The following is a 129,366-nucleotide window of genomic DNA, read 5'->3' as shown; positions in this document are numbered from 1 at the left end:
CGTCTTGTACCTGGTGTCAGCACACGTGTATTTCTCTGTCCCGGGTTTCTCCTCTGCCTCCCTCCCCCACTGGACCACCAGCTCCAGGAGGGGGGAACGTATCTGTTTTACCCACTAACGTACACTCAGCATCCAGGACCACACCTGGCCCGCAGCAGGGATGCAGGTGAATGCACGAATGTCTCTGTCACAACCCCTAATTCCACACTGCGGCTGACCAGGGGAGGGCTGAAGGGGCTCCTTCCATCTGCGGGGTGGGTGTTAGGCTGTGCTCGGGGCCGCAGGCGTGGGGGCATGGGGGCTGGGGGAGGCGGAGGGTCGGTGGAGCCTGCCCAGTGGCGTCGGGTGAGGCTGCTGGCCCAGCAGTTTTACGGAAAAGATGGAGTCCTTGGTGTCCAGCAGGACCACAGTCAGAGCTCTACAAACATTGAAGATGTAAGTTGGGAATTCCCTGGCGCTCCAGTGGTTAAGACTCCATGCTTCCACTGCAGGGGGCACAGGTTCAATCCCTGGTCGGGGAACTAAGATCCCGCATGCCGTGCAGTATGGCCAAAAAAAAAAATTTTTTTAATACTTTTTAAGTAAAGATGTAAATTGCTCTACAGTGCCGGCGGGGCTGCTCTGCTTCCTGCAGGTGAGCCCAGCTGTCAGGAGGGCAGCTTCCTCCCGACATCTCCCCACCCCGGGGGCCTTGGACTCCTGGGGCCACTTCCACTGAGTCAGGGCGCACACCCGCAGGGCCTGGTTCTCGGAGATAAGGGCGGCACACCTGGCGGCTGGGTGCCCCTTGACCCACTTCCTGCGAGGCCCTGCCGCAGAGACGGGGAAATGCAGAACCCGGGCTGCTCACCTCCCTAGAGACGCCATCTGGCTTTCTTCTTCCTCTGCTCCCGTGGGCGGCCACCAGAGACACATCGTCCCCTTGGAACCCGGGCAACGCTTCCAGGCCTTGGTGTGCAGTACAGAATTGCAAGATAGAGTCCGGCCCTACCCCAGGCTCCTGATAAGAGTTCAGGACTGGCAGGAACGATCTCGGGGGGACAAAGACCACCTCGCGGAGGGATCATTTTCAAGTGAAACTGCCTGGCGTGGGGCCGGCCTGCAGCCAGCAAGCCAAAGAGGAGAGCGTGCGAGCGTGGGGAGACGCAGCCCTGGCCCCGAGCGGACAAAGGAGCGGAGAGTTGACGCCGTTGCTGGGAGGTCCATGCAGGTCAGACCTTGACAGCAGGGACATCTGTGAGCTGCTCTGGGCTCAGGGCTCTGGGCCAGGTGCACTAAATCATCTGCGCCTCCAAGAGCCCTGCAACGTGGGTACTGTCATTTCTCACCATTTTACACACAAAGAAACTAAACCATAGAGCGGTGATGGTGTTTTTTTTTTGGTTCCCCAGATAGTTCTAATATGGGCGGCCGGGGTTGAGGAAGCTCAGCAGCCGAGTCTCCCCTCTTTTTTTTTTTTTAAACTTTGGTTTTATTTTATTTATTTATTTACTTACTTACTTACTTACTTACTTACTTACTTATTTATTTATTTATGGCTGTGTTGGGTCTTCGTTTCTGTGCGAGGGCTTTCTCTAGTTGCGGCAAGCGGGGACCACTCTTCATTGCGGCGCGCGGGCCTCTCACCGTCGCGGCCTCTCTTGTTGCGGAGCACAGGCTCCAGACGCGCAGGCTCAGTAGTTGTGGCTCACGGGCCCGGTTGCTCCGCGGCATGTGGGATCTTCCCAGACCAGGGCTCGAACCCGTGTCCCCTGCATTAGCAGGCAGACTCTCAACCACTGCGCCACCAGGGAAGCCCCGAGGCTCCCCTCTTAACCGAGGCCAAGGGAGATCTTCTTGGGGCTGAAGGTTTGGACAAATAACGAACTGACGGGTGTTTTTTTGGGTGGGGGGGGGTTGTTTGTTTTTTTGTTTTTTAATATAAATTTATTTATTTATTTTTGGCTGTGTTGGGTCTTCGTTGCTGTGCACAAGCTTTCTCTAGTTGCGGCGAGCAGGGGCTACTCTTCGTTGTGGTGCACGGGCTTCTCATTGCGGTGGCTCCTCTTATTGCGAAGCATGGGCTCTAGGTGCGGGGGCTTCAGTAGTTGTGGCACACGGGCTTAGTTGCTCTGCAGCATGTGGGATCTTCCCGGACCAGGGCTCAAACCCGTGTCCCCTGCATTGGCAGGCGGATTCTTAACCCCTGCACCACCAGGGAAGCCCCTGAGGGGTTTTTTTGAATTGTTCAAAGTGGTGTCTTGAAACCCCCCAAGTCTTAAACCTGGGGCCCAGATGTAAACCTGGGTGGAAGCCATAACCTGGGCCTCAGACGCCAGCCAAACCCCCCGACGCTGTACTCTGGAGCAGAGAAGGCAAGTACCCAGTGCCCCGCGTGACTCAGACCTGACGCCCGGCCCTCAGGCCACTGCACCTGACCAGGAAGCCCCTGACAGGAGGCCGCCCCTCAGGCATCTCCGGGACCTGAGGAGAGAAGTCCCCGCTAGGACGCCTGGCTCTCAGGTGACTCCATGACAGGACAGCTGCCTGAGCCGTGTGGCTGACAGGGTCTTGGTGCTACGGCCTGCTGTCAGGCCTGAGCCTCTGAGGTGGGAGAGCTGAGTTCAGGACATTGGTCCACCGGAGACTTCCCAGCCCCACGTAATATCAAACGGCGAAAGCTCTCCCAGAGATCTCCGTCTCGATGCTAAGACCCAGCTCCACCCAACAGCCAGCAAGCTCCAATGCTGGACAACCTTTGCCAAACAACTAGCCAGACAGGAATGCAACCCCACCCATTAGCAGAGAGCCTGCCTAAAATCATACAAAGTTCACAGACACCCCAAAACACACCACCGGACGCAGCCCTACCCACCAGAAGGACAAGATCCAGTCCCCTCCACCAGGAAGCCTACAAAAGCCACTGAACCAACCTTACTCACTGGGGGCAGACACCAAAAACAACAGGAACTAGGAACATGCAGCCTGCAAAAAGGAGACCCAAAGCACAGTAAGTTAAGCAAAATGAGAAGACAGAGAAATATGCAGGAGAAGAAGGAGCAAGGTAAAACCCACCAGACCAAACAAATGAAGAAGAAATAGGCTGTCTACCTGAAAAAGAATTCAGAGTAATGATAGTAAAGGTGATCCAAAATCTTGGAAATAGAATGGAGAAAATACAAGAAACGTTTAACAAGGACCTAGAAGAACTAAAGAGCAAACAATGATGAACAACACTATAAATGAAATTAAAAATTCTCTAGAAGGAACCAATAGCAGAATAACTGAGGCAGAAGAACAGATAAGTGACCTGGAAGATAAAATAGTGGAAATAACTATCACAGAGCAGAATAAAGAAAAAAGAAAGAAAAGAATTGAGGACAGTCTCAGAGACCTCTGGAACAACATTAAACGCACCAACATTCGAATTATAGGGGTCCCAGAAGAAGAAGAGAAAAAGAAAGGGTCTGAGAAAATATTTGAAGAGATTATACTTGAAAACTTCCCTAACATGGAAAAGGAAATAGTCAAGTCCAGGAAATGCAGAGTCCCATACAGGATAAATCCAAGGAGAAACATGCCAAGACACATATTAATCAAACTATCAAAAATTGAATACGAAGAAAAAATATTAAAAGCAGCAAGGGAAAAGCAACAAATAACATACAAGGGAATCCCCACAAGGTAAACAGCTGATCTTTCAGCAGAAACTCTGCAAGCCAGAAGGGAGTGGCAAGACACATTTAAAGTTGTGAAAAGGACAAACCTAAAACAAAGATTACTCTACCCAGCAAGGATCTCATTCAGATTCAACGGAGAAATTAAAACCAGACAGGCAAAAGTTAAGAGAATTCAGCACCACCAAACCAGCTTTACAACAAATGCTAAAGGAACTTCTCTAGGCAGGAAACACAAGAGAAGGAAAAGACCTACAAAAACAAACCCAAAACAATTGAGAAAATGGTAATAGGAACATACATATCGATAATTACCTTAAATGTAAATGGATTAAATGCTCCAATCAAAAGACATAGACTGGCTGAATGGATACAAAAACAAGACCCGTATACATGCTGTCTACAAGAGACCCACTTCAGACCTAGGGACGCATACAGACTGAAAGTGAGGGGATGGAAAAAGATATTCCATGCAAATGGAAATTAAAAGAAAGCTGGAGTAGCAATTCTCATATCAGACAAAATAGACTTTAAAATAAAGACTATTACGAGAGACAAAGAAGGACACTACGTAATGATCAAGGGATCAATCCAAGAAGAAGATATAACAATTGTAAATATTTATGCACCCAACATAGGAGCACCTCAGTACATAAGGCAAATGCTAACAGCCATAAAAGGGGAAATTGACAGTAACACAATAATAGTAGGGGACTTTAACACCCCACTTTCACCAATGGACAGATCATCCAAAATGAAAGTAAATAAGGAAACACAAGCTTTAAATGACACATTAAACAAGATGGACTTAATTGATGTTTATAGGACATTCCATCCCAAAACAACAGAATACACTTTCTTCTCAAGTGCTCATGGAACATTCTCCAGGATAGATCATATCTTGGGTCATAAATCAAGCCTTGCTAAGTTTAAGAAAATTGACATCAAATCAAGTATCTTTTCTGACCACAACGCTATGAGACTAGATATCAATTACAGGAAAAAAACTGTAAGAAATATAAACAGGGACTTCCCTGGTGGTCCAGTGGCTAGAATTCACGCTCCCAATGCAGGGGGCCTGGGTTCGATCCCTGGTCAGGGAACTAGATCCCACATGTCACAACTAAGAGTTCGCATGCTGCAACTAAAAGGTCCCGCATGCCGCAACTAAGACTGGGAGCAGCCAAATAAATGAATAAAAAAAAATATATATATATATATATATAAACACATGGAGGCTAAACAATGTGCTACTAAATAACCAAGAGATCACTGAAGAAATCAAAGAGGAAATCAAAAAATACCTAGAAACAAATGACAATGAAAACACGATGACCCAAAACCTATGGGATGCAGCAAAAGCAGTTCTAAGAAGGCAGTTTATAGCAATACAATTCTACCTCAAGAAACAAGAAAAATCTCAAATAAGCAACCTAACCTTACACCTAAAGCAATTAGAGAAAGAAGAACAAAAAAAAAACCCAAAGTTAGCAGAAGGAAAGAAATCATAAAGATCAGATCAGAAATAAATGAAAAGGAAATGAAGGAAACAATAGAAAAGATCAATAAAACTAAAAGCTGGTTCTTTGAGAAGTTAAACAAAATTGATAAACCACTAGCCAGACTCATCAAGAAAAAAAGGAAGAAGACTCAAATCAACAGAATTAGAAATGAAAAAGAAGAAGTAACAACTGACCCTGCAGAAATACAAAGAAGCATAAGGGATTACTACAAGCAACTATATGCCAATAAAATGGACAACCTGGAAGAAATGGACAAATTCTTAGAAGAGCACAACCTTCCAAGACTGAACCAGAAAGAAATAGAAAATATAAACAGACCAATCACAAGCACTGAAATTGAAACTGTGATTAAAAATCTTCCAACAGGGGCTTCCCTGGTGGCGCAGTGGTTGAGAATCTGCCTGCCAATGCAGGGGACACGGGTTTGAGCCCTGGTCTGGGAAGATCCCACATGCCACGGAGCGACTAGGCCTGTGAGCCACAATTGCTGAGCCTGCGCGTCTGGAGCCTGTGCTCCACAACAAGAGGGGCCGCGATGGTGAGAGGCCCGCGCACTGCGATGAAGAGTGGCCCCCACTTGCCGCAGCTAGAGAAAGCCCTCGCAAAGAAACAAAGACCCAACACAGCCATAAATTAATAAATAAATAAAATTTTTTTAAAAAAGACTTACTAATGACATTTAAAAATCTTCCAACAAACAAAAGCCCAGGACCAGATGGCTTCACAGGAGAATTCTGTCAAACATTTAGAGAAGAGCTAACACCTATCCTTCTCAAGCACTTCCAAAATATAGCAGAGGGAGGAACACTCCCAAATTCATTCTACAAGGCCACCATCACCCTGATACCAAAACCAGACAAAGATGTCACAAAAAAAGAAAACTACAGACCAATATCACTGATGAATATAGATGCAAAAATCTTCAACAAAATACTAGCAAACAGAATCCAACAGCACATAAAAAGAATCATACACCATCATCAAGTGGGGTTTATCCCAGGAATGCAAGGATTCTTCAATATATGCAAATCAATCAATGTGATACACCATATTAACAAACTGAACGATTAAAAGCCATATGATCATCTCAATAGATGCAGAAAAAGCTTTTGACAAAATTCAAAACCCATTTATGATAAAAACTCTCCAGAAAGTTGGCATAGAGAGAACTTACCTCAACATAATAAAGGCCATATTTGACAAACCCACAGCCAACATCATTCTCAATGGTGAAAAACTGAAAACATTTCCTCTAAAATCAGGAACAAGACAAGGATGCCCACTCTCACCACTGTTATTCAACATAGTTTTGGAAGTTTTAGCCACAGCAATCAGAGAAGAAAAAGAAATAAAAGGAATCCAAATTGGAAAAGAAGAAGTAAAGCTGTCACTGTCTGCAGATGACATGATACTATACATAGAGAATCCTAAAGATGCTACCAGAAAACTGCTAGAGCTAATCAATGAATTTGGTAAAGTAGCAGGATACACAATTAATGCACAGAAATCTCTTGCATTCCTATACACTAATGATGAAAAATCTGAAAGAGAAATTAAGGAACACTCCCATTTACCATTGCAACAAAAAGAATAAAATACCTAGGAATAAATCTACCTAAGGAGACAAAAGACCTGTATGCAGAAAACTATAAGACACTGATGAAAGAAATTAAAGATGATACAAACAGATGGAGAGATATACCATGTTCTTGGATTGGAAGAATCAACATTGTGAAAAGGACTATACTACCCAAAGCAATCTACAGATTCAATGCAATCCCTATCAAACTACCAATGGCATTTTTCACAGAACTAGAACAAAAAATTTCACAATTTGTATGGAAACACAAAAGACCCCGAATAGCAAAAGCCATCTTGAGAAAGAAACATGGAGCTGGAGGAATCAGGCTGACTTCAGACTATACTACAAAGCTACAGTAATCAAGACAGTATGGTACTGGCACAAAAACAGAAATATAGATCAATGGAACACGATAGAAAGCTCAGAGATAAACCCACGCACATATGGTCACCTTATCTTTGATAAAGGAGGCAAGAATATACAATGGAGAAAAGACAGCATCTTCACTAAGTGGTGCTGGGAAAACTGGACAGCTACATGTAAAAGAATGAAATTAGAACACTTCTTAACGCCATACACAAAAATAAACTCAAAATGGATTAAAGGGGCTTCCCTGGTGGCGCAGTGGTTAAGAATCTGCCTGTCGATGCAGGGGACACGGGTTCGAGCCCTGGTCTGGGAAGATCCCACATGCCACGGAGCAACTGGGCCCGTGAGCCACAGCTGCTGAGCCTGCACGCCTGGAGCCTGTGCTCCGCAACGGGAGAGACCGCAACAGTGAGAGGCCCGCGCACCGCGATGAAGAGTGGCCCCCGCTTGCCACAACTAGGGAAAGCCCTCGCACAGAAATGAAGACCCAACACAGCCAAAAATAAATAAATAAATAAATTTATTTATTTAAAAAAAAAAAAAAAAGGATTAAAGACCTAAATGTAAGGCCAGACCCTATAAAACTCTTAGAGGAAAACATAGGAAGAACACTCTTTGACTTAAATCACAGCAAGATCCTTTTTGACCCACCTCTTAGAGAAATGGAAATAAAAACAAAAATAAACAAATGTGTCCTAATGAAACTTAAAAGCTTTTGCACAGCAAAGGGAACCATAAACAAGATGAAAAGACAACCCTCAGAATGGGAGAAAATATTTGCAAAGGAAGCAACTGACAAAGGATTAATCTCCAAAATATACAAGCAGCTCATGCAGCTCAATATCAAAAAAACAAACAACCCAATCCAAAAATGGGCAGAAGACCTAAATAGACATTTCTCCAAAGAAGATATACAGATTGCCAACAAACACATGAAAAGATGCTCAACATCACTAATCATCAGAGAAATGCAAATCAAAAGTACAATGAGGTATCACCTCACACCAGTCAGAATGGCCATCATCAGAAAATCTACAAACAATAAATGCTGGAGAGGGTGTGGAGAAAAGGGAACCCTCTTGCATTATTGGTGGGAATGTAAAGTGATACAGCCACTATGGAGAACAGTATGGAGGTTTTTACAAAACTAAAAATAGAACTACCATACAACCCAGCAATCCCACTACTGGGCATATACCCTGAGAAAACCATAATTCAAAAAGAGTCATGTACCACAATGTTCACTGCAGCACTATTTATAATAACCAGGACATGGAAGCAACCCAAGTGTCCATTGACGGATGAATGGATAAAGAAGATGTGGCACATATATACAATGGAATGTTACTCAGCCATAAAAAGAAACAAAACTGAGTTATTTGTAGTGAGGTGGATGGACCTAGAGTCTGTCATACGGAGTGAAGTAAGTCAGAAAGAGAAAAACAAATACCATATGCTAACACATATATATGGAATCTAAAAAAAAAAAAAACATGGTTCTGATGAACCTAAGGGCAGGACAGGAATAAAGACACAGATGTACAGAATGGACTTGAGGACACAGGGAGGAGGATGGGTAAGCTGGGATGAAGTGGAAGAGTAGCATTGACATATATACACTACCAAATGTAAAATAGCTAGCTAGTGGGAAGCAGCTGCATAGCATAGGAAGATCAGCTCGGTGCTTTGTGACCGCCTAGAGGGGTGGGATAGGGAGGGTGGGAGGGAGACACAAGAGGGAAGGGATATGGGGATATGTGTTACATATAGCTGATTTTATTTGTTATACAGCAAAAACTAACACAACATTGTGAAGCAATCATACTCCAATAAAGATGTTAAAGAAAAAAAAAGTGGAGTCTTGCCAGCCCAGCAAGGCTGAACCCCACTTCTGCCACTTATTCCATCTGTGCCCTGAGCAAGTTCTTACTGCGTGCCTTGGTTTCCTTGTCTGCAAAGTGGGGACATTAGCGGGACATCCCTGGTGGTGCAGTGGTTAAGAATCCTCCTGGCAATGCAGGGGACATGGGTTCAAGCCCTGGTCCGGGAAGATCCCACATGCCACGGAGCAACTAAGCCCATGCACCATAACTACTGAGCCTGCACACTAGAGCCCGCGAGCCACAACTACTGAGCCCATGCGCCACAACTACTGAAGCCCACGTGCCTAGAGCCCGTGCTCCACAACAAGAGAAGCCACCACGATGAGAAGCCCGCACACCACAACAAAGAGTAGCCCTGCTCACCGCAACTACAGAAAGCCCGCGTGCAGCAACGAAGACCCAATGCAGCCAAAAATTAATTAATTAATTAATTAAATTAAAAATTAAATAAAATGACATTTAAAAAAAAAAAGTGCGGACATTAGCGGCACCCGCCTTGCCTTGCACCGGTGGGTGTGCTGGGGTGAACGTGGGCATCATGGCTAATTGTTAAGGCACGCTGCTCAGCAGCTCACTGACACTTTCTTATCTTCCAGATAATTCTCTTCACAGGACGTTGCAATGCATACAAAAGGAAACATGTGATTTGCCTGCTCGTTTAAGGGAAGACTCTACTTTACTGTCAAACCCATACCTTGAAATTGAAACTGGTATTTCACCTGATAAGAAAAGTTCCTTAAGAAAACCTTCCAGGAATTCCCTGGCAGCCCAGTGGTTAAGACTCTGCACTTCCACTGCAGGGGGCACGGGTTTGATCCCTGTTTGGGGAAGTTCCACATGCCACACGGCCGAAAAAAAATTTTTTTTAATTCAAAAAAATGAAGGGACTTCCCTGGTGGCGCAGTGGTTAAGAATCCACCTGCCAGGGGCTTCCCTAGTGGCGCAGTGGTTAAGAATCTGCCTGCCAATATAGGGGCCACGGGTTCAAGCCCTGGTCTGCGAAGATCCCACATGCCGCGGAGCAACTAAGCCCATGCGCCACAACTACTGAGCCTGCACTCTAGAGCCCACGAGCCACAACTACTGAAGCCTGTGCGCCTAGAGCCCGTGCTCCACAACAAGAGAAGCCACTGCAATGAGAAGCTCACGCACCGCAACGAAGAGTAGCCCCCGCTCGCAGCAACTAGAGAAAGCCCACGCACAGCAATGAAGACCCAACGCAGCCAAAAATAAATAAATACATGAAAACATTTTTTTTTTAAAGTGAAACTTGGGGGGACTTCCCTGGTGGTCCAGTGGGTAAGACTCCGTGCTCCCAACGCAGGGGGCCTGGGTTCGATCCCTGGCTGGGGAACTAGATCCCACATGCCGCAACTAAGACCCAGCAAAAATAAATATTTAAAAAAAAAAAAAAAAGAGTATTAGAACTTTAATTAAAACTTTAGAACTTTAATTTAAAAAAAGTGAAACGGAAATTCCCTAGCGGTCCAGGCAGCCCAGTGGTTAGGACTCCATGCTTCCACTGCAGGGGCCGTGGGTTCGAGCCCTGGTTGGGGAACTAAGATCCTGGAAGCCATGCGGCGTGACCAAAAAAAACAAAAGGGAAACAATGCCTCTGAGAACACAACAACGAAGTAGAAAGTAAATGACCAAATGCACAAAGAAAAAATGTAAGAGACCTGTGAATAGATTAAACACCTGTATGTTTCTTCTCTGCCCTGCTCTTACGACCACCCTCACACTTCTCAGCACTCAGGACTTCACGTCTGGCCCCCCAGTGTGGAGCTTTCCCCACACCAAGCAATCCTCAGAATCTCGGGACACCAGCTGAGGGTCCTACAGCTGAATTCTGACACCACCCACCTGGGGAGAGCTCAGACCCAGTCCCACAAGACAGCCCCACTTCAGACACCCATGGCAGGTCCAGCTTGTCACCTGTGCTTCTGACCGACAGCGACAAACTGGAGGTTTCCATGACTCCCTCCTCAGGGCTGACTGTTTGCTAGCAAGCCTCATAGAATGCAGGGAAACAAGTTTCCTTACTAAATTACTCACTTATTACAAAGGATACTAAGGGATGCGAATGAACAGCCAGGTGAAGAGGCACACAGCACAGGCCTGGACGGACCCCGAGCACAGAAGCATCTGCCCCCGTGGAGTTTGGAGTCACGACACTCCTGGCACATGAATGTTCTTGTTCACCAAACCTGAAGTTCTCCAAACCCCGCGCTTTAAGGATTTTTAACGAGGCTTCATTATAGAGGCATGACTTCTATTTTGAGGGGAAAGTTTTTTTCCCAGCTTTATTGAGGTATAATCGACATGGATCACTGTGTAAGTTTAAGGTGTATGACATGATGATCTATAATTACTAAGTTGGCATGATTGATTAAATCATTGACCGCCAGTGATTAACTCGACTTCCAGCCCTTCTCTGCTCCTCAGAGGTTGGGAGTGAGGCTTAAAGTTCGAACTAGGAGCTTTCCGAAAGTCACCCCATTAATATAAATCAGGTGTGGCTGAAAGGGACCAGTTATAACAAAAGACACACATTCCACTCTGGTGACTTTTATCCTTTAGGAAATTCCAGGAGTATGTTTTAGGAACTCTGCCCCAGGAACAGGGATGAAGACCAGATATACTTTCCTTATTATAAATCGCAACACAGCTTGGAGATGGTGTACAGCGGGGGTCCCCAACCCCTGGGCCGTGGACCGGTATCGGTCCGTGGCCTGTTAGGAACCCGGCTGCACGGCAGGAGGTGAGCAGAGGACAAGCGAGCGAAGCTGCATCTGCTGCTCACCGCCACTCGTATTACCATCCCTCCCACCCCCGATCTGTGGAAAAATCATCTTCCACGAAACCGGTCCCTGGTGCCAAAAAGGTTGGGGACCACTGGTGTACAGGGTGTATAATGCAGGGAAATGGTTAAAGGAAATTCGAGAGGATCGGTAACGTTTCTAGGATGATTTGCAGGAAAAGCCAGCAGGAAGGAAGGACTAGAGAAGGGTCAGATCCACAGGAGCCCTCAGTCAGCTGCAGATCTGATGGGTGTTGGTAGCGGCAGGCAGGCAGCCAGGAGGTCTTAAGGAAGGCCCAGAGCTCCCTCTGGGACTGTGGAGGGCTACTGGTGTCACAGCAGGTTGGGGACTCATTGCGGAGGTCCCACCAAAGCAAAATTGGCCAAGGTGGTCCCAACTGGACACCTGGGACCCTCCAAACATCTCCCCTCCCCTAGAGACTCTTGCCTTCTCTTTCTTGTCACGTCCCCATCCTTCCACTGGGGATGGGTATCTGGACCCCTGGGACCAGTGGCCTTTGTCCTTCCCTGAAGAGTGGGGAGGGGTCCAGGGGTGGGTGCAGGGCTAGGATGATGGGACCTGTCTTGCTGCCCCAGCAAGAGTGGGGCACCTGGAAACTTAAGACCACCATCCCGCACCTGTCCTTCTTACCTGATGTCTGTTCCAGAAGGAAGGGATTTCCCTGGGGCGAGGTTCAGCAGCAAGACCCTTGCCTATCACCACCGTTCCCAGGTTCCCTTCAACTTTGACCTTCCTGATTCCTGCTGTAGCCTACCAACATGCGTGTTAATACCTAACACTCTTCTCTAATTTCCCTCACTTTTGTTTTTTTACTTAAACCCTTCCTTTAGCTTTGTCATGAGCCATTAGAGCTATGAAGTCCTAGCCTTGATGTAGCAGCTGTTTATTGACACATATTAAACAAATGCCTAACTGTGAAAATCGAAACTGTGTTCCTGTGTCACCCGAATCTCATCCTGTGCCCGGACGCACCCAGACCACTTTCGGTTCCAGCCTCTACTGATCACTGGCTACGGGTCTTGAGCCAGTGCTCGACCCTCTCTAAGCCTCAATTTCCACCTCTGAAAAGTGGAGGGGACCTGGCAGGTGAGGTCACTGGAGGTCAGTTTACAGGTGGACTGCCTAGTGACCCACAGCAGGTGTGGGAGGAGTACTGCTTCCCTCTCCCCTTCTCTCCGCCTCCAGGCTCCGCCCACTCCATCACTACCTTTCATCCAGTGCTTGCTGTAGGCCAGGTGCTGCGCCAGGCACTTTGCGTGAGTTATCATAACTGTGAAAATAAGTAAAGGGAAACCTCATTAAAATGGATTCAGGAGGCCACAAGGGGGAGCTGTCACCACTTGACCTTAATTCAGATTCTCTGCAGGAAGTGACACTGCTTACTACATCCAGCAGGAGAAACAAAGATTTTCTCCTTGCCTGGCAACAGCTCAGCCCATGAGAGACTGTCATAACTCAGCCAATGAAAGGCCACTACACTTCCAGCCCCCAGTTTCCTCCAGTGGACTTTTTGTTTATAACGGTCCCTCCCAACTCCCCCTTCTCCTCTATAAAAGGGTTTCCTCTCCTCTGCTTTACTGGACTCGCATGTGGTTTGCCATGTTTGCATGCCTATATTGCAATTCTTTGCTACTCCTGAATAAACCCATTTGCTGGTAAAATAACTGGCTATTTTATTGTTTTAGGTTAACATTTAATCCCAAAAAAATCCCATTGTGTTAGTCAGGGCTGTCCAGAGAAACAACCAATAGGATATATATAGATATAGAGAAAGAGATGTATTATGAGAGATTGGATCATGCTGTTACGGAGGCTAAGTCTCACAATCTGTCATCTGCAAGCTGGAGACCCAGAAAAGTATAATTCTACTACAAACCTGAAGGCAAGAGAACAAGGGGAGCCAATGATATAAGTCCCACTCCAAGTCCAAAGGTTAAAAACCAGGAGCACTGATGTCCAAGGGCAGAGGATGGATGTCCCACCTCAAGCAGAGAGCAAATTCACCCTTCCTGGGGATTTCCCTGGTGGTCCAGTGGTTAAGAATCTGCCTTCCAATGCAGGGGACACAGGTTCGACCCCTGGTCAGGGAACTAAGATCCCACATGCCACGGAGCAACTACGCCCGTGCGCCACAACTACTGAAGTGGTGCACTCTTCAGGGATCGAACCCGTGTCCCCTGCATTGGCAGGCAGATTCTTAACCACTGTGCCACCAGGGAAGTCCCAATAAATAAATATATTTTTTAATTATGAAAAAACAATTTGCCCTTCCTCTCCCTTTTTGTTCGATTCAGGCCCTCTGTAGGTTGGATGGTGCTGCCTCACTGATGAGGGCAAGGCCACCTTCTTTACCCACTCTGTGATTCAAATGCTAATCTCTTCTGGAAACACCCTCACAGACACACCCAGAAATAATGTTTTATTAGCATCCCTCAGCCCCGTCAAGTTGACACATAAAATTAACCATCACACCCACGTAATTCTCACAATAATCTTATAATAATCTTTTATTATCCTTTAATTATCAATACAAATAAGGAAATTGAAGCTGGGAGAAGTTAAAAAAACACATCCAAGTCCACACTGCTAGTAAGTGGAGGCACCTGGCTTGAGGCCAGGTGGCCTATGTCCCGAGCCTTGCTGGGGAGGTTTGTGCCGGCAGGGGAGGAAAAAATTATTTTCCTCTACCCATCATAGGTTCTCCAGCCAGGGCTCTATAAATGAGACGGACCAAAGACAGGTTAATAAGAAAAAAGCAGGGACTTCCCTGGCGGTCCAGTGGTTAAGACTCTGTGCTTCCACTGCAGGGGGCACGGGTTCGATCCCTGGTGGGGGAACTAAGATCCCACATGCTGCGTGGTGCAGCCAAGAAGAATAAAAAGAAAAAGGCAAAAAGAAGTTTATTAACATGGTCATCTCATGTGGACACAAGGGAGCACGAGTGATGAGTAACCCACTGGGATAGTTAGAACTTGACCTTAAATACTATCTTAGCTTAAAACCAAGGAAAAGGGTATTTGGGCTTTGGGGTGGGAGGATACAAGTTATAGGAAGGTGACTGGGAAAAGAATGATAATCAAGGGTTGTTTAGTAAGGTTTGCTATGCAGGTTTGTCTGTTTTTTTAAATTTATTTTTATTTATTTATTTGGCTGCATTGGGTCTTTGTTACTGCGCGCGAGCTTTTCTCTAGTTGTGGCGAGCCGGGCTACTCTTTGTTGCGGTGTGTCGGCTTCTTATTGCGGTAGCTTCTCTTGTTGCAGAGCACAGGCTCTAGGCTCGCAGGCTTCAGTAGTGGCAGCTTGTGGGCTCAGTAGTTGTGGCACACGGGCCCTAGAGCACCTGGGCTTCAGTAGTTATGGCATGGGCTCAGTAGTTGTGGCTCACGGGCTGTAGAGCACAGGCTCAGTAGCTGTGGTGCACGGGCTTAGTTGCTCCGCGGTATTTGGGATCTTCCTGGACCAGGGCTCAAACCCGTGTCCCCTGCATTGGCAGGTGGATTCTTAACCACTGTGCCACCAGGGAAGTCCCGCTATGCAGATTTAAGTCTTATCTTCTCTATTGATGAGAGTTTCAAGTCCTGTACCTCCTTGATTGGAGAAGGAGACTCTTTACAAAAGGAAATTACCTTTATGAATAAAAATTTCCGGGAATGCCCTGATGGTCCAGTGGTTAGGACTCGGCGCTTTCACTGCCGTGGCCCCGGGTTCAATCCCTGGTTGGGGAACTAAGATCCCACAAGCCGTGTGGCACAGCCAAAATTAAAATAAATAAATTTTTAAAAATTTCCTTTACAAAGGAAAACCTGTGCCCCATTTTTAGAGCTTTTCCTGTGTCTACTGGTTCTCAACGGCCTTTAAGTCAAAATAATTCAAAGGCCAAAGAGGCCTAGTTTGCGGTGGCATGTCTGGTGCCCCCAAACCTGCTTCTCCCCTCCACCTGCCTCAGAACTGCTCTCAGCCACTCTGAGGACCCTGTGCCTGGAGGCCCAGACTCCATCAGAGAAGCCTGTTGAGCTCAAAGAAGTTGATCCAAGGTTTTTATCTCACCATCCTTGATGCAGAAGTCTTCAGACTTCTGTAGGGTGGGTCATGGCTGAAGGAGGGCTGCTGGTGCCATCACAGCCTGCTCTGGGCAGGACCCCACCAAGGTACAGAGTGCTGTTGGGTCCCAGGGAAGAGGCAATCCAATCAGATGTTAATGTTTTTTGCTTTCACAGCCACAAAAGTACCTCCCCAAAACAGCCAGCCCTTATTCCAAGCAGAAACATCTGAGCTGCACTTGGAGAGTTAGCTGCTGCTTCTCCTTCTCCCTCTCCTTCCTCCCCCTCCCCCTCCCCCTCCTCCTCCTCCTCCTTCTTCTGTATTAAAAAGGTTCAACCAAAAAAAAAAGAAAGAAAAAAACAACAAAGAACAACAACAAAAAAAAAGAAAAAAGAAAATAAAAATAAATAAAAACAAAAAGATTCAACTTTCCAGAAAGAAAACCAAATGTAAAGTGAATGTCATACCTAGCAAGCCTTACAAAGAGGATTTCACAAATTGTCCCAAAAGTCTTAACATTCATAACCTTTGGTCTGGTAATATTAGTTCTAGGAATTTGTCCCAAAAAAATATTCAGATATGTGGAGAGTTATGTTTGTACAAGGATGTGCATCCTGGCTGGATTAATAAATAGCAAAAATGGGATAAATGCAGATGTCCAACAATATAGAATTGCTCAAATAATTATGTAACAGTCATATAGTAAAAACTATGGAATCATTATCAAAAAGCAGATTGTTGGTTGCCTGCAAAGGGGAAGGAGTGGGGAGGGACCATCAAGGGCAGGAGGGACTTTTAGATGTGCTAGATGTCTTCACTATGTTAATCGTGGTGATGGTTTCATGAGTGTATACAGATGTCAAAACGTACCAAAGTGTACACTATAAATATGTGTCGTTTATTGTGTCAACCTTAAAATAAAATAGCTAGTTATTTTACCAGCAAAATGATTCAGGAATTCCAATTTGGGACATGCAAGCTATGGCAAACCACAGGCAAGTTTGAAAAACTAAGAGAGGAGCATTCTTTTATAAAGGAAAGGAGGGAGTTGGGAGGGGATTCCTTGTTCAACTTTATTTGTAAATTGTTTCAGGGTACACAGTGTTCTATCAATATGGTTTATTTTACCACAGTCTATTTGTGCCCTGTAACAAACACACACAGTGTGACACAGGGTGTTTCCTGTCTCTTGCCCTATAACATTGTTGCAGTGAATAACTATACAAAGGTCAATTTGTCCACCTGGAAGTCAATCAATAGAGTGGATTTTCAGAACTGTGATTGCTGAGTCAAGGCCTTGTGTGTGCACAGTGTTGATGTGTGTTACTGTTTGCCCTCTGTATTAGGGTTCTCCAGAGAAGCAGACCAATCGGATATAGGAGATATACATACCTATACATAACATTTTATATATAATATAATATCAAGTAATAATTATAAGGAATTGGCTCACTGCTATGGAAAACAGTATAGAGGTTCATCAAAAAACTAAAAATACAGCAATTCCACTCCTAGGCATATACCCAGGCAAAAAGCCTATTGGAGGAAAGCCAGAGTTCAGGGTGGTGATAGTTTCTCATTGGCTGAGTGGTGGTGGTTTCTCATTGGCTGGGGTGGTTGCTGGGCAAGGAGAAAACTTTCTTCTTCTTGCCGTAGTAAATTAGTAATCTTCTTCCTTCTTCTTTTAAACGTAAAACTTCAAAGCATAGAAGTACTAAAAGAGAATATAGGAAAATTTCTTTATGACCCTAGAGTGGGGACAATTTTCTCTATAAGTCAAAATTTGGAAGCCATAAGAGAATAATAAATTTATAGAAAAAAACTTCATAAAAAAAAATCAAAGTCAAAGACAAATTGGTTAGCCCTCAAGGAAATGCAAATCAAAACCATAATGAGATACTCCTTCATATCCACCAGGATGGCTATAATCAAAACTACAGTGGGAATTCCCTGGCAGTCAAGTGCTTATGACTCCGCACTCTCAACGCAGGAGACACGGGTTCGATCCCTGGTCGGGGAACTAATATCCCACATGCTGCACAATGTGGCCTAATAAATAAATAATTTAAAAATTTTTTAAAAATCAAACCTGCAGGTAATAACAAGTGTTGATGAGGATGTGGAGAAAGTGAAACCCTCATACACTGCTGATGGGAATGTAAAATGGTGCATAGCCAAAAAGTGGAAAGAAGCCAAATAGCCATCAACAGATGAATGGATTTTTAAAAGGTGGTATATCCATACAATGAGATAATGTTCAGTCATAGCAAAGAATTAAATACTGACGTATACTACCACACAGATGAACCTCAAAAACACTAGGCTCAGTGAAAGAAGCTGGACTCAAAGGCCACATATTGTATGATTCCATTTATATGAAATGTCCAGAACAGGCAAATCCATACAGACCTAAAGTAGATTAGTGCTTAAGCCTGAGAGAGTTGGGGGCAAATGGGAAGTGACTGCTAATGGTAGGAGGTTTCTTTTGCGGATAATGCAAATTTTCCAAAATTGATTGTGGTGATCATTGCACAACTCTGTAAATATACTAAAAACCATTGAAAATACACTTCAGATGGATGAATTATACCTTATATCATATGTGAATTATATATATATATATATACACACACACACACGCACACGCATTTCTTATTTTTGGCCACACTGCACAGATTGTGAGATCTCAGTTCCCTGACCAGGGATTGAACCTGGGCCACGGCAGTGAAAGCCTGGAATCCTAACCACTAAACCACCAGAGAACTCCCGTGAATTATATTTTGATAATGCTACTTTAAAAAAGACACACTGGTGAGGGTATGAGGAATAATTTTATATGTCAACTTGACTGAGCCACTGGAGGCCCTGAACTTTGGTCAAACATTATTCTAGGTGTGTCTGTGAGGGGGTTTCTAGATGACATTGACATCTGAATCAGTGGACTAAATAAAGCAGATTGCCCTCCCTAATTTGGGTGGGCCTCATCTAATCAGTTGAAGGCCTGTATAGAAAAGGCTGACCTCCCCCTGAGTAAGAGGGAACTCCTCCTGCCTAACTGCTTTGGAAGAAGGACATCAATTTTTATCCTGCCCTCAGACTCAAACTGAAACATTGGCTCTTCCTGGGTCCTGAGGCTGCTGGTCTTCGGATTGGAACTACACCACGGGCTGTTCTGGGTTTCCAGTTTGCCAACTGCAAATCATAATTATGTGAGCCAATTCCTTTTTCAAAAAATTTTATTGAAGGGCTTCCCTGGTGGTGCTGTGGTTAAGAATCCGCCTGCCAATGCAGGGGACACGGGTTCAAGCCCTGGTCTGGGAAGATCCCACATGCCGCGGTGTAACTAAGCCCGTGTGCCACAGCTACTGAGCCTGCGCTCTGGAGCCCGCGAGCCACAACTACTGAAGCTCGCATTCCTAGAGCCCGTGCTCTGCAACAAGAGAAGCCACCACAATGAGAAATCTGCACACCACAAGGAAGAGTAGCCCCCGCTTGCCGCAACTAGAGAAAGCCCACACGCAGCAACGAAGACCCAACGCGACCAAAAATAAATAATATTAAAAAAAAATAAATTTATAAAAAAAGATTAAAAATTTGTATTGAAGTATAGTTAATTTACAATATTGTGTTAATTTCTTCTGTATAGAAAAGTGACTCGGTTATACATATATATTCTTATATATATATTCTTATATATATATACTTTTTCATATTCTTTTCCATTATCATTTGTCACAGAATATTGAATATAGTCCCCTATGCTATACAGTAGGACCTTGTTGTTTATCTATCCTGTATATAATAGTTTGCCTCTGCTAATCCCAAACTCCCATTCCTTCCTTCCCCTACCCCCTCTCCCCTTTGGCAACCACAAGTCTGTTCTCTGTACCTGTGAATCTGTTTTTGTTTTGCAGATATGTTGACTTGTATTTTAGATTCCACATATAAGTGATATCATATGGTATTTGTCTTTCTCTTTCTGACTTTCTTCACTTAGTATGACAGTCTCTAGGTCCGTCCATGTTGCTGCAAATGGCATTATTTCATTCTTTTTATGGCTGAGTAATATTCCATTATATACATATATATATATATACATATGCCACATCTTCTTTATCCATTCATCTGTCGATGGACATTTAGATTGTTTCCATGTCTTGGCTATTGTAAATAGTGCTGCTATGAACATAAAGGTGCATGTATTTTTTCAAATTATAGTTTTGTCTGGGTATATGCCTAGGAGTGGAATTGCTGTATTTTTAGTTTTTTGAGGAACCTCTATACTGTTATCCACAGCGGTGAGCCAATTCCTTATAATTATTACTTTATATTATATTATATATAAAATTTTATGTATACATATGTAAATCTCCTATATCCGATTGGTCTGTTTCTCTGGAGAACCCTAATACAGAGGGCAAACAGTAACACACATCAACACTGTGCACACACAAGGCCTTGGCTCAGCAATCACAGTTCTGAAAATCCACTCTATTGATTGACTTCCAGGTGGACAAATTGACCTTTGTATAGTTATTCACTGCAACAATGTTATAGGGCAAGAGACAGGAAACACCCTGTGTCACACTGTGTGTGTTTGTTACAGGGCACAAATAGACTGTGGTAAAATAAACCATATTGATAGAACACTGTGTACCCTGAAACAATTTACAAATAAAGTTGAACAAGGAAGCTCTCTATGTGATGACAGGAAAATAGCGCCAAGACATATAAGTAAGCAAGCTTCCTTTTACACGGGAAAGAAGGGAAGTATACATAACAACTCTTTTCTACTTGCATTTTCATAAGGAAATTCTGGAAGGATAACACAAGGAACCAATGAGTGGCTACCCGTGTGTCCAATGGGCAAATGTGGGAGTAAGACGTTTCCCTCGATACTTTTTTTAATATAAATTTATTTATTTATTCATACTTTATTTTTGGCTGCGTTGGGTCTTCGTTGCTGCTCACAGGCTTTCTCTAGTTGCAGCGAGCGGGGGCTACTCTTCATTGCGGTGCACGGTCTTCTCATTGTTGTGGCTTCTCTGAGTTGTGGAATATGGGCTCTAGACACGCGGACTTCAGTAGTTGTGGCTCACGGGCTCAGTAGTTGTGGCTCGCGGGCTCAGTATCTGTGGCACACGGGCTTAGTTGCTCCACGTCATATGGGATCTTCCCGGACCAGGGCTCAAACCCGTGTCCCCTGCATTGGCAGGTGGATTCTTAACCACTGCACCACCAGGGAAGTCCTCCCTCGGTACTTTTTTATACTGATTTGATATTTGAGCCATATTAGTGATTGGAACCGTCCCTATTTTAAAAAATAAAATACCCGTCCTGACCTACCTACAGTATACTTGTCAGTTGCCCTTGTAGAAGGTCAGGCCCAGGAGGGTGGTGTCTATTTTGTTCATTGTTATACTTTCTGAACCTAGGAGATGTCTGGGTCTGGCACACAGCAGGTGCCCCAGAAACGCATTTGGGATGAACGGTTGAATCGAAACTGGAAACAAACGAAAAACAACAAACAACAGAGAATGCTCGACAGGAATGAAGGTGCAAACTATGGAATATCATAACGGAGTTAAGAGCGAGCTGTATCTAGACCAAGTGAGTTCCAAAACATACCCTTAAGTTGCGGGGTGGGGGGATTCCAAACAACCCAATCTGACTTATGTAAAAGAGATCCCTAAGTAAAACTATATGTGTGTGTGTGTGTGTGTGTGTGTGTGTGTGGTGTGATGTAAAATGTGGAAAAGTCTGGAAGAACATCCAGCAGAGCAGAGAGGGGAGTTGGATGGGGTGGGGAGGGAGGTGACCAGGGGGCTTCTGTGTAGTTTCCATGTATTCCAAGAGAATGCATCTAGTACTCGGGGAAAATGAATAACGTCAAATCAAAAAAACAATAGAGACGCTTGTGTACCATACGACTTCCATTTCGTAAACACGCACGATATGAGAGTGAAAAGATACACAGAAAGTAGCGCCAACGAAAGACGGGAAGGAAATGCAGCCGCGTCTTATCAGGGAGTGCGATTCCAGGCAATTTTAAAACTTTTTGATTACGGTTCAGTGTTCCCTGTTTTCCCACAATGAATACACCTTAATTGCGTAATTTAAAAGGTTAATAGAGGGGTGGCCTGAGCAGCCAGCCTTGTAAGTCAACTCCCGCTCCAGCCCCTGCGGCGACTGGCCGTGGCGTAGGCGGATCCGCCGGGGTTGCACGGACCGAGGGCACCCCAGGAGGAAGCGCGCGGCCACGAGGAAGCCCCGCGCGTGGAAGGGCGCAGGGCGGGCGCGCTCGGAGTACCCCCGGGGCTCCGCGCTCCGGCCCGGCTCGGGGCTCCGGGCTGGAGGGCACGCACGCCGCCCCCAGCCTCCTCCTTGCGGCCTGAAATCGGCCAGGGGGCGATTGCACACTCCCGCCCGGCTCGGCGCAGAACCGGTCCCTCCCGAAGTCTGCCTCTGACCCCGCGGGCGCGGCCCCGGGCGACCTTGACCCTCCGCGAGCGCCCGGGGCACCCTCTCCCGCCCGCCGGCCGACCTCTGCTGACCCCGGGAGGGTGTGCGGGGAACCAGCGCGCCGCCGAGGCCGCCTCTCCCTCTAACCTGAAGCTCCTCCTCCTGCGTAAAAGAGCGGCCCTAGGGGACGCGGGGACGCAAAGGGGCCGTCGGCGGGCGCCGAGAGGAGGCGGGGGAGGGAGAGCGGAGGAAGCCGGGGGGCGTCCCGGGGCCCCCTCCCCACCCGCGACCAACGCCTCCCCAGCGAGCAGGACCGGCGGCTGCGCGGGATGCCCGGGACCTTGGCCTTCCCCGGGCCTGCGGCGGGCACCCAGGCGGGCAGGGAAGGGGCCTGCAGCTTCGGGATCGTCCTCCGAGCTTCCTACGAGAAAAACACAGATTCGAGGGAGCAGGACAATTGAGCATTTTTTTCAACTGAAACTGCGTCCGGCAGCCGCCAGCAACCGCTGGTCTGCCGCTCCCGCCCCACCTGCCCCCCCAATCCTCCCCCAACCCCGCCGCTGGGGCTGTCACTTCCTCCTCCGCACCCCACCCATCCCCGAAATTCCCCGGCTTTTCCTCCTCCCGTCAAAGGCAAGAGATCTCAAGGAAACAATTAGTTTATCTGGCGGCCAGTTAGCGCCTAGCCAATCCCCCTCTTTCCTTTCCACGATAGGTTTGGCGGGTTGGCGGAGTCCAAGCCCAGGGGCTTCAGAAATGGGACTCCACCGCGGTTCCGGATCTGGAGTGGGGCGGGGAGACGCCTCAGGTCTTAGAAAAGGCAGGTGTCCTGGAACCGGGCCCGGTGGGACGGCCCGAGAAAGGGGTTATCAGTCTATTTTGGGGTCATCTGGGGAGGCTTCTTGGAGCTGATGGTGTCTGAGTTGGACTTTGAAGGTTAAGTGGGAATGTTTCCGGTGGGAAGGGAGACGGCCAGCGGCTTGTATTGCAGGGTCAAGGTCAGAGTGGGGGGCTGCACCCCTCCCCACCCCTCCCCCACAGGCGGATTGGCAGCTGGTGTGTGAAAGAGCTGTGGGCATCCATCAGGGGATGAATGGATAAACGAAATGTGGCATACCCTTACCATGGGATATATGCGGCCCTAAAATGGGATGAAACACTGACACAGGCTACAACCTGGATGGACCTTGAAGATATTATGCTCAGTGAAGGAAGCAGACATAGAAGACCACATATTGTAGGATTTTATTTATATGAAACTTTCAGAATAGGCAAGGCTATAGAGACAGAAAGTAGATTCGTGGTTGCCAGGGCCTGGGGGCCTGGGAAGAGTGCTGCTGATGGGTGGGGCATGGGGTTTCTTTTAGGAAAGAAAGTTTTGGGGAACGTTCTGGAACTAGATTGTGGTGATGGTTGCATAACCGTGTATATGTAAAAACCACTGAATTGTCCACTTTTTTTTTTTTTTTTTCTTTTTGGCTGCCCCCTGCACGGCTTGCGGGATCTCAATTCCCCGACCATGGATTGAACCCAGGCCATGGCAGCGTGAATTGTACACTTTTAAAAGGATAATTTTATGGTACACATGAGTCATATCTTAGTAGATTTTTTAACAGGGAGGAGGGCTATGAGCAGAGCCCCACGTGGATCCAGCATCGTCCTCGTTGCTGCCTGTTCTGCAGCAGAGGAAAGTTCGCCCGCTTTGGGCCTCACAGCTGGACAGAGCCACAGCTGCGCCAGAACCCAGGTGCCCTCTGAGCATCTTCTCTGGGGAGTTGGGACTGGGTGTGGTTTTCCCCATCTCCCTTCCTGGCACCTAGCCCACGGCGTGGGAAGGCACCCTGGGCGGTGGGAATAGATGCCCAGAGGCCGGAAGTGAGGTGAGGTCTTGAGTGGAAGGAGCATGGAACTCATCGAGGCTTGTAAACACAGGCTGACGTGGTCTCTTGGGTGCAGATCTGGGGAGGTCTTGTGGCCCTGTCCTGGGGACAGGGCCGGCTGCCTGAGTGTCCCTCCCATGCGGTCGCAGAGCCAGCACTCAGAAGAGCCCTGTGGTTGGTGTAATGCCTAGTTGTCACCGTCTTGAAATTCTTTTTTTTTTTTTTAACATCTTTATTGGAGTATAATTGCTTTACAATGGTGTGTTAGTTTCTGCTTTATAACAAAGTGAATCAGTTATATATATACATATGTTCCCATATCTCTTCCCTCTTGCGTCTCCCTCCCTCCCACCCTCCCTATCCCACCCCTCTAGGTGGTCACAAAGCACAGAGCTGATCTCCCTTTGCTATGCGGCTGCTTCCCACTAGCTATCTATTTTACATTTGATAGTGTATATATGTCCATGCCACTCTCTCACTTCGTCCCAGCTTACCCTTCCCCCTCCCCGTATCCTCAAGTCCATTCTCTAGTAGGTCTGTGTCTTTATTCCCGTCTTGCCACTAGGTTCTTCATGACCTTTTTTTTTGTTTTCCCTTAGATTCCATATATATGTGTTAGCATACTGTATTTGTTTTTCTCTTTCTGACTTACTTCACTCTGTATGACAGACTCTAACTCCATCCACCTCACTACAAATAACTCAATTTCGTTTCTTTTTATGGCTGAGTAATATTTGAAATTCTTAATGATTTTTGAACAAGGCTCTGCATTTTTGCTCTGTGCTGTGCTGGGCAAATTATGTAGCTGGGTCTGCCTGAGGTCACAGGATGCATCAAAGGTTTTGAGATGCAGAAGGTGACTTTAGGAGCACCAAGAAGAAGGACAGGCAGGAGTGAAGTTTAGAGGGGTTCCTGCAGGGGACTTTGAGATGGGATGAGGGCCTGGAAAGGAAGGGCCAGATGGGAGGGGCCCCAGGGAGCTAAGCCGGCAGGGCCCTCCATCCATCTGCCCACCCATCCACCCACCCATCCATCCACTCAACCATCAGTTAATCATGCAGCTAACATTTCTGAGACCATATGATGTATCAGGTGCTGGTTACAGCGTCCCCACCCTTTGGAGCGTGTGGTCCATTGAATACCAGCTCCCATCCACTGCATCCTAGGCCGCGCACACTCTGTCCCACTTTCTGTTTTGTTTTGTTTTCTCATTTTCCCTTTCTTTTCACATGAGAGAGTATTTGTTTCTTGCCTGCCTCTCCCACCAGAGTGTGGACTCCTGAGGGCAGGGCTTGGTCTAAAGGCTCTGTCACTACTGAGTTGCTCAGTACGTATTTGCCAAATGAATGAATGAATGGACAAATGAATGAATGGACAAATGAATGAATATGGGTAAGACAAGGGCTGGATTCAGATCATTCGAAAGCCCTACTTGCTAGAAGGATTATGGTAACCTCTTCATGGGTAATTTAAAGGATTATGGTAACCTCTTCATGGGTAATTTAAAAGACATATACTAAAATAAGTGTAAGAAAATCCATCAAAGTTCTCATTCTTCCCTTGAGGGCTATTTGCTGCTTTCTTTAACATAGAAAATATAACACCCCTCTCCCATTTTTCTTTTCTTTGTGGCCCTGCTTTGCTTGCACCTGAAGCTTGACTTCTCCTCCTGGTGAGTGACAGCCCTAGGAAGCAAATGAGTCAAGTCATTTCTCTTGGAGAGGGCCCCTCTGTTGGGGATTTGGGAGGATCAGAACGGGGGTGCCAATGTGGCAGGGTTGAAGCTCGCAGGAGAGCAAGGCTAGTGGCAGAGGCAGGGCCAAGGCAAGAGGCTGGGAGCCTCACCTAGCCTGGGGTGAGGGGCAGACAGAAGGGAGCCAAGGAAGGCATCTGAGAACAGGTCCCAGGGGAGGGGAGAAGTGGGGCAGGGGTGACTAACGGGTTACAGAAGGAGAGGATTCTGGCAGGGGGAGGGGGGAGATGTGGCAACAGTGAAATGCAGCAGAGGGTCCCAACAGGATGGAACCTGGGGAAGAGGCAGGTGCGGCTGGTCACTGGTGAGCCCTGTGTCACTCTTCATCTGGCTGTTCATCTGCATCCTTTATCATATCCTTTACTAAGTTGGTAAATGTGTTTTCCTGAGTTCTGTGACCCACTCTAGCAAATCAAGCAAACCCAAGGGTCGGGGGGGCTCTTTGGAACCTCTGATCTGTAGCAGGGGTCAGAAGCACAGGTGATAACCTGGACTTGCAACTGACATCTGAAGTCGGGGGACAGTCTTGTGGGACTGAGCCCTTAACCTGTGAAATCCAATGCTATCAATGGGTAGATAGTGTCAGATTTGAGCTGATTCTTGGATGCCCTAGTGGTGTTGGAGAATTGCTTGTTGGTGTGGGGAAAACGTCCACACACTGGGTGACCAGAGCTGTCAGAAGTGAAGTGTCAGGGACTTCCCTGGCGGTCCAGTGGTTAAGACTCTGCGCTTCCAATGCAGAGGGCATGGGTTCGATCCCTGGTCGGGAAACTAAGATCCCACATGGCACGCAGCGTGGCCAAAAACTTCTTTTTTTAATTTTGAAAAAAGAAAATTCTTTAAAAAAAATTAAAAAAGGAAGTGAAGTGTTTCCTGTGAGCAGTGAAGAAAACAAACAGGGCAGAAACACACAGTGGGGAAGAGATGGGGGTTTCCCTGCACGGGAAGGGTAGACAAAATCTGCTTTTCCTAAATAGGTACAAAACTGGTTAATATTCTACACGGCAATAAAACCACAACTTTGGCGAATACTTTTTTTCAACTGAAAGAAATCCTTGCATTGCTTTTTCTTTATTTAAAAAAAATTTTTATTGGCATATAGCTGATTTACAATGTGTTAGTTTCAGCAAAGTGAATCAGTTATACAAATATAACATATATCCACTCGTTTTTAGATTCTTTTCCCGTGTAGGCCATTACAGAGTATTGAGTAGAGTTCCCTGTGCTCTACAGTAGGTCCTTATTAGTTATCTATTTTAATCTTTGCATTTTTGTGGGACAAAAGTCTACCAGTTACATGTAACTTCATAAGAGTCTGGGGCTTAGTCAAAACACAATTCCCTAGAGAATGAGCTAATCCTTGGATGGGCGGTTAGACAGTGAGCCAGTGAAAGGACATTCCAGACATCCTTTTGCTTTGTTTCCAAATTTTGGATACATTTTTCTTAATCTGTGTGGGTCAAGAGTTGATAAATGGGCTTCGGAAGGTCCAAGACTGAAATTATTTACCACTGTTGACGTGTGTGTGCGTTTTTCTGGAGAAAGGGTTTGTAGCTGTCATCAGGTTTCCAAAGGGTCAGTGACTGCCTTCAACTCCCAAGTTTAAAAACAATTGACTCAGGGTATTACCTCCTCATCTCCTTCTGCAAAGGGGAAGAATTAGCATCTTGACACAGAAGTCTTCTGCCGATGCTTATTTGGATATTCAGGCATCTGTTAAAATGTGCTGCAGGATGGTCACCTCTTCCCCATCTCTGAGGTCCCAGTGTCCAGGCAGGCCAGTCAAGATGCCAACTTCAAGGAGCATCTGCTGAGGTGTCGCCTGCTCTTTGCCCAGCACACTGCTCTGGTCACACCAAGAAGCTCAGGTCCTGGCCCGAGCTCACATTCTCCAGGTGGGCTGGCTGGTGGGACCCTCAGAGATGACTGGGATCTGAGGAGGTCATAATGCTGACCTCTGAGCTATTCGGACCTTTCCAAATAGCCTTAGAAAGGTCCCACATTTATCTGAAATGAACCCACATGGATCAAAGTGTGCATGTTGTCTGCCCCTGGCTGGCAGCCCAGCAGGTCTTGGCAATCCCTGTGCTTAGAGGCAAGCATCTCTTGAAGGAATGAATACATCTCATGCTGATTGTAAGATGGCAATTGTGCCCATGTTTCTGATTAATAAATGAGGAAATAAGTTATTAAATGTGCTGTTTATAGACAAAAGCTTTTAAAACATGCGCTGCATAGAGGGAGAAGGATAGGCACAGCCAACATTTATATGGCACCTGCTGTGTACTGAGGAACGTCCTAAGGGCTTCCCATCAGCTACTCAGGTAATCTTCATTAGGATTCTCCAAGGCAGCTTCCATTCCTCTCCCCATTTTCCAGGTGAGGAAACCACAGGACATAGAGGTCAGGATCACTCAGCTGGGAAGCAGCAGAGTCAGGGTTTGAAGGCCGTCTAGCTTCGGAGTTCACACCCCTAAGTGACTAGAATTACTGCTTCTTCAAATAAATAATGGTGGTGACAGACTTAGAGAACTGACTTGTGGTTGCCAAGGGGCGGGGGGAGGGATGGATTGGGAGTTTGGGATTCCCAGATGCAAACTATTATATATAGAATGGATAAACAACAAGGTCCTACTGTATAGCACAGGGAACTATATTCAATATCCTGTGATAAACCATAATGGAAAAGAATATGAAAAAGAATGTATATATATGTATAAATGAATCACTCTGCTGTATAGCAGTAATTAACACATTATAAATCAACTATACTTCAATTAAAAAAAAAAAAAAAGAATGGTGGTGAAAAGTTTGCTCATTATTGTCCCAGCCCAACGTCCTAGTTTTTTTTTTTTTTAATTAATTAATTTTTTTAAATTTTATTTATTTTTGGCTGCGTTGGGTCTTCATTGCTGCACGCAGGCTTTCTCTAGTAGCGGCGAGAGGGGGCTACTCTTCATTGCGGTGCGCGGGCTTCTCATTGCGGTGGCTTCTCTTGCTGTGGAGCACGGGCTCTAGGCACGGGCTCAGTAGTTGTGGCTCATGGGCTCTAGAGTGCAGGCTCAGTAGTTGTGGTGCACAGGCTTAGTTGCTCCGCGGCATGTGGGATCTTCCCGGACCAGGGCTCAAACCCGTGTCCCCTGCATTGGCAGGCGGACTCTTAACCACTGCACCACCAGGGAAGTCCCTTTTTTTTTTTTAAGTGAAGAAACTGAGGCCCAGATGGGGGAGCGAGGCACCCACAAAGCCAGCCAGGGGCAGACCTGGCCCAGGGTCCAGGCGTGTCCACGCCTGGCCACAGTGATGCCTCCCTGGGAAGGCAACCCTCACCTCTGCCCACCTTCCTTGTGCCTAAAAGGGCCCCATCAGGGCCCTGGGTGTTGTGAGGTGCAGGGGAAAGAGAGTGGAGTCCATGCCCTGGAGAGGAGGAGGAGGCAACAGGACAGGAAGGAGGAGAAGAGGGGCAGGAGTGCAGGTTTCCTTTGCCACTCCCGCCCACAGCCCTGCCACCCCCTCGGCTGCGGACACTCTCCCCGCTGCTCTCCCTGCAGCTCCCCTGCACCAGCGAGGAGCTGGCAGCTGTCCCCGCTCTCTCCCTCCTCCCCAGCTCCGCAGTCTCCCCAGGTGACCCAGTGTCTCAGCTTCACCACCTCTTCATTTCATGGCCCCCCAGATGGCCTCACCCCCACCACCAACAGTCAATGCCCTACTCACCTCTAAATCTTTTTTTAAGTTTTGATTATTAAAATTGAGGCCATGGGAATTCGCTGGCGGTCCAGTGGTTAGGACTCAGTGCTTTCACTTCTGGAGCCCAGGTTCAATCCCTGGCCGGGGAACTAAGGCCCGCAAGCAGCGAGGCGCGGTCAAAAAATAAATTAAATAAATAAATAAAATAAAATTGAGGCCTAACATCAGGGAGAAGACACCATCAAGTGTATAATCTTATGCATATGGAGCAAGGCATTTTCATACACCCCACCTCCCCCTACCCCACCCCCACCACGGGCTCCTTTGTATATTTCTAGGTCAATAGCCATCACGGATGTTATGTCTCACTTGGGACTTCCCTGGTGGCGCAGTGGTTAAGAATCCGCTTGCCAGTGCAGGGGACACTGGTTCGAGTCCTGGTCGGGAAAGATCCCACATGCTGCGGAGCAACTAAGCCCTTGCGCCACAAATACTGAGCCTGTGCTCTAGAGCCTGTGAGTCACAACTACTGAGCCCACGTGCCACAACTACCGAAGCCCGCGCTCCTAGAGCCCGTGCTCTGCAACAAGAGAAGCCACCGCAATGAGAAGCCCGCATATTGCAACAGAGTAGCCCCCATAGCCCCCTCTGGCTGCAACTAGAGAAAGCCCGCGCACAGCAACGAAGACCCAGTGCCGCCATACATACATACATACATACATACATAAATACATACATACATACATACTATCAGAACAGAAAGAAAAAAAACCTTAAAAAAATATATCTCACTTATGTTATTGAAATAATACCGTATATTTATTTTTGTGTGTGTTTGGCTTTCTTTTGCTTAACGTAAGCTCTGTAAGATTCATCCACATTGTGTGTGTCAGTAGTTTACTCTTTTTTCTGGCTGTGTATTATTACAGTGTATGGAGAAACCACGATTTATTTAACCATTCTACTGCTGATGGGCATCTGGGTTGTTTCTGGATTTTTGTCACCCTGAGCAAATCTTTGTAAACCTTCCTGCCTGAGTCTTGGTGTGGACATGGGTTCTCATTTCTCTTTGGTGCATACCCAGGAGTAGGATTACTGGGTCATAGGCCAAGCCCATTCAGTTAAGAATCCGTTGTCACTCTGAGGTCCTTTCACTGGCACGTGGTCTAGCCGCCTTCGTTCTTTGCTTGCATCTGCATTATCTCATTTTGTCCTCACCAAATCCCAGTGATGTTGGCCGAGCAAACATTGTCACCACCCTGACGGGGAACCGCTACTATTTACTCACTGCCTATGGGGCTCAAGGTTCAAGTTCAGAAGTGCAGAACTCTGAGATTATAAAATTGTTTCCTATGGGAAATAGAAACTGAGTTCCAAAAAATCTCAACACACTTTTGGATCAGAACCTGCTGGGAGCTGCCAGCAAGAAATGAGGCTGGCAAGAGTGAGTGGGACTCAGCTGTGCTCTTCGAAGGCCCAGAAGGCTTTACAAGTTTTGTATTGCAATTGTTTCTCTATTTTAGGTTGGACAATGGCATTGCCATTCTGTTTTTTTTTTTTAAAAGGACCTTTATCTTTTTTTAGCGATTCGTACTCAAGAACTTGTGGACAAAACGACAATATTTCTGGGTTTGCTTTAAAGAAATCAGTAAAAAAAGAGGGACAATATCCGAGTAATAATAAAAACATTACACGCGTTTTTTAAAAAAAGTGTTCCTTATGGCCACAATAGGCGGCTGCTACAGTGTGTTCCAATCAAACCCGGGAAGAATTTGAAAAAAACAGAGCTTAAGAAAGATTACTTTCTGAGGCAGACTCTGGGATATTTGTGGCCCCGAGGGAACTCAGGATCCGACCGGGCCGGAGCTCCCCAGGGACCTATTTCCTCAGTTCTTTATTAATAGCCACCCCGGGGAGCTGCAGTTCCCGGGAACAGAGCTCAAGAAGGGAACGAGGCCTCCACCGCTCGGCTGGAGTTGCCAGCAGGCGTGGGCTCATTATCGTCCCCGGAGAGAGTCCAGCCTCTGGAGCACAGGTGAGCGCGGAGGCGACCGCGGTCCCTGCCCCTGCCCCTCCCGGCCTGCAGGTGACACTGAGGCGGCGCACAGGGAGGGGTGCACCGTCAAGGCCACAGAGCCCTGGGAACCGACGGACGCTGGGCCAATCCCTGCGGGGCGCACGAAGGGGCAAGGAGGGAAGGAGAAAGTGACCTTGGGGCAGGGACCTGCAGACAGCTGGGGTTCCAGGAAGAGGAGGGAAGGGCATGTGGGGTAGAGCGACAGTCCAACTTGGGAGGCACAACCCAGGAAGGCCCACAGGCTGGTAGAGGCGCGCAGGTGATGCTGGAGGAGCCAGGGTAGGTGCGGTGCAGCCGAGCCTCGGGCAAGTGTGCCTTGGCCCAGACCACCTGCCCTCTTGGGCCACGAGATCTTCGGGGTTCGGGGCCTGGGATCGCTCGCGGGCCAGACAGGAGCCAGCAGGGGAACGAAATCTCCAACTTCTAACTTCAAAGAAATGTGAATTAAAATAAGGAGAGATACCCCCCTCCCCCCCCCCCCCCCCCCCCCCCCCCCGCCTTTAGGATTGACAGCCAGCGGTGGTGACCTCCTGGAGACCAGGCCGCACTCCCACACCCGGGGGCGGGGGCGGGGGGGGGGGAGTGGACGCTTTTCCAGAGGGCAGCTCGGCAAGTGGCACCAAAATGTCACCAAGGCGTCTCACGTGCCTTTGACCTGGCTGCTTCACTTCTAGCGGTCTACCGAGAGATACAGGCGCTCAAAGACGCACATTGACGGCCCACACAGCTTCATTTATGCCTGCTGCGGTGAAAAGGGGGTGCCTAAGTGTCCATCAGGCGCGTTACATACTGTGAAAGCCTCGGTCATCTCTGTGCCTCGAGAGGGGATCCCGTCCACGACATAAGCCAAGTGAAATCAAAGGAGTGTTACAAACAGCACTTATCCTGTGACTTCATTCAAAACAGCCTGGAGAGTGTGCGCCAACAGCGCACTGTAGTACGGCAGTGGGGTGGGGTGGGGGGGGGGCGGGAACTAGACAGGACTTTCATTTTCTCTTCTAAACCCATCTGGAAAGACAGAGGCCAGCAGGGAGTTTTCACCGCCCAGAGGAGCGGCTGACCCTTAGGAAAGCCCGGTCTTTGTTCATAGAACTGGTTATTTTATGGAGCACCTGCTGGATGCGGGACCACCCGCTGGGGCCTGGGAAGCATTTTCGGCAGAGATAGGGAAGGGGCTGCTCACGCCGCGGGAAGCGCGGACCCCCACCCCGCGAAGTAGCTGCAGGTGGCAGCTGCCCTCGGCCTAGACCTAGACCCTGAGATCGGCCAGTGCGAGCTCAGTGACCGGTACAAGGCACATCAGTCACTCTGTCCCCACCTCCAGCCATTTCTTTCCTGGCACCTACTATGCTTTAGGCGCCTGAATAGTTTACTAAATCTTACCAAAGCCCCGCAAGGGAGCAATTTTTATCCCAGTTATATGAAGAGGGGGCTCAGAAAGGTCACTGGAATAGGCATTACCGTGTCGGTTTCGTGAGCCACGCTGCCTCAAGATCCTATCAGCTGTCACTCCTGGGATAAGGTCCAATTTGGAGTGTGGGCTCTGAAATCAGACCCGGGCCCAATGTCGAATCCATCTTCTTAGTGTGATTGTGGGCAGGTTAGTGATCCCTTCTCTGACCCGGGCTAGGATCAGCTATTTATAGGGGTGCCGTGAGGATTATATGGGGCAATGCCTATAAAGGACGAGCATGAGCTAGGCACTGTGCTAAGCGCTTTTACGGGCATGGCCCTAATGAGTTGGCCCATTTCTCAGATGAGGAAACTGAGGCTCGCAGGGCGAGAAATCTCGTCCTAGGCCTCAAGCTGGCAGAGGCGGAGGTGGCCTGCACCCCTGCGAGCCTCAGTTTCCTCGCCCGACCCGCTCCCCAAGGCGCCCCGCCCCTGCTGATGCTCCGCCCCGTCCCGTCCAGGTCCCGCCCTTGGACCGCCGAGTGCCGGGAGTCGCCGCACAGTCCCGCGCGCCTCAGCCAATCGGCCGCGGGCGGTGTCGGGTGCCTTCAACCTCGCCCGCTGTCCTCCCGCCCGGCGTTCGCTCGCTGCCTCGCTCACTCCGCCGCCGCTGCTGCTGCTGTGGCTGTCGCCGCGCCTCTGTCCGCCGACTCGGTAAGGCCGGGCTGAGGCCGCGCGCCGCGGGGTCGGGGAGCTGGCGGGAGCCGGGGGCTGGCTGCGGCGGGGCCCAGGGCCGGGGGCGGACGGGGACTGCAAGGGCCCGGACCGAGGCGGGGGCGGGGGGCCGCCGCCTGTGTCGGGGCGCCGAGGGACAGCGGTTCTTAGAGAGCTCGAAACCGGAGCGGGGCGGGACTCCCCATACCCCGCAGTGGATTGGGTCTAGGGGGTCCGCGTCAGTGTCGGTCCGCATGCGGGCGGGTCCGGTGCGGCTGCGGGAGGGATGCTCAACCCTTCGGACTTAGCAGGACGCCGCCGGGCTGGGGCCAGTAGGGCCACCGGCTCTCTTTCCCTTACCATCTCACCGTCACTTCCCAGGAGTGGGTTGATTGGGTCTCGGGGTCTGCCCGAGGATCGGTCGGCCTTGCGAGCAGGTACTGTATGGGAGCTGGAGGGGCGCTTGACTCTCCGGACTTGGTAGGATGCCCCCGGCCAGGGGCCACCAGGACTGCCGGTTCCCTTTCCCCGGCATCCCACTCCCCTCGCCGAAGTGGATTGGGTCTGGGGATCCGCGGTAGGGCAGTGGAAAGGACGCGACGCCGGGAGGGATGCTCAGTCCTCGGGACTTGGCAGGGCGCCGCGGATCCTTTCTCCGTCTCGCCCCATCCCCTCCCCCTCCGAGAGTGGATTGGGTCTGGGGGGCCCTCCCTTGGTCGCGGGCCGGACCAAGCGGGAGCCAGAGGGATGCTAGGGACTCAGCAGGGCGCCGCCGACCCCCTCCAGGCTCCCGCCCCCGCAGCGCAGCCGTGGGGACACGCCCTTGGCGCTGGGACTCCAGGCGGGGTCCGAGCGCCCTAGGTGGATGCGAATGGAGGCGCCGGGCCTGGGTCCCCTCTTGCGAGCGTCCTCCATCCCTCCATGCGGCGCGCGGTCTAGGGCAGGTGGGCGAGGAGAGCCTGCCCAAGGTCGCGCCGGGCCGGGGAGCTTGCCTTGCAGGGGGTGGGAGGGTGTGGGCGCTTCACGTGACCAGGCCTGGGCGAACTTGGCCTGCGAGCCCGGACGGCACGGTCAGGGCGGTAGAGCAGCCCGGGCTCCGGGGCCCCTATTCTGGCAGCCCCTAACCCCAACTCCCTGGGCGAGCAGACAGTTCCTTTCGTTTTGGAAAGGCTGTGGATCAGTGTGTTTATAGTGTAAATCGGTGGTTGACTCACGTTAAAGCCGAACGGAACAAAGATGATCTTACTTTTTTAACTCCAAGAGTTAAAAATCTCGAGAAATCAGGTTGAATACAGAACAACTTAATATTCCCAACTCGGAACTGCTTTCGGTTTCCTCTGTGCTCCATGTGATATTAAAATATTGAAGGGCAGATTTTAGTAGGAAACTGGTGACTTTGTAAGTCACCAAATAAAATCAGTTTAACCTTTTGAAAAGTGTATTTTGTTACACCATTTTCTCACACAGGCTTCCGGTTTCTGGTCATTCCAGATATTCCAGCATGCTTATTTCCTTCTAAACCACAAACCAAATGAATAAAAAATGGCCGAACACACTGGTCTTTTTATTTTTTTATGCCAGTAAGCATCACCCCCCTTTCCAAATTATTTAAGGTGACTCAGTGAGTGTGGCATAAATGAGAACATTAATGCTGATGATAATGCTTATCGTTGAGGCGAGGGAGTGTTTACTTGTAAGTGATAGGAGCTGAATGCGAAATTCTTGGCGGAGTTTGGGGTGGTTCTGCCCCTGCGTGTCCGGGGGCTCCTTTTCGTATGTAAATGAACGGTTTCCTTCCAAAGATGTGTGGCTAGACCTGATCTTGCACACTGAACTCCATGTGAACAGCTGTTGGAATCAGAAAAAGAGCCATCTTAAGGAGTGCACATACTTTGTATCAAGAGTGGCCGAAATTGGCGTCATGCACAGGCCGAAATAACCTTTCGAGTTTGTACTGAAAACAAGCGGCCTAACCCAGAGGTGAAGGGAAGAAACCTGGCGTCGCTGCCGCCCGCCCTTGGCCCCGGCCCCAGCCCCCGTGGTCACCGAGCGGTCAAGCCTGGGTCTCCGGGGAGTCCTGGGGCGAGGGCCCGGGCTTACGCAACCCTGGCCCCGCGTGTCCATTCATGGAAGCACAGTTAATTGTTCCTTGGGCTGCGCGGTGAGCCCCTTCCGGAGGCGCTCTGGGCTCGCTGGGCGCGGGGCAGCGTTTCTGGTGTGGGTTGTCTTCGGGCACACCAAGCTCTTAACTGTCCCCAAAGTTGACCATGCGGGGCTCGGCCTTCCCACCCAGCAGCGCTGCATTTCGCCCGCTGTCGCCGGGGTGGCAGCGCCGCCGACGCGCGCCAGCTCGCTCCGGAAGGTGTCTCCGGGCCAGGCCGGTGGAACAGGATCTGAGCGCCCGGGGCGCGCCAGGCCGGGGGCGGGGCTCGCGGTAACCTTTCCCCTACTTTTCTCAGCCGTCACGTGACGCCCGGGGGGGGGGGGAGGGGCGGGCCGCGCCGACCGCAGCTGCTGGCGTTGCCTGTGAGGACGCGTTCCAAGCGAGCAATTAAAGTTGCAGCCTGGAGTCTAAAGGCGGTGGGAAGGTGGGAGGCGGAAACGCGTACCCGCTCCGGCCCGGGGCTGGTTTTGCGCTTTGATCGGATGCATTTTTTCCTTTGTTGGAAAAAATGTTTAGTCACTCTGCATGGTTATTATTGGCAGACCTGACAGTTCAGTTACCGGTGGAAGCCTGCACTTTGAATTCCGGAAAAATTGCTGCTTTTAAGAATAAAATTGTTGTTCAAGCTGGTGTGTTTCAAGTGTGTTTCGGAGACTCTCCCTCTTATTTAACGAGACCTGTACTTTCTTCGGATGGCTTGAGCCCCTCTTGAGCTTTTCTTGCGAGGACTTTTCTGTTTTAAAAATAAGTACTACAGGCACACGGTGCAAAATGAAGGGGGTGCAGGTGGGAATTCAGCACAAAGCTGGCCTCCTCACCCGGTACCCCTCCCCACTATTAAGTTTCCTTGACAACTGTAGAAATAGTCTAGGCTGTACAGGGCATTAAAAAAAAAATCTGTTACAGACATCTCACAGCTCCATCAACATCAAATCCTACTGCCAAGAAAACAAACCAATGCTTTATAAAATACAGAATTGGGAAGAATTAAGGAAGCAGAGGCCAAACTTTCATGGGTATGTAAGTAAAATAGCTATGAAAATAGCCTTTTTGAGGGGGTTTCCTTTGCATTATATTTGTACACAATTATATTTATAATCTATATAATTATATTTTGAAAGATGTCGCATAAAAATAGGCAATATATGAATAAGTCTACCAACCTTCAACAGTTCATTCTAATGACATGGTAAAAATATGGATAATATAGAGGAAACTCTTAAAAAAATCTGCTACTTAACACAAGGAATATTTTGTGCTTGTTGATTTCTGATATTTTGCTGCCTTTTGTGAACTTCACCTTTTACCCCAAGCAAATATTAGGTGACTGAGAGCCTCAGTTCAGTGGAATGTCCTTTAGTTTTTTGCACGTTGGCTGTTTTTATGTCCAGGAATGTTTAGGGAAGTTAATAATTGAAAGCAATTGTACTGCCGAGTGAGGTGTGCCTCTCCAGGCGTACAGTAGGGTAATGGCCTCTATGGAGGGTTGGAAAATAGGGTAGCTACGCTCAGCTTACGAAGGCTTATCGGCTAATTGTTGGACACTGAGCTCTCTAGGTAAAAAGGAAAGGAATCGTCCATACACTCCATGTGGTGGTTTGCCCACCCAGCCCAGGAACCTGAGGGTCATCCTAGATTCTGCTTCCTAAATGGCTCTTTTTTTTTTTTTTCTTTTCTTTTTTAAATATTTATTTATTTATTTGGCTGTGCTGGGTCTTAGTTGCGGCATGCGGGATCTAGTTCCCTGACAAGTTTGTATTAAAAGCTAGAGTCTGTCATAGAGTGAAGTAAGTCAGAAAGAGAAAAACAAGTACCGAGAGTGAAGTTAGTCAGAAAGAGAAAAACAAGTTAACAAGTATATGCTAACACATATATATGGAATCTAAAAAAAAAAAAAAAAAAAAAAAATGGTTCTGATGAACCTAGGGTCAGGCAGGAATAAAGACGCAGACGTAGAGAACAGACTTGAGGACACGGGGGTGGGAGGGTAAGCTGGGATGAAGTGAGAGAGTGGCATGGACATATATACATTACCAAATGTAAAATAGATAGCTAGTGGGAAGCAGCTGCATCGCACGGGGAGAGATCAGCTCATCAGCTCGGTGCTTTGTGACCACCTAGAGGGGTGGGATAGGGAGGGTGGGAGGGAGATGCAAGAGGGAGGGGATATGGGGATATGTGTATGCATATAGCTGATTCACTTTGTTATACAGCAGAAACTAACACAACATTGTAAAGCAATTATACTCCAATAAAGATGTTAAAAAAAAAAAGCTAACACAAAATAACCTCGCCTTTTAAGAAGTCGTCATATGCTGTAACTCGGACTTTGCTTTTTATGAAATAATACTTCATTTATAAGATTATACATGTATCACTGATTTTCCCAAGTGTCGGCCTCTCCGTGCCCTTAAAAAGATTTAATGCACGGAGTTTTGGTTTCTTTCTCCTTTTGCAAGCACACACTGTTGCGCAGAGTGAAGTACAGTAATGCTGCTGAAAGTTAAATGTCAAAGACGTTGGGCTGGGGTATCAAACACAGTGGGAAGAGGAAGGATGGAAATCCACATTCTTGGAGGACTGCTGCTGGCCTGTGGCTGCAGTTGGGAAGGTACAGAGTATGTTCCTGCATTGGAGACCTAACGTGAGTTACGGGTAATGTGCGTACTTTATTTGACAGGAAGCAGATCTTATGAATGGCGATGACATGTGCTCTCGCCCCCCCCCCCCCCCACTCACACACACACACACACGTCTAAGTGGCAGACCTGGAATTTGAACCCAGATCTGTGTTCTCCAAAACGTGTGCCGCCTCCCTCTGACAGGCTGCTTCCCAGACCACTGTGCAGGCAGAGGGCCTGGGTGTCGGCACCTCCCCCAGCCCAGGGCCCACTGGATGTGACATTGAATCAGCTGTGTGTGTTTCTGGGTTTCTACTTCCTCATCTCTAAGGCGGTGCCTCTGACACCTGTCATCCTGTCTCACAGGGGTTTTATGAGGATCCAAAAGAGGCCAGATGTGGCAGTAATTTTTGAGGGTGTGAAATGAATACAGCTTCCAGCAAACAATACCATGCCCGCAGGCAGGGTTTTTTGTTTTGGCTGCATTGGGTCTTCATTGCTGCACGCGGGCTTTTCTCTAGTTGTAGTGAGCGGGGGCTGCTCTTCGTTGCTGTGCGCAGGCTTCTCATTGCGGTGGCTTCTCTTGTTGCGGAGCACGGGCTCTAGGCGTGCAGGCTCAGTAGTTGTGGCTCGCAGGCTTCAGTAGTTGTAGCACGCGGGCTCAGTAGTTGTGGTGCACAGGCTTAGTTGCTCCGCAGCATGTGGGAATCTTCCCGGACCAGGGCTCGAACCCGTGTCCCCTGCATTGGCAGGCAGATTCTTAACCACTGCGCCAGCAGGGAAGCCCCTCAGGCAGGTTTTATGGATACAGCTGCCTTCTGCAGTCCCCAGATTGGAACGTGTGGTTTGACCAGTTCAACTGTACTTCTGGGTGCAAAGGAGAAGCACGTGCGTGGGAAATACGGTGCACCCCCCACAAGGTTTTAGGGACATTTGAGGGAACCACACCCTGGTGGTGAGGAGAGGTTCGGGGACTTCTCTTGGGTGGATGCATGCCTCTCCCAGCCGTCCTCGCTCAGGCCATTGTCCTGATGTTGGCCAGGCTGGAGGGGGTCCTTCTGGATGGGCATACAGAGAAAAACACCTGAAGAGGTAGTGCAGATAATTGGGTTAGACAATTATCTTGGCAGGTTAGGCCTGCCAAGACATTCTGTATTTTCTTTCTTTTTTTTTTTTTTGGCCGCCTAGCACAGCCTGCGGCATCTTAATTCCGGATCACGGATTGAACCTGCGCCCCCTGCAGTGAAAGTGTGGAGTCTTAACCGCTGGACCACCAGGGAAGTCCCCAAGACATTCTGTATTTTCTTTATAAAAATGTGACCCTTGGGGCTTCCCTGGTGGCGCAGTGGTTGGGGATCTGCCTGCCAGTGCAGGGGACACGGGTTCGAGCCCTGGTCTGGGAAGATCCCACATGCCGCGGAGCAGCTGGGACCGTGAGCCACAACTACTGAGCCTACGCGTCTGGAGCCTGTGCTCCGCAACAGGAGAGGCCGCGATAGTGAGAGGCCCCGCGCACCGCGATGAAGAGTGGCACCCGCTTGCCGCAAATGGAGAAAGCCCTAGAACAGAAACGAAGACCCAACACAGCCATAAATAAATAAATAAATAAATTTTTTAAAAAAATTAAAAAAAAATGTGACCCTCGATGACCTTTCCCCAATTCTTTTTCTTGGTGAAATCACGTTTCTCTGCATTTTACTGATTAACCATCACTTGTTGATAAGGCACAGTATAAGTCTTACATTTGAATTTGTTTTATTTTTACAGTACCTCGGTAGGCAGAAGCTGTTGTTTTTCGAGAGCCATAGAAAAAGGGAAAATGATTCAGATTTCCCCTATAACCTGCCTTGACTGAGCATCTTTACCCTGTAAATGTGAACGGTTTATTATGATATACTTCACTGCGAGAAATGAACCGTGTGGCCAGTTTAATTAACGCGGCTCTTCAGTGCTCTGTCATCAATTCAAGATGTAGCCATTCATAAATGAAAGTTCCTGCACCTTTCCTGTGCACGAAGCCCTCCCCAAAATTTAAAGTGAGTTCTGAGTCTCATGTTCTTGCTTCTAAGGTGCCTCCGTCAGATTAGGGAAAGAATAATTTGTATTTGTTTGTGTACACACTTGCTGAACAAACACAAGAGCACAATTACAGAGGATCATGTCTCCAAGGAAATAAGGACTGGCCCGTGGTGTGCAGAGAGGTGGGGTGCCCACACTCTAGTGGAGAGGAGCCCTTTTATTTTTTCTTCCCGTTACTGCTAATTTTTGCCTGCATCCAACCTCTCACCCTCATCAGCAGCAAAATGGCAGGAATACTAAATACTAAAGAGCAAAAAGGAACCTGAGAAGACACATGAACCCCTGGGCTGGTGAAACCTTTCCAGAACCTTCCTGGCACTTTCCTTGATGTGCTTCGGGTAGCAGTGCTGAGGTAAACCTGGGTACCACCTTGGTTGTCAAGAATGGCAGGAACATGGTTTCCCCAAGTTGGAGCCAGTCCTGGAGGGCAGAATCAGCTTTGTTTAGCTGAACCCTCCCAGGCGTTGGTCACGAGACCATAGAAGAATATGTGGTAGATGATAAGATAATTGCTCTGCCCCCCGCTAAAGATGATGGTACAGATTCTTTGCCTGCAGTGGCTTCTCTCAGGAGGTTTTCCAGGGGTGCTGGCCCAAGTGTCATCCAGCCTCACTCTGATGAGGGATACAGGCTGTGCTCCCGGAGACCCTGCCTGGTACTCTTGCTGCGCTAAGCTATCGCTTCCTGTGGGTGACCTTTTCTCAGAGGATTTCCAGCTCAGCTGTTTGCCTCTAGATGAGGTGGATTTTAATAGAGGGCAGGGTCCGCTTCTGTGGGCCTGTGAACTGTGCAATTCTAGTGGGAGTACTGGAAATACTGGAACATGGGAATAATTTTAGAGTTGGCACCCGCTGTATTTGTACTTACTGTAGTTTTACTGCTGGTTGCAATCACATCATTTTGGTTACGACAGAGTGACTTAATTTTATATCTGTGTTGTAACGTTAGGAATCTTAAGTAGAACTTTGTGTGGAGTACTTACCAGCTAACTTGGTAGGTAAGAACATGAGTTTTGGAGTTGGACCTGGGTCTGATTCCCAGCTCTGCTGTTTGCTAGCTGTAACCTTGGGCAAGTTTCTTGACATCCAAGCCTCGGTCTTCTCATTTGTAAATGGGAATAGCAATAGTACCCATTTCCTAGGGTTCCAGTCAGAATTAAATGGGTTAACGCAGGTAAAATACGGATCACATTGTCTGGCATATGCCAAAGACTTTGGTAGAAAGAATATTTTGTATCTTCATTGTTAAAAGCACAAAAATTAATCTGTATGCCTTATCTATTTATCTACTACCTACCTCTCTCCTTATCTGTTAATTTCAAGACTGTTTTGAAAGGCTTCTGACAACACATAATTTATTATATATTATATTATTATATGCTCTAAAGACCGTTTTCTTGGAAACCTGCTGTCACATGGCAAGTTTTTATTGTTTTATATTATAGAGGTGATTTTCACACCTCAATTTTCCCCAGGCCTGTTTTGAAGTCTGGCCCTGCACTTGCCATTGGGTGACCTTTCACCTCCTTTCCTGCTGCCTGTTGCAGAACCTGGGGGTGGGGGTGGAGGACGACGGCTCTGAAGGAGGCCAGATGCCCTTGAGGGAAACAGGATGTCTTAGGATGACTTTCTAAAAATTAATTAATTAATTTATTTATTTATTTATTTATTTTTGGCAGCATTGGGTCTTAGTTGTTGCCTGCGGGCTTTCTCCAGTTGCGGCGAGCGGGGGCTACTACTCTTCGTTGAAGTGCGCGGGCTTCTCATTGCGGTGGCTTCTCGTTGCGCAGAGCACGGGCTCTTGGCACGTGGGCTCAGGAGTTGTGGCGCAGGGGCTTAGTTGCTCCGCGGCATGTGGGATCTTCCCCGACCAGGGCTCGAACCCATGTCCCCTGCATTGGCAGGTGGATTCTTAACCACTGTGCCACCAGGGAAGCCCCGGCAGGCGGATTCTTAACCACTGCGCCACCAGGGAAGTCCTTATGGATGACTTCTTGATTACATGACCAGTGTTACGATTTGCAGGCCACTGACCTCTGAGGTTAAAGGCTTTTGTTAAAAGGAATTGGTTGTGGAGAAAGATGGCAAAGTGAACACATTTGACAAACAAAGTACAGACCAATTTATTGGCCAGGGAGTTAGGGGGTGGCATTGGGCTGTTAAAATGAAGGTAGTCTCACCAAAATTGAATGAGACGTTGCAGCATTTCCCCCCCCAGATTGTTCACTTGACACATTCACTGTTGGAGAACTGTCTGTGGGCTCATGGTTTGTTCAGAGAATTCAACAAGGATTCGTGTCCTGGGGAGCTTTACAGCTTATGTTGGGAGATTAAACGAATAACTGACAGGTGAAAGTCATTGGCCAGCAAGTGCAGCTGAAATTGCTAAATGTAACTGATAGAATTCCTGTGTTTCCGGAATGTGCATTCCAAGGCAGGCACCTGGGAGAGGGGAGCTGTAAGCTAGGTGTGAAGCAGAAAAAGGGAAATCGAAAAAGGTCAGAAGGCATCCCAGCTATGAGTCGGAGTTCACAGGCCACAGGGCATGACCAGTGTGCCTGGCCAAAGAGGAGGTGACCAGGAGACTGAGCTTGGGAGGGCCTCGGGAATAGCGGCGTAATTCGAGACCAGAAGTGTGAATTTTTAAAATTGCAATAAATAGGTCATCATTCTCAACCGGAGTGTCTTATTCTGGATCTCGGTGTTTTTCCTGGAGCAGATTAGCATAAGGTGCTTAAGTGCTCTGGCACAGACCTTGGTGACTGTCTCCCTCCTTTAGTGGCCCTCCTGGTTTCTAAGGCGGCACCATCACATGGTTCCCATGTTCAGCTGGGCGGGGGGGTGGTGGGGAGGGCGGGCAGCAGCGCCCAGCTGTGTCCCGGGCCGGGAGGTTTGTGCACGATCACCGTCAGTTGGGGCTCCAGGTGGGCGCTCTCCACCTGATGCGGCCAGAAGTGATTTCTGTCCTCCCCGGGGGAAATAAACGGGTCCCTAGCCCCACGGCCGACACGCACACAGAGAGGGCTTTGTTTTCAGCATGTTGGATCAATTTCTGGATGTCTCCCCGCAGCTGGGGGGTTGCTGCCACCAGCGGCCACCTCCAGTTTACCCCCGAGCTGGTCTGGCGGAGCATGGCAGGAGGTGGCCTCACATCAATAACAGTCCCCAAGGGGCCTTCTCCCATCACCTGGCCAGACCTTCAGCGGGGAGGAGCAGCCAGCCTGCGCTCCCAGAAGGTTCTTCCACTGTCCCCCTGTTCTCTCCAGTTCAGAATTCTTGTCCAAGGGCCTCCGGTAGTTGCCCAATGATGATTTGCAAGAACAACCGAGTGCAGAAGTGGAGACAGTTCATGTGTTTTCTTCTCCAGCCTCCCGAGAATCCGGGGCACAGGTGCACGTTCTGTGGGTGGGTCCCTGGGGAAGCCGCGTCTCTCCACCCAGGTGGAGTGGTACTGGGGGAGAGGGGCAGCATGCCTTCCCAGAACAGCAGGTTCTGGTGGTGGTCCAGCATGGGGTGAGAGATGGAGGGAGGACCACCCTAGCCCGTTCGTGCCCCGGCATGGCAGGCGGTTGGAGATGTTTCAAGGAGAGAGTTGGCGGGGAGGATGTGGGAGAGATGCAAGATGGGTTTTCAGTTGACTGGTTTTTGGCATCAGTGTAGATGAGCTTGGAGAGAGACTCATGTGCGCAGATACAAGGCAAAGACCTGGGCAGGGCCCTGTGGGTGGCTGAATCCCGGGTGCAGAGGGGCTGGAAGAGGACCCTCAGCAGATGAACTGGTAAAACAGTCTGCGCACCTGGTGACCTTACCTGGGAGGGAGAGGAAGCTGGAGAGGGGGCCGGCACGTGGACACTCAGGGTTTAGCTGCACACCGTGTGTGGGACATGGCAGAGCCCGCGCCAGCCCAGGGAAGCCGGGGAGGGGGTGCCACCTGCTCGCCTGGCCCTTGGGGCCCTGCTGTACCCTTTTTTTTTTCTTAATTTTTTGGCCGTGCCGCGCAGCATGCGGGATCTCAGTTCCCCGACTAGGGATGGAACCCACGCCCCCGGCAGTGGAAGCACGGAGTCTTAACCACTGGACCGCCAGGGAAGTCCCCTAGCGTGCCCTTTGCCTTTATTCTGTAAGGTTGAAGGAATGCAGAGAAGAGGTTGTCCAGGGTAAGTGGCCCGGATCCAGACACAGGCCCCAGCCTGCCAGCTGGCCCCAGGGCCCTTCCTCTCCTGGTGTGTTGAGGTTTGCAGCGGCGCTGACAGTGACAGGACAGCCGTGCCAGTCTGGGCTGGTGCTCCTCGGGGCTCTAGGGATGTGGACCGGGAAGGGAGAGTGGGGGACAGGGCAGTCTCCGGTCCACATGGCAAAGTATTAGTATCTGTTCCTTCCGGGAGGGGATATGTAGGTGTGATTCCTTGCTCTCATGCGTTGGCAATATCTCCTGCTGTAAGACAGAAAACATCCTGCTGTATTAATACAGTAAAGTTCACTGGGGCTCTTTTGCGGTCCTCATCATTCCTGACTTTCCACGAGTTTATTACTGGCATGCCTCCTTGCACCTGGAGCAGGTCTGGCCTCTCCGCCAGCTTCACCTGGAGGTGGTTTGCTCACAGGCAGGTAGGTTTGCCAGCAGTGGGGAGGCCATTCGTCAGCAGTGGCCCTTCAGCTCCGGCACTTTTGCCAACTCTGCGGGGCTGCTGACCTGATTGACTTCAGGGAAATATCCAGAGGAACGGCTTGGCTCTCTGTTGGCAAGGTTCCACCATTCTCATGGTGGTTTTCAAACTCTGGTCTGGAGCCCTCCACCCCTCAGGGCCAAGGGGAGGAAGAAGAGGGTTGAAAGGCTTTATCCACGAACCTTTCCTGTGTGTTTACATTTGAAGAAAAAGGTCCCTATTTTTAGGGATGTTAGGAACCCTCTGGTCGAGCGACCCAGGGGAGATGCTTCATTTCCAGGGGCCGTGGTCAGCCTTTGGGAAATGATGGTAGCTGTGTTCATCAGTTATTCCAGCTGCTGCTTCGGGGCGACTCCAAGGTGGGAGAGGCAGGGCGGTGCGTTCAGGCTGCACCCACACCCACCTGGGTTGGGTGGAAGGTAGGAGCTGGGGGTATGCCCTGCGAGGGTGCCCCAGGGCAGGGGGCGCGGTGACCCCACAGGCAGCCCCGCCCTTCCTTTCTTGTTGTTTCTGTAGGTGTGGTTGGGTGGGTGAGCAGCTATTTCCCTGTTGCGTCTGGGGAGCTTTGAAAGTTGGTCTCTGGGTGTGAGATTTAGCACCGGCTGCAGAGGATACGTGTTTTATTTCCTTACACATATTTTAAGCAATTATTAGAGCAGATGACAAACATACAGAAGAGACACAGGTGGGAATTCCCTGGCGGGCCAGTGGTTAGGACTCTGTGCTTCCACTACAGGGGGCACGGGTTCGATCCCTGATCAGGGAACTAAGATATCCCGCAAGCCATGTGGCACGGCCCCCCCGCCAAAAAGAAAAAAAAAAGGCAGCACAGGCATAAGGATTCTCACTTGGTCACAGCCCAACTTCACCAGTTCTCACATATGGCAATTCCTTCCCCTGTCCATCCTTCCCCCACCTCCAGTGGATTTGAAGCAAATCCCAACATGATAAAAGTGCATTGGTAGTGGCTTCCCTGGTGGTGCAGTGGTTGAGAATCTGCCTGCCAATACAGGGGACACGGGTTCGAGCCCTGGTCTGGGAGGATCCCACATGCCGCGGAGCAACTGGGCCCGTGAGCCACAGCTACTGAGCCTGCACGTCTGGAGCCTGTGCTCCGCAACAAGAGAGGCCACCATAGTGAGAGGCCCGCGCACCGCGATGAAGAGTGGCCCCCGCTCGCCACAACTAGAGAAAGCCCTCGCGCAGAAACGAAGACCCAACACAGCCAAAGCTAAATAAATAAATAAAAATAAAATTTATTTAAAAAAAAAAAAGTGCATTGGTAAATATTTCAGTATGTATCGCCAAAAGATAGCAGCTCTTACCATTCAATTAAAAAATAGTTTTCTAACTTTGATTGTAAAATGTGTGCATGTTACATTTGAAACAGTTGTCTTCAGGCACCTGCAAAAAGTCTCATCCTGATGAGTGATAACGTACAATACACCATATAGTTATATTTCCATGTGTATTGGTGAAGCAATGCATAGAATTTAATCTGAATCACAAATAAATTTGGTGATTTGACATTAAAAAAAGACAGCAGCTCTTTTAGAAAATAACCACCATATCATGTGACACCTAAAAGCATTTAATAGTAATTCTTAAGGTTATGAAGTAACAGTTGTTTAAAGGGGTCCTCAGTGTGAATGGAGAACTAGGGCCACCCTGGGGGAAAGGAGTAATGCATCCACCCGCCCGCCCACCTGAATTACATATCTGAGGAGAGGAGGTTTAGATGCATGAGTGTTAAATAGATAACACTTCTGTTTCATGAGACAGCGGTGTTTTTGTGACAGCTTTATTGTGAGATCATTCACATCCCATACCATCCACCCACCTCAAGCGTACACGTCAGTGATTTTAGTATATTCACACGTGTGTGCAGCTGTGACCCCCATCAATTTTGGGACATTTCATCACCCCCAAAAGAAACCCTCCTCTCCTGAACCCCCACCTCCCCCCGGCCCTAGGCAACCACGACTTTCTGTCTCTGTGGATGTGACTGTTCTGGACATTTCCCGTAGATGGAATCGTACAATACTTGGCCATCTGTGTCTGGCTGCCTTCACTCAGCATCATGTTTTCAAGGTTCACCCGTGCGGTGGTGTGTGTCAACGCTTCATCCCTTTGTATTGCCTGTAAATCGCATCCTGTTGTATGGATAGGGCATATTTTGTGTACCCCGTTCATCAGTGGGAGGATGTTGGGTTGCTTCCACTTTTTGGTTATTATGAATAATGCCACCGTGAACATCATGTACAGGTTTGTGTGCAGACACATGTTTTCATGAGCATGAGCCTAGGAGCAGAATTGCTGGGTCGTGTGGTAACTCCACATTTGACCGTTTGAGGAGCTGCCAGACTTTTCCAAAGGGGCTGTGCCATCTGACATCCCGGCCAGACATGCACAAGGGTTCCGATTTCTCCACATCCTCGCCAGCGCCTGTTATCGCCCGTCCTTTTGATTATGGCCGTCCTGGTGAGTGTGAAGTGGTAGTTTGCTGCAGCTAAGCTCTGCATTGTCCTGGTGGCTGCAGGGGGCAGTATTACAAGGCTAAATGTTTCCAAGTGCGAGGCTGTGGATGCCAAAATCGAGGGTGGAATTTTCACTCGATAGATTTGCAGAGGGAGCTTCTCAAGCCCTTGTCATCCGGTTCACTAACTCCTGCTTCTGGCTCAAATCAGGGGAGGCCGGCTCACGACGGTCATCCTGGCTCCTGCAAAACTAGAAAAACAAATTGTCCACCTGGAGGGCACCTAAGACTCTGCTATTTGGTTTTTAGTCTGAACCAATCAAAACAAGCAAATCACTAGTTAAATTCAGAGTTTTTTCAATAATTTTTAGGGACTTCCCTGGCAGTCCAGTGCTTAAGACTCCGCGCTTGCACTGCAGGGGGCATGGGTTGGATCCTTGGTGGGGGAACTAAGATCCCACATGCCACATGGTGTGACCAAAAAAAAAAATAATAATAATAAAAATAAAATAATTTTTTTTGGAGTACAGTTGATTTACAATGTTGTGTTAGTTTCTGCTGTACAGCAAAGTGAATCAGTTATACATATACATATATCCACTCTTCTAGATTCTTTTCCCATGTAGGTCATTACAGAGTATTGAGTAGAGTTCCCTGTGCTATACAGTATAGGCCCTTATTAATTATCTGTTTTTCAGAGAGTTCTGATAAAGGCCTCCAAAAAAGGAGGCTGTGAATATCCTTGTCTGTCTGCCCCTGCCCGGCAGAGGTTAGCTCCCCGAGCAAACACCGTACACATACCTTTGGAGAGAATTGGCTACAAACACTATATTTAATCTACTGCCATTAATAATCCCTTCCTGTTCTGCACAAAGCCCTTGAAAGATTTTTAAAATCATTGAGGGACTTCCCTGGTAGCACAGTGGTTAAGAATCCGCCTGCCAGTTCAGGGGACACAGGTTCGAGCCCTGGTCCGGGAAGATCCCACATGCCACGGAGCAACTAAGCCCGTGCACCACAACTACTGAGCCTGCGCTTTAGAGCCCGCGAGCCACAACTACTGAGCCCGCGCGCCACAGCTACTGAAGCCCACGCGCCTAGAGCCCGTGCTCCGCAACGAGAAGCCACCGCAATGAGAAGTCCGTGCACCGCAACGAAGAGTAGCCCCCGCTCTCTGCAACTAGAGAAAGTCCACGTGCAGCAACGAAGATCAAACGCAGCCAAAAATAAAAATTAATTAATTTTTAAAAAATCATTGAAAGGGTAGCCAATCACATAATTTTATTTGCTGTGATGCATGCTGTGCAGAATTCTTATCTTTGTAAGACCTGCTTCGTGTTCACCCCAAGGCTTTGATGGGGGGAGGGGTTGAGTTAACCTGCAGGTTCTGGAAGAATCTTAGAGCCACCTTGGGTAGCTTTTCGAGAAATGGATTCCAGCTGTTGGTTTAAAATGTCTTCAACATTTTAAATTTACCTGTAGCGAGCTTTTGCTTAGAGATCGTACTGCTTTCACATGGGGTCTGTCTTCATAATTAGCCAGGCTGTGGACGTTTGCTCAGTGCCAGGTAAGTAATGTGTAATTTTTTTTTTTTTTTTTTTTTTTGCCTACGCCGCACGGCTTGCAGGATCTTAGTTCCCTGACCAGGGATCGAACCCAGGCACTCAGCAGTGAAAGCACAGAGTCCTAACCACTGGACCGCCAGGGAAGTCCCAAATAATGTGTAACTATTCTTGAATGCCGGGCAGATGGCACCAAGCCAAGGTTCCGTGAGTGGGATGCAGTTTCGCCGACTTGCTTATTTCTTTCAAGGTCATCTGAGCAGAGCTCTCGGGTGCCCGTCCCAGCCGCTCCCTCTGCCCCAGCATCCCCACCTGGGTGCCCCGGTCCACCCCGGGGTGAATGCTCCACTCCCAGCCCTCCCTGCGCTGTGGCTCTTCTGCGTGTGGAGGCTCCGTGGCGCCCACACGGTTCAGACCCCAGCCCCAGGGCGCCTCCGAAACCTGTCTGGAGTGGGTCACCCTCCCCGTCCCCCCTGTTCCCACTCTGGGCCACACTCTCCTGGAAGACCACCCCAGCTTCGTACTGGTCTCACTTCCTCACCCCACCTGCCCCTGGCTCCATACAGCAGCCCGAGCGGTCTTCTTTAGAACAGACACAGACGCAGGAACTGACGCCCCTGACTCACAGCCCTTGGATACTTTTCCATTGCCCTCAGCATGAAACCCGACTGCCTCTGGGACTTCCATTTCTGAATTTAGCGCCCACCTTGACCCCAGCCACCCTGCACCTCCAGCCCTTTCACAGGTCTGCCTTCAGGCCTGAAAGTCTTGCCCTCTGGCCGATCCTTCTCCTGGGCTTCCGTGTCACCTGGGAGGTCCCCTCTGTCACTCCCTCTTCTTTCCGCCCCCTGTCTGAGCTGCAGGAGGGCAGGGGGACCTCCATTCTCCCCACGGCTGGCACATAGGAGGCAGTCAGCACACGCTTGTTGAACAAACCAGTGAGTGAAAGTTGAGATCATTTGTCCTGATTTGCTGAAGACTAAGCTAGTTTGACTTTTGTAACTCGGTATCTCTGAAACCACCTTACCCTTGATTTTGACGGGTCCGACGTCTGCCCCCAGTAGGCTTATTACACGGGTAAAAAAAGGAAAAACAGCATGCGATGGGGATACACACACACGCTCACAATTTTGGATTTTTATTCTGGTTTATTCGGGATTTTTAGCTCCTCTTTATCCACATGTGGTTGGTGGCACACGGTTTAGGAGGTGGTGGTGCCATCACCCGCCTTCAGAAGGTGGCAGAGGGGCTGGTGGTGGGGAGGCCAAGAGGGAAGAGGTGAGTCGGGAGCCCGCCAAGGAAGAAGGTGAAGGGAGACCAGATATACCCAGCAGGGGAAATGAAATGCACTTGCCTTTGCCAGGCAGGGAAGCCCGCAGGGAGGGCCAAGCCTGCAGCGGGGGAATGTGATACTGGCTGTTGACCGCAGTTTGATTTCTACAGCCTCTGAGGAGGAAGGCCCAGCCTGTCTTGTCAACAGCCCACCTCCCCCTGAGGGTTCTGTGCGTCTGGTTTTCATGGAGTCCTTTGTGGAGCCTGAAGGGGTTTCTCGGGCAGCAACCCCATGCGCACCAGAGGCCAAGGTGTTTGGTGTTGGTCCCGTTTTCCCACCGTTCATCCCCGAAGATACGGGATCAGGGGCCATTGTGGACGGATTTGTGGACTTTCTGTGCCAGCCTCTAGGCTGGCTGGTGGGCGGGAATGGGATTGGCCTCCCATTTGCAGGGCACGTTGCTAAACCGCCCCGGGCTTCCTGGGTCAGCCGGGTGTAGACTGGGCAGCAGAGTTCTGTGGGATGGCGGGGAGTGGAGGGAGGAGCGAGGGGTTCCGGCTTCTAGACTCTGCTGATCACCCAGCGCCTCCAGGCAGAGGCCGCAGTTGTCTGTATCTCGCTGGACCAGCGGGGGAGGGGTGATGGCTAATCACAGAATCGGGTGTGTTAATGAAAAACTTGAAATCTATCAAATGGGAGGAAAACAGTCAAATTCAGAATGGATTACGCTTCTCTACAAGTTCGGGGTTTTCTAACATCCGGTCAGTGCTCCACCGTGTTACGTTCTCCCCTTGTCTTTCCAGGAGCTTGATAACCATGGCGGAGGCTCACCAAGCCGTGGCCTTTCAGTTCACGGTCACTCCCGACGGAATCGACCTCCGGCTGAGCCACGAGGCCCTCAGGCAGATCTATCTGTCTGGACTTCATTCCTGGAAGAAGAAGTTCATCAGATTCAAGGTTTTCAGACACTTGCTTCAATCTGTACAGTATTCCCTTTATTGAAGTTTCAGTGTGTCAGAGTGGTAGTTGACACATCATGTGTGTTTCCATGGTCCTTAAGGCTTGTGAAACACTTTCCCATGTATTGGCTCGCTGAATTCTTGGAGAAATTCTGTAAGGCAGGTAGGGTGAATCGGGACCCCGTAGGGCAGGCGAGGAAATCAGGACTCGGAGAGGGTAAGTGACCTGCTCGGTAGAAGCAGAATAAAGGCTAGAATCCATGTCTCGGCTCTGAGTCCGGAACCCTCTACACCTTGTAGGAAAAGGATTGTTTTTCAGCTGTGTGAAACTGCAGCGAGTTTAACAGCAGTCTCGCAAATAAAATTGTCCAGCGTTGAAAAAGATGCACGTAAATGCAAATACGGTGAACTACACATGTTCTCAATTCTGTTTACCTGCAAGAGTGGACATTTATTCACTGTTTTTAAGCACGTGTCTTGTTTTTAATTCACTTTATTTTAAAAATCACAAAAGTCATGAACATGCATGTACCCTTCGCTTAAAACTTCCCCAATTTTGCTGTTTAGGGAGACCCTGCTGGGGAAGATCCCCGGGGGGCTCCTTACCTGCTGCCTGTAAGAATAAATCCTTCCTTCTCCCAAAAAAAAGAAAATAAGAATCACAGAAGGACAAATGCATGTTTAAAAAAATTCAAACAAGATGAAAGTGCACCAAAAGTGTCTGCCTCCCTGTTCCCCAGTTTGTGTGTTTGTTTTCCAGTTTTCCCTTCAGAGGGCAGCTCGGAGGTGGGCTGTTGAAAAGGGACTTCCCTGGTGGTGCAGTGGGTAAGACTCCATGCTCCCAATGCAGGGGTCCCAGGTTCGATCCCTGGTCTGGGAACTAGCTCCCACATGCATACCGCAACTAAGAGTTCACATGCCGCAACTAAGGAGCCTGCCTGCCGCAACTAAGGAGCCTGCGAGCCGCAACTAAGACCCGGTGCAACCAAATAAATAAATAAATATTAAAAGAAAAAGAAGAAGGCCCAGGAGCTAGGGTGGATGGGAACAGTGACCAGGGAGACAGTGGGCCGGCCCCTGGGACCTGGCCTGGCTGGACAGGTGTTCCCGGGCTCTGCCGGAGGGGTCTGGGGCCCAGGTACATATGGCCCCGTCACGCTGGTGTCTTGTGGGCGCCAGCAGCATGACTCACCCGAAGTGGAGGAGGGCGCCACCTACAGGGGAAAGTGCCCTTTGCGCTCCTGACCTTGCTGGGATGCCTCCTTTTACCTACAAATGGAGGAAAGTAGAAGCTTGGGTGCCCCGGTGTGGCCGTCGTCTTAACCCAGTGGAGACGTTGTTCCCGGACTTTAAAAACCTTGTGGTACTGCCAAGGAGGCAAAACTAACGTACAAAAACAGACAGTGCACAGCGAGGGTGCATCCTAACCACGTGGTTCCTTAGGGGACCATCTGATGCTCAGAGAAGGGGGGCAAGGCTGGCAGAGCTGCTGCCGGGTCGGGGGGTGTGGTGAGCAGAGACCTTTTATCTAGAAAAGTCCTCCCTCCATTTTTTTTTTTAAGCAAGCTTTTTTATTTATTTATTTATTTATGGCTGTGTTGGGTCTTCGTTTCTGTGCGAGGGCTTTCTCTAGTTGTAGCAAGTGGGGGCCACTCTTCATCGCGGTGCACGGGCCTCTCACTATCGCGGCCTCTCTTGTTGCGGAGCACAAGCTCCAGACGCGCAGGCTCAGTAATTGTGGCTCACGGGGCCAGTTGCTCCGCGGCATGTGGGATCTTCCCAGACCAGGGCTCGAACCCGTGTCCCCTGCATTGGCAGGCAGAGTCTCAACCACTGCGCCACCAGGGAAGCCCCCCTCCATTTTAATTTAACGTATGTATCTGTTTATTTTACAAGAAAGGTTCAGAGAACACCAGAAGGCCCCCCTGCGCCCAACCACTTTGTTTAAAATCTCCTGTGATTCTCCATAATGAGAATAACATGTAGGGATGTGTAAGTCTCTTCTGAGAGAATTCAGATAAAGCTTTGAGAGTTTTTTAATCTATTATCTTAACTATTATCAAATCAATCTTACTAAGATGGCTTCAGTAAGATTTTTTTTAAATTTTTTATTTATTTATTTTTAAAATTTTTACATATTTTGCCTGCGCTGCGTGGCATGTGAGATCTTAGTTGCCCGACCAGGGATCAAACCTGGGCCCCCTGCATTGGAAGTGCAGAGTCTTAACCGCTGGACTGCCAGGGAAGTCCCAAGATTTTTTAATTGGAAGTTTTGAAACATACGCAAAAGTAAAGAGGGTAATAAAGCCACACTGCTCGTTTCCATAGCTGTCAACATTTTGCCAATTTTGGGTCATATGTCTTCCTTCCCCCTCCACTGCTACTTTTTATTTTGAAGGCAGGCTGGGGGAGCTTTGGCTGAAGCACCTTACGGCAAATTCTCGACATGGAGTGGGGTTTCCTGGAAATAACACTGGTTAAACGGTGTCTGATTCAGGAGCAGCAGGAAGGGTAGTTTTGGAGTGGGGGGTTGTCTCCAGGCATCCTGGGTGTAGCATGTTGGGGAGAGGACGTCGTGGTTGGCAAGGTGGCCAGTGTCTTGAGTCAGTCTGGGTGAAGCTCGGGAATCTGTATGTTAAACTAGTGCTTCGGGTGAGTCTAATGTCCTGGGGTCACTCTCGGGGGGAACTGTTTTAGGGGGGGTTTTGGCTCAGAAGTAGAGGAAGGGAAGGAGCTGGACAGACGTTGGAGCAGCTGGGGGCTGGAGGCTCTGGGGAACGTTTCCAGTAGTGATAGTGTGGCCGCTTAGCTGCCCCTGTGTGCAGACCCCCCACCCCTCCACTGCCTGCCAGCTCATGGGCCCCCACCACCAGGAGGGACGTTGCTCATGCCGTGCGTGTCTGTGTTTAGAATGGCATCATCACCGGCGTGTACCCGGCGAGTCCCTCCAGCTGGCTCATCGTGGTTGTGGGCGTGGTATCAACAATGTACACCAAGATCGACCCCTCTTTGGGAATAATTGCAAAAATCAATCGGACCCTTGACAGGACGTAAGTAATCCTTTCAAATCTCCAACGGTCTAGGGAGTTATTGACTTTTTTGTTGCTGACGTTTTTATGTCTTCTCACACATCATGGCTCTTGTGGATTCAGTTTGAGGCTTTTGCTGTGGTTGTCATGTCGGCTTTCTCCCCGTGTCCTGGACTGGTATGAAGGTCCCCTCAGGAGTTGGGGGACCCTTGTGGACCTTTCTCTGGAGACCAGGGACAAGAAGGCCAGCCTTGGTCCTGGGGTACCCGCCAGGACATGTCAGGGCCCAAGGTGGGGGCCAGCAGTGGCAGTCAACTTAGCCTGGCCAGGGGGACCCTCAAGACGAATTTCTGCCCCAGGAGCCGGTTCTGGACAAGGTCTCCTCCCCGCACTGGGGTCCATCCTGGAGTTCTGGGACCCCGGGAACTGACTGCTCTTGGGGGCTCTGGGGAGACCTCAGCCCCTCAGCTCCCTGTCTGATTGGCTTAGAACACCGGGGGGACCCCAACACTCTCTCCTGGTTACTGTAGATTTTTCTAGGAGCTTTTTTAATACCGTGATATTCGGCTAGACGGGGCCTTTGGTTGATATTTTTCTTGCAGGGTACGTGGTGCCTGGGGTCTCATGCCAGAATGTTGGCCGTGCTCTCGAGGGCACTTCTGGAGCCCCTCTTTCTTCCCTCCGGTCCTGGGGGTGGCCCTGGCTCCAGTGTAGCCTCTCCTGCCGCTTGGCCCCTGCGCTGCAGTGACCTCTCTCACTGGGGTCTCTGACATGAAAAAGTGAGGAAATGTTCAGAGGTGCAGATTCCTGCCCAGAGTCACAGAGAGGGGAAGTGGGGAGCTGGAATCCACACCCAGCTCCGCGTGGTGCCTCAGACACCTGTGCTTCCTTCAACGTGCCCTGAGCCTCCCCTCGGAGAACCTTCTTGCCAGGCAAACGCAAAAAAACAGTACCTCTGCCTTATTGGTGTTTGAGTGGCCAAATGATGGGACATACACAGGGCTGTTTCCATTACCCCATTTGTGATGGCGGCCCTGGCTCTGGAAGGCATATTTAAAATGTTTGTTTTGGCTGCACCAAACAGCTTGGGGCGGGATCCTAGTTCCTAGTTCCCCGACCAGGGATTGAACCCGCGCCCTGGGCAGTGAAAGCGCCAAGTCCTAACCGCTGGCCTGCCCAGGAAGTCCCGTGGAAGACATATTTTTATCTTCCGGTTGGAAAGTACTAGTGCCTCCAGCTCGGCTGTGGCTGTCCCCTGCCAGACCTTTGATCCCATTCGTGTGTTGCCTGTTAACATCGGAGGACACTGTAGGTCTATTACTAGAGAAATAATAGTTCCCAAGTCCTCGTCCCGTGCTTGGGCTTTGCTTTTTGTGCCACGGGTTTTGGGGGGCAGGTGGGGTCTGTGAGGGATGGGGTGCATCCCAGGTATGTCCACGGGGTCCCTGGGCCGTAGCTACAGGGTCGGGGCTGGGCCTGAGCTAAACAGATGAACTTCTGGGCCTTTTACTAAATCAGTTGGTTGTTTGGATTTAAATATTGTTCTTTCAGAAAAGGACAGGAAAGTAACGTGGCAAAATGTGACATAAAGGAAAGCTCCCAGCTCAGGACTGAATTTGATTCTGATCACTCTAAAGAAATGATTAAGTGGTTTTACGTTTAAAGGTCTGGATCTTCTTACGTTGCTTTGAGCGGGTGCCCCTCACTCCTGAGAGCTGCTCCGTATTCATGGTGTCCTGGGATACACGAGAGTCACCGAGAGTCCAGCTGAGTCACTCGGAGCCTCCGGCCACCTCGGGGTCGCCGGCTCATGCCTTTATAAGCGTCCGCAGGGCCCAGGATACAGAGCCCTGTCATTGCAGCGGAAGCACGCCTGTGCTGGACGCCTGCCTGACTCCTTGGTCTGCCTAGGGGCCGCGAAGCCAGGCAGGGACCCTGTCGCTCTCACCTCCCTGCCCCAGCCTCTCTCCTCCCCTCCTTTATTTCCGGGGAGCCACAGGCCTGCCCCCCCTGCAGACAGTTCACCTCCGATTTCCTGCCTACTTGGGTTTAACACAGTTTTTTAATTTACTTTCGAGTGGGGGCCGTCTCTTTACCCTGGATTATATTTAGAAGTGTTGCCTATTTAAAGCCCTTTCTAATCTGGGTCTTTATAAGATTTGTTTCTTTGTCCCTCTAAACCAATTGCAGTAAACTGGGCCATCCCTGGCCCAAATTTAGAAAGACCAGGTTAAGGGGCCAGCGTCTTCCAGGTTCAAGGGCTGTTCTGCAAAATCTTCCTGGAGAGGGTTCCCAGTGTCCTGAGGTTGCAGCTTCTCTGAGTCCAGGTGTACGTCGTGCTCTGTGTAAGCCCATCCCCTGCAGCCTCGGAAGGGACACGCCCTTTAACAGAAAGCTATTAAACCTAATGCTTGCTGTCAAAGTGCCTGTATGCATATATATAAGAAATGCTGGGGGACTTCCCTGGTGGTGCAGTGGTTAAGAACCCGCCTGCCAATGCAGGGGACACGGGTTCGAGACCTGGTCTGGGAAGATCCCACATGCCGCAGAGCAACTAAGCCCGTGCGCCACAACTACTGAAGCCCGCGTGCCTAGAACCCACGCTCCGCAACAAAGAGTAGCCCCCGCTCGCCACAACTAGAGAAAGCCCGCATGTAGCAACAAAGACACAACACAGCCGAAAAATAATTTTAAAAAAAAGAAAAAAATTTTTTAAAAAATACTGAACACATCATTTGTTTGTTAATGTAAAAATACGACTTGATTTTTGTGAATCAAGTGTGTGTGTCTTCTCCAAGTTCAGTGACATAGGACTTAGGAATCTAAAACATAGATTGTCTGAAAGACAGGTTCTTAAATCCAAGTTTGCTTGTAGATTAGACTATCAGAAAAGAAGGTAGAGGTTTAAAGTAGAGACTACAGTTAAACCTGAATGCAAGAATTGACAGGTTATAGAAAGATATGTTTTGAAGCAGACTTTTTGCCAGTATTTTACTTTTTGTTTCTGTGTTACTGAAGTAAGAGAAGATGTTTAGTTGGTGGTTTCCAAATATTGGCGAAACCTTTAGGTTAAGGATATAATTGACGTAAAACATTGTATTAGTTTTTAGGTGTATAACATAATGATTTGATATATGTATATATTGCAAAATGATTACCAAAGTTAACATCCATCACCAAATATAGTTACAAATTGAAAATGTTTTTTAGATTTCATGTATAACAGATTGTACAGTATGTGTCTTTCCTTTTTTAACATTTTTTTAAAAATTGAAGTACGGTTAATGTATGATATTGTGTTAGTTTCTGGTGTACAGCAAAGTGATTCAGGAATATATACATATATATATTATAGTCTTCTCTATCTGTGAGTCTGTTTCTGTTTCGTTAACAAGCTCGTTTGTGTCATATTTTAGATTCCACGTTTAAGAGATATCATATGGTATTTGTCTTTCTCTGTCTGGCTTATTTCACTTGGTATAATGCCCTCAAGGTCCATCCATGTTGTCACAAATGTCAGGATTTTCTTCTTTTTTTCCTAGCTGAATAATATTCCATTGTATTGATATATACCTACCACCTCTTCTTTATCCATTCATTTGTCCGTGGACACTTAGGTTTCCATATCTTGGCTGTTGTAAATAGTGCTGTCGTGAACACGGGGTGATTTCATTTCCTTCAGATAAATGCCCAGAAGTGAAATTGTTGGATCATATTTTTAATTTTTTTTTGGAAGACCTTCCATACTGTTTACCACAGTGGCTGCATCAATTTACATTCCCACCAACAGTGCGTAAGGGTTCCCCTTTCTCCGCAACCTCGCCAGCATTTGTTATTTAAATTATTTTTATTTTGAAAATATATTGTGGTTTCCAAAACAACTAACGCTACAGCCCACAAAGGTGAATGAGTAGCTGCGTTTCTTCTCATTTTTGAAGTCCCATCTTCACAGATAATATATTACTTTCCTTAGCAAACAAAAACATTTTCTCTGTCAGTTTTCGATTTAAATGATCATTTTACATCATCAGTTTCTACGTGTATTCATGGTAAGTGTTCCTGCCCAGATCGAAAACAAGTTCTTTTGATCTAAATAGTTGAAGTGATAGTTGTGCCAGTTGATCTGCGTTTCTTATGCATCCTGGTGAAATCCCAAGGTGTGTTTAAGGAAAAAGCGTCATGAGCAGCAGGAAGGGAAAGTGCAGGATTGCTGCCGGCTCCCAGCCCAGGAGAAAGCAGATCAGTCTGGGGCTGAGCTCTCATCGTGGACGGGCCACCGCCACGTCCTCATTCCTAGGCCTGGAGGAAGTAATCCATGCTCCCCAGTTATGCAGATTAGCCTTGGTTTGTTTAGAGGACCAGCAAAGCAGATGCGGCTGGTTCATCTCAAATCCAGGAGAAAGATGGCTGAGTCTTTTGAGAGTTGGCTTAACACGGGTTGTCCTCTCCCTGATCAGGCCTGACTCCGATTGGGGTCTGTGGCCTCAGCTGTGTCCACAGGAGACCACCCCACCTTGTAGCACGTGGCGTCTCTCGGCGCCATCGCCCGTGGCCTCCTTTCCACGCGGACCAACCTGTGGCTTGTCTGGTCTTGTCTCGGCAGTGGCTGCATGTCCAGCCAGACGAAGAAGGTGGTCAGCGGCGTCCTCTTCGGCACGGGCCTGTGGGTGGCCCTCATCATCACCATGCGCTACTCCCTGAAGGTGCTGCTGTCCTACCACGGCTGGATGTTCGCCCAGCACGGCAAGTTAAGCCGCGCCACCAAAATCTGGATGGTAATGCAAACTCACCGCCAGTGCACAACTGGTGTGGATGTTTTTAAACCGCTCTCTCGAGGTATGCCTGACATCTGCGAAGCCGTAGCTCTTGCACAGCTTGATGTGTTCAGGGATAAGTGTGCACCTGTGACACCTTCATCACTGCCAAGGCCACAGATCTACCCACTCTCCAAAAGTTTCCTCGGGCCCCACTTATGCCTCTTGCCTTTGGCCGTAAGAGCATTTAACATCAGATCTGCCCTCTTAGCAAATTTAGAAGACTCCAGCACAGAAGTGTTGGTTCCAGGCCCGATGCCGTAGGGTAGGCCTCCAGAACGTACTTATTTCTTGTAACTGAAACCTTGTCCCTTTTAACCGTCCCGCAGCCCCGTGTCCCCCAGCCCCCGGCAGCCCCCATCCCTCCTTGCTGCTTCCATGGTTCCACGGACCTGTGAGACCACGCAGGATGTGTCCTTCTGTGCCTGGCTCATCCGTCAGCTCCACATCTGGTGTGGGAGGCTTTTACTTCTGAAAGGAAGGTCCTCGCTGGGCCTTTTCCCCTGGGTGACTTTTTTTTTTTAATTAATTTTTGTTGGGGTGTAGTTGATTTACAATGTTGTGTTAGTTTCAGGTGTACAGCACAGTGAGTCAGTTGTACATAGACATGTATCCATTATACATATACGTATATCCATTCTTTTGTAGACTCTTTCCCATATAGGCCACTACAGAGTGTTGACTAGAGTTCCCTGTGCTCTACAGTCCCCTTGGTGACTTGAGCATTGCCCTGTAGGTGCCAGAGAGCTCTGATTCAACGTGCCTCATTGTTTGGGCCAGAGGCTCTTTTTCTTTAACGATCTTAGTGTGCTCTGAACATCTGGTATTGATGTCTGCTGGGTTTCTCATCCAGGTCACCCATCAAATAAAAGTGCCATCCGTCCGCTTCTTTGTAGCTTTTCTAACCTTAGCTGGCCAGTTGACCGGGACTCCCTGACTCACCCCTAGCTTCTAGTACCTTCCATCAGCTCACCTCAGCCCTTAGTCCGCCTGTCACTTACCGGCCATGTGCGTGGATGTTTGTCCCGTGATGGGTTCATCGGAGTCTGGATGCTATCCCCTGGGGCTCCTTGTGAAAGGAGCGGGCACCCTCGTGCCCAAGCCCACCATACACCCTGGGCTTCACTCTTTCCCAAACCGACTTCCTGCTGTTGCTTGGATGTAAGATTTCTGATTTCCAGAGAAGTAGAATTCAACTCCCAGGAGAGATTCTGAGATGGTTTCCACACTTTACAGAGCAAGGTAAACGACCTTCCCCAGGGTGGCCTTCATGGCTGGTGTCCAGGTGAGTCCCACCTGCTCTTCGACATCAAGAATCACCCCCCTGTCCACATACACACTGTGAGCCCTAGAAGTTCCTTTGAAGTCTGGTCAGCATGAGATGACCAGTCATCACAGCAAGTTTAGATCATTCCAGACCGTAGCAGGCAAGTATGTGCCATCCACCAGGCTTGATACTGACCGAAGGGGCTGCACTTGGCTCCAGGTCCCTCTCCCAGCCCCGGGAGCCAATCCCGAAACCGAGGGCCTTGCAGAAGTAGGTGGGTGGAACTTACCCGCCGTGCAGAAGTACAGTCAGACCCAATGTCAGGGTGCCCGGGGAACAGCAACACCTGGGCAGGGCAGGACGTCTCAAGGCATCTGTCAGACGTAGGGTTTCATTCACCCTGGGTTTTATTTGGGGCTACCTGTTGGCTGAGGCCTGCAAGTGTAGGGGCAGAAAATGGACTACAGGAAATTAACCAGCACAGAAAATCAGTCCACGGTCGGCAAGTTGTATATACTGGAGAACTGGTTTCCGATCTTTGACAGAGCTCGTCTTTGAGAATGTACTTTTTTTTTTTTTTTAAGGGTATGGTCAAGATCTTTTCAGGCCGCAAACCCATGTTGTACAGCTTCCAGACGTCTCTGCCACGCCTGCCGGTCCCAGCCGTCCAAGATACCGTCAACAGGGTAGGTGTGGCTTCACGCGCCCCCAGAACGCCCGCTCTGAAACGCCAGCATCTTTGCAGTTAAGGTCTATGACTTGGTGGGACTTCCCTGGCAGTCCAGTGGTTAGGACTCTGTGCTCCTAATGCAGGGGGCCCGGGTTGGATCTCTGGTTGGGGAACTAAGATCCCGCATGCCCCACGGCATAGCGGGGAAAAAAAAAAAAAAAAAATCTCATGGCAAACCCAGGGCCTAGCAGCAGTTTTGTGTCCCGTAAGTTTGCTTATGCACGTGGTAGATGCTGTTGAGTGCTGTGTCATGCTACCTGCCTGCTCTTACCTGCAAGGGCCAGAGCAGATCAAAGTGGGGACCCCAAAAATTCTGAACTGGAGGCCTGGCCTTGACGTGGTGGCATGACCTTCCCCGTCCCTATCATTCTGGCTCCTCTTTCCCGTCCAGGTGTCCTGAACACCAGCCTTTGGTCCTACCCTTGGCTCTCAGGGCCTCCCCACCCATCTCATTGGCACCTTCATAGCTTAGGTGAGAATAGAGCTCTTACTAAGCACCAGATGACAGAGAAAAAAATACACATTGAAAGTTCCTTGTTGACCAAACCTCCATCTTGTCAGTCTAGAATCCACTTTGATGATTTTTGTGGTGATTCAAGATCTGGGAGCTTGTATGCCAGTAAAGGACAAAAAAGTTTACTTGTTGAGTTATCACTGATCTAAAACATCCTTTAGTATTGGAGTTAGCTACCGTGTGTGAAGACCTGCCTTTTTCTAAGGCACAAGGGAGGAAGCCATCTGTTTTAACGAGGCTTATGTTTTTTCCATCAACCCCAGTACCTGGAATCCGTGAAGCCTCTTATGAAGGAAGGAGACTTTACACGGATGACAGCTCTGGCACAAGATTTTGCTATCAATCTCGGGCCGAGATTGCAGTGGTATTTGAAGCTAAAATCCTGGTGGGCTACCAATTATGTGAGTATACATACACGCTGTTTTTCTTGGTGGAATTTTCTATAGGAGCGTATAATCTGTTCCATGAGCCAGCTAACTTCCCTGCGCATGGCGGGCGGGAGGAGACATTGGCGGAGGAAACGAGGCAGGGGGGTTGAGGTTTTGAGGAATGGCTAGCTTGGAGGAGAAGGTGTGACCCAGACACACCCGGTGGGTGGGGCTGGAAGTGGGCTGTGGCTGGAGAAAACCGTCAGAGGCCAGAGGCCACGGTGGGTGGGGCAGGTCACCTTTTGATCCTGCGCTGGTTACATGGGCGTGTTGAGTTTGTAAACATTTTCACACGGACGCTTAGGTTCTTAGATGTGCACTGTTCTGTATGTGTATGTGCTTTACAAAGTGAGGGAATCGTGATCCTTGGGTCCTGGAGGTTGTGGATGCGGTTAGGACGAGGTTGCTGGCCTTCTGGGGGACATCGGGAGGACAGCACACATGGGCCCTGTGTGGTTCTGAAAGGGAACCGAGCACGGTTGAGTCAGTGGCTGCCTTGGGGAGGCTTGGAAGCAGAAGATGAGAAGCAGTCTGGGGGGCAGTTTGGGGTGGTGTTGATGGTCAAGAAATGTTAGCAGTCCGACATCCCTTCTTTTCCATTTGGTCTTTTTTTTTTTTTAACCCTCTATAAAATGAAGGTGATCTATCTTCTAGCTATGTCTTGACTTGAATAAAACCGCCTTCCAGTTCCTTCCCACTGTTCTGCGTTCCATCTAGTTAGGCCTGTCTTGACCCCCAGGAGAGGGAGAAATGATGTCATACATGCATGACAAAGCACTAGATGCACCCTCCCCCAGCCCCCCCGCACCCGCCTCCGCCCCGGGCAGCCTGGTTAAGCCTGTCGGTTGGTCTCTCCTGTGTGCACCTGACAGGTGAGTGACTGGTGGGAGGAGTACATCTACCTCCGAGGACGAGGGCCGCTGATGGTGAACAGCAATTACTACGCGATGGTGAGTCCCGAGCGGTGTCTGATGGAGACCACGCACCGGGGTGGCGTCTTCCCGGCCCTGTGGGCTGCCTGGGGACGCTGTGGGTTTCCCCAGGCTCCTCCTGGCCCTGCCGCCTCCGTCCAAGGCTTCACGCCCCTAGCAGGGAGCCCAGGACCTGCTTTGCACACTGGAGAGCCTCGTGGATGTCCTTTTGGAGTTACCAAGTAGCTCAAGGGCACCCACCCAGCTGCTGCAGAGAAATTCGGATCGTACAAGTGCTCTCGTGGCAATTGGCTTTCCTCGTGGCAGCGAACCTCTCCCTCTTTTCCTTCCCTCTGTTTTCCTAACTGAGCCTACGTAGCGGTGAAGGATCACATCCATGCCCACCCCGAAAAGCTCAGGGTCTGTGGGTCGGCTGAGAGTTTGTCCACACGCTGAGCTTTGTTTTTCTGGGCCCTGGGACGCCAGGGGTGCTGCACTGGGTGTCATTTTCACATCTCCTTGGTCTTTCTTGCCTTTTGAGACATGGGTGGTCTGCAGAGCACACCCTGTTATTTTGTTAGAAGCACCTCATTGGGGTCTAATAACTGGCCTTAAATAACTGGTGAATCTGTCTTTCCCTTTCTTTCTGCTCTTTGCTTCCTTTTATTTTTTCCACCTTCTTCTATCTCTCTATTTTCTTGTTTGCTTTTTCTGTTTTTCTCCTTTAAAATTTCTACTGTTTAAAAAAAATTTTTTTTTTTCCATTGGAAACAATCTCAAACTTAGAGAAAAATAGTTGGTGCGGTCCAGAAGACTGCTTTTGAGAGTGAGCTGTCCACCTGGTGCCCTTTCGTTCCTGAAGACTTTGGTGTCTATTTCCCACATAATCAGGGGCAGCCCTGCACATAGGTTCTCTCAAAATATAGTGGAGACAAGCATCCCTTGGACTTGAAAAATGTAGACATTTAGAAATGTGTCCCCAGATTTAGAAAGTTGCAAGCACTGCTCTATATAAAAGGTTATTTTAACCTTTGGTTCCTTCTCATTCAGAAAACCTCCTAATTATCTAATTGCTCCTTTTAATTTCTGCTTTCCTTTTTATGCATTCTATGAGGATAATTGGGGTGAAGCGCTGTTATCTTTTTTTTGTAGGCTTGAATTATATTTATTTACTTTTAAAATATACTGTTACCTTTCCTAGCCCAGGAATTACCTGGGGGCTTGAAACGTGAACACGATAAAACTGAAAAAGTGTAGAAAATGAGAATAATTTCTTTTCCAGCAGAGCAGATGTCATTAACACATGTATAGAAATATTTGAACTGTGTGTTGAAGTTAGCTTGTCTTTTCCTATGAACATTCTCCCTGCTGTTGTGTGTTTTCTTGTATCAGGATTTGCTGTACATCACACCGACTCACATTCAGGCAGCCAGAGCAGGCAACGGAATCCATGCCATCCTGCTTTACAGACGCAAACTGGACCGGGAGGAAATCAAACCAGTATGCAAACAAACTGCTTTTTAAAAAATTCTTTCAGAACAGCTTTATCAAGGTGTAACTGATGTACTGCACATGTCTGAAGTATCCGCTTTGATAAGTTCTGATATACTGACATATATCTGACGTATATCTCTGTACCCGTGAAACCATCACCATAGTCAAGTTAGTGAACCACCCCCAAGGGTTCCCTGGTGTCCCTTTCCACTCCCCCGCACCATCGCCCTGATCTGCCTTCTGTCACTCTAGGTTAGCTTGCATTTTCTAAAACTTGTGAATGGAATTTTACAGCGTGCTTTTTTTTTTTTTTGGTCTAGCCTCTTTCACTCAGCATAATTACTTTGAGATTTAATTCTCCTCTGTATCCTAAATGGATATATGTTTGATGTATTTTAGTTCTGCAATTTGTCCTACGAAGAAACCCTCACTTGCTTGTGAAGGAAATAATATAGCTGTCGAGCTACTCACGAGAAGGCATTTTTTCCTTCTTTTTTTTTTTTTTAAATTTTTATTGGAGTATAGTTGATTTACAATGTTGTGTTAGTTTCAGGTGTACAGCAAATTGAATCAGTTATGCATATACATATATCCACTCTTTTTTAGATTCTTTTCCCATGTAGGCCATTACAGAGTGTTGAGTAGAGTTCCCTGTGTTATACAGTAGGTCCTTATTAGTTATCTATTTATATATAGTAGTGTGTACATGTCAATCCCAATCTCCCAATTTATCCCTCCCCCGCCCCGGCATTTTTTTTTTTCTTAAATACCCCTTTGGTTTAAGTGTCAGTTTATAAATGACCCATTAGGGTATGTTATTTAGGAATAAGAAGCAGGATGTTATGCCTTGGCCTGGTTCTGCAAACTCCAGGGCAGCACAGTGTCCCAGGGAGCCACCGTTCTTTATAGTGTTTGGAAAAGATCAAGTCCAGCCGCGCTATGTGCACAGAAAACAAATCCAGCATTTAAATGTGTGGACTTGATTTGCTCCTTAGATTTTTGTTTGAAACATGCTTCTATTACAGATTTTTCTTTTGGGATCTACAGTTCCGCTCTGCTCCGCCCAGTGGGAGCGAATGTTTAATACTTCTCGGATCCCAGGAGAGGAAACAGGTGCGTGGCCTGCTTGGGGTTCCTTTGGGAATTGGAACTTTCTATCCTTATGCTCAGGAGATGTTGGAGGAGACCACACTGGTGAGTGCTGACCTTCTAAGATTTCAGAGATTTCAGGCTCGTCAACCTTCCTTCTGTTGAATTTCCTTTGTCTTTCTCAGGCCTGGACAGTTAACTGATTTTCAGACCTCCGTTTCTCTTCGGTTGAAGGCTGTCTTTTTTTTTTAATTTATTTATTTATTTATTTATTTATTTATTTATTTTTGGCTGTGTTGGGTCTTCGTTTCTATGCGAGGGCTTTCTCTTGTTGCGGCAAGCGGGGGCCGCTCTTCATCGCGGTGCGCGGGCCTCTCACTGTCGCGGCCTCTCTTGTTGCGGAGCACAGGCTCCAGACGCGCGGTAATTGTGGCTCACGGGGCCAGTTGCTCCGCGGCATGTGGGATCTTCCCAGACCAGGGCTCGAACCCGTGTCCCCTGCATTAGCAGGCAGATTCTCAACCACTGCGCCACCAGGGAAGCCTGAAGGCTGTCTTATGGTGTTTTTTCTAGGTTGGGTTAGGAATATTCCTATCTCTTCATCTGGATGTTTCAGGGGCGTTTTGCTCTGGCTCCCACGCAGGGTTTATGGTGGAAAGCACCCTGGATTGTGCTCAGGGAAACCAGATTCGTGGTTCAGCAGCTCACTTCCAGCAGCCTGGGACACATGACCCCCCTCCTTTCCCACTGCCCAGTGTAGGGGGACCACATCTGCCCCAGCCGGGACACCCTCAAGAATGTAAGGGAGAGACAATGGCACCGCCTGGGTCCATCCCAGGCCCACCAGGGCTCAGGCTTAGCGACGGTTGCGTCCTTTGCTCCAGGTGACACGTCCGGTGGGTGGTCGAGCAGAGCTTAGCGCTCAGGCCTGTCTGATCCCAAAGCTCTCGATTCGGGTGCTCTACCAAGTCCTCTGCAGACCTTTGCGAAGTGGACTCGTGAGCTGAGCGGGGTGACGCGGGGAGAGGCAGTGGTGCCGTCATGGGTGGTTTTCTCCTCTCCCCTAACTGGGTGCCTCCGGCTTCTGTCTCCCCCCTCCCCCTCCCCAGACACCCTCCAGCACCTCAGGGACAGCAAGCACATCGTCGTGTTCCACAAGGGCCGCTACTTCAAGGTCTGGCTCTACCACGACGGCCGGCTGTTGAAGCCCCGGGAGATCGAGCAGCAGATGCAGAGGATCCTGGATGACCCGTCGGAGCCCCAGGCTGGGGAGGCGAAGCTGGCGGCCCTCACGGCGGGAGACAGGTGCGCAGCCCCTCCGCGATGCCGCTGTGTCTGGGGGCCGTGGGGGGCGGGTGCTCACAGCGCTCTACTCACCCAGGGTCCCATCTGGCGGGGAGGTGTGTCCACGACCTGCAGTGCTTGGCTTGGCTTTGTCCCCGGGGAGCGGATTCTGCCGCCACCCTCAGGTCCCCTCGGGCATCTCCGTGTGACAGGCAGACGTGCATGTGCACGGGTCCCCGGGCACGTGACAGAAGGAAGGAAGTAGGCGTCTTCCCCGGGCTGCGGCATGTTTAATCTAGAAACAGACGTGTTTAGCCGGGGCCTCTGTGTTGGGGTTAACTTCCTGCCTCGTCTGAAGCTTGTGCAGCCTCGGCTCTGATGCCTTTGGGGCTGGATACGTCTGCTTTAGGGGGCGGAGGGGGCGCGGTCCTGTGCACCGCAGGATGCCGAGCAGCACCCCTGGCCTCTCCCACTGGATGCCAGTAGCACCCCCCAGCGTGGCAAGCAGATCTGTCTTCAGGCTTTGCCCAGGGCCGCTGGGGGCAGTATGGTCCCTGGCTGAGGACCCCTGAGGTCAGCAGTGTGGCCACTGTTAGGGCAGCACTGGGAATAAGGTGGTGAGTGACCGACCTGTGGAGAAGAGGAAGGTGCCCGGGCGAGGGCACACAGAGGTCGGCAGTGAGCCGTGGGGACCAACAGGCCACAGAGGCGTCCAGGGAGCAGATGCTGGGAGCCGTGGAGTGGGTCGGGGTGCCGGAACTCCAGCTGGGATGGGTGCCGTGTGCCCGGCTGCACTTGGGCTTGATTCTGTGATGGGCTGCTGTTAAAGGGACCATGTTAGGCTGGAGTGACCTGAGCAGACTTAGGAGATCATTCTGGTCCAGGGGCTCCTGGAAGCAAGATCCTCGCTGCTTGAGGACCAGAAACAGGCCGTGTTCGTAGGAAGGGAGGCTCAGTCCGAGAAGCTGGAGTGTTTGGCCATCTCTGGGGGGCGAAGACTCAGCTGGAACAGAGGGGGCGTGTGTCCTGGGGAATGAGCCCTGGGTCCCCAGTGCTGATTGAGTGTCATGGGGGCACCCAGTTGGGCAGAGGTGGGGCGGGGCGGGATGCAGGCTCAGCGAGCTCCCACCCTGATGCTCCCCGGTGGGGCATTGCCCGTCTCATCTACCTGAGCGCCGCGCTCGTACCAGCCATCCTGCTGGTCACCGCTGTCCCCAGGCACTGAGGAGAGCGGTTGAGGCTGAGCCTGTGATGGGACCCGTTGTGTTTATGGGCGTTTTGGCCGCATGGGCGGCCTCAGCTGAGCACTCGGTGCGCGGGGAGAAGAGGGTGGGAGACAGAGGCCAAATGGCCCTGACGTGGAAGGGTGGGCGGAGGCCTGAGTGAAGGGGCCCAGGAGCCATCCGGGGAAGCCACGGCTGGGGTGGCTCTCAAGCAGTGGGTGTCCCGTTAGCTCTGTGTACCCCACGTAGGGCGGGACGGAAAAGGATCCCTGAATTCAGCTCCCGGGGGTGCCCCTTATCACAGGGGTGTCGTGTGGCTGTTTGTAGCATGGACGCGTGGACCTGGGGCAGCCTGACCTGGGTAGGAATCCCAACCTGCCACGAAGGAGCTGTGACTTCATCTCTGTGCCTCAGTTTCTTCATCTGAAAAATGGGACGGTGGTGTCGGGGCCCGTGAGCTCGTCCCGGCACCAGGGAAGTGCTCTTGGCACTTGCTGTGGCTTCCGTGGGGTGGTTCCGTGGAGGGGGTCTGGGTGCGGGGCTGGGAAGGATGCGAGGGGGGCCCTGCCTGCCTGTGGGTCCGCTGCCCTGGACGGCGGAGCTTGGGGCCCGTCTGCATTCTTGTCCTTCACTCGGCATTTATGGACGAGGTTCCATGCCTGCGACTGCCCTGGAGCAGATACAAGGAGAAGGCGAGGCCCCTGCCCGCAAACAAAGCAGCCCAGCCGGCAGGCAGGTGGGTGACTGCAGATGCAGAAAGTCGCAAACACGTAGTTTTCCTTAAACCCCTACAACACTGGAAACTGAAAACCGTTGTCGTTTCAAACGTCCCACGTAAAGAGATGTCACCAAACTGCTGCAGGGTTTTTTTATACGTTTCTTTTTCATTTATTTTTATTTTTGGCTGCGATGGGTCTCCGTTGCTGCGCAAGGACTTTCTCTAGTTGTGGCGAGCGGGGGCTGCTCTTCGTTGCGGTGCACAGGCTCTAGGCGCGTGGGCTTCTGTAGTTGTGGCACGCGGGCTTCAGTAGTTGCGGCTCACGGGCTCAGTAGTTGTGGCTCGCGGGCTCTAGAGCGCAGGCTCGGTAGTTGTGGCGCACGGGCTTAGTTGCTCCGCGGCACGTGGGATCTTCCCGGACCAGGGCTCGAACCCGTGTCCCCTGCATTGGCAGGCGGGTTCTTAACCACTGCGCCACCAGGGAAGTCCCTGCCGCAGGTTTAATTGTATTTAATCCTCACTGCAGAGTCCCCTGGGCCAAGTGTCGCCAGGCCTATTTTGGACACGGGAAGAACAAGCAGTCTCTGGATGCAGTGGAAAAAGCCACGTTCTTCGTGACATTGGACGAAACAGAACAAGGGTATAGGGAGGAAGACCCGGTTACGTCGATGGATAGCTACGCCAAGTCTCTGCTGCACGGCAGGTGTTTCGACAGGTATCACGCTTACCTTCTGAAGCACAGTGGTTTGCCCGTGGACTTGGAAGAAATGTTACATGTGGCTGAAACCCAGCCTCAAGCATGTATCGACGCTCTTAAGGAATAAGGCTAGCATGAAAACATGACTGGTAGCTCTCTTCTTTCCACCAAAACTGTTACGCACACACAGCCTAAGCAGCAGCTTTGAGGTCCTTCCCCTCTCTGTGCACGACACCTCCACTTGGAGATGCTCGTGAGAAGTGGCTGCGGGTTACCTGGAACCAGGTGGGGGAAGGTGGTACCCGGGGCCTGACCTGGATGTCGGCTCCGGCTTTGCTCACCGATCGCGTGATTGTGGTGAGGCTCTTCCACCTCTTGGAGCCTCCTTTGCCTCGTCTGTAAAGTGAGGTCCTGCCTGCCCATCAGGTTGGGGGTGAGGATTGGCTGGGGTGGGGGAGGGGTGCGGGAGGCACAGTTGGTCTTCCGTATCCGCGGGTTCAGCCAACCACAGACCGTGGACCGTTGTTTAAGAGCCTCGGTTGTGGAACCTGCGGGTACGGAGGGCCGACTGTGTGGGGCTGGAGCACCCTCAGGTTTTGGTATCGGCAGCAGGTCCTATAACCTACCCCCCGGCAGATACTGAGGGACGACTTTGCAGCCTCCTATTTCTCCGCAGTTGCCTTGTGCATCCTTTTTTGTTAACAACGATACGCCCTGTTCTCCTGCTCTCCACTACCTGAATGCATATCTCTGCGTCGGGAGCAGGGGAGAAATGAACGACTTAGGGTCTTACGTGTGCTTTTATTGTCACCTACGGAGACCCGTTCACCTCTGCGGGTGCTAAGTCAATGAGCCCATCCAGAGGAAAACAAGTACATCGTTTGGGTTTATTTTTGTCTTTGTAAACATGTAAGTCACATAAACATTTTTTTTTTTTTTTTTCCTCCTCCTCCTCGCCGATCTCCATAAACATTTTTGTTTCGTGTAGGTGGTTTGATAAATCGATCACATTTGTCATCTTCAAAAACGGCAAGATGGGCATAAACGCGGAGCACTCCTGGGCCGACGCCCCCATCATCGGTCACCTTTGGGAGGTGAGTGTCTTCAGGTTTAACCTGAGTGTGGAAATTGCTGTTGGAAAACCAAATCCCAGACTGAATTTAACTTCATAGTATCTGTCTGGTTATAATAAGTGTTTTCAGCAGGTGTCGGCGCCGAATGTAAAGTTAAATCAGTAACGGAAGTCATTCCTGTCTTCATTCCCTACGCTGAGGTTCCTTAAATGGAAACATTTAATGTCATGTCCTGATGGAGCCAAAATAATGAGATGGCCTTGGCTCCAACGCAGTGACATCAGGGCGGAACTGAAGCTCAGTTATTTTGAAATAAACGACCCCTTCTTTGCTATGTTTTCAAGATTTTCCTATCTGCCAAGTGTTAGGCCAAATAAAAGCAAGGATATTAAAATCTTGGTTTATAAAAATGCAGCGTGCCTTTTACCACTTCACTTAATTCTTAGAATTACCAAGTTCTAAGAAAACCCACCAAATCACTGTCATCCTCTCCCTCCACCTAATATTTTATTTTTATTCTTTTGGCCGTGCCGGGCGGCATGTGGGATCTTAGTTCCCTGACCAGGTATCGAACCCGTGCCCCCTGCAGTGGAAGCGCGGAGTCTTAACCACTGGACCACCGGGGAAGTCCCCCACCTAGCATTTTAAAATACAGTGCATATTGGCCCTGCCACCTTTTAAACTGTTTTAAAATTCATTTCTCTCTGAGCTGTTTGACCTGTGTCATGTTTGGCATGAAAAATTGAGTGAAGGTTTTGTTTTCTGAATTCGCCTGTCAGGTTCTTTTGTAAGGAAATTGCTAAACTCTAGGCCTGTCAACAGTGGACTTGACAGAGAAAGACGAGTACTATACGATATCACTTATATGTGGAATCTAAAAAATAATAGACGTGAATCTATATACAAAACAGAAACAGGGAATTCCCTGGTGGTCCAGTGGTTAGGACCCTGTGCTCTCACTGCTGAGGGCCCGGGTTCAGTTCCTGGTCAGGGAACTAAGATCTTGCAAGCCACGTGGTGCAGCCAAAAAAAAAATAAAAAAAAAAAAAAAACAGAAACAAACTCACAGACATAGAAAACAAACTTATGGTTACCAGAGGGGAAAAGGGAGTGGTAAATTTAGGAGTATGGGGTTAACAAACTACTATGCCTAAAATATTGGGTTGGCCAAAAAGTTCGTTCGGGTTTGTCTGTAACGTCCTACGGGAAAACCCGAACAAACTTTTTGGCCAACCCAATAGATAAACAGCAGGGATTTACAGTGTAACACAGAGAACTATATTCAATATCTTGAAGTAACCTATAATCTGAAAATATATACATAAGATGGAATCATTTTGCTGTACACCTGAAACTGACATAATAGTGTAAATCAACTATACTTCAAATTTTTTTAAATTAATTAATGTATTTATTTATGGCTGTGTTGGGTCTTCGTTTCTGTGCGAGGGCTTTCTCTAGTTGCGGCAAGCGGGGGCCACTCTTCATCGCGGTGCGCGGGCCTCTCACCATCGCAGCCTCTCTTGTTGCGGAGCACAGGCTCCAGACACACCGGCTCAGTAATTGTGGCTTACGGGCCCAGTTGCTCCGCGGCATGTGGGATCTTCCCAGACCAGGGCTCGAACCCGTGTCCCCTGCATTGGCAGGCGGATTCTCAACCGCTGCGCCACCAGGGAAGCACTATACTTCAATTTAAAAAAAAAAAAAAACACACAAGGGACTTCCCTGGTGGTCCAGTGGCTAAGACTCCACGCTCCCAATGCAGGGGGCCCGGATTCGATCCGTGGTCGGGGAACTAGATCCCGCACGCCACAACTAAAGATCCTGCATGCCACAACTAAGACCCACGCAGCCTAAATAAATAAATAAATAAACATTAAAATAAATTGGGTGTCTTTAAAAATAAATAAATACAACAACACCAACAACAAAAAACCAGTGGACTCGACTCAGAAATTCTGTATCATCCCATCTGACAAGACTTGAGGTTACTTTGTTGAAGAGATAAGCCCCTTTGAGAGTCACAGTGGACACAGTATTTCTGCAGTCTTTATGTTGCTGCTGCTCTAATAAATGGAGTGGAACACGGTGACTCACTGTCACTTCCCACATGGGAGACACACCCCCGTGACCGCAGGCCGATCACCTCACCGTCCTGCCCAGGGCATAGAGCCCGGGTCTTGTCCCTGAAACCAGATCGTGTAGTGCACTTGTGATGACATCCACAGGGGAGCTCCTCCTGTCCCTTTTCCACTTTACTTGACTGTCTTCCCCTGGTTAGGGTCTCAGCAAAACCTAACCTGCCGTTCCTTCAACCAAGGGAGGTTTTCTATGTGGGGGAACCTTTAAAAAGGGGGAAAAAATGCTCCAGTCTAAGACAACAACAGCGTGGTCCTAAGACATTTATCCGTGATAAAAACAACCAGGTATCCAAAAGGTTCATCACCACCCTGGTCTTTGCTTCTGCCGACAAAGGCTTAGAGATCCTTTCAGCTGAAAATCAAGCAAAGATCAAACCCCCTTCGGCACCACTGGACACCACCACAAGACCTTCTAAGTCTGTTTGCACAGGATAATGATCTAGGTCTGTTACACCCTGTTCCAAGGACTCTCCCAGAAATAAGTGCATAAGAGCTGTTCTTTGGTAAACGGAAAAAGACTCTGAATCCTAGGCAGTCTGCACTACGTAGGGTACATTTACCAAACAGAGAAATCTACTGGATGCTGACAAGGCCAGGCTTATTTTTTCAGTACTCTGGATAAGATAAGGTAAAGGGATTTAGCCTCAGACCGGGGTGACCAGTTGGAAGTGGCGGTGTTTAACTGTTAACTGCCCAGTGGACAGAACGGCCTGTGACTCCAGGGGTGAGACAGGAGCCCAGGTGCTCCCCGCATGGATGGGAACTGACCCACTGTCTTGTCGTGGAGGCCCACGCCAGAGCCAGTTAAGGGGCTGGTACAAGGACGCCACCCATGCCAGCTAAAAACAAATCTGGTCCAAGCTGAATCCTGTTGGCTGTCGGTGTGTTCCTGATGCTTAATTGTGTTGGACTCTTTAGGGGCTCTGACACAGTGCAGACACAGATAGGCTGGGCTCCTTCACCTGCCCAGCTCTGCAGGATGCTGACCGCACATGCATGCGGCCCCCCCCCCAACGCTCCCCCATCCTGGAACCCCCCTGCCCCCCTCACCATTTGACAGTATCACCATCTGACCTTGGGTTGTGTTTTTAAAATTTTTTAAAATATTTAAAATTTTATTTATTATTTATTTTGGCTGCGCCGGGTCTTAGTTGCAGCATGCGGGAGCTTTGTTGCGGCATGTGGACTTCTTAGTTGCGGCATGCATGCGGGATCTAGTTCCCCCATCAGGGATCAAACCGGGGCCCCCTGCATTGGGAGCACCCACTGGACCACCAGGGAAGTCCCTTGAGTTGTTTTTTGTTTGTTTGTTTTGCTTCCCCCACTGGAATGTAAGCTCCCTGAGTGCAGGGATTCCTTTTTTAAAAATATTTTTATTACTGTTTTATTGGATGTAATTCACATACCATGAAATTCACCCTCTTAAAGCATACAGTTCAGTGGTTTTTGTACATTACAGGTGGTTGTCTATCCATCACCACTATCTAATTCCAGGACATTTTTTTTTTTAAATTTTATTTATTTATTTATGGCTGTGTTGGGTCTTCGCTTCTGTGCGAGGGCTTTCTCTAGTTGCGGCAAGTGGGGGCCACTCTTCCTCGCGGTGCGCGGGCCTCATTATCGCGGCCTCTCTTGTTGCGGAGCACAGGCTCCAGACGCGCAGGCTCAGTAGTTGTGGCTCACGGGCCTAGTTGCTCCGTGGCATGTGGGATCTTCCCAGACCAGGGCTCGAACCCGTGTCCCCTGCATTGGCAGGCAGATTCTCAACCACTGCGCCACCAGGGAAGCCCCTCCAGGACATTTTTATCACCCCCCCTAAGGAAACTCCCCACCCTCAGCCCCCTCTTGCCCCAGCCCTGGGTAACCACTAATCTCCTTTCTGTCTCTGTCAGTTTGACTATTCTGGCCATTTCATAGAAACGGAATCACACAGTACGTGGCCTTGTGTGTCTGGCTAATGTTTATAAGGTTCATCTACATTGTACTATTAACGGTATTTCATTCCTTTTATGGCTGAATAGTATTCCTTTGTATGATTAGACCACATCTTGTTTATTCATCCCTCGGTGGACATCTGGATTCTTTTTACTTTTTGACTACTATAAATAATGCTTCCGTGAACATTAGCGTGCAAGTTTTATGTGAACATATGTTTTCTTTTTCTTTTCTTTTCTTTTTTTTTTTTTTTTTTTGCCACACCGTGTGGCTTGTGGGATCTTAGTTCCCTGGCCAAGGATTGAACCCAGGTCCTGGCAGTGAGAGCGCAGAGTCCTAACCACTGGACTGCCAGGGAATTCCCTATTTTCATTTCTTTTGAGCACATACCTAGGAGCCGAATTGCTAAGGTCATGGCCACCTTTAACCTTTTGTAGAAAGGCAGACATTCTTGTCTGTTTTGTTCACCGTCCTATCACTGGTGCTCAGAAGCATTGCTGACCCATAGCAGGTGCTCTGTAGATACCGTTGAGTAAACTGGCTTAGGTTTACCTGCTAGTGAACAGAAGACATCCACACCTGGGCCCACATCCTGGCTCCCTGAGGAGTGTGAACTGGGACAGACTCTTTGCCTCTCTGAGGCTGCTTTTTCATTTATACAAGCGGGAATGATAATTACTACTTCACAGGCTAGTGTAAATACTCAGTGGGGTAGCACCCAGAGGGCACTAGCTCACAGCCTGGGACCTCGAAGCAGGCTCTGAGCTGCGTTCTGTGCGTCAGATGCTCTGCTCACATCCTGGCTGTGCTCCTTACCTGTCCAAACGCTGTTGAACCTCTCCAGGTCCATTTTTCTTGCCCCTGAAATGGAGGTAAGAATACCTCACTAGGTGGCTGGGCAGAGGATGTCAGATGCACAGCAGACTGTAAGCAAGTAGTTACGGTTAAGTCTTTTTTTTTTTTAAATAAATTTATTTATCTATATATTTTCAAAAATTCTGGCTGCACTGGGTCTTCGTTGCTGCGTGTCAGCTTTTCTCTAATTGCGGCGAGAGTGGGGGCTACTCTTCATTGCAGCGCGCAGGCTTCTCATTGCGGTGGCTTCTCTTGTTGCAGAGCACGGGCTCTAGGCGTGCGGGCTTCAGTGGTTGTGGCACGCGGGCTCAGTAGTTGTGGCTCGTGGGCTCTAGAGCGCAGGCTCAGTAGTTGTGGCGCACGGGCTTAGTTGCTCTGCGGCATGTGGGATCTTCCCGGACCAGAGCTCGAACCCGTGTCCCCTGCATTGGCAGGCGGATTCTTAACCACTGCGCCACCAGGGAAGCCCTGTGGTTAAGTCTTGATGTTATCTCTAGAAAGAACGAGGGTTTGTCTACTTTGGGAGGTCAGATAACTTTTATGTAACGCTATTAGCTGTGATGACCTCTGACTTCACAGGTGTTATCTTTTTATTTTCGACAGTATGTCCTGGCCACGGACAGCTTCCAGCTGGGTTATGCAGAGGATGGACACTGTAAAGGGGACACCAACCCGAACATCCCATACCCCACCCGGCTACAGTGGGACATCCCGCAGGAAGTAAGTCCCAGTGACCAGGCACTTGTTAATTACCTTGGGTGGGAAACGAGTTTAAACTCTTAACAGTCGACTTTTCCAGCTGTCCTTCCGAAGTGTTCACGAGGTCAGCTGAAGACCCCCGAGACGGAAATCTGTCTGCCTGGGGGTTTCTTACTGGGACGCCGGAGTTGCTACAGCTCCTGTTGCCTGGGAAGCCCCAGCAAATATTTCTTCTGTCATTTAAAGCATTTGGTTAAGATTGTCAGTGAAATTTCCAGCTCAAACTTAGCTAGACATCACAATGAAAAAGTGAAAACCAAAATCACTTCCTTTCGAGTTGGAATACTCTAAATCACCAATTTGTCATTTTTGTCCCTCTAAGTGTTCTCCGATGCAGTTCGCTCAGTGGAAGCCATTTCCGGAAGGAATTTTAGGGTTGGAAATACCAAATCCTAGCTTACCTAAGCCAAGCAGGAATTCCTGGGGCCTGAGAAGTGTTTTTCTTTTTTTTTTTTTTTTTTGGCCGTGCCGTGCAGCATGCGGGATCTTGATTCCCAAACCAGGAATTGAACCCGCGCCCCCTGCAGTGGGAGCACGGAGTCTTAACCACGGACCGCCAGGGAAGCCCCAAGAAGACATTTTGATGTGGAAAATATTGCATCTAGTCCTGCAGTCTTGCCCATCTGCATTTTTTTTGTCCAGCCTGCATCCCTGGGGCTGGTGTGTGATCCTCAGAGAGATGTAACCTGTGCTGAAGTGTGTGGCTAGGGTCCTTTTAGCTAACCAAGTCACTTACCGTTTATTAAAAATCAAATTTTTTTGATGGACTTTATTATTTAAAGCAGTTTCAGGTTCACAGCAAAGTTGAGTGGAAGGTTCAGAGAGTCCCCGCGCTCTCTCTGCCCTCACGCATCACGACCTCCCCCGCTACCAGCGTCCCCTGCCACTTGGTGCGTCTGTCACAGTCGAAGAAGCTGCACTGACAAGTCAGTATCACTAGAGTCCGTAGTTCACGTCAAGGCTCACGGTTTTTTTTCCCTCTGTCCCTGCCACGTGGCTTGCAGGATCTCAGTTCCTCGACCAGGGATTGAACCCAGGCCCTGGCAGTGAGAGCCCAGAATCCTAGCCACTAGGCCACCAGGAAACTCCCCAGGGTTCACTCTTGGTGTTCTGCATCTGTGGTGTGGACAAAGGTGTCATGACATCATAGTATCATACAGAGCAGTGTCACTGCCCTAAAAAACCTTTCCTCTGTCTATTCATCCCTCTTTCCTGCCTCACTCCCGGCAACCAGTGGTCTTTTCACTGTCTCCATCATTTTGCCTTTCCCCGAATTTCATAACTGGAATCGTACAGTGTGTAGCCATTTCAGATCTGCTTCTTTCGCTTAGTGATAGTCATTTAAGATTCCTCCGTGTGACTTCACAGTTGAGGGTTCATTCCCATTGTACGACTGTACCACAGTCTCTTTCCTTTTTACTTTATTTTTCTAATTTTTTGGCCACACTGCACAGCATGCAGGATCTTTTTTTTTTTTTTTTTTTTAAATATTTATTTATTTGGCTGCACTGGGTCTTAGTTGCGGCACGTGGGATCTTCGTTGCGGCGTGCAGGATCTTAGTTCCCCAGCCAGGGATCGAACCCATGCCGCCTGCAGTGAAAGTGCAGAGTCTTAACCACTGGACCACCAGGGAAGTCCCAGTCCATTTCCTTTTTAAAACTGGTTCCTCAGTGGCCAGCATATAACAAGAATGGATCTCACGAAACAGAACCTGTGACACTTTGAAATGCCCTTTGGGGTCCCACTGGGAACCAGGAGTTCCTCCTGCTTGGGCCACCCCACTGCTCTTCAAGGGCAGGGGGCGTGCCATGTTGCTAACTCATTGCAGCTCTTAGGTTAGAAAGGTTGGAAAAAACCAAGAAGAAAAAGTGATGTGTGTATTTCCAAGCAACGACTCTGTTAGCTGTGCTGAAAGCCAGCTTGCTGTTTTCTTCAGAGTATGTGTCAGTATTTTCCCTCCCATTAAGTGAAAGCTTTTCTCCTTCTTTCCCAAGTGTCAGGAAGTCATAGAGACTTCCCTGAGCAGCGCGAACCTCCTGGCCAGCGACGTGGATTTCTGTTCTTTTCTGTTCAGTGCTTTCGGTAAAGGGCTGATCAAGAAATGCAGAACCAGCCCGGACGCCTTCGTGCAGCTCTCCCTCCAGCTGGCTCATTACAAGGTGAGACCCCGAGCTGGGGTTTTCATCCTGAGGGCTTCTGCGGTCCCTAAATGCAGGACCAAGGCCGTTTGCCCAGTGGGTAGGGAGGACCCATCATGGGAGCAGGTCGTGCCTGTCATGGTGCGGGGGTGGGGCTCCTCCCACAGACAGATGGGACAAGTGTCCAGCGGAAGCACCTGGGGCAGCAGCGGTTTCCCGTATTGCACAGGAGTAGAGGGAGAATGTGGGGGATGGTAGCCGAGTGAGATCTCATTGCTCCACGAAGTGGGAAATAAACCTTTAAGCACCCAATCCTAGGGTTTGGTAAAGCAGAGCTACTTAGGGCAAATGACTGGATGTCTCTGACCTTTGACATCCTCTTTCATAAAAGCGGATATGCCAGGTCCCGGGAGGTGCTCTGGGATGGATGGGGTCCCTGTAGGAGCAGAAGCTCTGGTGTTTCCACTGCCTCTCTCTGGGCCCCTGGACACATTCTGGCTTGCACGTGACAGCTCCATCAGAGACATAGCCCAGGCCCCAGGAGGACCTTAGTGGGATTTTCTTCTGTTGGAGGGAGCATTCCACCCTGAGAGGGCACCCCTGGTTTCCAGGGCTGGCGGAAATCCTTGTGGCATTGGCTCAAGATGTGCCCTGGTTTTTTGTTTGTTTTTAATGTTTTTGGGGGTATTTTTGGCTGTGCCAAGCAGCATGCAGGATCTTAGTTCCCTGACCAGGGATCGAACCCATTTTTTTTTTTTTTTAAGAGGTTTTTTTTGATGGGGACCATTTTTAAAGTCTTTATTGAATTTGTTACAATATATTGCTTTTGTTTTATGTATTGGTTCTTTGGCCGCGAGGCATGTGGGATCTTAGCTCCCTGACCAGGGAATGATCCTGTACACCCTGCATTGCAAGGCAAAGTCCTAACCACTGGACTGCCAGGGAAGTCCCAAGATATGCCCTGCTCTTAACGGAGAACTTTTGTTTTAACACTTGAGTGCTGTGCGCAGATGCAGTGCAGCGTCCCTGGATGCCGGTTCTGCCCTTGAGAGTTTTGCTTTGTGCCAGGCACTGGTCTCAGCGCTCTCACAGTCCCCTCACTAGGGAGGAGCTATTGTTCTCCCATTTTACAGGTGAGAAAACCGAGGTACAGAGAGGTGAGGTGACCTGCCAAGGTGCCACTGGAGTCAGGGGTGGATCCAGGGGGTGGCCTGTAGGTTCGATTCCTCTATAACTCAGGTCAGGAAGATAAACAGATGCAGAAGAGCACAAGAGGCAATGTTAGTATCAGGTAAACGACAACTGATGGGCCACAATTGTATCTAAAATTAACTGTAATACAGTTCTTAATAAAGATGGTCATGATCAAGTCCCTCCCATCAGGGAAACTTGCACAAGCCTCTTAGATAGCCTAATCCACCAGAGGGCAGACAGCAGAAGCAAGAAGAACTACAATCCTGCAGCCTGTGGAACAAAAACCACATTCACAGAAAGACAGACAAGATGAAAAGGCAGAGGGCTATGTACCAGATGAAGGAACAAGATAACACCCCAGAAAAACAACTAAATGAAGTGGAGATAGGCAACCTTCCAGGAAAAGAATTCAGAATAATGATAGTGAAGATGATTCAGGACCTCGGAAAAAGAATGGAGGCAAAGATCAAGAAGATGCAAGAAATGTTTAACAAAGACCTAGAAGAATTAAAGAACAAACAAACAGAGATGAACAATACAATAACTGAAATGAAAAATTCACTAGAAGGAATCAATAGCAGAATAACTGAGGCAGAAGAATGGATAAGTGACCAGGAAGACAGAATGGTGGAATTCACTGCTGCAGAACAGAATAAAGAAAAATGAATGAAAAGACATGAAGACAGCCTAAGAGACCTCTGGGACAACATTAAACGCAACAACATTCGCATTATAGGGGTCCCAGAAGGAAAAGAGAGAGAGAAAGGACCAGAGAAAATATTGGAAGAGATTATAGTCGAAAACTTCCCTAACGTGGGAAAGGAAATAGCCACCCAAGTCCAGGAAGCACAGAGAGTCCCATACAGGATAAACCCAAGGAGAAACACGCCGAGACACACAGTAATCAAATTGGCAAAAATTAAAGACAAAAATTATGGAAAGCAGCAAGGGGAAAACGACAAATAACATACAAGGGAACTCCCATAAGGTTAACAGCTGATTTCTCAGCAGAAACTCTACAAGTCAGAAGGGAGTGGCATGACATATTGAAAGTGATGAAAGGGAAGAACCTACAACCAAGATTACTCTACCCATCAAGGCTCTCATTCAGATTCGATGAAGAAATCAAAAGCTTTACAGACAAGCAAAAGCTAAGAGAATTCAGCACCACCAAACCAGCTCTACAACGAACGCTAAAGGAACTTCTCTAAGTGGGAAGCACAAGAGAAGAAAAGAACCTACAAAAACAAACCCAGGGGCTTCCCTGGTGGCGCAGTGGTTGAGAGTCTGCCTGCCAGTGCAGGGGACACGGGTTCGAGCCCTGGTCTGGGAAGATCCCACATGCCGCGGAGCGGCTGGGCCCGTGAGCCATAATTACTGAGCCTGCGCGTCTGGAGCCTGTGCTCCGCAACAAGAGAGGCCGCGACAGTGAGAGGCCCGCGCACCGCGATGAAGAGTGGCCCCCGCTCGCCGCAACTAGAGAAAGCCCTCACACAGAAACGAAGACCCAACACAGCCATAAATAAAAATTAAAAATAAATAAAAAAATAAAAAAAATTAAAAAAAAAAACAAACCCAGAACAATTAAGAAAATGGTAATAGGGACATACATATCGATAATTACCTTAAACGTGAATGGATTAAATGCTCCAACCAAAAGACACAGGCTCGCTGAATGGATACAAAAACAAGACCCATATATATGCTGTCTACAAGAGACCCACTTCAGAACTAGGGACACATACGGACTGAGAGTGAGGGGATGGAAAAAGATATTCCACGCAAATGGAAATTGAAAGAAAGCTGGAGTAGCAATACTCATATCAGATAAAATAGACTTTAAAATAAAGAATGTTACAAGAGACAAGGAAGGACACTACATAATGATCAAGGGATCAATCCAAGAAGATATAACAATTGTAAATATATATGCACCCAAAATAGGAGCACCTCAATACATAAGGCAACTGTTAACAGCTCTAAAAGAAGAAATTGACAGTAACACAATAATAGTGGGGGACTTTAACACCTCACTTACACCAATGGACAGATCATCCAGGCAGAAAATTAATAAGGAAACACAAGCTTTAAATGACACAGTAGATCAGATAGATTTAATTGATATTTATAGGACATTCCATTCAAAAACAGCAGATTACACTTTCTTCTCAAGTGCACACGGAACATTCTCCAGGATAGATCACATCTTGTGTCACAAATCAAACCTCAGTAAATTTAAGAAAATTGAAATCATATCAGGCATCTTTTTTGACCACAACAGTATGAGATTAGAAATCAATTACAGGGAAAAAACCGTAAAAACCACAAACACATGGAGGCTAAACAATACGTTACTAAATAACCAAGAGATCACTGAAGAAATCAAGAGGAAATCAAAATATACCTAGAGACAAATGACAATGAAAACACGATGATCCAAGACCTATAGGATGCAGCAAAAGCAGTTCTAAGAGGGAAGTTTATAGCAGTACAATCCTACCTCAAGAAACAACAAACATCTCAAATAAACAATCTAACCTTACACCTAAAAGAACTAGAGAAAGAACAAAGAAAACCCAAAGTTAGTAGAAGGAAAGAAATCATAAAGATCAGAGCAGAAATAAATGAAATAGAAACAAAGAAAACAATAGCAAAGATCAATAAACCTAAAAGCTGGTTCTTTGAGAAGATAAACAAAATTGATAAGCCATTAGCCAGACTCAGCAAGAAAAAGAGGGAGAGGACTCAAATCATTAAAATTAGAAATGAAAAAGGAGAAGTTACAACAGAGACCGCAGAAATACAAAGCATCATAAGACACTACTACAAACAACTCTATGCCAATAAAATGGACAACCTGGAAGAAATGGACAAATTCTTAGAACTAAGGTATAACCTTCCGATACTGAACCAGGAAGAAATAGAAAATATGAACAGACCAATCACAAGTAATGAAATTGAAACTGTGATTAAAAATCTTCCAACAAACCATAATTCAAAAAGTCATGCACCACAATGTTTATTGCAGCTCTGTTTACAATAGCCAGGACATGGAAGCAACCGAAGTGTCCATCAACAGATGAATGGATAAAGAAGATGTGGCACATATATACAATGGAATATTACTCAGCCATAAAAAGAAACGAAATTGAGTTATTTGCAGTGAGGCGGATGAACCTAGAGTCTGTCATACAGAGTGAAGTAAGTCAGAAAGAGAAAAACAAATACTGTATGCTAACACATATATAGAGAATCTAAAAAAAAAAAAAAAAAGGTCATGAAGAACCTAGGGGCAAGACGGGAATAAAGACACAGACCTACTAGAGAATGGACTTGAGGATATGGGGAGGGGGAAGGGTAAGCTGGGACAAAGTGAGAGAGTGGCAAGGACATATATACACTACCAAATGTAAAATAGATAGCTAGTGGGAAGCAGCCACATAGCACAGGGAGATCAGCTCAGTGCTTTGTGACCACCTAGAGGGGTGGGAGGGAGGGAGACGCAAGAGGGGAGAGATATGGGGATATATGTATATGTATAACTGGTTCACTTTGTTATAAAGCAGAAACTAACACACCATTGTAAAGCAATTATACTCCAATAAAAATGTTAAAAAAAAAAAATCTTCCAACAAACAAAAGTCCAGGACCAGATGGCTTCACAGGTGAGTTCTATCAAACATTTAGAGAAGAGCTAACATCCATCCTTCTCAAACTCTTCCAAAAAATTGCAGAAGAAGGAACACTCCCAAACTCATTCTATGAGGCCACCATCACCCTGATACCAAAACCACACAAAGATACTACAAAAAAAGAAAATTACAGACCAATATCACTGATGAATATAGATGCAAAAATCCTCAACAAAATACTAGCAAGCAGAATCCACCAACACATTAAAAGGATCATACACTATGATCAAGTGGGTTTTATCCCAGGGATGCAAGGATTCTTCAGTATATGCAAATCAATCAATGTGATACACCATATTAACAAATTGAAGAATAAAAACCATATGATCATCTCAATAGATGCAGAAAAAGCTTTTGACAAAATTCAACACCCACTTACAATAAAAACTCTCCATAGAGGGAACCTACCTCAACATAATAAAGGCCATATATGACAAACCCACAGCAAACATCATTCTCAATGGTGAAAAACTGCAAGCATTCCTCTAAGATCAGGAACAAGACAAGGATGTCCACTCTCACCACTATTATTCAACATAGTTTTGGAAGTCCTAGCCACGGCAATCAGAGAAGAAAAAGAAAGAAAAGGAATATAAATTGGAAAAGAAGAAGTAAAACTGTCACTGTTTGCAGATGACGTGATACTATACATAGAGAATCCTAAAGATGCCACCAGAAAACTACTAGAGCTAATCAATGAAATTTGGCAAAGTTGCAGGATACAAAATTAATGAACAGAAATCTCTTGCATTCCTATACACTAATGATGAAAAATCTGAAAGAGAAATTAAGGAAACACTCCCATTTACCGTTGCAACAAAAAGCATAAAGTACCTAGGAATAAACCTACTTAGGGAGACAAAAGACCTGTATGCAGAAAACTATAAGACACTGATGAAAGAAATTAAAGATGATACAAACAGATGGAGAGATATACCATGTTCTTGGATTGGAAGAACCAATATTGTGAAAAGGACTATACTACCCAAAGCAATCTACAGATTCAATGCAATCCCTATCAAATTACCAATGGCATGTTTTACAGAACTAGAACAAAAAATCTTAAAATTTGTATGGGGACACAAAAGATCCTGAATAGCCAAAGCGGTCTTGAGGGAAAAAAAAGGAGTTGGAGGAATCAGGCTCCCTGACTTCAGACTATACTACAAAGCTACAATAATCAAGACGATATGGTACTGGCACAAAAACAGAAATATAGATCAATGGAACAGGATAGAAAGCCCAGCGATAAACCCATGCACCTATGGTCAACTAATCTATGGCAAAGGAGGCAAGGATATGCAATGGAGAGAAGACAGTCTCTTCAGTAAGTGGTGCTGGGAGAACTGGACAGCTACTTGTAAAAGAATGAAATTAGAACACTCCCTAACACCATACACAAAAATAAACCCAAAATGGATTAGAGACCTAAATGTTAGACCGGACACTATAAAACTCTTAGAGGAAAACATAGGAAGAACACTCTTTGACATATATCACAGCAAGATCTTTTTTGATCCACCTCCTAAAGTAATGGAAATAAAAACAAAAAAACAAATGGGACCTAATGAAACTTAAAAGTTTTTGCACAGCAAAGGAAACCATAAACAAGACCAAAAGACAACCCTCAGAATGGGAGAAAATATTTGCAAATGAATCAACAGACAAAGGATTAATCTCCAAAATACATAAACAGCTCATTCAGCTCAATATTAAAGAAACAACCCAATCCAAAAATGGGCAGAAGACCTAAATAGACATTTCTCCAAAGAAGACATACAGATGACCAAGAAGCACATGAAAACCTGCTCAACATCACTAATCATTAGAGAAATGCAAATCAAAACTACAATGAGGTATCACCTCACACCAGTTAGAATGGGCATCATCAGAAAATCTGCAAACAATAAATGCTGGAGAGGGTGTGGAGAAAAGGGAACCCTCTTGCACTGTTGGTGGGAATGTAAATTGATACAGCCACTATGGAGACCAGTATGGAGGTTCCTTAAAAAACTAAAAATAGAATTACCATATGACCCAGCAATCCCACTACTGGGCATGTACCCAGAGAAAACCATAATTCAAAAAGACACATGCACCCAAATGTTCATTGCAGCACTATTTACAATAGCCAGGTCATGGAAGCAACCCAAATGCCCATCGACAGACGAATGGATAAAGAAGTTGTGGTACATATATACAATGGAATATTACTCAGCCATAAAAAGGAACGAAATTGGGTCATTTGTAGAGGCGTGGGTGGATCTAGAGGCTGTCATACAGAGTGAAGTAAGTCAGAAAGAGAAAAACAAATATCGTATATTAATGCATATATGTGGAACCTAGAAAAATGATACAGATGAACCGGTTTGCAGGGCAGAAATAGAGACACAGATGTAGAGAACAAACATATGGACACCAAAGGGGGTAAGTGGTGGATGTGGTGGTGGTGTGATGAATTGGGAGATTGGGATTGACATATATACACTAATATGTATTAAATGGATAACTAATAAGGACCTGCTATATAAAAAAACAAATAAAATTCAAAAAAAAAAAAAAAAAAGATGGTCACGATCATGATGATGCTTTCTTTTGCCAAGTAACACATTCCCTGAAATGAATGCGCCCAAAGCGGTTGGAGAGAAGCACAGTCATTGTAGGAGACTTGAGCTTTGTCTGGCAGATCAAGTGACTAAAAGATATAACGGGATTGAGGTCCTGGATCTTAGATTTAATTATCTTGATTTTTAAAAATTGATAAGCAAATGGCACGTTAAGTCTGCAGCATTAGGAACTGAGGAGGTGGTGACACTTCAGATACAGAGACGATTTTAATAAGAGGATCCCAGGTTCCATAGCAACACATTTGAAAATCTCGGTGAAATGAGGATTTTCTGCAGGAACACAAATGAGTAAAGTGGGCCCCGGACAAGGTAGACAGTCTGAGAAGGTCGGTGTGCATGGATGACAGATAGGTAGTTGGAGAGCTGCCCGCCCGCCAGTGTGAACCGGCTGGCAGCAGCTTCGTGGCTTTGAAGAGTGGGCAGCTCCAGAGGCTTCAGGAAGGAAGGAAGCTGCCTGATGGCCTCCCAGGACTAGCCTCACTCTGGTCATGACAGTGACCTGCACGGAGCCTGCCCAGTGCCGGGCTGAGTGCTGGCAGCAGCCGGTTAACCCTCATAGCAACCCCGAGGAGGGTACTTTCTCATCTCCACTTTATACTCGAGGAGGTGGGGTATCCTGCCTGCAACCTATAGCTCGTTTGTGGCAAAGCTGAGCTTGGATCCAAGCAAACTAGTTCCAGAACCCATGTTCTCAACCGCTGTGATACGGCTTTTCAGCTGATGGGTGCATGAATAAAGAAAGCCACGGACCAATTTTGCTCACAAATGCAGATGCAAAACTTCTAAGTAAAATAAGAGCAAATAGCATCTACCAGTATAGGGAAAATATAATCACCAGCAATAGTTAGTACCAACGGCAGGAGGACGGTTTGGTATTAGTAAATCCAATAGTAGATTAAATCATATTACTAGATCAGAGAAGAAACCAGTCATTGTGGCAGGTGCTAACAAGGCATTCAAAATGTAGCATCCTGTCTCGATAACTCTTAGTATAGGGGCTGTTTCCTTAACACAGTAAATCCCATCATGTATCAGCCACCAGCGTATTCCTCAAAGGTAAAGTGTGGAGGCGACCCCATTAAAACAAGAAGGATGAAGAGGCTCCCAGGAAGCTGTTCCCAGACAGCTTTCCATGAAGTACAGCGAGTGCAGCCGACAGGATCACGGGGCAGGAGGAATATTCGCACGTCTGCTCAGAAGATGGAGCGGGCGGAAAAGCTTTTACGGTTAAGAAGCGTGCTCGGGAAGGAGGCCCGGTGCAGAATTATACAAAGACCAGCATCTTCCTCGTACAGCCACAATAGCCAAGCAGAAAACATAGTAGGAAAATGTGATGCAAACTGGAAGCAAAAATCTGGGACCCCAGGTGTTTCTTTCTTTCTTTGTTCCTTCATGCAGGCATGCGTGCCGTGCCACGCGGCTTGTGGGATCTTAGTTCCCCGACCAGGGATTGAACCCGGGCCCTAGGCAGTGCAAGTGTGGAGTCCTAACCACTGGACTGCCCAGGCATCTGTTTATAAAGCAGACGGGACCTTTGGGAAGGAAGGCCCAGAGCTGTCGAGAAGGGATGGACTCTCGGAAGGGGAGAGAAGGCTGTGATTTTGGATAGAAAGACTCGTCACCGTGGAGATGGATGTTCCCGGTTCACGCGTGCAGTGTGAACGTAGTAAGAGGTCCGGAGATGATTTTAGGAAAGGAGCTTGACCGCTTTACCTTCAAGTTCATCTGGAGGGCTAACATTTATATGAGAATAACCAGTAATATTCTGAAAAGGAAAAGTGGTCAGGTGGAGACGGGGCAGGGTGAGGTGGCGACTTGTTCTTTCAAAGCCAAAAATATAGAAATCAGAAGCTTATAGTAATTAATACGGTGTAGTTTTGGTGCCAGAATAGTTCTGTGAAATCATACAGCGATTCATTTAACATTGATGGGAAGGAATGACTTGAGTCATCAGTGAAGTTGGAAAAACTGGCTAGATGGTTCCATTTCAGGAAAATAAACCGCCCAATAGAAAAACATGGAGTCAGAGCAGAAATTGGTGGTTCACAAGAGAAGAAAAATACCAACAAACAGTCAGTGAATGTACAGCAAGAGTTTAATCTTACTAGGAACCTAGTAAGTGCAGCTTAAATAAGACTGAGTTTTTGCCTGTGCAGTTTACAAAGAGCTTTTCTACATTCTATGTTTGGAAGGGTGGCCTGAGAAAGGGGTGTTCGAACTCAGCAGTTGGGAACGGTCATCTGTGGGGTGCACACAGCCTGAAGAATCACTGGGAAGGCACACCCGTTTGCCCAGCAAATTCTACTTTGAGAATTGTATTCAGTGAAAGGACAGGTTGACAAAGATGAGTTTAAGCTTGCCCCTCTGTAAGAATTTGAAGCAATCTAAAAGGTTCTCAAAGTGAAATTTGTTAGACTATGGCATTTTTGTACATGGAATATTATGTAACCATTAAGTGATGTCTATGGTGTATTCTGTGAAAAAACTTAGTCATAAAACAAGATGTTAATCATTGTTTACAGGTAATCTGCAAACTCTGGCCCACAGGCCACAGGGGCCCTTCAGCTAGTTCACATGGCCCTTGAGTGGAGAATGGTCTTAACTTTCTTTGTTGTTTTTTTGGCTGCGTTGGGTCTTCGTTGCTGCACACGGGCTTTCTCTAGTAGCAGCGAGAGGGGGCTACTCTTTCTTGCGGTGCACGGGCTTCTCATTGTGGTGGCTTCTCTTGTTGCGGAGCACGGGTTCTAGGCGTGCAGGCTTCAGTAGTTGTGGCACGTGGGCTCAGTAGTTGTGGCTCGCAGGCTCTAGGTGCGTGGGCTCCGTGGCGTGTGGGATCTTCCCGGAACAGGGCTTGAACCCGTGTCCCCGGCATTGGCAGGCGGATTCTTAACAACTGCGCCACCAGGGAAGTCCCTGGTCTTACAGTTTTAATAGTTGAAAAAAATTAAGACTATTTTGTGATAGGTGAAAATCAAATGAAATTTCAGAGAGCAGAGATCAAGTTTACTGGCACATGGTCACACCCACTTTTTGGCGTATTGTCCGCGGCTGTTTTTGAGCTACGGTGGCAGAGCTGAAAAGTTGCAGCAGAGACCACCTGGCCCGCCAGGACGGTGATATTTACCACCTGCATTTTACAGAAAACGTTTCCTGACTCTCACTTTATTATATGCAAAATCTGGAAAGGAGAGATGGAAAATATTGGCAGGCAGTGCTCTGAAGATTGATCTTCATTTTCTTATATTTTTCTATGTTTTAATTTTTTGCGTAAGCATGTATTACAGTGACTCTTAAATCAAGTTACTCTTTCAAAGTTAAGGATTATTTGTTTTAATAACCTAAGGGCTCATATTTATTCTTTGCGCTCCGGCTAGAAACAACCAGAACGTCCTTCTTGTTCCCTCCGCGCACACCAATTCTTCACATGGCACTCAGTCTATTGAAAATGATCGATTGAAGTGATCTGTTAATAGTGTAAATTGGATTCATCTGTTCAAAGATTCTTTCCTGCACGCTTGGTTGAAGGCCAGCTCTGTCGGGGACAGGGCTCATTGTGGAGGCTGGTGGCAGCAGGTTAAGTGGGCTGCAGGCATAACCCGGCTTGGCTCTGTGAGGGGTCTGAGCACACTAATATTCAGTGCATTGGCCACGAGGTTTGAGATGGCCATTTTTTAAAATTGTGGGTGTAATGCATGATTGCGCTGACCACTTATACAGTTAAAGTTTGATGTTGGAAAGTTGACTTCAAATAAATCATTGCATCATCCATCCCAAGTTAACCTGTATTAAATGACTAAAATACCACATTTATACTTTTTCCTTGTCCCCTCCTTCCCTCCGTGCTCCCCAGTGTTTCATGATGAGCCCCTTGGAAAGCACCCCCATAGTAAGCTCCCCTCCTGTAGGGAGTTCTCCCAAAGGCATATCTGGTAAATGACCTGGGACCCCCTGCTGACCGTAGGACAGAATGAGGAGTTAGAACCTCTAGGACCCCATCCAAGGGAAATTTAATAACCGGTGTATTGAAGGACGAGTGTTGTGGGCTGGTGGGTCTTTGTGCTGGGCACTGGGGGCCACCAGAGGCTGGGATGGCACTCAGACCCCATGGCCGGCTGGCTTCATCCCTGTACGTGCAGGATGGCGGGAACAGCCAATGGTTAAGTCAACCCTACCAGCCTTGGGGGTGGGGGGAAGAGCCCTGCAAGGCTACTCACGGGTCTGGCTCACACACCAGAGGTTCAGCCTTGACCGCTCCTGAATTTACTTAACAGTATCGGCCTATTGCAGGGTGTCCCCTGTCACCCTGGGGCCGCCAGGACCCAAATGCCCAGAGGGATGTCGTCTGGTCAGGAATCATCTGGGTCTACAAACTGCCGCTCAGCACTTCCCCGTCCATGTGGGGGAACCTGGTCGTCTTCGAGCAGGTGGTCTGCAGATGGTTTCCTCCCATGGCACGGGTGCTGGGCTGCCCCGAGCTCCCGTGGACCTGGCCCAGCTCTCATGCATCACCTGCTGTACCATCTGCACATCACCTGCAGGGTCCCAGCCACAGGCATCTCTTGCATGCCGTGTGGCACGGCCGAAAAAAAAGAAAAAAACACTCAGAGCTCATCACCTGCTAATTATTTTAGTACAAGCCATGGGAGCAGAGGGGGACCTCCCGTCTCCCCTCTGCTCCCTGACACCAGCGTTCCTGGACCCCATCAGGACCTCCACCCTGCCCTTCCCTCTGCCCATCTTGCCTCCCTCTTTTCCTCTCCGGACTTGGATTCCACAGCCTGTCACCATCACCCCGACCTCGGCCCTGGGGCCCCAAGCACAGCAGACCCATCCCCAGCGCAGTCCAGGTGTCTGCCTGCTTTGGTCCTGCATGGCCAGAGAAAAACCCCAAATCGCTGGCTCCTCTTCCTTAATTCATGAGCCCTGACTCTGATGGCCCCAGACCACCCACTCCCTGTGCCCTCAGAGCCTGTTTCACACCCCCTTTCTGACTCCAGTGCCGCCTCCCCATCCTCACTCTCAGTAGGTGAACTTATTTCACCGAGAAAATGCGAACATTCTAAAGAGACCTCCCGTCTGCTCCCCACCGCCTCTGCCAGCTCCCACACAGCTGTTCCCTCCTGCTTTCTCTCCCTCCTGTCTACTGGGGGCGGGGGGCTGTGTGCTGCAGGCGCTGGCCACCCACCCACTTCCCGCTCCCTGGAGGAGGACATTCTCAACCGGTCCCCTCTCCTGAAGTTAAATAATTTCCTACTCCTGCATGCCGAGCTCCTGGTCCTGTCCTGTATCCCTCCATAGCCGCGTCTGCACTCGGGCAGGTGTGTGAAACTCAGGAAATCGGGTCATGGCACCAGTTGCATTTGGAAACAGAAACCTGGACCCCCACCCCCTTCCTTTGCAAAGCTAATGACGTTTCCACCTGCCTGCTGCATAAGCCCGAGTAAAAATTGACGATGACTAAAAACTGCAGCTGACGATGAAGTGTGCTTTTCCCGGCTGACCTTAAGCGATGCCCTCTTATGCTTTAGTTCGTCAACATGCCCTGCCTTGTGTTAAAATATTTTTCCTTTCCCAGGACATGGGCAAATTTTCCCTCACCTACGAGGCCTCCATGACCCGGCTCTTCCGAGAGGGCAGGACGGAGACCGTGCGTTCCTGCACCACTGAGTCGTGCAACTTTGTGCTGGCCATGGTGGACCCCACACAGACGGTAGGTGCTGCCCAGCCGGAAGCGGGACAGTGCTTTTCACAGAACAGCCCCTGAGGTTGACACGCAGGCTTCCCTGATTAAATCCCATGCATACTTTCTCCAGCAGGTCCATATCCAGTATCTCCTTTCCTTCACCCCTCTCGAAGGGACAGAAAGTATTAAAAGGTGACCGTCGGGGTCTTCCCTGGTGGTCCAGTGGTTAGGGCTCCGTGCTTCCACTGCAGGGGGTGCGGGTTCAACCCATGGTCGGGGAGCTAAGATCCTGCATGCCTCGTGGTGTGGCAAAAAAAAAAGAAAAAAAAAAAAAAGAAAAAAGGTAACCATCAGGACAGACACAAAGGTTCATGTTTGCATCAATCTTCTGTCCTTCTGTAACTTCTATAAATCAGATTATACTTCCTAAGAGTCTTTAAATCAGAGCAGTACACAGCCAGTGAATAAAGGAGTGGCAGGGAGATGCTGCGAGACAGTGCAAGTGGTCGACGTCTGGGTGGGAAAACAGTGACGATCGCAGGATCCTTCTGCCTGGGGTTCCTGAAGCCCGCTGCCCATGCTGAAGCTCCTTGAGCAGGCGTGGGGCTCCAGGTTTTCTGTACGTTGCCTTTGACAGTCCTAGCGGTGGCTCATGAAGTATCATCAGTTCATTTTTGTAGATAAAGGAACAGAGACTTAGATGGATTCGGCAAACTGCTGGGCCGCACACCTAGTTAGGGGCTGAGGCCCATCCACGGCCAGTTCTGCCTGACCCAGAGTGCAGGTGCCTGCTGACTCCCCAGGAGACATGGCCCAGGGTTCTTGCTCTGCTCTGGAGGAACCTCCGTTCTGGAAAGGCTTTCAATTCTGCGGGAAGAGCTCAGTAGGTCTTGTGACGGATTGCTCTGATCTGTCATTAGCTGCCTTCAGAATCAGCCTTGAGGACCAGTTCTGGGGTGGGTGGGCCAAAGCCCGGGTGGGCCTCCACATCCACGGAAGGGTGCTGTGTCACCTCATTCTGTGATTGACTGAACAGGGCCCAAAGGAAGCTGAAGCAAGCTTTTTGGGTCCAACCTGAAGACCCAGAAGCGCTGTTTTAGTAGAGCTTCCAGACCACTTTGGAGGGTTATTTATGACCCGCAGGAACAATCGCAGCCCGCTAAGAGGGACAGAGTGTCATTTCCACCTGATGAGACTTGGAGGCTGGAGCTTTCCTACCTGCTTGGTGGTCTCATTTGTATAAAAGGTGGAATGACGCCCAGTGGGCTGCACACAGGACCCCGAAACTGCCTCTCCAACAACTTGTCCCCCTGCAGCCTCCACGCCACCCCGTTCGCAGCGAATCTGCGGAAGCGGCAGTCGGCCAGGGGTGTTTCTGGTCAGGTCGCCTTGGCAACCACCCAGAGACCCCCCCCCCCACCCCCGACACCCGCACTGCCACCAGTGACCTGCTTTCTCAGCACCCTGTCGGACCGCTGGAGAGAAGGGCCGTGAGCCTCATCCTGGAGCTTAGCCCGTGATGCACGACTTGAAAGTCCCCGTCTTTTGTTATTTTAGGTTGAACAGAGGCTCAAGTTATTCAAGGTTGCGGCCAAGAAGCATCAGCACCTGTGCCGCCTGGCGATGACCGGCTCCGGGATCGACCGCCATCTCTTCTGCCTCTACGTGGTGTCCAAATACCTCGCTGTTGACTCCCCTTTCCTGAAGGAGGTGAGTCACTTCTGGGGCAGCCCGCTCAGCTTTCTTGGCTAAACCAAAACTTAGTAGATCAGTAGTACAGCTTTGCCAATCGGAACTGGCCTCACAGGTGAGTCTCGGGGCTCACCTGTCCTCACCGTGGAAAATTGGAGCCGCGTTTCTTCAACCCCTGGAATGCCATGGCTTGTACTAAAATAATTAGCAGGTGATGAGCTCTGAGTGTTTTTTTTCTTTTTTTTCGGCCGTGCCACGCGGCATGCGAGCTCTCAGTTCCCCGACCAGGGATCGAACCCATGCCCCCTGCAGTGGAAGTGTGGAGTCTTAACCACCGGACCGCCAAGGAAGTCCCAATAAAACTTAATTTTTTAATAATGGCTGTGTTTAACAAGCAGCTTGGAAAATTCCGGAAATTTGGCAGCCAGCTCAGGGGAGCTGGTACCAGTCAGCTCCAGCACACCACTGCCTCCGTTCCGAATCTTACTCCACGTATCTGCCACCTTCTCTGCCTTAAGACCCCATCAGCCGGTGTTGGCCCCTGCAGTCCGGGTGTCCTCACCTGCTCCATCCCTCTCCACAGACCTGCCTCGAGCCGCGAGGCCTTCAGGGACATAGGCCTCTGGTGTCTGAAACAGTCCAAACACCGAGCAAGCCCTTTCTTGTCTTCCACCCGGGCTCCTCGGGGACAGAAGAAGATGGAATTGGGAAGTGTTGTTGGAACATTTCCTTGTTTTACTCCACAGGTGCTATCTGAGCCTTGGAGATTATCCACCAGCCAGACCCCTCAGCAGCAGGTGGAACTGTTCAATTTGGAAAGGAATCCAGAGTATGTGTCAAGCGGAGGCGGCTTTGGACCGGTAAGCAGCCAAGCGTCTGCAGATATTGATGGCAGTCTCATAGTGAAAATGTCAGAAATTCCCTTTGCCCGTGGCCTCATTGCCCAGGGTTCTACTGATGGATTGGCCATGCCCTGCGGCATGCAGTATCTTAGTTCCCTGGCCAGGGATGGAACCCGTGCCCCCTGCGGTGGAAGCACGGGGTCTCAACCACTGGACCGCCAGGGAAGTCCCCCCACGGATCCATTTAAACCTGCTTTTCCATAGGTTGCTGACGACGGCTATGGGGTGTCGTACATTCTCGTGGGTGAGAAGCTCATCAGTTTCCACATTTCTTCCAAGTTCTCCTGCCCTGAGACAGTAAGTACAAAACAAAAGTTCTCTCTTCTAAAGATGGGGTTTTTTACTGTCTTCTTTTGAGCACGTCCTTGATTTGACAGAAAATTTCAATTCAGTTATATACTCTTACTCGGTTGGGACATTTTCAAAACGGATTTTGAAAGTCTTTTAATAGTTTTAACGGGATCGATCTTATTTGGTTGAAAGTGTGTATCTTTGCTGGTCGCAGTGGTTTTAAATCGTAATGTTGGAGTGCTTCTACAGCTTCCAGACTCTCTGTAACATTGGAGGGTGGATTAAGATTCGTGTGCACGTGGTAAGAAATACACATACACATTGAAGCAGGGGTCTGCAGTGTTCTCTGTGAATGGAACCTGTGACCACCTTCCTAGCATGGCACATTTAATCCTTATTTATATTCTCTCCTTTCCACATTGTACATAGCCTGACAGGCAATGCCAGGTTCACGTTTAACAGAGAAGATTGGAATTCACTTGCTTATTGTGTTTTATGTAACGCGTTGACATTAGGGGAAGCCTTAGATTAGGGGAAACCACACCCACACAGGATGTAAATTGGTGCAGCCACTGTGGAAAACAGTATGGAGGTTCCTTAAGAAACTAAAAATAGAGCTACCGTATTATCCTGCAATCCCACTCCTGGGCATATATCCAAAGAAAACTCTTAATTCAAAAAGATAACATGCACCCTGATGTTCATAGCAGCACTATTTACAATAGCTAAGACATGGAAGCAACCTGAATGTCCATCAAGAGATGAATGGATAAAGAAGATGTAGAGTGTGTGTGTGTGTGTGTGTGTGTGTGTATACACACACACAGTGGAATATTGCTCTGCCATAAAAAAGAATGAAGTAATGCCATTTGCAGCAACATGGTTAGACCTAGGGATTATCATACTAAGTGAAGTAAGTCAGACAGAGAAAGGTAAATATCACATGCAATCACTTTTATGTAGAATCTAAAAAAATGATAAAAATGAACTTATTTACAAAACGGAAATAGAGTCACAGACATAGAAAACAAACTTATGGTTACCAAAGGGAAAAGAGGGTGGGGAGGGATAAGTTAGGAGTTTGGGATTAGCAGATACACATTACTATATATAAAGTAGATAGTCAGTAAGGACCTACTGTATAGCACAAGGAACTCTGCTCAATATTCTGTAATAACCTGTGTGGGAAAAGAATCTGAAAAAGAATGGATATATGTATATGTATAACTGATTCACTTTGCTGTACACCTGAAACTAACACAACATTGTAAATCAACTATAATATAAAATAAAAATTAAATTAAAAAAACAAACTATCAGAGTTATTTCACTGCAAAAGATAAAGTGTTGGAAGCTAATGGAAGCTTCAAAAGGTGTGTGACAATTAGCTGAGGCATGGAAACGATGTTTGCTCCGTACAATAAGTTATATGACAAGAATAAGAAAAGTACTGTTCAAACTACTCTTTTTTTCTTTTTTTTAAAGATTTATTGATTAATTGATTGATTGAGTGATTGCTATGTTGGGTCTTCGTTTCTGTGCTAGGGCCTTCTCTAGTTGCGGCAAGCGGGCGCCACTCTTCATCGCGGTGCGCGGGCCTCTCACTATCGCGGCCTCTCTTGTTGCGGAGCACAGGCTCCAGACGCGCAGGCTCAGTAATTGTGGCTCACGGGCCTAGTTGCTCCGCGGCATGTGGGATCTTCCCAGACCAGGGCTCGAACCCGTGTCCCCTGCATTGGCAGGCAGACCCCCAACCACTGCGCCACCAGGGAAGCCCTCAAACTACTCTTGATAAGTTGTTTTTACAAAGAAATAAAGCACCTTAGTTTTCAAAAACAAAACAAAACAAATACACACCACTATATATAAAATAGGTAGGCAACCAAGTCGTACTGTATATAGCACAGGGAACTATATTCAGTGTCTTATAATAACCTATCATGAAAAAGAAAAAAACACACACCCACACAAACATGTATGCTATCTTTATTAACCCTTAACATCTCTCCAGACGCTCTAACTTAATGATTAAGCGACTAAGTCAAAGCTTAGAGAATTGACAAAAAGGAATGTTAGTTCTTCGAGTCAGATTACAAGTGAAAAGGCTTGAAATGTGAGAATTTCCACGTTGTAACCTGTTTCTGTTTTTTGTTTTTAAATGAAAGGATTCTCATCGCTTCGGGAAGAACCTGAAACAAGCAATGATTGACATCGTGAGTTTGTTCGGGCTCAGCTCCAATTCCAAAAAGTAAATCCCTTAGCACTGCCGGGAAGGAAAATGAGCTCTTCCGATGAAAAGCCAAATGAAAGATAGCTGTGAATCCTGATTGTAGTTCAGGATGAAAATTTGCTCTAAAAGACTCAGACATTTCCTTTCCTTCGAGGGTTTGGTGTTTTTGCTTTCCTAGATGGCAGGCTCCACCCCATGAAGTATAACCCTACTCCTTCCAAGCAGGTCCTAACCTGGGGGACATTGGATAAAGTCCCCCCTAAGGTCTTCCCATCGCCTTATGTTTCTTAAGGGATGAAACTGTCATTGAGCGATTTATGGAATGAGTGGGGCTGTGACTTCATACTCGTTGGAAATGACCGACCCGGCACGCTTCCTCGGCGGCCACCGGACACTTGGTACTTACGGGCATTTAATTTTATCAGAGCGATGTAAACATTTGTTTCCTTCCGAGAGAAAAGCATTGTTTAAGCTGCAGATGTTAGCAGTTAATAGCCAATGCACATGCAATGCACTAACCAAGAAAAGCTGTGCTTTTGGAACCCCTTCTGTCCCTGTGGTAACTCTGTCACTGTCTAGTTTGGTCGTCTGCATTTGCCGCTCCATGTTTGAAGCATGTAGTATGTCTCATCTTTAGTTTTCCTGACCTTGCAAGTCTTCAAAACCCAGTGCCTTAAAAACGGAAGGCCCTAAATGTAAGGGAGACCGCACGAGAGATTTATTTTGTAAAGTCTTTAGGTGGAATTGTGGGTGTCTAACTCCTTCTCAAATTACTGAGTGGATAACCCTATGTAGGCATTTTACTGTGGTGTCCCTGTATCCCAGAAAGACCAGTTCCCTTACGAGGGCAGCTGTGCTGCATTCCCCCATCCGACTGCCTTCCTTAAGCTTCCTCATTAAGCTGCAAAAGAAGACGTGGGCGTGCCTCAGAAATGGGGAGCAGGGGATGTGATGGTCGAAGATTATGTGTCTGGAGCACTCACTGAAAAATCAAACATCCTAGGTGCCTCAGGATTCCTGCTTACCCAAAGTGGCGGCAGGGAGAACATGACATTTGCCACTGAGGAAGGAACAAAACTTGAGAAAAGCAAACCTCAGGGCGGTCAGGGTTGGGCATCCCAGCTGGTGAGAGAGGAGACCCACTTCCGTTTCCAGGGAGACGGAGGGAGATGGGTTATCGGTGACCTCCTAGAATGTCGCAGGTGACAGGTGCTGGGTTTAGCACAGCCTACCCTTCGGATGGGAGTGCCTTGATCGAGTGATTGACCAAAAAGCGACGAGGCGCTGAATTGTCTTCAGTATTTAATGTAAAAAGAACGGATCGTGGCATGAAATAATACCCACTGCCTCTGGGCTTTAATGACAAGCTTAGCTGTCCATCTGTTAAAATCATGTATTTATTTTTCTGACCACTATGTTCTGGTGGGGCTCGCCTCTCTAAGAGTTCTGAACTCCAGTGATACGGTGACGAGGCCGAACCCTTGGAGCAAGAGGAAGGCGCTTGCTGCAGAGCACGTGCATATTTTATTCCTGTACATGTTGTGATGTAAAAACCCCACCTACATGGGCCAAAGACTTTTTTTCTTTTAAAAGCAAGCAGAAATGAGAACAGACAAAAAAAAAGCAAAAAGGGACATCTAACCACCAGAGCAACAAAAGGCCCTGTTCATCTGTGTTATGTAGTCAAGGAGGCGTGAGGGGTACAGCCCCTCTGCCTCAGCGAGGTGTAGCTTCCAGTCAAAGCCAGGGCCACTGAAATCATACACTGTTGACCACTGACCAGTCTGTATTATGATTCACGGGTGAATTTGAGCACAGATGTGCTAGCACTCAGACTTATTTGGGCTTGTCTCTCAGGTTTTAAGTGTTTCAAATGTAATCACTGCTAATCCGTGCAGTTATCAATGCAATTTTATATTCCCTGAAAGGAGGAGGAGTGGGGTTTTACTGTACATGTTGAAAGCAGGAGGTAGGAGTATGATGTATTTAATTGAATTTGGAATAAACCATAGTCTTAACGGAGCTGTGGTCTGAATTTGTTACCTTGAATTGGCCATTGCATGTAAATACAATATGCTCTTTTGGATAAATCTTAGAAATGCAGTGTGAATGTTATCATTAATAAAAACATTAATCCCAGTCTACCACAGTATTGCTTTCTGTCTCTTTTGTTATACTGATAAGGAGGCTATAGGTCAAGTACCAGGCTCAGGCACTTAGGACAAAGGTGACCGACCAAGATATGCAGAAAAGGCCTTGGGTTGGGCAGAGTGGACCTCGCTCGATTCACACACCTGACGGAGAAGGGTGGCTGCTAAGAACGGCTGTGGATTTTGCTGTGTTCATTTTTGCATCCTCACCCTTGCCCCAGGGCTTAGAACAGTGCCTGACACAAAGTAGGTGCTCAATAAATACCTGTTAAATACATGAATTCTGTTTTCTCCACAGTTCTTATTGAACACCTACTGTATGCTTAGCTCTGTTCTAGGCACTGGGAATACAGCGGGGAACCCCAAAAGGTTCTGGCTGTCGTGGAGATCAAATTTCATTGGGAGGAGGTTGAGAACCAAGGAAACCTCTCAAAGGATCTTAAGGGTTCCTAGGCACTTGTGTGTGTGTGTGTGTGTGTGTGTGTGTCTATGGGGGGGAAGAGTAGCTGGCTCAGGAAGGAGGCTGATTTAGAAATGGGTTTGGGGGAATTCCCTGGCGATCGAGTGGTTAGGACTCCTCGCTTCCTCTGCAGGGGGCCCGGGTTCCATCCCTGGTCAGGGAACTAAGATCCTGCAAGCCGCGTGGCCGAAAAAAAAAAAAAAAATGGGTTTCAGCTGAGGCCTGAAGGACAAGACGGAGCCGGCCTTGTCCGATCCAGAAGGGCCAGAAGAGCATCTAGGAACTGCAGGTGCTCGAAGGTTCCAGGCCTTTGATCCTGCCCAGCATGGTGACTCACACAGATGGCCATGCATGCCTGACCCACGGGGACTGCTCACTAGAAATGTCTGATGTGTGAAGGAGTGAATGGTACGGCCTGGGGGTTGGTGTGCTTCTCAGGCTATTCAAGCTCTTCACGGTTTTTCACTTGGGTTCTTCAGTTTATATTGGCTACAGTTTGGGAAGCCTGAGTTGCATTCTCAGGCCTGCCCCCAAACTCAGCTGAGTTCAAAGAGATGTGGCTTTTCCAGCCATAAAGTTAAGAGTGAGGAGATCCACATGCACATGTGTATGTTGATCTCCAGAGAAAGGGCTGAAAAGATACACAGCAGACTTCACAGGGATTCCCTCTTTGAAAGGCAGTGTGATTGTGGATGGTATGGAACCCAAGGGAACTTCAGCTTTATCTGTAATATTTAATTATTTCGGTAGGAGGGTTTATGTACTATACAGGTCTTCATCGACTTACGATGGGGTTAAGTCCTGATAAACCCACAGTAAGTCAAAAATGCATCTAATAAACCTACCCTACCAAACATCATAGCTTAGCCTAGCCTACCTTAAATGTGCTCAGAATACTAACATTAGCCTACAGTTGGGCAAAATCATCTAACACAAAGCCTATTTTATAATAATGTGTCGACTATCTCTTGGAATTTATTGATACTGTCCTGAAAGTGAAAAACAGAATGGTTGTAAATGTATCCGTTGTTTAGCCTTGTGATTGCGTGTCTGAGAGCTGCCCAGCATCACTAGAAGGGAGTATACGTACGTATCCCTAGCTTGGGAAAAGAGCAAAATTCAAAATTTGAAGTATGAATGCATATCACTACTGAATGCATATCACTTTCCAACCATCATAAAGTTTAAAAATCCTAAATGTCCATTGACAGATGAATGGATAAAGAAGATGTGGTACATATATACAGTGGAATATTACACAGCCATTAAAAAGAATGAAATAATGCCATTTGCAGCAACATGGATGGACCTGGAGATTATCATACTAAGTGAAGTAAGTCAGAGAAAGACAAATATCATATGATATCGCTTATATGTGGAATCTAAAAAAAACTAAAATGATACAAATGAACTTATTTACAAAACAGAAACAGACTCACAGACTTAGAGACGAATTTATGGTAACTGGGGGGAAGGGTGCGGGGGAGGGACAGATTGGGAGTTTGGGATTGACGTGTACACACTGCTATATTTAAAACAGATAACCAACAAGGACCTACTATAAAAAAAATTCCTAAATTAAGGACATTCTGTACAACTAAAGAAAAAAGCTGTCCCAATTTTAATCTGAAGAAGCCACTAAAGCTTTCAATGGAGTCCTGCCCTATAGGTCATAGGCACACAGGAAATGAATTCTCCAAGAACTGGACAGTATTTCAAGGCAAGTATGTTTGCAATGAACTAGCGGTTGGGAATATATTTTAAGTCGTTCACACGGCAGGAAAATTCCAACAGTGAGAATTTAATTACATTATGTTCTTTTAATGTCAACTTTTTTTTAAAATTTATTTATTTTTGGCTGTGTTGGGTCTTCGTTTCTGTGCGAGGGCTTTCTCTAGTTGCGGCAAGCGGGGGCCACTCTTCATCGCGGTGTGCGGGCCTCTCACTATGGTGGCCTCTCTTGTTGCGGAGCGCGGGCTCCAGACGCGCAGGCTCAGTAGTTGTGGCTCACGGGCCCAGTTGCTCCGCGGCATGTGGGATCTTCCCAGACCAGGGCTCGAACCCCTGTCCACTGCATTGGCAGGCAGATTCTCAACCACTGCGCCACCAGGGAAGCCCTTAATGTCAACTTTTAATGTCCCATTATAATTTTTCAGATAAGAAAGTCCCAGCAACTTAAAGCTGTGCCTTAAATTTCCGGGCTGTCGACTGTGCAAAATTTTCTTGCGATTTCTTGAACGCTGATGTGTACAGCCAAATAGTGCATAGTGCTGGTGTGCCTTGGTTACTACTGTTTGATTTTAGGAACGTATTTTTTCAGTGAGATTAGAAAGCCAATGTCTTGCTTTTTTTTTTGGCCGCGCCGAGGGTCTTGAGGGATCTTAGCTCCCCAACCAGGGATTGAACCCAGGGATTGAACCCTGGGCCTTGGCAGTGAAAGCGCGGAGTCCTTGGGTTGCTTACATTGACAAGAGACGCCTAGTCTTTCTCCCAAGCTCCAGCACCAAGGACCTGAAGTGCACGCTAGGTTGGGAACTTGCGTGTGCCGATCCCTGGCCCTCCACCCACCCGCGGTGCTCCGTGGCGGGGCGGGCTCTGTCCTGACGAGCTCGAGGGCAGAAAAAATACACGGTCAAGACTAAGGTCTGAGGTCAAGCCAGGGAGTCCCACCCAGCGCTGCCTCAGACTGGCCTGGAGGCTTCTGGTTCCCCACCGGAGCCTGGAGCTGCTGGTCCCGGGAGTGTCCTTCCCTGACCACCTCCCCTCAGCTGGCCGGTCCCTGGCCTCCGGCCCCGACTCCGCCCAGCTCGCCCCGCCCACCACCCTCCAGCACTGTCACGGGGGCCACCTCCCCCGCCCCATCCCTGCTTATCCCCTCACACTTCCGGGACCCGCCCATGCCCCCACTCACTTCTGCGCCCCGCCTTCGCATCACCCCCAACCCCTCCCACCCTCCGACCCCGCCTCACGCGCCCCGCCTCCGCCTCGCCCTGGCCCCGCCCGCCTCCGCGAGCCCCGCCTCCGCGAGCCCCTGGCCCTGCCCCAGTCCGTGGCCCCGCCTCCTCCCCAACCGCCAGTTGCTCGGCCCCGCCCCGCGGTCGGCGCTCTGACAGCTCCCGGGGCCACAGGTGTGCCGTCTGAGGAGGCCTGACTCGGCGCCCCTCCGGTGCCTGAGACCCCGGCCGCCGTCGGGTTTCCCCGCGGTCCCCGGCCCGGCCTCGGGTCTGCAGAGGGGAGGGGGACGGTGGGCCCCCTAGTCAGCCTCGAGGGGGCGGCGGGACCCCCTCTCCAGTCGTCCCCGTCAGGGGCGGCGGGACCTCCAGGTCTGCCCCTCGGGAATGACGGACCCCCGCCCCTTTCAGCCCCAGTCGGCCGGTCGGGCCAGCAGGGCCCCTTCTCCGGTCGGCCTCGCCGGGGTGTCGGGGCGGGGGGGGGGGCCGGGCCCCCTAGGCCGGCCCCTCGGGAGCGGCGGGCCCCCCGGGTCGGCGGCCGGGGCGGGTGGGGGCCGCCGCCTGACTGGGCCGCGTCGTTGCAGGTGCGCGGTTCCCGCCGGATCCCCCTCGCGCCGGGTGCCGGGCGATGCCCGGGCCCGGGGGCCCCTAGTGGACATGGAAGAGGCCCCTCTGCTGGGCGGCATGTCCAGCCCCGAAGACGAGATGGTGACGGACCTTTTCAGCGCCGAGAGTCAGTTTGTTCCTGAAAACCTTCCCCTGAAAGCCCCGGTGGCGGTGAAGCACGAGGCAGACGAGTTCCACGTCTTCAACGACGCGTACCTGGGCTCCGCGGACCCCAGAGAGGCCCTGCTGCCCGCCTTCAACGCCCCGCTCGGCGGGGACTGCAGGAGCCGCGTCAAAGTGGAGCGGCTGGTGGATGAGGACGGAGAGGAGGAAACGCTCGGGGAGTACCCGAGTCTCCCCGAGCTCAGTCGCCTGGAAGACGCCGTTCTTCCCGCCGCCGCCTGGCAGCCGCAGGCCTACGACCTCCACTTCCTGTCCTCCCTGCCGACCCCGCACACGAGTCCTGCCGTCGGGCCCCCGGGCGCCTGGGCCCAGGAAGGAGCCGCCCACCCCGGCGTCCCCGTGATTCCAGTAAGACCCACGTCGCACAGTACCCCCTGCGCCCCTGCCCTAGTGGAGACGGGAGGCTTCCTGCTTCCACCAAGGTTGTTCTCGTGTCAGTCGCATCCCTGATGGGATTCACTGGGTCCCCAACAGGGCGCATCCCTTGCTAAACGCGAGATGCATCACCCAGCCAAGCCATTCTACCTGAAGGTGAATTAGGTCCTCGGTCCCTGGTTCAAACCTGGCCTAACCCGGCAGAGATCATGCAACAAAAGAGGAGGGAAACAAGTAGATTTTTTTTTTTTTTTTTTCTTTTTTTCCCCGCCAGGCGTGTGGGAGCTTAGCTCTGCAGCCAGGGATCCAACTACAGCGCAAGCACACAGCCCTAACCACTGGACCACCAGGGAAGTCCCTAGAAAGTTTTAAAAGCGGCTTTAGGAAAGAAACCCTAGTGTCTGTGAAAACAAATGCAGTGCGAGTCTTCACGTGCTCACCTTTTACATTTTTCCCCCCTTAGATTGATAAGGGTTGTAATTCACAGCCAAGACTCACAGTTAGTGCCTGGGTTTGGTGAGCCTTGAGATCAAGGTGTTAGAGCTTCCCTCTGCTAATAGGTGGTTGTTCCTCAAGCGTATGTAATATAAATCGGAGTCTACATGAATTCATGGTAATTGTCAGCCAGCTACCCTCTTTTGCTGTGGATAACTACTGGCAATTTTCTGCTTTGTTCTTATTTGTTTGTTTATCTATTTATTCTGAACCCGGACACCGGGCAGTGAAAGCAGGGAGTCCTAACCACTGGACCTCCAGGGAATCCCCCTTTTCTGCTCTGTTCTTGCTGAAGCTAAATCAGTTTTTAAAGGAAACAAAGGATCTGTAAGGAAATGTGTACTGGCCCCCCCCAAAGGATCTAGTTTGGAAAACTAGATTACTCAGCTCTTAAATCATTTTAGTAAGTCATAAATTAAGCTTCTGTGGAACAGTTTTGAATTGGTGTTGAGACGGCTGGAGCCTGACTTTGTTTGTATATCATAAGCCATAGCAGCAGGAGCTTAGATTTCTGTTTTCTGGTGTTCTTTTAGCATAATCACTGCTCCCTAGTGCACAGGAAAGGTGGGGAGGAGAGGCTGAGGCCTAGAGAAACCACAGAGCACACCTAGTCCCACCAGCCTTCAGCTGGTGCAGAGGTCTTCCTCGGAATCTTTTTCAGATGGCTTGAAATGTCAGACACTCCATTTTGCTACCAGACCAAACGTGTGTCCCAGCCCCTTCTGCCTGTTGGTCCTAGCACGGCTCCCTTCCTGTACCAAGGGGACTCAGTGAGCATTCACCAGAGCAGGAAAGGAACTAGCTCACGTTAAAATAGTAAATTCTCTTTAAATGTAATTCAATTTTTGACAAAATAGAGACTATTTGGATGATACTTCTTTGGTTTTTTGAATTTTTATTGACAATTTCCTAATTCATTAATAAAATGAAAAAGATTTAGCGTGGACATGTTTGTCTTTTAAACAGAGTGGAATCATTTTTCAGTAACTATTCAGGGTCAATTGCTAATTTCCTTTTTCTAGAAATTCATTCCCACATATTGACCTCTGTTTATTCTGTAAAAATAGGATTTTTACTATACTGTAAGCAGTTCAGATATCAGTTGCATGGGGCTGAGGAATTGATACATTTACTGAATAAGTATTTGTTAATTACAGGGAGGTGAGTTAAATCTAAACTTTGATGACGTGGGACTTCCCTGGTGGTCCGGTGGGTGAGACTCCGCGCTCCCAGTGCAGGGGGCCTGGGTTCCATCCATGCTTGGGGAACTAGATCTCACATGCCTGCCGAAACTAAGAGTTCCAACGCCGCAACAAAGATCCCGCGTGCCGCAACTAAGACCCGGCGCAGCCAAAATAAATAAATAAATAATTTAAAAATAAAAATAAACTTTGATGATGTGTACACGACAGATTCCCCAAAGCAGAAAGCAGAAGAAAATTGAAAACTTTCTACATTTCTATAAAATTTGAAATATCTAAATAAAGTTATAACTTGAAATATAGCTAAATTTTCCTCTGTCTTTTGAAAGATTTATACCTAGATGCTAGTCTGCTGTGCTAAGGGATTTGGCAGTCCAGGAAAACTATTAATTGTTTAGATCCCAGATTTTAAGTTAGACGATCTCCAAGTTTGGAGTCAACACCCACACTTTGAAAGATAGTTGTCTGTGCTGTGATTTTATATGAGGTCTTCAGAATGTTACCATAGAATCACCATCTTCTTTGAAGGACTTTTATGACCTGCCTCCTGGCCTCTGGGGAAGCTCACCTGTGTGCTCTCTAATAGGCAGTCTGGGCAGGTGGAGGTTAAGGAGGGGGAGAGATGATGTGAGTGTAGGTCGACTGAAGCTTCCCAATCCTCCGCACATTATCAAATCTTAAAAAGAAGCACCCTGATTTTAAAACACTTACATCTAATGGTTATTATTTTTTTAATCATCGAGACTTTTTAGTTTTTAAAATTCTGTTGATTTTCAGTGACATCACTGGTGTCTCTCCCTAAATTTGGTAATTTTGCTGGTGTGTCACTGAGTCGTTGCAGAGGATAGCTTAAAAACAAAGTTAAAGTTGGCAGTTATTCCCTACCCTCACTGTTTTCATGTTAATTATTGTCCTACCATTCAGTTAGGGAAGCTCTACTGTTTAATTATAAACATTACTCTAAATACATTTTAAGGTACAATATAAATATTACTAAAACATCAGCAAGGATGTCAGGCTTCTTGATGAAAAAGCCAAACGGTAGACTAGAACATTAATACAGCCTAACGAGTGTGCTCTGAAAGTGGCAATAAAGGAGCAGCATTTCACACGGTTTTAAGGAAGGTCCCACGAGGCAGCCAGCTCCTTTGGAGTAGGGGGCTGTCGAGGAGCTCAAGGGGCAGCTGACCAACTGCAGAATCTTCTCAAGTTACTTATACTGTGGTTTGTTTTTTTTTTAAATTAATTAATTAATTTATTTTTATGGCTGTGTTGGGTCTTCATTTCTGTGCGAGGGCCTTCTCCAGTTGTGGCGAGCGGGGGCCACTCTTCATCGCGGTGCGTGGGCCCCTCACCGTCGCGGCCTCTCTTGTTGCGGAGCACAGGCTCCAGACGCGCAGGCTCAGTACTCGTGGCTCACGGGCCCAGTCACTCCGCGGCATGTGGGATCTTCCCAGACCAGGGCTTGAACCCATGTCCCCTGCACTGGCAGGCAGATTCCCAACCACTGCGCCACCAGGGAAGCCCTATACTGTGGGGGGTTTTTTTTTTTTAATATTTTATTTATTCATTTATTTATCTATTTATGGCTGTGCTGGGTCTTCGTTTCTGTGCGAGGGCCTTCTCCAGTTGCGGCGAGCGGGGGCCACTCTTCATCGCGGTGCGCGGGCCTCTCACCATCGCCGCCTCTCTTGTTGCGGAGCACAGGCTCCAGACGCGCAGGCTCAATAATTGTGGCTCACGGGCCCAGTTGCTCCACGGCATGTGGGATCCTCCCAGACCAGGGCTTGAACCCGTGTCCCCTGCGTTGGCAGGCGGATTCTTAACCACTGTGCCACCAGGGAAGCCCCCTATACTGTGTTTTTGAAGCAGCAAGAGGGCCACATCAAAATCACATCTCCACACCTTGTGGGCAGACGGTCCTTGTCCTCGGGGTCCTTGATCCCTAGTGAGGCTGGGCAGAGGACTTGTCACCCCATCTTGCTGCCCCAGAGAGAGAATAATAGTCGGGAAGAGAGGACACTAAGAGTAAGGGTGCTCTTTACTTTAAAAATGTAACTTCTACAAAGAATTTTCTGTATTATGCAACTGTGAAGTACAATGTCCAAAACGTGATTTCTAAAATAACGGTTGCTTTTTTAGGTTGAAATCAAGGAAGCAGGTGGTACTATCACAAGTAACAATCTGGAGGAAGCAACTTTTCAGAACCCTCTGGCCCAGGAGTCCTGTTGCAAGTTCCCAACATCACAAGAAGCAGAGGATGCCTCTGGCTGCTCTCATAAGAAAGACTCTCACCCAATGGTAATTATGCCAAAGAAAATGTGTCTGACTAACATGATACTAAATGTTTGACCCTTACCATTACTAAGTCAACGGTAATATATTTTCAGTCATTATTTTTCATTCTGTTTACTTGTCGCATCAGCATTTTTGGTCGTCTTATCTATGAAAAGAGGGATATAATTAGAGCCTTTCTAATGTTTCTGTCACGTCTAAGATTCTCATTTCTACTTGATCTTAGCAAACCAAAGATTAGGACACCGCTCTCTTTGTTAAGGAGAGAAGCCGTAAGTCACGTCAGTCCATGCAGACCCGGGGTTGGCCCAGGAACGGGGCAGCTGGCTGAGCTGCATGGTTTGGCATGTTGCTGGGATGGTAAAGCTCCAGTTCTGTGGCTGCAGCACAGAGGCTGCTTTCCTTCCTGCCTGCCTCCAAATTCCTAATACTAACTAACACGCGTGTAAGATAGGTAATCAGTAACATTTGTGGTTTATGCGATATTTTGGCAGGTTTGTAATTTCATTTAATCCTCTATCAACTCTGTAGGGTACGCATTGTTCTTATCTACATTTTATGGATAAGAAAACAGAGGTGTGACGTAGTCTTCTTGTAAGTGGTACGTTGAGGACTCCAGGTCTCGGTGTGGTGAGGACTGGGAAGTGGGGGGGAGCTTGGGAATCCAGCCCCAAGCAGTCTTTTAGCAGAATCCGGAGAACCAACATTTGCCGTCCCCCCAGCAGCTCTTTATTCCGATAAAGGAGGCCTTAGCCCTAAGGCATACACTTTCACTAGAAAATACTTGAAAATGAGCTCATCATGAACTTTTGCTTAGCTGTGGCATACACCAGTACTCGCCTCTGTCCGTGGTTCTCCTCAGGCCCATGGGTTCTGAGAGCAGAGCTTTTCCAGGACACCTGGAGCAGGTGAGTAGGATGAGAGCTCTTCCAATTACACCAGCCTCCTGAGTAATGTTAGAACGCTCCCAGGAGGGACAGGGCAGAGCCCAGAATTGTGCAATAGGCAGAGGCCTGGAAAGTCCACTCTCAGCCTTTCCCCCCAGTTTGTGCACCTGTGTGTCTGTGGCTATAACTTTATCCTCTAAATACAAATAAAATTCCAATCAAACATGAATGGTGACCTCTTATCCAATGTCAGGATGATCTGAAGGTTTGACCCAGTGATCAGCACCTCATTAACGTAGGCTCTATGTGTGTTATTTTGGTAACATTGATCCTTTATGGTTATTTGGGTTTTCCTGTCTAGGAAACCCAAAGGCAACCTAACAGCAGAAGCCATAGCTTCTCTGGGTATCTGTAGTTTTACCATCAGAATTAGAAGCTGTGTGCAAGCAGAAACAGTGACTTCTCCTACCTTCATGTTCAAGCTACATTGCCACAGACAGGGCTGACTGGTGTGGTTGACTGACCAACTCACCCGGCTCACTGAGGATTTATTTATGGTCGGAACCCAACTAAGTGATCTTAGGGTGCTAGTCAGGCCCATAGAGATTGCCATGGCTTCTTAGAATTTTCCGGTTCTTGGATTAACCTTTCTAAACTGCACTTGTAGGAAATGAAATAAATGGGTATTTTAAAAACACCCTACATGTTAAATAATAACATGTGCATGTGGCAGGAAAGAACAACTGCCGTAAAATTGACGATTATTCTAAGTATCTGGTCAGCTACAGCGATGGAGTCAGGGGGGCAAAGTCCTTCGTATAGTTCACTGGACCTGAATGGGGCCGGGGCTGGATCGGCACACTCTCTCCATTTGCGATGACCACGGAGTACGTGGCCAGGTGACGGAAGCTCGGGCTCACAGTCACCTGTTCCCTACCCTAAACCTCAAGGGCCAGACACCCGCAGAGAAAGGCGTGAGCAGGAACTTCTCTTAACACACTAAGCACATCTCACAAGACATTTCCCAGGGGTTTTGCCCTGTGGTGCCTCCAGAGAGCACGTTATTGCAGGGTAGGAAACTGAGAACATGTCTGTAGTTTACCGCTCTCCGTGAAAACTTAAATTCTGGATTAAAACTGTGTTCTCAGATTTAAGTTTACTTAGGTTCATATTACTGGATATCTTTTGAAAAATGAAACCTGATCATTATTTTTCATTTTAGGTGATATGTCAGTTGAAAGGGGGTACACAAATGCTGTATATAGACAATTGTGGCACAAGAGAACTAAAAGCACTTCATTTGGTTCCTCAGTATCAAGACCAAAATAATTATCTACAGTCAGGTACAAAGTAAATTAATAGAAAAATATGTCATATATCACATGGAAGTTGGTAAGTGACTATGTTTGGCTTTGTATAGAGAGTAAAAGTGAAATTGGCAGTGAGGCAATTTGGCAATCCCCATAGCCCATATGAGTGAGCTAAGAATAGAAAGAAATATCTTTAGAGATTAATTTATGTACATTGTACTGACAATCTCAAATTCTTGGATAGCCGTCCTCTCCTTCTGCTAGTTGCAGAGAGCTTTGTGATCCTACCAGGTGACTACTTGTACCCATGAGTGCTGTGGCTAGAGGTACCTGGGTTGAAACATCAAGCTTTCGCAGATTGGGCGGCGGGTTGACTGTTCAGATGTGGTAAAAACTGCATACGTCTTAATGTAAACGTTTTCATGTAGTCAGTGAGAACTGCCACTCTGCTTTAATCACCATTAGTTCTGAAATGACTATATCAAGCGCTGATTTATCTGCCATTCATTTACTCAGAAACTTCTTTAAACTGGTGCGATAGTAATAAATGATCTATAAGTACTTGATTACCATCAAATGACTTAGGAATGATTAAAGAAAGGCCAAATGACACAGTTTTAGGACTGTGTTTACAAGGGTTAGACACTGATACTTGAAAACTGGGCACCCATGTGCGCTGTATACATAATCGTGTTACTCTAAAGCTTGGCCTAACCAGAGCCTCTCATTATCAGATGATTCACGGACCTTGTCAATAATTTAAATCAGTATTACATCCAAATGTCATGTCAACGGGTCTTTGGAGCCCAGGGCAAAAAGAAAGAGTGTGACTCCCATTCCATCCTGGTAGTCTCTTTATCCAGGGATAGGACAGGTAACGTGCCTTTAAGACATTTACTTTTCTATGATGCAGAGTGCCGTCAGGAGCACTTTGCTGCACACCAGCCATGGCTTTTCCGGCTCCGCTCCCTGTGGGTCAGAGCTGCATCTGCTGCTCTACAGGCAGAGAAGGGTTCTTTCCTAATTCCCTTCCTTCTGGAACACGACAAAATCCTAATGCCTTCAGATCACCCACAGAAGGAAGATTTTCGTAATGCTCTCCAAGTCTATTTCCTTGTCATGTCATCATAACCGCCCCCCCCCCAGCCCAGTCTCCTTTGTTTTGCTGTGTACACATTAAATATCACCATAAAATAAATGCATTCTGTTACCGAAGTCTCAAGGTAACATCACTCAAAGATGCACAGGCCTGGAGCAGGAAATGTGTTCGGCTGGTGGGCCATCAGGAGACTAAGACACATTTCTCCGGCCGCTTTGACTCAAACATAGAGTTTCACAGGGACCTTAGCGTCTCAGGGATGTTTTTCACGGCACCCTGAGGCCAAAGAAATACCTATCGGTTCCAGTCTTAAGTAGTTTGGTCCCAGTAGCCTAATAAGTATTTACATCCTGATTAGTTAGTAACCATTTGAAGAAGAGTGCAGGTAAATTGAAAGTAGTTCATGTGGCGTCCTACAGACGGTGCTGTGCTCTCCCTGAAAATGTGACACATCTAGTGCGTCCCTGGAGAGTTTGGGGCAACACAGGAGGGCACCTTAGCGCACAGTTTGGGAACCTGGGCACTGACAACATTTTTAGCATAGCTATCCCTGGAGGCTCGAGTGAAGGAGCATTATGACAGAGAAAAAGGGTGTAATAAGTAAAAACAACACAAAAAACCCCAAAAACATTGACCACAAAGGTTTTATAGAACACATAGATAGGATCAAGATAAGTGTCAATGACTTTGCACATGTTAAACTCAGGATACGTGATCATTTTTGTACTTTCTTCCATGTGCAAGTGGAAGAGAAACAATATATGCTATCAATTAATTGTAATTGTCTTCCTTACAGATGTCCCTAAACCCATGACTACTTTAGTAGGAAGATTTTTGCCAGTACCAGCAAATTTAAATCTCATTACACAACAAGTGAGTCATTGCTTTAATAAAAAAATACAATAGGGCATTATTGTCTCTTGAAATATCGATGGTCGAAGTTTTTATTACTCGGAAAATATAATTTATCCTCCGTTTTACAATCAGCAGTGAAACCAAGTATTCAATACCTTCACTACTGGGTCAGACACTGGGAGTAGTGGAGTGAGTCTGAGACCCCATTCTCTGCCAGCCCTGTGAGACTGCCCGGCCCTTTCCTATAGCCTCTGAACCCTGGTTCTGCCTCATTTGCTGAACGTGTCCTTTGCGGTCCTGTCACCCATTAGCATACACCACCCACGTGGCCTAGCATATCTCTCACCTTCCTCAGTGTTAGGGAAATGCTCTTTAAAAGTTTAAAATGCTTTTATGATTACACCATAATATGCATAGATTAAATATAATTATAAGAAAAATGTGCTCTTTTCCTTAAGTCTTGTTTTTTTTTTTAATTTTTCAGTTTTGACAGTCTAGGGTTGTATTTTTTTAAATTAATTAATGTATTTATTGTTTATTTTGGCTGCATTGGGTCTTTGTTGCTGCACGCGGGCTTTCTCTAGTTGCGGCGAGCAGGGGCTACTCTTCGCTGCGGTGTGTGTGCTTCTCGTTGCGGTGGCTCATTGCGCAGAGGTGGCATTTAAAGCCACGAGACTAGAGGAGATCTCTGAGGCAGTGGGTATAAATAGAGTGAAATATTTGCTGAGTGAGTAAATAAATACTTCCCGAATGATCCATTAGCCAGGAGGGGCGAGGAGTTAATCAGGGCCGGAGATGAGTGTCAGCCTGATGCTGTGAGCGCCTGATGCAAGTCTCTGTTGATGCTGCACGTAGGCCTCTACCTCCTGGCCTCCTCCACACCACCGGCCTTGTTTTGCTAATGGTTTCAGCCCCAGTCAGCAAGGCGCACGCTGGACATGCTTTTCTACCGCTGAGCTCGTGCACGGAAAGGCCCCTTTGGACCATAGTCTCCCTCTTTCTGCTCCTCCCCGCTTTTCCTTGTCTGTGTTTAGACCGACCTCGTTTTGGCTCCCCCTGACCTCTTATCCAGTGTGGACCTTGGGGTAATTATTTTAGCAACGCATTTGCTGCAACCCTAGAACCCCTGGCTTCCTTGCCAAACCCCAATTCTGTATATTCTTCAGCCCTTTGCTACTCAAAGTGCGTGCGGTGTGTGGGCCAGGAGCATGGGCATCACCAGGAAGCTTGTCAGAAATGCAGGATCTCGGGCTCCAGCCCAGACTCACTGACACAGAATCTGCATTTTAGCAAGATCCCCAGGTGGCGTGACAGGGAAGCACCCTCTTAGGGTTTATTTCTTCCATCCTAGGCAGTTCGACATTGCCGAGGAAAGTCATGGATTCTAGCATAAAGCTGCCCTAGATTTACCACCTATGTAGTACTGAAAAGACATCTCTCTTTCTCTGCTTTACTTTGGGGCAAAATAAGCAAAGGAGAAAAAGAGCAATTGTATCTGGTTTATGCAAAGAATTGTCTCAACCTCGAGAACTATGAAATCCTTTCTTCAAAAGAATGCAAAACTTTGGACTGCCACCTGGAGACGTTGGCCCAATAATTAGGTGTCTGGGTGACTGCAAAGGAAACAGTTGCAGTAACCTGTGAACACTTCCCTCCAGTAAAGTGAGTGAGAGGAGAGCAGAGCCCCCCAGCTCTCGGCCAGACCCAAGAGGGCGGGTCCTGGGGGTGACTCCTCCGTGGGACTCGGGGTTTGGGGTGGGGGGCGGATTTGTAATGAAGGACTTGGACCCAGAGTGGTTTCTCAGTGTCTCCAGGCCCCAGCAGGGATTACACACAATTTAAAAAGAGGCAGAAGAGAGAAAAGAAGGAAGATGAATAAAATATGTCTTTCCAAGATGATGCTTTTTCTTTCTTTCTTTCTTTCTTTTTTTTTTGGCCTCACGGCTTGTGGGATCTTAGTTCCCCAACCAGGGACTGAACCCGGGCCCTCGGCAGTGAAAGCGCAGAGTCCTAAGCACTGGACCGCCAGGGAATTCCAAGACTATGCTTCTTAAGTAAAGCTTATTTTTAAATTTCAAGTTTTCAGGGAGGAAGGGACAAGCATAGGATGTTTAACTGTGATATATACAAATAATCTCAAAACCTAAATTCATTCAACACTTTAAATTTCTTCAAGATTCTGATAAGAAGAAAATTAGGTCAGTGTTGATTTTGCTACCTTTTCCTTTCCCTGTGAGCCATGCTAATGGATAATATAAAGGAAAATGAGAACGGAGAAAGCAAAGGACATGGATAATGCAGAGATTATGGATATGGATATGCAGAGATTATGACATTGCTTTTGAATTTGTTAAAATTGACTACAAAATTTTTTATGACTAGATGAAAAAGTAATGGTTGCCAATGAGACTTCAGATGTCAAGATCTCTTGTGTTGTACTAAGAATATAATAATAATTAAAGAACATTTTTAGCTTACAGAAATTTGTAGTTGAATTTATTTCACAATTTGTAGTTCATCAAAATGAAAAAGATGCCTGTTGCAATATCGCCGGCCAGCCAGCTGACAGCTGTGTGTACTGCTTGCCAGCTTGTGGATGGCCTGGCCCAGAATCCATAGCCCATTTCCGTCTCTGTCCACAGTCAGGGCTTTCTCACCCCAGGGCATCCTGTGGTCCCACGGGGTGAGATGACTGGGCTGGGCTCCTCCCACTTCTGCTGAAGAGCCTCGGCTGGAACCTGCTCAGGTGTTAGCAGAATCATGGTGGTAATAAAGCCTGGACGAATGTAAAGGGATTGTGATGTAAACCTCCAGAAGAAAAAGAATCATTTTTATCTGTACCTAGGGGCTGATGGGAGTAAACTTTCAAAATGTATACTAATTCAAATTATGCTTGCCTTTGACTTTACACAGCTTGATAACGGAGCCTTACCATCCGTAATCAACGGGTCTGCTTTCCCTTTGGGATCAACTCTTCCGGGACCACCGAAAATAACTTTGGCTGGGTAAGGATTAAAAGCAATCAATTGTCACTTACTTTAATGTAAGAGTTTAAGAGGCTCTTGGGTACATTTGTGATTTTTTTGCTGAGTTTTAAAATTAGCTTTACCTGCAAACCTTCATGACTTCTAAAATATGATGTTTATATTCAGCAGTGCACTAAGAGCGTTGCTGCGCGTGTCTGGTTTGTGGTTGCTGGAAAGACTGGTCTGTAGCCTCCATTTGCTTCCACTCTCCGTCCACCGTCCGCTGTCAGTGTTTCAGAGGCTTGCTGCCCTTCCTAGCTCTGTCTTGAGTTCACATTGATTTAAACTTAGCTGCTCTGTTTCTTTTTTGCTGTCATCAATATAAGTAACGGTGTGGCAGTCACTTAATGTCACTAATGTCGATGGCAGTCTTTATGTGCCTTTATGGCCGCCTCTGCCCGCTGCCTTCCCTGTTCGGTCAGTTCACGTTCAATGGCAGGGGCCGAGGCACACGGTCTCCAGGAGGACGTGGCTGCACTTATCTGGGGCCTTGTCTCGCCATTTTAAAGTCATGTCTATAATTGTAACTAATTAAACTAACCAAGCTGGTCGAAACTCTTTGTTGAGTTAACGAGTAACATTCATGTGCTATTAGTAGACGGGGCAGCCCTTTCTGTTCACGGAACCCTTTAGTTGGTGATGGAGATCAGTCTCTTCCTGCCTTCCGAAGTTTTGGGGCACACAGCCTAATGCAGATGTACATCGGAGGACCCGAAAGAAATCAGGGCAGGCAATTTAGGAAACGTAGACTGTAGCCTCTAGCGCCTCCGGGCTCCTGAAGTGTCTGCCATCAGGCACATCTTCACTGCGGCACTGGTGAGTGTGAGGAGAGTTGTCCGGGCCAGTGTGAGAGGCTTAGGTGGAGTTCTGGAGACTTGCTGGGATTCAGCCAACAGTTCACCTCTGCCTCGTCGCTGAAGAGTGTCGGTTGCTCACGTGATTTGCTGCTGCTTCGGTCTTAGCTGTTGGTTGTGGAGCCGGTTGATGACTCTCACTTAATTTGAGGGACTAAGACTGTAGGAGCCATTCTCCTGGCTCCCCTCTCGGCACGACGGATCAGCGAGGGTATGGTTGCTGTCGTTGTAATTGGTTCTATAATCGCGGCTCCTAATGTTTCTGGACAAAACAACTATGTGGGCAACCTCTAGATTCTGCTGGTATGTAATACTGCCAGCATAGTATTACACCATATACCCAGGACGTTACGATCCTGAAGATACTCACTTTATCTTTCTTGTAATCTGGGAGCATCTGGCCAACAGTATTGCACCACTATGTGCTTTAGCATGTCTAGCACATTCAAGGGAATTTGGTGTTTCTAACACTTTAGTTCAAGCGTGTGCTCTCAGAGCGACGGTGCCATTTGAGGTTTCTCTGTGTTGTAGCTGATACACGTTTCCACAGAGGAGCAGTAGTGAGGAAGTTTTCACTGCAGTGTATTTCTCCTTTTTCCCACCCTCCCCCTGCCTTCTTCCCAGTCTCTACTAGGTTTTCTCTAGTGTGAAGGAATTGTGCAGGTCATAAAATATTTTTCTATTATAAATGATGTGCCAGGAACAACACGAGCTTTGTTTTTGTATTTTTTTGCTGCAAATAATTACTTGATTTGATGTCACGCCACTGAATCAGCCAGATGACTTTTATCTCAACATCCATAGTACTGACGGTGTACTGGAATCTCTACCAATTTATTATTTGTGGTGAGGGAGCTGTCAGAAAGCTGTTTGCTGGCCGTTTCATTCTGTATGAGTTCCCAACCACAACTAATTTGCTAGACCTCTTTACCTCTTTAGATGCTTTGTTAGGCTTTTTTTTTTTTTAACTTCCATAAGATAAGAGGGTCAAGCTAGGTCTGAAGACATCAGAAAGGAAATTCTGTCAGCCCAATACGGTTTAAATGTTCTAAAATAGTAGATGACATAGAAGCAGGCCAGCTTGGGCCTTACGGCCAGCAGTCCATATGGGTGAATTCACCCGATCGGCGTTCTTTAGAGATAGGTGGTGAACTGGCTAACTTATTAACTACCTTATCATATGAATAAAAATTCACGTCCTGTCACTCTGCATAGCCTTAACAATCTGATTATCAATCAGGCGTTAATGTGAATTTTGTTACATTATTGATGCCTTTATTTTTGGTGACATAATGAACATTATAATATTCAAGAGTCCGCTTCTCTGGAAATTTTTTCTTAAAGATGAGGTCATATCTCACCTGTGGTACAGTTTATTTATAATGCTTTTCTGAGGCAGAGTTGTCCAGATCTCTTCTAACCCTTTACTTTTCAGATTGGCAAAAAGAGTAGTCAAACATTATTAGAGCCATGGAATTTTTTCCCAGTTTAGTCCATTACAATGAACTTGTCCCTTGACTGTCCCCTCAGGCGCTCTGTGCTCATCCCTGATGTGGTGTCTTTGCTCGTGCCGTTATTTCAACTGAAACATCCTTTTGTTGAATAACAAAAAACTTCACACCCTTGAAAGTCAATGTCAAGTTCTACGTCTTTCAGAAGTAGTTTGTTTTGTTTTTACATCTCTATTAAACTGCCCCTGAATCTTATGTCATTTGCAGTCAGTATCATATAATTTGATAGTTGATTATATAATATCTTCTGTTCTCTAATTTTTCAGTTGTATATATCATCTCATGTCCCAAATTATTTGGTGGATTCCTCTAGAACAGGCACTGTAAATTTAAAAATATATACATATTTTGGTGTTCCCCTGAAGCTTTTACGACAGTCCTGGCCACATGGTGATCTCTTAGTCAGTGCCTGTTGGCATCTTCCTGACACTGTAGATACTCAGTGAATTGTCCTCTCTGCTTCCACAATTGTGGCAGGTCACCACTGGAGTGTCTCCACGGACCTCCACCTCATTTTAAAAGGGAAGAGTTTTGGTTCCTCTGGACAGGTAGTCAGGCCACCTCGTGCCCCATTTTAGAGGCAGGGCTGAGGGCAAGAGCAGTGAAGCCTGTGCGCATGTCCCCTTCCCCTGAACAGCCCATGTGTGATCCAGGGTGGGTGGGCCAGGAGCAGTGTAGCCAGATCTGCCACCTCCAGGCACCCATGAGAAGAGAAGGCTGCAACTCTCCTCTCTATAAAGGAGAAAACTAGACTAGACGAAGAATAAATTAATATAGCATTCAGTGACATAGTATGGGGACATTATTTTAAAAACGACAGACAGCTCCAGAAGAAGTAACACTTAGCAGCTCACCCAGGAGTCAGTTACCATTTGCTGTTTCAAATGAGGGAGGACGGGGTCACGAAACAGAAGCAGAGCCGGTGAGAAGAGTGGCGGAGCCCTGATGAGCGAAGCAGCCAGAGCAGAGGGGAGGGTGGGCTGAGCTGAGGTTAGACTGACCTCAGCCCCGACTGGAGACGGTTGTGTTTGTGAGGGCACGGAGCACAGGCCGAGGGTAGTTCCCGTGCTCTGTGGGGTGACAGGGGACTGTCAGCAAGCCCTGTGTGTGCCAAGTACCGTAGCAGCTCCTGTAGGAAACCCGAGACCAGGATGTGTCCCTGCCCGGAAGCAGCCAGTGGTTGCAGAGGCGAAGCCTGCACATGCGGTCTCGGGGAGCAGGGGGCCGAACTCGAGGGAGGGAGGGAGAGCCCCAGTCACAGCCGGGGTTTCGGCACGTGTGCTCCTCCTCGTCGCCAGGATCTACCCACCGTCTCACGCGGCCAACATCCCGAGTTCCCTCAGGGAGCAGCATTTCTAAGCAGCGCTTGGGAGCTTGTCCCGATTTCTTAACCCGCAGCCGCCTCTCGGGCTTAGCAGCATCCAGCGCACGTTCATCTCTCCTCCTCCTTTGCCCCTGGAGGTGGCTTCTAGGCTAATCCCCAAGGGAACGGTGAGGAGGGAGGTCCCAATGCCCACGTGATACGTTCAAAACACGCTTTGATACAGGTGGTGATACTAGTTGGACAGCTCTAGCAATGCGAACAGTCGTTGATCTGTTAATCTTTAATTCACACTTTTCATTAGTGTCCTGATTTTGGAAAATACAGAAAATAAAAATAAAAAGAGCTATTTGGTGTGGGGAGCCACACACAGTAGAGGTTTAAACAGATCAGTGGAAGAAACTCGGGGAAGGCTTCTTGGGGAGCAGACAGCGATAGGGTCCCTGGCCGTGCAGCTGGACCTGGCCAGGCTCGCTCCCCCACGTGTGAATGTGCGTGCCACGCCCCCTCATGATCAGGCACCGATAAATAACACCTATAACTCTCTGGCGTTGAGATTTTCAGTATTCGTTCAAAAACACCAGATGCTTAGCTAAGTCTCTTTTTAAAGAGTAACGATCTGAATACATTTTCTTTTTTAATCTTTATAGAGTAACTGTTAGTTCATGGGACACAAAGTCTAAAAAGCCATGTAACTGTACCAAATCCCAGTGTCTGAAATTGTAAGTAATCACAAATCCTTCATTATTAAATAGAAATAAGGTCGTTTAGAAGTCAGTAAGTGGAGCAGAGTCCAGACAGACCTGAACGGCTAGTAGCGTATAGGTTACAGTTAAGACTCAACAGCTGCGTCCTGACGCCCCTCGTAAACCAGAGCAACAAGAAGCCACACTTTCCGCATAAACCTGGTTGGGATCTTTTGGTGTTATCTTGACCAACTAACCCAGGAAAGGACCTCAAGTGGTGTGATTTTCTTGGATTTTGGTTTACATTGTCTAGTCCCCCGGACAAGTGCTAAACACGGCATCCTTGTTGAGCATTAACTGTAACATTTCCACCTCCTAGTTTTTAAAAGTTTGATGAATTGGTTTACTCTATATTGAATTCTTCTTAGAAAAATTCTCCCCCAGGGATTCCAGCTCCCGGGAGGCTCGGTCAGCGGGGTGGTAGGGCAGGTTGTGAAGCAGAATCATGGGCCGGGGTGGATGGTGTGGCTGAAATAGGAAGCGGACCGTCCACCCCGACTGACGGCACCGTGCGCTCGAGCTCCCGTCCCCACCCTGTCACGCGGAGACTCTCACTGGTGTGGTCTGCCCGCTCTCAGCCTCTGCTCTGGGCTGCTGCTTTCTGCCCTGTGTGCCTGCCTAGCTTTGTTACGTGATGGAAGGGGAGATGCCGCCTCGCCCGATGTCTAACAACCCTAACCACCATCTCCACGTGATTTTTCCGTTGCAGAGCTTCTGCTGAAGTCACTGAGAGCTCCAGTGATGGGACAGTGATATGGGGGTGCAGACGTGGGTAAAAATCCAGAAGTCTGTGAAACTTGGTTCACAAAACAAAACGGAAAAAAAATCTGATTTTTTAAAGTTAATGTTGAAATCTAGGGTTGACTGTATGTGAATACTGAGTTGTCATTGGTTTAGTCTGTGAATGGGAGGCCTATACCTGTCTGAACGCTGGAAACGCCACGAGACCACTGATCAGGAGCTCTCAAAATGCAGCTGGGTGAGGAGGAAGGCGAACAGAGGGCAAAGCCCAGACCACGTGACACTGTCAAGCCGGAGCGGCCGGCCCGGATGGAACTTCTGATGTGGTGGAGGACGAGGCGGTGGAGCCTAGAGCGGACAGAGCCAGGGGTGGGCGCGGCTTCCTGTGGACAGGGGCTGCCGAGCTGCTGGCGGGGTTGGCGACTGGGGAGCCCGCGAATGACCCAGGAAGCCTAGAGCAAGGTGCAGACTATGACCGGGGACAGAATGAGCTAACTCTTAAGGACGTGGAGATAAGATGAGTCTCCAGGAAGGGTTTAACTTATCGATTACCTCATAATGGAAAAGCCCAAGCAAGAGCCTCCTGCCCAGAGGCAGCTTTCCAGATTAATCGGTGACTGACACACTAAAGAAAGAGTTTATCCTCACAAGGGGGCTTGGTCGGCACTGGAACAAAGGAGAAGGAGGCTCCGAGCGTTTCCAGTGCTGTCCAGGGAAGGGAGGCACTGTTGCTGGGGGCCGCGGGCGCGGCCTTCTCCAGAGAAGTGCTGTGTGCTGTGTGCCGGGGGCTGGCACCCTCCCGTTGTGCCCCGTGACTCTGCACCTCTAACTGTCACCACCCTCAGCGCCGGCCGTTTAGCTTCCTCAGTGGCTCCATCCCGAGAAGCAGGGGGCCCTGGGTAGAGGCTGCGAACGTTATGGGCACCGGAGGGGATGTTATTTCCACCATAAATTAACACAGCATTCTGAGCAGTGCGTCGCGGTTTGGTTGGTATCAGTCTGTCACTGAGGAACCAATTATCTCTGGAAATACTGCTTTTGGAAAGGCCAAGGAATGGGCAAATGCACCCCCGCGGAGCTTCTTGGAGAGACTTGTGAACTGGTGCTGGCGGCAACACCACTCTGTCTCTCAGTGTGCCACAGGCACACTTGCACTGGAGCAAGTCAGGGGTGGGTTCACCGTTGCCTGCTTCACTAGCAAGCGTGGCATCACCACCGGCTTCCTTTAGCTTTTTACTCCCCGCAGCTAAGCCACGTTCAAGGCAATGGAATCTAATTTTCTTGGAGTGCATTTGTCCTACTTTATTTGGGAGTCTCTCCTGGATAAAGGTTAAGAGTGATTACTACTAATTGGCCGTTAATAAAGAGAAAACCACATTATTGTATTTTTTAAAAATCAAAGTGATACATACACGTGGGTAAAAATCAGTGACTATATCTGATTATGATGGGAAGTCCCAGTACCCTGCTCCACCTCTCCCCACTCTCTGGACTCCTCCCTAGAAGCTACCATTTTAGTGACTTCTGTTTTCAGGCTTTCTGAAGTTTGCTCCCATGTCTGGAAAGGTTATCTATTGCCTTCTTGCTGTGGGAGAGGAGGGGCCCACTCTGCACTCATCCCCCTTTGCTAGAGCCGCCCTTTGTAGTGCCTTTGCTGATTACCCTCGAAACTTGAAATCATGTGCTCCAACCTTTTGTTGTTGTTGTTCCATTAGCCATGAAAAGCTGAGAATTATTTTTAAATGATAAAGTTAATCTGTATAATTAAAATGGTGTTGATGTAAACTTAATTAAAAGGTAGATAAATGTTTTGTGATTATTTTATTGAAAACTTATCGATTATTAAAAATTGATTTTAAGATTTTATAAGTAGTTCATGTCTACCTTTCCATCGCTGTGGGAAATGATTTTCTTAATAATTTTTATGCATTTTAAACATTGATTTACTGCATCATGATTAGGTTATTAAAACACTGATTGTAACCCACTTTTGTATCAGGATGTTTTCTGATACAGGCAGTGACATCAGTGTTAAATTCTGAACCTTTGGACAATAATTCCATAGAGTGAGAAGGAACCCTCTGCAGTGGAGTGGAGAAAGGGCTCTTCTCTTTCACGAGCACGCTGAAGGAAGGAATTGGCTTTATGTTATGAGTATGGGGTTTTTCCATGGCAGTTTTAATTAGCCCTTTCATGTGTCGACTTTAAACAAATCCAAACTCAATTTTTTAAGCATCTTCCATTCCAACTCAATTTTTGCTGAGATACTGGGTGGGACTTGTTGGGAGCAGTTATACTATCTAATTTTTCACCCTAATCAAATCTAAATCAAGATTTTAATCATAGATGGGATAGTCTCCAATATTGCTTCTTCAAATGGCCTTTTGCCTCTGGTTAATTGGATTAATTAATTAACTAGAATTAATTAACCAGAATTCTGTGGAGTAGAAGGTCAAATCTGGATGGTCATTTTTTATAGTCTCTTGTTCCTTACTTATACTTTTGATCCCTTCTTTTATATTTTAGAATAATAAATACTTAATTTATATTCTATAGCTTATAATTCTAATATTAAAGTCTCTGCTTATCTGATTCTGGTGTTTGTTTCTTCTCTAGATCTTTCACTCATTATGGCTTGTTACCTCATGTATTTTGTGATTTTCTCTGTGTGTGTGTGTGTGTGTGTGTGTGTGTGTGTGTGTGCATGCGCGCGCGTGAGAGAGAGAGAATTATAATCATTGAAACTTTATATGTGGGAATTCTTTGAGGTTGGCTTGAGAGTGCATTTCTTCAGAGAAAGTTTGAGTTTGTTTCTACTTGGGGCTTGGTGGCCCATTCAATTTGGACAACCTAAAATTTTTGGCTAAGATTTTTTTTTTTTTTTAGGCCACACAGTTAATATGAATTCAGGTCTCAAACCCAAGTGAGCCCCCTCCTCTCAAGCCAATGCCCACATGCATTTTTCTTGCCCTTTCTTTTGCAGGGCATTTTTCCTAGTTCATTCTTCCACTGGGTACAGACCTTCTACTGTTCCAGCTTTATGTGTAGATCTTGGAGCTGATCCCATGCCTTGAGCATTAATGTATGTAAATATATAAATATATATGTAAACACATGTGTTAGTGTATAAAGCACTTAGAGCAATGCCTGGCATATTGTAAATGTTCTGTTTGCCATTATTATGGTTGTTGTCGTCACCCGCCTCTTCCTCCCTGTAACAGTTAAGACCAAAGCCTTTGGTTGTTGGGATCAGCAGAGCCCTAACATAGCTGCAGGCTTCAGCTTTAGCTTACCCCGCTGAGTTTTTGCTTCTCTTTCATTTTTTGGTCTCTGAGGCATTTCTTTAATTTTTTTTACCAGCTCAAATATGCATCTAAAACATTTCAAATATTTATTCCAATGTTTTAAAGTGTTCCTAGCTGGGGATTTGTCAGATGCCAATGAATGAAGAATGAGTTTCGAATACATATCATCTCAAATCTTTTCAAACACTACAGCTAAAATTCTAGGATACAATGTGCTTGTGAGAAGTGACTGTACCACGGGGTATCGGGTATCGCAGGTATTCTCTTGACAATATTATCACCTTCTCGTTAAGTGACAGAGTAAGATTACCCACAGAGTGCTGGAATGTTGCCAGGCTGCCAGCACTGAAACAGTCTGTACCTCAAGGACAGCATCTTTAATAGATGGTGCTCACTTGGTATTTCACAGCCTAGAGAGGGGCCACCAAACCTCACGTGATGGCTGTAGATGTGGTTTCCTGGGCAATGGTGAGAGTAGACTGAAGAAGGGGGACAATACAAATACCTTGTACGAGAATACCTAGACTGCAGATGGCACCGGTGACAAAGCGTGAACTCACAGGAATGAGGCATGCCCTGAAAGACCACCATCCACTCTCATTCATCAACCTGCAGGCAGTCAGATTTTCTTCCACTGAAGACTTGGAACCCTTACCTCTGTCTTGACTGACACACCAAGCAGGGGAGCCTGAGGTGATGCTTTTCCAGCTCTCTTCTTGTGGCTGCCACTCTCGCTGTTACCAACGGGAGCAGACCAGTCTGAGCCTACTAGGAGAGGAAAGCAGTTTTGCATGGAGGGGAAGCCCACATTAGTAGAAGGGAGTGGAAGTTTGGCTGGGGGCCAAGATGTATATCCCGGCCCTAGACATGGGTTTTCGACCCTGTCTGACCCTCATTCTAACCCCAAGAGAGAGCACGACCGTAAGTCTTATAACAAGGAGGACTGTGTCTTGTTTACGACTGTATCTCCAGTGTCTAGCAAGAGGTCGATGTCTATTGGGCCCTCAATACGTATGGCTGAAGGTGAGCAGTGACTTTTGATGAACAGAAGTTTTAAATTTAATGTAGTCAAAATTATCACGTGTCTTTATTATTTTTTTACATGTCTTTATTATTATTGCCTTTTTGTGCCCTGTTTAAGAAATCTGTCCATATCCCAAGGTTACACAGATGTGCCATTAGACTATTTCTAAAAGTTTTAAAGGTTTGCTTTTTGTCATTGAGGCCTTAATGCACCTGTAATTGATTTTTCTGAGTGGCATTAGGTAGGAATCTAATTATTTTTTTCCATGTGTACAATTAATTTTCTGGCACCATTTATTGCAAAACCGTAATATGGTCCCCCATGATCTGCAATGTGTTCCCTGTCAGCTGTCAAGGTTTGAAGTACACATGTGGGTCTGGTTCTGGGTTCTTTATCCTGCTCTTTGCATGGATCCCGCTTCTTAGTTGTAATGATTCATCTGTGAATTTCCTTCACCTTTGTATTTAAACAGTCATCTTGCCTGCAGAGAAGGACCATGGTATCTTTCTTATCTCATCCTTTTCCTTGCCTTATTGTCTTAGCTGGGACCTCAGCGCAGTGAGGAAGGGAAGTGCTGGTGCTGGCATCGCCTTGCTCCTGATTTTAATAGAAACACTTCTAAAATTCCCTTACCCTGCCCAAAATAAGATATTTGCTGTAGGTTTTTGAGAGATGCTCTGTAGTAGGTAGAAGACATGCTTAGACACTATTTCAAAGACTCTAAATGGCAACCATTTCAGGGCTCTGAGGCAGCTGATCAGTATCAGTGTCTCCACCTCCTTTATCAGCTGCTCTGCCATCCTCAGGTGAGTGGTTCGGTTCTGTGGGCTAAGAAGGCTGCCCCAGCTGCCACCCTCACATTTGCATTCCACCCACTGGGGAAGAAAAAGAGGAGGGCGAAGGCACACTCCTTACCTTCCAAGGCATAACCAGAAGCTGCCACAGTCACTTCCACTCGTATCCCTTTGGCCAGAACCTAGTCATGTGGTCAGACCATACTGGGTAGGAAGCTGGGAAGCGGAGTGGAAATTGAGCGGAGTTGACCACATGCTCAACCAGAGTTGCTGCCAAGGGGCAGAGTAAGGGGAGGGTGGGTCCTTCTCTGCCGCAGGCCCACTTCGAGCTAAGGAAGTGTCCTTCTATGCCTGGTTTCCTAAGAGGTTTTCTTTTTAAATTCTTATTATAAATGAGTGGTGATTTTATCAAAGCCTTTTTGCCTGCATTCATTGAAATGATCAGTTTGTTTTCCTCTTTTAATCTTACAGTTTGATCTATTACAACATTTTCTAATGGTCATCCACCCTTGTAGACCAGGGATTAAACCCAATTTGATCATGATGTACTGATTTTATCTTTTGTATGTACCGCAAGATTTGGTTTTCAATTTTTTTTTTTTTTAAGCCAATGGCTGTATTTTTTCTTTTTTTTTTTAATTTATTTATTTGTTTATTTTTGGCTGTGCTGGGTCTTCGTTTCTGTGCGAGGGCTTCCTCTAGCTGTGGCGAGCGGGGGCCACTCTTCATCGCAGTGCGCGGGCCTCTCACTGTCGCGGCCTCTCTTGTTGCGGAGCACAGGCTCCAGACGCGCAGGCTCAGTAGTTGTGGCTCACGGGCCCAGTTGCTCCGCGGCATGTGGGATCTTCCCAGACCAGGGCTTGAACCCGTGTCCCCTGCACTGGCAGGCAGATTCTCAACCACTGCGCCACCAGGGAAGCCCCCTTATGACTTAATGTTTGATCGATTTTTAAAATATTCTATATTAACTTAAAAATGTATATTCTCTATTTGTTAGATACATTTACTATCCATTAGCTCCAGTTTGTTAATTTTGTTTTTTAAATCTGCTAAATGCTTATTAAATTTTGTGTGATTTATCTGATTTTGATAAAAGTGCATTAAGACCTCTCACTATGATTGTGAATTTGCTTATTTTTCCCTTATAATTCCATTTTGGTTTGTATATTTTGAGTCTATAGTGAAGGGTTATACAAATTCATGATTGTTATATCTTTTTTGTGAATTATTCCATCAACTGTTAAATATATCTCTGTAACCTATTGCTTTTTGCTTTATATTCGTTTTTTTTTTTTTTTTTGGTTTCATATTAATGTTGCTGTGCCACGTATTCTTTGGTTAGTATTAGCAGGTTGTGCTCATAACATCCCTTTATGTTCATACTTTCTGTGTGGTAGTTATGTTTTAGGTGTGTCTCCTGTAATCTAAATATAGTTGGCTTGTTAAAAAGCAAATCTAATAATCCATGTTTTAATAGACTTTTAAAATCCATTTGCATTCTTTGTCTCATTATTGATATACATGGAATTATTTGTACCACCTTTTTATGAAGGCGTTTTTTTTTTAACATCTTTATTGGAGTGTAAATGCTTTACAATGGTGTGTTAGTTTCTGCTTTATAACGAAGTGAATCAGCTATACATATACATATATCCCCATATCTCCTCCTTCTTGCGTCTCCCTCTGGAGTCTTAAAATTTATTTATTTAAGTCCTTTTCTTTCCCCAGTAAAATGGCAGCATTTCATACTTGCTCTCTGCACCTTGCTTTTTTTAAATCGTGGTAAAATATGCAAAACATAAAATTTACCATTTTAACCATTTTTAAATGTATAATTCAGTGACGTTAATTACAGTCACGATGCTGTGCAACCATCACCATTATCCGTTTCCAGAACCTTTTCATCATCCCAAATAGAAACTGTGTACACATTAAGTAGCTTTCCATTACCCCCTTACCCCACCCCCTGGTAACCTCTGTTCTACTTTCTGTCTCTTAGTTTTCATATTCCAGGCACCTCATGTAAGTGGTATCATACAATATTTGTCCTTTTGAGTCTGGCTTCTTTCACTAACATGATGTTTTCAGGGTTCATCCATGTTGTAGCATGTATCAGTACTTTATTTTTTTTCAGACTGAATAATATTCCACTGTATGTACAGACCACGTGTGTTTATCCATTCATCTGTTGATGGACACTTGGGTTGTTTCTACCTTTTGACTGTTGTGAATAATGCTGCCTATGAACATGGGTGTGCAAGTATCTGCTTGAGTCCCTGCTTTCATTTCTTTTGGGTGTATACCTAGAAGTGGAATTGCTAGATTATATGGTAATTCTATGTTTAACTTTTTCAGGAAACACCTTACTGGTTTTCACAGTGACTGCACCATTTTACATTCCCACCAGAAATACACAACACCACTTTTGTGTTTTCTGATTACCGCTTTTTCTTTGCTTCTTTTTGCCTGATATATGTTTTAGGAAATTAGCACTAACGGCAAAGTGGAGGAAGTTGAAAGTTAGGAGGCTATCACAACAGTATAGACAAAAGATGATGAAGACCTGAACTAGGGCAGAGATGGTAGCAATGAAGAAAAAATCCACAGATTTAAGAGACATTTCAAACATACGCATTGTAGCATTTTTTCCACTCATCATTTATTCATTCCACAAAGTATTTTTGAATGCCTGTGATTTCAGGAATAGGGAAGACAGAAATGAGCAAGATAGTTACGGTCCCTGCCCTCTCAGCACTCACAATCTAGTGGGGGAGACAGACATGAACAGAACAATCACACACGTGGAGGTCATGGTGGAAAGGAGCAGCAATGGGCAGAGGGCGACGGGGGGAGCTGACCAGGTATGACAGCCAGGAAAGCTTCCCAGAGGACAAGAGGGGTGCTGGAAGAGGGGGCAGAGGTAGATTGAAAGTGGGTTGATAAGAGTGTTCTAGGCCGAGGAAACAGCAGGTGCAAAGGCCCTGTGGCAAGAGAGAGAGGGTACAGGGTTCTCGGAACAGAAAGGAAGCCAGTGCCACTTGTGTAGTATTGTTCATTATTCCAAAATATATAAAATAATCTGAATGTTCAGTATAAAGGGAATTATTAACTAAATTATGACGCCACTATAGAATGGGGTATTGTTCAGTCATTAAAATGGCATGTAAATCTATTTACATGTAATATTAACACTCATAACATTATATTGATAAGTAATGAAAGCAAGCTGTCATATTGATTACTGACATTGATACATAATAAAAGCACATTGAAACAGTGTATAGAATATGATCTAGTTTTTTTTATATATTATATGTAACCAAACAACATGTATTTATTTTAATATGTATAGTTTTACAGAAAAACTCTGAAATATATTTGCCAAATGATCATCTCTAGGGAGTGGGAGTCTGGGTGATTGTAATTTTTTTCTTTTTGCTTATTTACATTTTTAAAAACTACAACAAATGTGATTTACTTTTATCGAGAATAAAATTAGCAAAGACATTTCTGAACCAGAATCAGTAGACTTGGTAACCCCTTGGATGTGAGAAAAGAGAGAAAGGTAATCGTCAGAAATGACTCAGGGGTCATGTTACTGGGTGGATGGACACCATGAATGCAGAGAGAGACTACAGAGTGAGCACGGTGAGGGCTGTAGGTGAAGGTCAGGAGTTAAGGTGTGGATACCCTGAGTTGGAGGTGGAAATGTCTGATAGGGTGGAAATGTCTGATAGGAAGTGGGGAATGTGGTTCTGGAGCATAATAGTGTCACACACTGCTGAGAGGTAAATGCAGTGAAGAGGTCCTTGCCTTTCTGCTTAAGGAGGTTGTTTGAGAGTTAGGGGGATGGAGAAGACAGTCCGAGCACAGTAGGTTAAAGAAAGAATAGGAGAAGAGGAAGGATACGCAGCAAGCATAGAAACCCTTTCTTGATGTTTGGGGAAGAAGAAAATGAGGGTTCAGTGATACACAGTTACAAATCTTCAACATAAAGTTTTAAAACGTAGAGGGGACAGAGTTAATAAATAAAAGCACCCAGCAAGGTGTGGGTGCAAGAAAAGAAATATGCCTAGCTTGGACCTTGGTGAGTAAGCATAGTTTGACTAGGTATAAAATTCTAG

The 129,366-nt window shown here is 47.6% G+C and overlaps 2 protein-coding genes across 4 annotated transcripts; both read left to right on the top strand.

Moving 5' to 3' along the window:
* Window positions 1-33,695: 33,695 nt before the first annotated feature.
* CPT1A (carnitine palmitoyltransferase 1A) lies at window positions 33,696-99,188 on the top strand. Of its 3 annotated transcripts, none has more exons than XM_068554373.1 (19): window positions 33,696-33,841; window positions 51,486-51,639; window positions 54,552-54,691; window positions 59,274-59,445; window positions 61,336-61,437; window positions 62,259-62,396; window positions 63,296-63,373; window positions 64,727-64,834; window positions 65,854-65,941; window positions 67,027-67,222; window positions 69,669-69,857; window positions 70,828-70,933; window positions 76,447-76,563; window positions 78,598-78,762; window positions 91,830-91,964; window positions 93,495-93,647; window positions 94,376-94,489; window positions 94,736-94,828; window positions 96,988-99,188. In XM_068554373.1, the coding sequence occupies exons 2-19, from the start codon at window positions 51,499-51,501 to the stop codon at window positions 97,072-97,074; spliced, it is 2,322 nt and encodes a 773-aa protein (XP_068410474.1). In that variant the 5' UTR covers window positions 33,696-33,841; window positions 51,486-51,498; the 3' UTR covers window positions 97,075-99,188. The 3 variants fall into 3 exon arrangements, with proteins under 3 accessions (XP_068410474.1, XP_068410475.1, XP_068410476.1); XM_068554374.1 differs by lacking the exon at window positions 33,696-33,841 and adding an exon at window positions 34,133-34,278; XM_068554375.1 differs by lacking the exon at window positions 33,696-33,841 and adding an exon at window positions 37,005-37,021.
* Window positions 99,189-103,270: 4,082 nt separating this feature from the next.
* On the top strand, window positions 103,271-114,929 carry TESMIN (testis expressed metallothionein like protein). Its single transcript, XM_068556396.1, has 5 exons — window positions 103,271-103,750; window positions 107,617-107,775; window positions 109,879-109,999; window positions 111,862-111,938; window positions 114,834-114,929. Exons 1-5 carry the CDS (start codon window positions 103,271-103,273, stop codon window positions 114,927-114,929), a joined length of 933 nt encoding a protein of 310 aa, XP_068412497.1.
* Window positions 114,930-129,366: the final 14,437 nt, after the last annotated feature.

The sequence above is a fragment of the Eschrichtius robustus genome, chromosome 11 (genome assembly GCF_028021215.1).
Source record: "Eschrichtius robustus isolate mEscRob2 chromosome 11, mEscRob2.pri, whole genome shotgun sequence".
In the NCBI taxonomy this organism is placed as follows: Eukaryota; Metazoa; Chordata; class Mammalia; order Artiodactyla; family Eschrichtiidae; genus Eschrichtius; species Eschrichtius robustus.
Note: the sequence above shows the minus strand (reverse complement) of the source record. Positions and strands in the feature narration are given on the sequence as shown.

Excerpts from the sequence above, each read along its gene's own strand:
- CPT1A (XM_068554373.1), top strand. The coding sequence starts at position 51,499 with ATGGCGGAGGCTCACCAAGCCGTGGCCTTTCAGTTCACGGTCACTCCC. Across the intron at positions 51,640-54,551 it reads AGAAGTTCATCAGATTCAAG|AATGGCATCATCACCGGCGT; the intron begins GTTTTCAGACAC and ends GTCTGTGTTTAG. Across the intron at positions 63,374-64,726 it reads ACAGCAATTACTACGCGATG|GATTTGCTGTACATCACACC; the intron begins GTGAGTCCCGAG and ends TTCTTGTATCAG.
- TESMIN (XM_068556396.1), top strand. The coding sequence starts at position 103,271 with ATGGAAGAGGCCCCTCTGCTGGGCGGCATGTCCAGCCCCGAAGACGAG. Across the intron at positions 107,776-109,878 it reads AGAAAGACTCTCACCCAATG|GTGATATGTCAGTTGAAAGG; the intron begins GTAATTATGCCA and ends TTTTCATTTTAG. Across the intron at positions 110,000-111,861 it reads AAATAATTATCTACAGTCAG|ATGTCCCTAAACCCATGACT; the intron begins GTACAAAGTAAA and ends TCTTCCTTACAG.